The 124,495-nt window shown below is 41.3% G+C and overlaps 2 protein-coding genes across 19 annotated transcripts; one reads left to right on the top strand and one right to left on the bottom strand.

Moving 5' to 3' along the window:
• The first annotated feature begins 12,088 nt into the window (after positions 1 to 12,088).
• Positions 12,089 to 65,099, top strand: LOC116938765 (leucine-rich repeat flightless-interacting protein 2). 16 transcript variants are annotated; one of them, XM_032946361.2, is made up of 33 exons: positions 12,089 to 12,813; positions 23,015 to 23,101; positions 32,051 to 32,068; positions 35,288 to 35,341; positions 35,753 to 35,797; positions 35,935 to 36,003; positions 36,371 to 36,451; positions 36,634 to 36,678; positions 36,974 to 37,018; positions 37,159 to 37,206; positions 37,587 to 37,619; positions 38,157 to 38,198; positions 39,322 to 39,378; positions 41,037 to 41,096; positions 42,194 to 42,241; positions 43,684 to 43,746; positions 45,519 to 45,584; positions 46,754 to 46,819; positions 48,035 to 48,148; positions 48,589 to 48,636; positions 49,200 to 49,307; positions 50,357 to 50,428; positions 52,545 to 52,634; positions 53,511 to 53,591; positions 55,259 to 55,351; positions 57,306 to 57,398; positions 57,742 to 57,837; positions 59,300 to 59,444; positions 61,649 to 61,698; positions 62,069 to 62,168; positions 63,215 to 63,294; positions 63,426 to 63,530; positions 63,706 to 65,099. In XM_032946361.2, exons 1-33 carry the CDS (start codon positions 12,730 to 12,732, stop codon positions 63,814 to 63,816), a joined length of 2,397 nt encoding a protein of 798 aa, XP_032802252.1. In that variant the 5' UTR covers positions 12,089 to 12,729; the 3' UTR covers positions 63,817 to 65,099. The 16 variants fall into 16 exon arrangements, with proteins under 16 accessions (XP_032802252.1, XP_032802251.1, XP_032802253.1 ...); XM_032946360.2 differs by having other exon boundaries at positions 12,090 to 12,813; positions 41,034 to 41,096; XM_032946362.2 differs by lacking the exon at positions 32,051 to 32,068 and having other exon boundaries at positions 12,090 to 12,813; positions 41,034 to 41,096.
• A 1,522-nt stretch (positions 65,100 to 66,621) lies between these two features.
• LOC116938767 (phytanoyl-CoA dioxygenase, peroxisomal-like) lies at positions 66,622 to 117,631 on the bottom strand. Of its 3 annotated transcripts, XM_076055966.1 has the most exons (9): positions 77,751 to 77,881; positions 75,230 to 75,285; positions 74,409 to 74,519; positions 73,238 to 73,409; positions 72,375 to 72,456; positions 70,009 to 70,214; positions 69,561 to 69,710; positions 69,008 to 69,142; positions 66,622 to 68,077 (listed from the first exon to the last, which is right to left on the bottom strand). In XM_076055966.1, the coding sequence occupies exons 1-9, from the start codon at positions 77,793 to 77,795 to the stop codon at positions 68,024 to 68,026; spliced, it is 1,011 nt and encodes a 336-aa protein (XP_075912081.1). In that variant the 5' UTR covers positions 77,796 to 77,881; the 3' UTR covers positions 66,622 to 68,023. The 3 variants fall into 3 exon arrangements, with proteins under 3 accessions (XP_075912081.1, XP_075912077.1, XP_075912080.1); XM_076055962.1 differs by lacking the exons at positions 75,230 to 75,285; positions 77,751 to 77,881 and adding an exon at positions 117,284 to 117,631; XM_076055965.1 differs by lacking the exons at positions 75,230 to 75,285; positions 77,751 to 77,881 and adding an exon at positions 117,284 to 117,619 and having other exon boundaries at positions 70,009 to 70,190.
• Positions 117,632 to 124,495: the final 6,864 nt, after the last annotated feature.

The raw sequence follows: 124,495 nt of genomic DNA, 5'->3' as shown, positions 1-124,495 counted from the left end.
TCGTGTACAATACACACGTCAATGTCAGATAGACTATGGAGTGTACGATCAGATTTGGTCATAATTGGAAATTACATGATCTCCAACCCATCCAATTTGCCGTTTCGGTAAATCAGCTTAAGATTTTATACAATCAGAATTGATCAGAATGAAAATCGGATTATAATGAAATCACTCGCCGTTGCACTACATTTGGCCAACGCGACAGCGCGCATGGGTGGCCGCTGTGAGCCGTGTGCACGACGATGCATGGTGCATGCAGTGGCTCAACTGTCAAGTTGGCGCTCGTTTCATGGCTCTGCACTTCGCACACACGTGCCAGCTCATATGAGAGTGTGTGTTGGGTCAGCGTGCCATATTTAGCGTGTTGTTTATTTATTTTTTCATTAAATCTCCCCCTTTTCCAGGCCCAGGGTTGAGCACTTTACATGCCAGTGGCAAAGAAATATGGAAGTGCTTTTTAGCAACGCAGGGCAAACAAAACACTAAAGACCCAAGCAGGTGTAATTCTTATTTTTTTTACTGAAATGAAAACAACAACTACGCAACACATTGGGGAACCAAAACAAAACATTAGAAAACCAGTCGTTCAAAAAAAACACAAGAGTAAATGAGTACATTTATAAAAGCGCAACTCTTACAACCTTGGTTATCACGAGACCACGGAGGACATGCAACATTATTAGCATGTGGTCAAGAGTTATTGTCCTACTGGATAATCTCTGTTGGCGTATAGGGTACGCATTAACTAGAGCCTTAACATTTTAAGTGAAATATGTTGAACTACTATTCAAAAAAATGTGCTACTGCTGTGCAGTGGTGTCACTAAGGGGGGTGCGGGAGGTGCGAACCGCACCGGGTGACACCATCAGAGGGGGTGACACCAAAATCACTGTCCATACAATTTTTGTGCAGTGTTTCAGCAGAAATGTGTTTTTGTTTTTATATATTTAAAAAAAATATCCCTGGAGTTATAACAACAAAAACATTTTTCGTAAGCCCAGCTTACATGTACTGTATCGATATACTTACTTTTTTTAACCTTTTAATGCTCTCCGGTCAGAGGTGTCATTATTACCCAATTATAACGAATCGCGTGGTTTCGTCTGCGCGCGCGACAAAGCACGCGCGGTTGTTTTCGTTGCTGCTCGTGTATTTATAGTCGCTGATTTTGTAAAGAAATTCTGGTGTTTTAGCTACAATATTGTGGTTAAATAGTATTTGTGAAGATATACCAATAACCTTTTTGAGACTGATGTAGTAATTAAAGGAAAAGAAGGATACATATCTAAAAGGCTTCCGTTCAGTTACTAATAATGTTGTAATTCCATGTAGAAATATTTTACAAAACAATATTATTGTTAGTATTCATATAATCCAAGAAATATTACATTTAAGCAATTTACAACTATATTTATCACATGTTGTTATATAATTAAAATTGATAATAAACTTACATGTAGAACAATTATTGATTCCATAACTCTTTGATAACTAAATAGCGAAATTGTCAATGTAAAACATGAAGTGGGGGAAATGCTATGTTTCTTGATACATGTTTAGAAATATAACTTAAATCTTAAATAAAGTGTAGCATTTTATTTATTTATTATTTTATTTAGTTTAAAACATAACTGATTTGCAATTATATATCTGATTTTAATATAGTTGTTAAATGTTTTGACGTTTTTTACTTCGAATTCTATTGTTTTCTTACCGAATTTTCACTTTAACCACACTAAACTATGTTTAGGCTGTACGTAAGATATTGTGATTTAAAGTTGTAATTTTAATATTGCTAGTTGTTTATGTCACTACTATTGCCATTACGGGAATTAGGATTTACGAGTAACATTAGTACAAAAACACTGCAAAGGATTCTGTATGGTCGAGTACGGGAGGAGGTCCATGGGGGGTGGACACCATGAGTTACCGCACTGGGTGACACCAACCCTAGTGACACCACTGCTGCTGTGTATTGTCTTGACGTTTCTCAATGATATGCAAAAAACGTTTAAATATTTAATGAACGTCGTATTAATTTGAATCCCAAATAAAAACTTGCGCACTGCAGTCTCGTTGTGCACGCACAACACAGGCCCCGATAATCACGTGACCGCTTGTACAAATGAATGTTTTACTTCACACGTGATGCAATTCATATGCTACAATGCCCAGTATGCAGCTAATCTGGAGAGCTGGGGGTAACCACCACTCCAAAAGTGTCAGTACGGTGTCACTCGCCTCTAAGGCACTGTGAAGTGTCTTGCTCCTCAGCTTCACTTTTTCGCTGTCTCAATAGTATGGGGTCAGCAACATCGGTGGCTCACATCCTGAATGTCTCGCAACATTGCGAAGCATTCCGCGGTCTCTGGCGTTGAACGGGGTTCACCCACTTGGGAGGGCCGTACCTCCTGTTGAAGGGTTGCTGGCGATTATGACTGAAAAGAGCACTGTAGCATTGTTTGCTTCATGCACTCATTCCACGGAGTGCATCATTGATGTTGAAACCTCTCCAAATGGTAATTATTTCCTCTGAGCTACCCTTGTTTCTGTTGGACAGGAGTTTTCAGGAAATCTCCCTTCCTTAAGTGGTGCTTCTCGACTGACCTTGTAATTCTGAGTGCGAGACAGCTTTTCCGTCTACCATTACCTACAATGTTCCAGTTCAATGCCTTAAAGTCTTAAAATGTAGGCAGCTGCTATATCTGGGTCTGCCCCCAGCCACTCTCCATGTGCTGACAACTGATGGCTCCCATGCCATTCCTTTAAAAGGCTCGTAGCCATCGCGGAATCCCTTAGGGTCATGGCCAATTGAAATGTAGAGGGCTTTTGCCGCCACATACTTTAGGTTAGTGATGGGTTGGCCTTTCACACGTAATTGCAGACATTACGGGTGCAGGACTTCATCCACCATGTGGAGAGTTGCTGGCTGAGGCAGCTTCAGACTGAAACAGATTTTTGGATCTCCTCGTTATTTCTTTCAGATGTCCTGAATAATCATTTAGCTGATGCTGAACTCTGGCTGCACTGCAAGAGATCCACATCGATACTGCTGCTCATGGCATGAGACCGAGGGCACGACTGGAAAAACGTTGGGAGGAAATACCAAAGAATCGGGCCGTAAATTGATGCGCATTCCAGTTTTTTTTTACTCGTAAATGCCGTGTACGTTTACTTATGCTATATCAGTCCACTAGATGGTGCTGTATGTGCGTGTGAGTCCTTCACAGTCAATCGTGTATTTTGGCAATATGCCACACTGGAGGCAAACAGGCCATATTTACGAAAAAAAATGTCCACGATGAGTATGTAACATATCTGTGAAACAAAATCATTACATGTTCCAGGTTTACAACAGTAACGATACAATTTTATTTTACAAAATACATTAACTCATAGGGGTGTGCTTAAAAGTTGACTCAAGATCAAGGTGTCGTCGTGACCATTGATCCTTGTCACCACATCTCATCATCACTTCCTTCTGCCGTATTTTACGAAGTTGACAGTACCCGGTCTCCACGTATGATACATTTCAAATATACAAAATAAAAACGAGCGAAATGGCCCAGGAATGGGCCTCTTATGTTCAGCAGCACGCCCTGGAACTGTGTACGCAGGGGCCATGAGTCATCGGGCTACAACGGAGCGGTCCCTCCCACTCTGTATCCTTTCCCCCCACCACCATGATTCCCTTCTACTCCGTACCACTCGGAACCATGATGTGGGCTTTACGAGATCATGTTTTGTACAAATACGTTCAAAGCAAGTTTAGGTTACGTTAGGCTTTCTTAAGCTATCTCAAATTAAGTACCCAGACATGGAATTGAACAAAGGGAGGTGCAACATTGGTCACGCATTTCTTTTCTGGTCACAACCAGTTCTGGGGTTCAGTCAGATAAAAGCGTTCCTCTTTTGTAAAGGTGAGTTCTGAGGTTCTTTTTGCAGAGCTAAACTCGCATGCCGTTTCCACTGGCACATCTAGGCCGAGGCAGTACGGGACCCTCTCAGCACAGCTGGTTTTCCACCGGCTGTGATAACGCTGGCTTCATAACTTATCTGAATCTGGCTCTGGGTCAAATCGGGACAGGGGTGCGCCTAATGACTTGTGAATTGCGTATGACGTCAGTCACCAGATTGTGCGGGCACTGCCAGTGGAACGGCTCAGTTTCTGCAGTGGAAAATAACCAAGCGCTTTCTGAGCTATGCCAGGCAGGTTCGGCGCAGCTTGGTTGTAGAGTGGAAAAGAGGTATTCGTGTTGAGTTGGCCCAGTAGGATTGGTGTGGGCAAAACCGGCAAGCCCGGTTCATCAACTAAGCCAGCACTTTCCAGTAGTCGTAGAAACATGGACATAGTAACCCATCACCTGGATTTAAGGCTTCATTTTGGCCTCTGACCTCTGAGTGCTCACTGCAATAACTGTCTCAGGCTATCAAGCTTTAGGAATCTCTTTTATATGTATATATTACTCAATTGTCATACTGCAGGTCAGTATCTGACACACATACAGAATTTAGTGTATGCACCTATATAATGTGGTGTAAAGTTACGGTAAGAGCAAAAGCAGATGCCATTGACCTGTAATATATTTTATTTCCACACAGGGCTGGTGCGAGGGGTTGCAAGTGGCCCCAATACCACCACATGTCCCATTGGTCGACCAAATTTCACTGTGCTTAATGGTACATCACTATTATGGTGGCCTCCCACACAACATGCCTGATTCCACATGACATGCTTAAACTTAATGTTTGGCTTATAACTGCATAAATTCATGGATCAATTCTTACCGTCACTATACCTGCATAAACACTGTACGTGAAATAATCTATTGTTTAAATTCACGTGTGTCGGGTTATTTACACCCTGTTCCTTCAAGAATTTCAAACGAATCACAATGACAAAAAATATAATGTATTCTTTAATGGAATGGTGACCCTGAATCACGACAACTGATCAATCACGTGAAGGGAAAATCATGACATGCTCACTGGATGGGTACACGTGGTAAATGGTCAATGCATCACGGAATGGGAGCAATTCGTGACATTGAATCCCACTAATTCACAAACCGTTATCGCACAGGTACAGGTGTGCGGCCTTACACAACTGACACATACCATAGTATCCAACAGCCTTCCATAATAGTGATATGCTTATCAGTTACTTTTATAATTACACGGTTATCAAATACCTGCTGTAAATAGGATATGTTACCAAATTGTGTTTTTTTACACGTGCAGCATTTTAATGAAAACAAATATTTTTCATCACTGTACTAATAATGTACACCGTATTACCAACATTATTCACGCCACATTTGCTTGTTATGTACTAAGAATAGTTGTTTGTTATTCATCCAGCAGGACAGCTGGAGTGTGCAACTATTCTCATAAGAGGATAGCAGCCAAAAACAACCATAAGGAAAAGAGCCAGACTTGTTGGCAGCCGAAACAGGAAGTCAAGAAGTTCAAATAAGTGAGATATCCACAACGCTATGCCAAATATGGTAACTGTAAACATTCATACGCAATAGTAGAATATACACAATGTAGCATCGAATGACATAACAGTGAATAATCAAATCACTCGTTCCATGTTTGGATTACAATAAACGTATGCATGCTTAAACGAATGCTGCCGATTAACATGTCTTGAATACCAGAGAGGTAAACAGCCGAGACAAAATATTAAATGTTTACGTGTGGATATACATAATGGAGAACGATGAATGTATATGTTAAAACAGTTTAATTTTGCGTGGCACCATGCATTGCCCTCAAAGACATACATCTTCTACGTTATCACTGTTACAGTAGAAGTAAATTGAAATACAAGCACATTAGACTTTAACCTTTCACTGGCAGCATCTGCTGAGAATTGTGAACTCTATTCGTCGAGGTTGCACTGCATGCCTGAACTGAACCAGGCAAAGTAATGTTGGCCGACTGGTGGCTTTCCTATGCTAATCCGATGATGTCTTGCACTGTAATGGGCTATGGGGAAACAGAAAAACGTGACACACCCAACGACCAATACCAGCCATGGCAACGACCGCCAAACTCGCAGATAAACAAAAGGACACACCGTCTAACCCATTCATAAGTTCACCGGCACCTTCTCAATTCGGTCGGTAGGGTATTTTTTACTGAAATCCAACGGAGGTTTTCCCGTCAGTTTGTCTGGGGGGAGTTTTTTTTTTTCAATTTATTTTTGAAATCGTGTGTTCTGCAAACTTTATTTTTGATTGCCTCTACAGAAAACTGTTCAACAAATGAATGCCATGCCCTGAACACGACCAGCAATACTGCACCCGACAGCCATAAATCAGCTGGCAGAATTGGGTAACAACCAACCAATCAGCATCCCCTTAAAAAACCTGCCTGCCATTCAACCGAGATGTACTATACACAAAGGGGATTTGGCTGAATGACCTTGGAAGCAGGCACCTGGGCGAGAATCCCAGCTTTCTTGTGCCAAGATTAACGGCAGCTTTTCAAACGTGTCAAGGTGTCTCAGTCTCGTCAACAATATCTGCACAAAACATTTAAGAGTGTGGTGTTGCTCATTGTGTGTTTTTTTTCCGGTAAAGTCACGTATGTAGAAATACAATAAAATTACATTAAAACAAAAACAATCACGACGTTTCGATCACAACACAAGCGATCTTCACCAGGTGTCAAGAACAAATAATGGAAAATAACAAATCATGGAGGTAAATACAACAAAAAAGATGAGAGACGAGAATTTAACAAACCTGAAAAAACATTGTGAAGCACATCCAGTCAGGCCAACAACACAGTTAGACACTTCCTGGCGGACCACGAATTTCAGAAGAGTGTTAATGTTGTATGAGAGTATTTAATTACCTTATGAGTGTGGTGTTGGTTATATTTCCTAAGTTGGTCTAACCGAGGTCGAAGGGCTACATTTGTCACGACAGGACTGATATATAATTTTCTGGGCACAAAATCTTCAACTGCGTGGTTGTAATGAAGGGACATCACAGGTACTGTACTGAAGTTCTATGGCATCAGTAAAGTGTATTCGGGGCAGTGTTCATTCCAAATGTATTGTCAAATACTCTAAAGGAAAGATTTGGGTAATCTGTCAGTCTACAGCATACAAACATGCTTCAATCTACTTGGAAGTCTTTTTTTTATCTTAGCAGTTAACAGAAACCCAGCACAGAAGTTGAGTTCATCTTACTGGTAGAAATACAATCCCATTGTTATTCTACAACAAAGTATTTAGGATTTAAGTAGGATTTGAAAGTATTTTTTTTTTACATTTTAAAGTAATTTACAAGTTCAATTTATCCACCAGATTTTCTGATAAAACTTGTACAGCATTTTATCCCATGTTTCTGCACAATTGCCAAACAATGCTACTTTTGGACAATTTCACTCTCATACAACATCCTTATCGTAGACTTTTTTGGATGGGGTCAGTCCCGAGCAAAACCGCATTTGTGGTTGCCTCGTTTGTTGCAATACAATACTTGGTGATACTGACATTTGTTGCAATACAATACAGTACTTGGTGATACTGACATTTGTTGCAATACAATACAGTACTTGGTGATACTGACATTTGTTGCAATACAATACAGTACTTGGTGATACTGACGTTTGTTGCAATACAATACAGTACTTGGTGATACTGACGTTTGTTGCAATACAATACAGTACTTGGTGATACTGACGTTTGTTGCAATACAATACAGTACTTGGTGATACTGACATTTGTTGCAATACAATACAGTATTTGGTGATCCTTACGTTGGTGGCGACCCTGGCATCCATAGCCCTGAACTTGGCTGAAAGCCTCACCCACTGTGCTGCACGCTGGATATTTTTTTTTGTTAAATGACTTATCACGTCCCTGGTGCTTATTTTGCCAAGAGAATAATCTCCATAAGCTCCCCTTTAGTTATGGACATCGTGTGTATTTAGCTCAGAACAATAATTCAAAAGGATGTTTCCAGATTCACGGCTCAACCTGAATTTCAATATATCTGAAACTGTTCCGTCACCTAAGCTATTACACTTTTAGTTTCAAGTTTTAATTCACAAGTTCATTTTTTGTTTAATGACATGATCTATCCACTGCTGAACGAGGGCTACCCACATAATTACAATCCGCGTATGAGATTATCTCATCACTATCTGTGGTCATCTTCTTTTGCACGTTCCCACCTTTGGCTGACATTCTTGCCACCAGCATCGCCTGTCGGTCATCATCTCTTCTAAGGACATGTCCTGCCCCTAAACCCAAATACTTTTCATAACAATCATTGTCTGCAATTCGCATTTATCCTCTGATTCATGTGTTCCTGTCTCTCGGTGTACTTCCCGGTATATCTATCTCCAAGGTTGGTTGCTTACTTTTCATCTTTTGTTTTGTTGTTTGTAAATGTCCATGTTAAAGATCCAGTGATGTTATTACTATTTATATTTTTGCCTTCATTTCTCCCATCCAGTTTTCAAAGCATATCTCATCACTTTGAATGGCCTTGATCGACTTTTTCTGGTTTGTATCCGAACTTTTGTTCGACAATCTCTATTTAACATAAGCTATATGTTCAAGGCTTAGCTTTGCGAGAGTTTGGATGAGTGAACAAACTTCCACTTAATAGCTGTTCGTACACTTGTGTATACAGTATTCAATGTGTTAGTAATCAGCCACAGGTTCAAGAAACTGGGGTCTCTCTAACAATACACAACACGGTTCTATTGCCAACAAGTTGTTTATGGAACCCGATACACGTAATGTGTGGTACCTTGTGGAATATCATTTTAACATCCACAACAGCTGTTCTCTTTACCTGTTAAACCTTTTGAGATACAGGGGTACACATCTCATGTTAAAGATGAATAGCAGATTACGGATGCATACATTATCTGTATATATAGTAAAAATATGTATTTATATTTTTAGCATACAGTACTATATTCTGACAGGGCAGGAACCACAATGTTATGGAGCTGTGGCGTTTCATGGCCCATGCAACCTTATTTCACCAGACTACACTGGCGAGTGTGAATGTTTTACGATACAATGCAGTTTTAAAACTGTGCAGCCTAAAATATAGCTTTCAATACAAATTATCTTTGTTTAAAAAATAATTGTAATTTATCGAGTATGAAATGGTAAATTGGAAAGGCTGGGAACGCATCCTCAGAGTACAGTCCTGTTATCTTTATTCAATATACGAAGTTTAGTCAAACGTTCCAGGGACGCACCCACTTTGTAAATCGAGGTGCTACTGTACGACTTTTAGGGTTGCTGTACAGCCCTCTGTTGTCCATTAGTCAAGCATGTTCTTGCCGTGCTCAGCGGTGGCTCAGCTTACACGTGCCGATTGCACTCTGGGGTAGTTACCATTGAAGTGCCCATCGTGTAAATGTGTAGTTACGCCTACGACACGCTCACCACAATGTACGCAATTGTATACGGCTGGCGGGAAGCCCCCTTATACCCTTCGACGTGTACGAGCGTCGTGCAGCTCTTGACGATAGGCGCATCGGAACATCACACCCCTTAAATAGCGTACCGTGCCCCTTTCACATCGCCTAATGTACATATATGGGGCTACTGCATCGACATACGTGTACACACACACAGGACTACTGCTAACAGCACACCCCCTGACCGCGTGATGTTCGGACAGCTGTGTGTGTGTGAGAGAGTGAGAGGTTGGTGAGGAGTTAGCGGTGTCCCAGTGGCGGCCTCCTCCATGCTTCGCCGCATGGAACCCCGCAGCCCTCGTGGCCGCCGCTTCCGCCTTCACTTGCCCGGCGCGTCACTCGATGACGATGTCGGGGGCGGGGGGGGGTTGTGGGGGGCACTCCGAGGGGCCACTCAACTGCTAACTGCCATTGACTGGAAGATTTTATTTGTTATTATTTTGTACAAATTCAAACAAGTGAACAATCCCGTTTGGAAAAGAAAAAAAACACTCGTATGCATTGCTGTGCATATAGGGATTTTCTGATACTGCTTTGGCAGTGGTGCATAAGCACAAATGACAAAAAACAACACATTCGGAAGAAGCATTGGCCTACAATTTAAAATGTTTGGCAACGTTTCAGCCAATGATCCTTGTTTTCAGCAGACCGTTTGCTCGTAGAGCAGTGTTATTGACGAATGTGGTGTATTTGTGCTGTTTTTATGATTGTAATAAAATGTGAAACGTTTACAACTAATTTCCTGCCTCCTAAACATGTTTTTTATTATAAATAATCGACGAGGATTAAATGGGTGCCGTGTCTTTCGTCCCTGTTTTAACAAATGTTTGCGATTGTCTATTTTCGCGTCCCTGAGCTAGTAGTGGAAATTCCACATTCCTACGACAGAGGCCAGCTTATCCACTAATTGACCAGTCGACTTCCCACAGAGTAATTCTATAAACCCTGGAGGGCTGATGATGGTGTAAATCAATAACATAACGGAATTTTATCTCAATTTTCTGGACGTTCGCTGAGCCCTCTTAACCACAGCAGCAATTGAACGAGGACAACGTAAATAAAAGATTACAAACTTTAAGATACATATGTAATGCCATGGTCTTGAGAATTGAAACCGTGCATGCATTCCAGCGCTTAGTAGGCAGGTTCGTGAATTACAGAAGCCATCATGTCGTGTGAAACTTGGCAAAGGTAATACAGCAAGTGGGTTGTGACCCAGTCGTGCACACGTTTTAGTGGTATTCCCTTATACTGGTAGGAACGAAGTTGTAAACTGAGTGTACCAGCCTGCAATAGATTAATGTGTCCGTCCGTCCCCTTTCAATACTTTAACGAAGTGAAATCTCGTGCTGTTGGGGTGTAAAAATAAAATTGCGCAAAATTCCCATGTTCCTACCAGCCCACCCTGCAGGGACCTGTTTTAAGCAAATTGGCTCCAGACACATCCGTTATCGCTCAGATGAAAGAACAAGAATTGACCAGAAATTCAAATTCTGTCGAGAACCACGTTGTTTCCAATGCACGTTTTTTTTCTGTTGTTACATGAATCTGTGGTTATTATTAAATTTGAATTTTCTCAGTGAATTCCATGAGTAAACCACACGTACACTTCAATAATCATCAGTCAGCCAATAAGACTTGGGGGAGAGGGAAACCTATGTTTATCCACATTATGTTTATAAATACCTTAACTAAATTACGATTGAGAACATTAAAGAGATATTGTTATTCGTTTTTAAATTTAGTTTCTTTTATTTCTTAGATGATCCCGATTAGCCATTTTTTTTCCGGCTATTTAACAAGGCAGATCCGTGGTGAAGTGAGCACAGCAACGTAACAAAACCATCAATATCGCAGAGAATGAGTTCAGGGTACTAAAGGAATCTTGCAAACATTAGCACGAGTTATTTAATGGTCGAAATACACGCGAATGAAATAACAACTGTGCTAATATCACGAGCCAGAGGCGCACGAAAACAAGTTAGGTGCAAGTAATGTGTGTGTTTTGGTTTTAATGAAGATGGGCTGTGAAGGGAGTAAACCAAAAATGGAAATGAGCGCCAATGGTGAATGGTCTTCCAGAAACGTTGAGCAGCAACGCGGAAATTTTTGTTTTTACCAAAGGTTTACTACACGATCTTGATCTGAAGCTTTCGTGACTGCAGGAATCCATACTCTTTGGTTCTTTCGGTAAAGTCACGTAGGTATAAAAATAATAATAATACAAGATCACGTTTCGATCGCCACACAAGCAACCGTCCTCAGGTGGGACACACGGTCCGTAGTTTGGATTGCATGACCACAATGGGACCTGTGGCTCGGCTTAAAATTGCCCACCTACAGGCGGGGGACGATAACCTTCCACGCGGCACACTTGTTAGGCGATTATTACATTTCTAGATTTAAAGCTTTCGTGACTGCTAGGATCCATACTCTTTGGTTCTATTGGGTAAAGTCACGTAGGTGAAAATAAAATAACAAAAAAAATCACACCTACGTGACTTTACCCAATAGAACCAAAGAGTATGGATTATTACATTACCTGAGCGAAACGCAAGCAAAAACATTTATTTTTTTTGAACCCGGGTCAGCCGGTTTGCTGCGTCCGTCACGCGCGACCCTGGCGTGGGGGACCCGGCGTGCTGGGCAAGGGCGGGTTCGGCCTCTCGAGAGAGACGGGCGGCGAAGACGAAGACTACGAACAAGGCGGCGGCGGCGGCGTTCACACTCACCACCACAGACACACAGAGCTACAGCAACAGCAGGGAAGAAGAACCACAGCGACAACTACGGCAGCAGCAGCAGCAGCGGAACCACGGCAACCCAACCGGGCAGCACGCGAGAAATAAAAGAGAGAGAGACAGACGGCAACCAGCAGCAGTGAGAGAGAGAGAGGGGGGAGTGTGGGGGGAGAGAGACGCAGTTTTGGCTCAGGGCGCGGCAGCGTCGGCGAGAAGGGGGTGGTGGTGGTTGTGGTGGTGGTTGTTGTTGTTGGTGTCACAGGCACCCTTGGGGTTGCAACGCGAAGAGTTTTGAGAGGGGCCGGAGGAGGGCAATCGTCTTGCGAGGCTAAACGCGAGCGGCTCCCAACTTCACTCGAGACCGTCGTCACAGGCAGGAGTGGTGGTGGTGGTGGTATCGCCAGAGTTAGTGGTGGGACTGTAGTCGTAGGTGATAGATAGTCATCGCTAGAGTTGTTGGTGGTGGTGGTTGTGGGACTGTAGTCGTAGTAGTAGAAGCGGCGGCAGTGGGAGCAGCATGGGGACGCCGGGCAGGAAACGGAACCCGGTGCGGGAGACGTTCGCGGCCGAAGACGACGCGCTCAGCCACATCGCCAAGGAGGTGAGAAAGCGCACTTGGCCTACCGTGCATCTACCGCGGAGTTACCATGGGTTTACTGTGAACTTGCCTTTACATCTGGCAGGTGATTCCGTTAATACCATGGACTTACCGTGCATCTCCCGCGGAGTTACCATGGGTTTACTGTGAACTTGCCTTTACATCTGGCAGGCGATTCCGTTAATACCATGGTCTTACCGTGGAGTTACCATGGGTTTACTGTGAACTTGCCTTTACATCTGGCAGGCGATTCCGTTAATACCATGGACTTACCGTGGAGTTAGCATGCGATTACTGTGAACTTGCCTTTACATCTGACAGGTGATTCCGTTAATACCATGGACTTACCGTACATCGACCGTGGAGTTACCATGGGTTTACTGTGAACTTGCCTTTACATCTGGCAGGTGATTCCGTTAATACCATGGACTTACCGTCCATCTACCGTGGAGTTACCATGGGTTTACTGTGAACCTGCTTTTACATCTGGCAGGTGATTCCGTTAATACCATGGACTTACCGTGGAGTTACCATGGGTTTACTGTGAACCTGCTTTTACATCTGGCAGGTGATTCCGTTAATACCATGGACTTACCGTGCATCGACCGTGGAGTTACCATGCGATTACTGTGAACTTGCCTTTACATCTGGCAGATGGTGGTGTTAGTACCATGGACTTACCGTACATCTCCCGTGGACTTACCATGGGTTTACAGTGGACTTGCCTTTACATCTGGCAGATGGTTGTTAGTACCATGGACTTACCGTACATCTCCCGTGGACTTACCATGGGTTTACAGTGGACTTGCCTTTACATCTGGCAGATGGTTGTTAGTACCATGGACTTACCGTACATCTCCCGTGGACTTACCATGGGTTTACTGTGGACTTGCCTATACATCTGGCAGATGGTTGTGTTGGGACCATGGACTTACCATGGGTTTACTGTGGACTTTCATTTACATCTGGCAGGTGATTGTGTTAGTACCATTGACTTACCATGAATCTACCGTAGACTTACCATGGGTTTACTGTGGACTTTCCTGTACATCTGGCAGATGATAGTGTGACATGTACCGTACATCTACCATATAAATATGGTCTTACCATAGATTTACTATGGACTTCCCATACATTTACTGTGAACTAACCACACATTTACTTCGGAAATACCATGTATTGTCAACATATTTTCCCGACAAAGACACTACCATATTCATAGAGAATGTGTTCAGCGAGATTGCTGTCGAATTACCATACATTTACCATGGCCTTAACACCACTTCACACTCAAATTCAATGACGACCCATTTAGCCGGATGGTCAAGGAGGTGAGCTTCCAGTGAGAATACCATACATTTTCTATGGGTCTTGTACGACATGTACAACGAAACTTAACAATTCAAATAGAAGAGAAGTCAGGCAAGGAGATGTACTCACGTCAAGGCTATTGACAGATACACTACCACGTCAGATGTTCTTTATAACAACACATAGTGAACGTCAGGATATGATCACAGAACTTGACGACGGATGCCAAGAGTGGTTAAGATAAATGAGCAAAGCAAAAGTCACGCACTTGTTAATTAATAATACATCTTTAAAAAAAAACATCAACGTTGGATTGTTATCTGAACAAAGTTGTAAAAACAGTAAATGGAGAGCAACTGTTGGAGGTGTACTGAGATAAAAGTTACTAAATAAAATGTTTCTTCTCAAATGAAAATAGCATTATGCCGAAGGTAAGACAGTTTTCAATCAAAGCATATTTCCTGCCATTGCATTTTTTATCAGAATCATGGGCACTGGCGAAGAAAATGGAACACAAACTAAAAGTAGGCAAAGAAACATGGGGAAGTGCGTGCTTGAAATTACACTGTCAGACAAAACAAAGAATAACATCGAGCAAAGAACAAGGGCAGGCTAGAGACCTTTTGACTGTTTGAGAAAGTTAATGTGTGCTTGGGCAGGACACGTTCCTAGACGGGATGAAAACGGATGGACAAGACTACATAACATAGATGGCAGCCACATGAGGGAGTGGATAACCACTAGGAGACGGGACGATAAGGTCAGCTCATCTCTATCGAGATGGATTTTGACATCAGAGGGTCATAAAGGATGTCAGAGACGTGGGCGGACCTGTTTTCAGCACTGGATAGAACACAGCTGATGATTTACACAGCATATCATGTACACTCGTCGATTCAAAGAGTAGTATGTGTTTTTGCCAGGTTCATAAAGAGGTGAGAGTGTCATGGGAATTCACCATCAAACTAACATATACTTTATACTTATACACTGCCACAGTGTATAAGTCTTTCAAACACGTTATATATTTACTAGTGTTTACTTACATATGCACTCATTAATAGTGGGTGCACCACACTTTTCCAGGATGCCATTGAGTTCATGATGTCTAGGATCTATCATCGTAATGCAGTATACACATTTTTATTTAATAGATTCCAAGGTGATTCCCTCAGCCACAAATAAAAGTAGGCCATTATACAATATAAACACTGACTTAAAGCTTTCGTGACTGCAGGAATTCATATTCTTTGGGTCTTTCGCTAAAGTCATGTAGAACAATTTTTTACGTGACTTTACCGAAAGACCCAAATAATATAATATAAACACTATTCAGTACATACGCAATATTCACACCTGCTTATTATAGGCCTTGAACTACCATATGACATGTGGCAACAAAAATGCTTGCAGCAATTTCTGCACAACAACAATGCGTTATGGTTGTGGTTGGTAGTGGTCATATGACTGGCCCGACCCGTCTGGTGGAAAGGCTTAAGACAATGCTGACGGTCACTGACATTTTTCTGGAGATCTGGGTCACCTATAAGTGGCGGATAAGAGTAACTCACAAGTTTCGCAGCAAATTGATCCCATTATCTGCATTTATCTGAGGAATTTTGCCCCGGACCACAATTGCCACTGAAATGGCCTTCCAAAAATATGCATTTCATCCAATTATCTGCACAAAAGTGTGGATAAGATGAATGACAAAGAAGCGGCATCAAATCCATCCTGGTCATGCTTCTTCACATAAGAACTGCCAAAAGCACCCCCCCTCCACGTGCCCCCTTATCAAAGCGGAAAAGGGGAATTCTGATATACTTTGTAAGTATTTGGTTTATTCGAAAGAATCAGAAGTTTATTTCCCAAATTAAGCCCATTAAGCAAAGCTAAGATGCTCTTTTTCAAGGACGACTCAGACAAAATCAAAGCATTCCACAATTACAAAAAATATTTCACAATACAGTCGTGTAACATGCACTGATTAAAGAAAAACATAATCGGTATATATTAACCAGCGAAAACACATGTTTAGTAAACATGGTAATTGACGAAACAATTTTATTAGAGCTGATAAATGCATAAAGAAGCAATGGGAAAGGTGCAAGCTTCGAATTACATTTAAGAAACAGGAAGAGGAACACATGTATTGCAGAACATACTCAAGTTAAAGACAACATGGTGACTGTTAAGAAAAGTAAGTGGGCTTTGTCAGTATATGTCGCGAGAAGGGAAGTTGTTAGCCAATGATCGAGACTAATGATTGAGTGATAGCCAAAAGGATCATGCCGAAAAAGCCTGTCTTCTGGGGAGTTGGAATGATGGGATCACCTCCTATGCAGGTGCCAAATGGATCGTTGCATTTCAGGACTGAGGGATGGCGACGGTTTTGGGGGGGTGGGTGCCTTCATCCAGCAGTGGCTTGATCAAGCCTGATGAAGATAACGAAATAGAGTTTTGTAAATTAGCATATGTATGGTAAACTTATTTTGCACCGTGCATAGCCAAGCATGCCAATCCGAGATATATAGAAAATGTGCGTGACATTGTACTCTGCTTACATTTGTGCCAGTGGTGCATCACATAAGTAAATGTATATCTGTCATGTTGACATTTTCTAGCGTAATGATATTGAGTCTACTCTCAGATACCACATAACCTTTTGGTTGGGCAATGCCTTACTTGCCAGTGATTGATAGGTAAGCTTTAGAATAATGGCAAGAGTAAAAAGTCAACATTGTTTACTCTCTTTGCTTGAAGCACAATACATGCCAAAGTACATTTTGTCATTCCAAATGTTGGGAGCATAATCACTGCTTTAGTAAAGATTATATCCACAATATGCAGGATGCCTCCAGATTATTTGCTTTTGTAGAGCTCATTTGTATTTACCAAATTTTATATTAACCATCTGCATTAGGCAAACTGTATAGCAGGTGTGAGGAAAAGTGTAATTATTTTTAAGCTATGGTTCAGTACTTTTTGTTTTGTGTGCATTTATTTCAGAGTAGGGGTATCAAACACAAACCATGGGCTATGAAGCCCAAGGGTATGTATTCACTGGAACGTCACATCCTTATGATGCCACCCACCAACTTATCGAGTTGGCGAGCATTTTTTGTTGTTGTACTAGATCATTATTTTATTGCGCATCCGTTGTTTTTTACAGGCCAAGTACAATTGAATAACCCTCAAATTCAACCATGTCATGACTAAGGCTCTAAGTGCAGATTTGTAAAATTGTGAAATCCACTCCCATTTTGTCAGGATTGTCAAACCTGTCGCACTTGTTCCAAACATTGTCAAATCCGGACTGCTATTCCAAGGTCTGCTATTCCAAACGTCATATATGACACTTTTCACTTTCAACATTAATACATTCTTCCCCTCTTTTCAAACATTTTGTCAGATACAATGGCACGTTTTTGCTTTTCAGCTTAAAATTTCTCAGCCATGTTTTAATAAAATAATACACGTTGCTGTGTTATGTCTGGTTTATGTAGAGTGCTGCTGCTGCTGCTGCTTAATCGTACACGTACATTTGTTATATCGTACATGGGCAACGCAAAATATGTATTGTGCTGTTGGCACGACTGTGGGATGAGCCTCTGATGCGGTCACCAAAATAACCAACGGGAGCAAGAAGATCATCCTGGGAGACCGAGGCCCGCATGTGGGTGGAACATTCCAGAGGGTTCATGCGGGCAAAGTAATGATATGCTAACCAAAGGTGTGTGCTGATATTTATTTTAAAATCATTATCTTTTTTAAGACCTAATATAAATAAAGAAGGTAAGAGGTCCTTATCTTTTGTCTGCAGGGCAGCAGCAAGATGGGAGGTAGTCTGGGTGTTGAGGCTCGTTAGGAATGGGAGCTATATATAGTGCATGTTTATCCTCGGCAAGCTTGGGTCTCTTTTTTTTTTGCTGTAGTACTGAACCCTTGCAGCTGTGCACTGCCTTTTGACCAACCAGTAAGCATGACCTGAGGGAGAGCACATGGTCTGTTGCTAAGTAAATCACTTCAGCTGCCACACTATTAATTTCAAATGAATACAGTGCATCGACTGGATGTGGAGGTGTAGCTTTGATAGCACTTTGTAGGTGGATGACCTTGCCCAGACATGTGCAATAGCTCATATCTGGCTTCACTAAACACAGTTTGTCTCTTTTGATTTAAAGCTTTCGTGATTGCAGGGATTCACATTATTGGTTCTTTCGGTAAAGTCACGTAGAAGGGAAACAATAAAATAATAAAAATAGAATCATCATCGTCAGATCATGATTGCTTGTGTTGCAGTCGAAACGTCGTGAGGATTTTATTGTTTTATATTTTTATTATTTTATTGTTTCCCTTCTACGTGACTTTACCGAAAGAACCAAGAATACAATTTGTCTCTTTCTGTCCAAAATAAACCCTGTGACAAAATATACAAGATGCCTGTGGTATTTCACATGTGAACGTCATAACAAGTAACATTATTCATTAATTTATAATTTGCTATTTAAACAAACAAGTAAATGTGCTTGTGAGACGAAAGGAGATTTTCGACCGGTGCTTATTGCCCGTCATGAAATTCGAGAAGTAAACTTCGACAACAAACGTGGAACAAAAGCTTAAGAATGCGCAAAAGGAGCATGGGGAGACGGAGAGAGGGACATATCGATCGGAGAGCAAATGAGAACCATCACGTTGGCCGTGAAAAAAAGTAGGTGGGCTAGGGCAGGACACATCGCGAGAAGGGATATCAGCAGATGGACGAGACTTACTACAAAGTGGCAGCGAAAGGAGTAAATATGCCCACGAGGGACAACAGACATTAAACAACGATATTGGATCATGCACACGAGTAAGACAATGTTTGGTGGCATCGCAGGATAGTGATGACATGGAGAGAGTCCTTCCAGTCGTGACTAGAACATTGCCAACGATGAGACGGCACTGTTCATACTGTGAGAGGCTGACCCTTCCTTGGTAATGTGGCATTGATATCACGAGTCCAGAGCTGTCAGTGGACACGAGTGCTGTTCCATTGGTCCTTTGAGTGGGAAAACACTGACTTAAGACATCATTTACATTCTGTACTTAATTATTTTGGTCTAGTACGTACACATTGCGTCTGTTAATATTGCTATTGTAAGGCGCCGTCCAGAGTGACGCATCGATATGTCTGGTATTAGCAGAGCTTAAGCGTTGTAGAAATGATTAAACGTCCTCATTCGTTGCAACATGGAGTTAATTCTAGGTTGGCCGTACAACAGCATGGGGATTTGAGTGTGCTTCGAAAATCCTGAGATTAGCAAGATGTCTCGTGTAAGGGATTGCAAGCTGCTAAGCTGCATTTATTTAGTGTTGTGCTGCACATACTTGCAAAGACATTAGTACTCGTGTACTGTGTTGCATGGTCGATTGTGAGTACATACAGAATACATATCACAGGAAACCTGTCGCCTTTGTACGATCATATTCTTCACTAGATATTTTAGAAGGTTTAGAATCTTAACAGTTAAGCTCAAATATTTTACATTCCGGATACTCATCTATGGAGGTAAGGATATTTAGTCTGTGGCTAATGTAAGTGATTAACTTAGTCATGATTTAACATTGACTTTAACAATTAAAATAATGAAATTATCAAAAAGTTAAACGTATTGCATGTTATAAAGTATGTAGCGATAAAGTGGTTTACATGCTTAACTGAAAAATATATTTGCTATTCAAGAAATTGTCTAATATGAAGACGTCAAGTAAATTGGCTTAATGCACCGTGGGACATGCTATTATTCACAGTGAGTTGCTTCCAAGCCACTGACTCAGTTGCTGACATAATGGGGTCAACCCCTTCTGGTCTTACAAACAAGCCAAAGTACAGTGTGCAGTGCCAGTGTTTTGTGCAACTATATAGCGTGTTCCTCCGGCACCTTATAGCTCGATCTGCACGCCTTAGATGTGTAGCTCTTCAAAAGTGAATTTGGCTTACACAATAAAAAAAACACACATGTATTAAATGAAAAAAACTCGGAACTTTTGTCAAGTCAACACTGTTCGTCACATCAAGAAAGTGTCATTGTTCGAGATGTAACCGATGTTTGTTTCCGTTCATGGCCACAGCGTTATTGACAAATATGTCAAGTTATTAATTGCCCTTGTTCATCACTGCCAACGTGTTATCTCCATATTATTTGCTGTAAATGACTTCATTAAACAATGTAATGATGTATAGTATAAGAGGAGCAAGCTAAGCAATATGGCTTTGTACTTACACTGGCTATATGTTTATGTAGGTCAACACCATCTATATCACAGTGTATGTTCGCCTAAGCTCAAATGACACTTCCCTAAACACTTTCCAAAAGTGTCCAGAGAACCGAGAAGTCTACACCTACTCTCAACCTCACGCTGTCTCACTCTAAGTTCACGGTGCAGGAGTGTTGGTAGTGTTTCTGGCATAGGCAGGAACCCACCCAATCATTTGAAATGAACATTGCCTCCAGTGGCGAGAGATTTGTAGACTCTTAACTCATGAATTGCAAACCTGTTTTTGTTTTCGTGAATTTTCACGAAATATTTCTTCGAGTAACCATTTTTTGTTGCTCATCAGTAGCCTGTTTTATGAATGTAAGATTAGATATATAAATAATAAGTATCATGTAAACACACTCCTTTAGTCATATAATATTGTTGAAAAGTATTTGAGACTTTTAGCCACGTACATTCGACTATAAAAGAATTAAATTTCGATTTAAAGCTTTCGTGACTGCAGGAATTCATCTTCTGGGTTCTTTCGGTAAAGTCACGTAGAATGGAGATAAAATAATACAAATAATAATAAAATTCTCACGACGTTTCGGCCACAACACAAGTAGAGGAAGGCTACTTGTGGCCGAAACGTCGTGAGAATTTTATTCTGTTATTATTTTTATTATTTTATCTCCATTCTACGTGACTTTACCGAAAGAACCCAGAATATAAAAGCATTGTGTTAGAGAACCATATTAAACTATAGGCCAAATGTTTTGTCATATGTAGGTGTACTGTATATTTGGACTTGGCATTTCCTTGAAAATCATGGTACTTTCTATCCATCCTCTGGCATAATCAGGTTGTGGAGAGTGCCAAGGGCAGACACGAACCATCAGTAGGTTTGTTTGGAATGGACTTTGAATATGCGCTCATATATCGAACCAAGGCACAATACAAGATTTGGCAAGGCCAGGGGATGATGGGTGGAAACACTTTGTCCTATTATTTTTTTACAAAGTGCCTTTATGTTCTGTTCTTCAGGGTCATTCGTACGTGTACGTTTTAGTAAAGGCAAATCTTTTAAAATACACGATTGGAAATTAGTGAAATGTTTAACTTCACATGTCTTATTTTCATCTCAGAAATACATTTCGTTTTTTTAAAGAGCATGACATGTAACAGGATTTTCAAAGCATGACCAATGAATGGCTTCGAAGTTGTCTTCCTGTGTTTTGAACGAGAACATATTCTGCAGGAATTAAATAATTGCAGGTTAAGTCAGGATGGTGAAAAGAATATCACAACCACACCCAGTTTTTGTTCATTAGGCTCGTGCTGAATGCATGGAAATAGTGCCAAACATAACATCCTTTGTGTGTGTGGAATATACGTTCAGCTGAATATAATGTCCCAACATCTTGAAGTCTTGCTGATAAACTTTATCTAAGGATGTTTAAAAATATGTTTTTCATTGGAAGAGGTATTTAAATACATGATTTGTCAATACTGTACAGTCGTTAATTTAAAATAAAGCCAATGCATTTTGAAAAGCTGACTTATTGCCAGATATTTGTCTCTTCTTCCCGTCTTCGTGTTTGTTTGGATAATCGAAATTACATTAAGCTGTTATCATTTTATTATTGAAAATGACATTTTCCATCAAAAAGTTAAAATGTCCACGTGCTCACTGATCAGTTACCCTTTAATGATTGAAGCAGATGATATAAAATACTACGTTGCAAAGTCCTCACAAATGTCTCAAATATTACAATTACTCGTCTGTCTTCGACTTTGTTCTGTAATATAATAATCTTAACATGCAAAGGCCCACTATAAGTGGGAAAATTGCTATGTCATCTGATTGGAGCTATTTAGGATTTTGTTGAAAACAAATACAAAAAGTGGCTGCCATAGATTTGTTGTCTTTTGTAGTCATATCCTCGCATATATCTGGCGATTGTCAGGCTCTTATTGGATATTCTATATAATACACGTACAAAGTAATAAAAAACAAATATTGGAAAACAGCTCGTCGAATATGAACCTTTGTAGCTTGGAACAAGAGCTTAAATTTACAATGATGTGCATGAAATTGATATGAGAGTAATCCACGTGACATGCATATAAATATAAAATGTGCTACATTTATTTCATATTGGCCTATTGTCTGGTCTGCATACATTTTAGCTGAGCATGCAAAATCAAGTTGAGCAGCAGAGTAGGCAGAATATAAAAAGCTACTTAATAGACGTTACAAATCTTTGCTGCTATAAACTGCAATATCAGTTTGTTTTATAGGATGGCCTTGAGAAGGTAATTGCATTCGGGACAGCATGGGTATATAACTCACCTGCGATGGTTTCAATTTAAATTTGACATTGTGAACAAAAGCAAGTCAATCCAAGTATTCCAAAGGTCTAACCTACAGCTGAAATGTAGCGTTGATAGTTTTCAATGAAACAATCCACACTAAATCTCTGGGTCACACCCGAGTAGGTCACCGTCACAAAAACTGCACAAATTCATTTTGTGTTAAAATGTGTAGGTGCAGCAGAATCTTGAACCCATTACGTGGCTTGGGGAAAGCAGTCGACGTTGCAACATTTGTGCTTACAGACGTGTATGTCATGTGATTTTCACTTGTCAGGCGGAGGCCAAGCTTGCGTCGAAGAGGGCTGCACGAGCGGAGGCAAGAGAGATTCGCCTGCGAGAACTGGAGAGGCAGCAGAAGGATGTAAGTGGGTGCACAAAAGTGTTGAATTTTTTTTCGTTCAAAGAATTTTGATTGAATGTAAATCGCAGCAAGTGCGGTTTCTGAAAACAATAATGTCCATGCCAGTTGAAAAACGATTTAATGGATACACTTCATGTGTGCACATCCACTCAGACAATGTCACAGTTGCAGAGTGACAGTATTACAGAAAGTGGAACACTCTTAATGTATGGTATTTCTTTTTAAAAAAATGTAGCTGTTGGCATAGCTGTTGAGTGTGAAATCAGTGTAACTGCATGGCGGGGGGGGGGGGCACGTTTACAGGGCTACGAATTTTCACAATTTGTCAAAATATGAATTTGGCTAAATTCAAGCCCTGATAATTACATTTTGGTTTCATACTCGTGCAATGTACACAAACTCAGGTTTAATGGGATCGTTAACGGTGTAACCATTGTGGACCAAACTGGCCATTAACACTATTTGAGAATCTGTTTTAAGAATGGGTGACTAATCAGATTCATCTGGCCACCTTTTATGCATATATTTATATATAATGTATTAGTGTTCGATTTTTTTTTATGTTTTTGAAATGCAAGCAGACATTCATGTGCTTCAAACTTCAAGGATTCACATTCTGTCTTACTTTGCTTATGTTATTTTTGTTTTAAGTTTCTATTTTTATGGATTTCCATTATTCGACGTTGCGATTTGATTTAAGAATCAATTTGTTTGTATCTGGTTTGTGTTTGGCTTGTGGGCTCCACGGTGCTTTACATATATTATTTGCGTGTACTGTAATTTTTGATACGTGATAAATAATTGTCATACGTGAATAAATCTATGCATGTACTCAGAGTGTAAAGGTCACGGATTGAATTGATGAACTGAAGAACTGTTACGTAACTATTACTTTTTTCAGATATTGTTTGTCAATATCCTGTGGTCAGCAGACTCACGTGAAATTTTGAGATCAAAATGCAGAAGCTGGTTGTGCAACGGCATTGGTTAAATTTCCACTGCAATTTTTTTTGTTCAGGACTCCAAAATGTATCATAATTTTCAAGGAGGGGATGAGGCCTTAGTTTATTTTTTCATGGGATGTGTTAACCTGATTTTAACCTCATTATTGCTGCAAGTTTTCACTGCAAAAACAGTAAATGTAATCCTGCTCTCATTGGTTCTTTCGGTAAAGTCACGTACAGTGAGGGGAAAAAAGTATTTGATCCCCTGCTGATTTTGTACGTTTGCCCACTGACAAAGAAATGATCAGTCTATAATTTTAATGGTAGGTTTATTTGAACAGTGAGAGACAGAATAACAACAACAAAAAATCTAGAAAAACGCATGTCAAAAATGTTATGAATTGATTTGCATTTTAATGAGGGAAATAAGAATTTGACCCTTCGGCAAAACATGACTTAGTACTTGGTGGCAAAACCCTTGTTGCCAATCACAGAGGTCAGACGTTTCTTGTAGTTGTCCACCAGGTTTGCACACATCTCAGGAGGGATTTTGTCCCACTCCTCTTTGCAGATCTTCTCCAAGTCATTAAGGTTTCGAGGCTGACGTTTGGCAACTCGAACCTTCAGCTCCCTCCACAGATTTTCTATGGGATTGAGGTCTGGAGACTGGCTAGGCTGCTCCAGGACCTTAATGTGCTTCTTCTTGAGCCACTCCTTTGTTGCCTTGGCCGTGTGTTTTGGGTCATTGTCATGCTGGAATACCCATCCACGACCCATTTTCAATGCCCTGGCTGAGGGAAGGAGGTTCTCACCCAAGATTTGACGGTACATGGCCCCGTCCATCGTTCCTTTGATGCGGTGAAGTTGTCCTGTCCCCTTAGCAGAAAAACACCCCCAAAGCATAATGTTTCCACCTCCATGTTTGATGGTGGGGATGGTGTTCTTAGGGTCATAGGCAGCATTCCTCCTCCTCCAAACACGGCGAGTTGAGTTGATTCCAAAGAGCTCCATTTTGGTCTCATCTGACCACAACACTTTCACCCAGTTGTCCTCTGAATCATTCAGATGTTCATTGGCAAACTTCAGACGGGCATGTATATGTGCTTTCTTGAGCAGGGGACCTTGCGGGCGCTGCAGGATTTCAGTCCTTCACGGCGTAGTGTGTTACCAATTGTTTTTTTGGTGACTATGGTCCCAGCTGCCTTGAGATCATTGACAAGATCCTCCCGTGTAGTTCTGGGCTGATTCCTCACCATTCTCATGATCATTGCAACTCCACGAGGTGAGATCTTGCATGGAGCCCCAGGCTGAGTAAGATTGACAGTTCTTTTGTGTTTCTTCCATTTGCGAATAATCGCACCAACTGTTGTCACCTTCTCACCAAGCTGCTTGGCAATGGTCTTGTAGCCCATTCCAGCCTTGTGTAGGTCTACAATCTTGTCCCTGACATCCTTGGAGAGCTCTTTGGTCTTGGCCATGGTGGAGAGTTTGGAATCTGATTGATTGATTGCTTCTGTGGACAGGTGCCTTTATACAGGTAACAAGCTGAGATTATGAGCACTCCCTTTAAGAGTGTGCTCCTAATCGTAGCTCGTTACCTGTATAAAAGACACCTGGGAGCCAGACATCTTTCCGATTGAGAGGGGGTCAAATACTTATTTCCCTCATTAAAATGCAAATCATATATTTAACATTTTTGACATGCGTTTTTCTGGATTTTTTTGTTGTTATTCTGTCTTTCACTGTTCAAATAAACCTACCATTAAAATTATAGACTGATCATTTCTTTGTCAGTGGGCAAACGTACAAAATCAGCAAGGGATCAAATACTTTTTTTCCCTCACTGTATGTAGAAATAAAATCAAATTTAAATAAATCACAAATAAAATAAAATAAAAATAATCACGACGTTTCGAACGCAACACGAGCACTCATCATCAGGTGGAAATGAGGCAAAACACATCAAGTTTTCAAGTTTCATTCATTAGGTATAGCCCTGTGAGCCATGCGGCTCTTAAGTCAGGCGCAACCGCAACAAACAAAATTTGAACACAGAACATCTTAAAGCGACAATGCGTAACAGAAACATCCTCGAATAAACCAGCAAATATTCCACACAAAAAAAACCGTATTAAAACGCTGTTTGCAAAAATCAATGTGGTGCAAGCCAACAACAACAACCATGAGACAATTTAGATTAACCACATGTTTTCGAAGCTAGCGAGGGAACACAGAGATGGATATCACACGCAGAGCACACAGAGAACGGCAAACTGCATGGAGGCAAATACAGCAAGAAGATGGGAGACGCCAACTCAACATACCTTACAAACATAATGTGATGCAAACCAGCCGGCCAACAACACAGTTAGAAACTAACATGGTTGACCACGTATTTCAAAAGACTGCTGAATTTTCTGTTCATGACTACATTTTGTGTTCATGTTCATGAACATGAACATGTTCACGTGTTTTGCCCCATTTTCACCTGATGATGAGCGTTTGTGTTGCGTTCGAAACGTCGTGATTTATTTTATTTTTGATTTATTAAAATTTTATTTTATTTGTACATACGTGACTTTACCGAAAGAACCAATGACTATAGTAATTCCTGCGGTCACGAAAGCTTCAATTCTAGAGTAATCCTGCTCATTTGTCCAGTACATTTCTACACTGTAGTTTTATTTAGGCCGTATTTTAAACTAGGTCAGTCTTTATACTCAGTCTTTTTTTAGGCGAGCTAAAATTCATAGGCGGTCAAACGAACTGGTGAACCTGCCAGACGTGATTGCCTTCATTGAGTCCTTAAAAAGTGAGTGGAACAACCCTACCTGGCACATAGTAAACAAGGAACGGGCTTTTTCATTCGCTTTCATGTGCCGACGAGGGGTTGGTTTGTTACGCCCTCGGCCTTTTGGGATGCTATCAATGTAGGGTCCTGGCCATGGCCTTTTAGGTGGATGCTGCCAGTTGGAAAATCATCTGGCACATTTAGAGCTGCAGTCTGCTTCATAAGCCTCGTTCACTTTTATCGCCAATTACGACCACACGTGCAGATGGTAGGAGGGAACACGCCTGAGAATGTGACACACTGCAGAGATGGAGCGATGCAATAAGCTGATTGCAGGTGGTATTTGAATTGTGGCTTCGTAAGACCGTAAGAGCTGGCAATAGCTTGGGCATATTTGCATGCTAATACTCTAATCTTAGGTAACTTGCATACATTGTAAATACAGTATGATCAATTCGTATTATGTCGTCATACTGTAGTGTTTTCCCCACCACTACAATAATATGATACACTATTTGTCAAACTGTCATTGTATTTGTGCAAAACTTATCCCGTAAAAACTGACATTTTTGTTGCTTGCGGTATCTGTGTTAGGTGCAACAACAAAAAAAAACTAATTGTAAAAATCCACATTGGTCAGAGGTTTGAAAAAGCTCGACAATAATATTTTCGGGATGGCAAGTGTGCCAAGCTATATACTGCCACACTGTTCCCCAGTTGGATGGAGTGGCTTGCTATTGGAGTGATGGCAGCAGCCCTGTTAGGTCTTCTAGTAACACCTTGGGTGTTATCTGGTTACATGAAGGCATAGTGAGTCGGGCCAAACTTTGCCGCATGGATACTTTGACCTGACCAGGGCAACTGTAATTGCCTATAAGCATGCACCCATCTTTTTTTAAACCAGTAGATCTAGCATTCGGTCTGCGATGTGCGATATAAAAATAGTAAATCCCCTGTAAGCACTACTACTGTGTATCTAGAAAGTATGTATTGCTGTCATAAGGTGCGTCTTTATGTGTACGGTAAAGCGCTGTGTGAGTGCCTGTCCGCACGGTAGTGTAGCGGTTAGCGCGCTGCGCGACAAACCCAGCGACCCAAGTTCGATTCCCGCTCACAGCCAACACTGGTGGCAATTATCTGAGCCGTTCCTGTGCCTTCCATAGGTCGGCTCAGCCTTGAATGAGTACTTGGTGTGGTTGTGTAAAATCATTGCCACTAGGGAGACAAAAGCGGTCGGGTGTGGTGCTGGCCACCCACCCCCTCGTGTACCGTGCCGGCTTTCATAGGTGCTCACTAACAGCACTTGCCCCAAAAGTCTTGTAAGGCTATATGGGGGATCTTTGTTTTTGCATATTTATGCAAAGGTCTGAAAACACTTATTTCATATATGTAATGATTTGATGGAAATATCCTTTTTTAACTTTAGAAATTGGGACTTGCACTGTGTCCAATACAATTGTTGCATGTGATCGTAATCCAGTGTTGCATACTGTTTGATTTTAACAACATCGTTATTAAACGATAACGTTATCTCCATATTCCATTCAGAAATATGGTATAAATAGAACACCGTAAACAAGCCTTGTCAGTGTTTTCCATTACTGCGACGTCCAGGTAAAATCATTGCTTTGTAAAGTCATGCTCAAGGTCCACACTTCTCTCTTTGTCTTTTAGCAAGGGGAGTGATTTTCACAATCAAGGTTTATGGAGACAAGAAACCACTCAAGGGCTGCGGACATACATTTTATATGTTTCATTACATCAGTGCTTTGGGCTCAGGCTGTGTGTTGAGCACTGGATAAAGTGTTGCTCATGTGGAACGGATTTGATGGTGTCAGCCAAGCCACAAATGTTACATTCATCCTGACCATTTTGAACTCGAAAGAGCATTGTTATTGGTGGCATGTATTGAGCAGACCATGCATTTATCTAAGTGGCATCTAGCAAATTGGCAAAAACACTTCAAGGAGACATTAAATTGTTCCCCATCAAGATAAAGTACAGGGGGGAGTACTGTCATTGGATAGACGCATACAGTGAGGGAAAAAAGTATTTGATCCCCTTCTGATTTTGTACGTTTGCCCACTGACAAAGAAATTATCAGTCTATAATTTTGATGGTAGGTTTATTTGAACAGTGAGAGACAGAATAACAACAACAAAATCCAGAAAAGCGCATGTCAAAAATTGTATAAATTGATTTGCATTTTAATGAGGGAAATAAGTATTTGACCCCCTCTCAATCAGAAAGATTTCTGGCTCCCAGGTGTCTTTTATACAGGTAACAAGCTGAGATTAGGAGCACTCCCTTTAAGAGTGTGCTCCTAATCTCAGCTCGTTACCTGTATAAAAGACACCTGTCCACAGAAGCAATCAATCAGATTCCAAACTCTCCACCATGGCCAAGACCAAAGAGCTCTCCAAGGATGTCAGGGACAAGATTGTAGACCTACACAAGGCTGGAATGGGCCACAAGACCATTGCCAAGCGGCTTGGTGAGAAGGTGACAACAGTTGGTGCGATTATTCGTAAATGGAAGAAACAAAAGAACTGTCAATCTCCCTCGGCCTGGGGCTCCATGCAAGATCTCACCTCGTGGAGTTCCAATGATCATGAGAACGGTGAGGAATCAGCCCAGAACTACACGGGAGGATCTTGTCAATTATCTCAAGGCAGCTGGGACCATAGTCACCAAGAAAACAATTGGTAACACACTACGCCGTGAAGGACTGAAATCCTGCAGCGCTCGCAAGGTCCCCCTGCTCAAAAAAACACATATACATGCCTGTCTGAAGTTTGCCAATGAACATCTGAATGATTCAGAGGACAACTGGATGAAAGTGTTGTGGTCAGATGAGACCAAAATGGAGCTCTTTGGCATCAACTCAACTCGCCGTGTTTAGAGGAGGAGAAATGCTGCACATGACCCCAAGAACACCATCCCCACCGTCAAACATGGAGGTGGAAACATTATGCTTTGGGGGTGTTTTTTCTGCTAAGGGGACAGGACAACTTCACCGCATCAAAGGAACGATGGACGGGGCCATGTACCGTCAACTCTTGGGTGAGAACCTCCTTCCCTCAGCCAGGGCATTGAAAATGGGTCGTGGATGGGTATTCCAGCATGACAATGACCCAAAACACACGGCCAAGGCAACAAAGGAGTGGCTCAAGAAGAAGCACATTAAGGTCCTGGAGTGGCCTAGCCAGTCTCCAGACCTTAATCCCATGTAAAATATGTGGAGGGAGCTGAAGGTTCGAGTTGCCAAACGTCAGCCTCGAAACCTTAATGACTTGGAGAAGATCTGCAAAGAGGAGTGGGACAATCCCTCCTGAGATGTGTGCAAACCTGGTGGCCAACTACAAGAAACGTCTGACCTCTGTGATTGCCAACAAGGGTTTTGCCACCAAGTACTAAGTGATGTTTTGCAGAGGGGTCAAATACTTATTTCCCTCATTAAAATGCAAATCAAGTGGGCAAACGTACAAAATCAGCAGGGGATCAGATACTTTTTCCCCTCACTGTATATACAGTGTATCGATGGCTGTATTTACCACGGTGAATTCTGATTGAGCGCGAGTTGTGGCTATCTTTTATCTACTGTCACCCCTACCAGCATGGTACTGAGAATGTGCAGCTTTTCTTCGTCATGTTAAATACATCTAGTGGCCACACCTTAACCTGCTCGACAAAAGGATAATGCCACAGTGCAGTTTGTCTAATGTAAAAACTCCTCCTGTCCCATTTATATCACTTTATTATGATGAGTTCAGTTGGGTTATTGTTATCTACAGTTACAGCGCAGCAAGCTGTTTTCGGTGTTTCGTGAGTAATGTAAAAAATACCATGTTAAATGTTAATTTGATTGACTTTGTATTTCTTTAGTTATTATAGTGAAGTACTTTACTCATTTTTTTATTGGGCTAAGTTAATTATTACTGGAACATCACACCAATTGAATACAGAACTTTTATACACCCCAAACAAAGTCCAGACTTTAGAGATGTGGAAAACCTTCATATATATTTTTAATGACATGGACATTTTGAGGGCCTTTACTATTTGAAATACGTGGAAAGGACATCCTGAACTAGTGTAGTCAGCCAGATATGGCTTCAGCCTACTACCATACACTTTACTTCCTTGCCTTTACCCTGGTCGACTTGGACAAAGAAAATCAACGGATTGCCCAGAAGTAGAACGTAAAATAATTCTGTTCGGTTTAAATCCCAACACTTTTTTTTATAACAGCATTGAAAATAATATTACAGAAATTGTTTCGGCCAGACGAGACAGTCCAGTATTGCTTATTGCAGCCTTCATTAAGGTCAACCTCTGCCCTGAGCCAAAGCAAAGTGCTGTACAGTTCTAGATTTGAAGCTGCTGTACAGTTTTAGGCCCCTTCTCATGCCATTTTCCTCTTGCTCTTATTGTTAACAGCCTCGCCTTAAACTGGTGAGTCAATGTTCAATGACGGTTTGTTGTGGGGGCTGCTTAATCAGGTCTTGACAGCCACCCTGGCTCCCTGGGGTGTGTGGGTTCCAGCCCAGGCTTATCAGCATGACAAGCCTTGAGAAGCTATATAGTACTGCCTGGGCCACCCTCAAGTACTGGACACTGTTACCATATCATTCCTGGCACTGTGGATTCATTTAGGAATGCACGTTTGTCGTACGGTGTGAAAGAAGTTCAACATGCGTACATACATTTTGTGAATGTATTACAGCTGGTAATGTGTTTAACAGGAACGAAGTGACACACAAGCATACCTGCAAAATTGTTGTGACACTTTGGGGAGTGCCCGTGGCTTATGATGGGTAGTTGACAGTTTATCAGCGTGTGTGTGCGCGCGCACGTGTAACACTGGCCAGCGAGTGTCCGTCCATACCTGTGAGTCTTGTCTCTGCAAAGTCTCTGTAACAGTTATAGGTCTGAAGTGTGATAGAGGAAATTAAGCTGTTGGTACCTTGTTTTGTTTCAAAGTTATTGTGGCACTTGCATACCGGTTATGTTGTACATTTTATTTACATCGTATGTTATTATCACATGCAACTACTCCTTTAGTGACTTTTCTTTTCATTCCAAATTTTTTTTCATACTTTTAACTGTCTTGTAAAACAATTACATGTTGATTTCCATGATATTTTCACAAGACTGTCTCTTCTGTATATGCCATAGCTCTCATTCTTTGACATTATATTTTCTCTTTCTAAGATCTACAATATTCAGAAGGTAAGGAAAAACAGCATGTTTTCGGAATGCGTGCTTGAAATTCTACTAACAACTGTGCTCTTTAAATCCCAACACTCATTTTGATTTGCTGTGTCTTAACATAACCAGTCCGAGTTTGGTTTGTTGCACAAATTATTATAATAAGATGAGTAGTCCTTTAAAAAAATAGATTTCTATGTATCAAGCATTAGCCTTTTAAATCGGTTGTATATGTCACTGAATGACCTATATACTATTAGAAACGTACATCCATAAAGCCTAACGTAATATTTAAATACATTTTGTTTCGTTACTTTAAGAATCCATTTGGGTGGCTCAGTGTTGGTGAATACAATGCAACCGATACATTAGTTGAATGTTTACCCCAGCCTTTACCCAGCGCAAGACCACACGAGTCAGGAGGTGAGCCTGCACTGTGCTGCGTCACCACTGGCCTCTTGCCCATTTGTGGAGGGTACTTGGGTAGAAAGTGAACTAGATGTTGAGTATTTTGTACTAGACGTCAAAATAATGTTGAAGCAGATGTTGTGAATGTTCTGGAGCTGCTCGCCCGGTGGGGTCCTAATGACCATTTCAACGCACTGATAGCCCGGTTTAACTTCAATTCGTTGGGTCTTCTGCAGTAAAGTATATTTACCCAGTGAGCCGCTCGTGCACCCAGCCGAAAGAGGCGGGTGATCTCGCTCTTGTGATAAGATATCTTCATGAGGACATCAAAGGTACTTTTATAGCGTCCCTTCCGGAGTTCCATCTTGTGACAGTGTGCGTCACTGTATGCACTCAATGTACTGGGTAGTGGGATTGTAACATACTCTTACAATTATCCGTTACTTGACGCCAATTGCACTGTGAGTGCCAATTTGTTTTATACACAAGCCGGGTGTTACGTGCAAGTATGAGGATGCAGTTAATTGTGAAAAGTCGTCGATTAGATCCCGCACACACCAAAAAAAAAATCACCATTGGTGGCATTAAGCAAGCGGAATAAATGTTTATCCGTCTGGAAGTCAGGGTGACGAAGGGGGGACGTGTTCACTGACACAATAGGTAAGTTATTGGCAGTAAAACATTCAAGTTTGTTAAAATCGCCATGTCGTTGTTATTTCCCTTGGGTATTGTAGTCGTTATGCGCCACCTACTTTACTTGTTCATGCTGTGTAAGGGCATATTCTTTTTTCAAGGCTCGATTGTAGTTGCTATTTTATAATATTGGTGACAAACATTGCACAATTTAAACTGCAAGTACTTTACCAAGTATATTTTGAACAATCTGATGTGTCTTTGCAGTATTTGCAGGGGCGGAGCCAGGATTTTGACTTTGGAGGGGCTGACTTCAATATTCTGAGATATCCAGTGTATGTTTTCCAATGGGCGCCACCAATGTATAAAACAAACTTTATTGGATTTGAACGCGGAGTTTATTAATAGGTCGGAGCCGCTGATGTGGCTAATAAGTTCGATAAGTTCGAAAGGCTGCCGCTCAAGCAGCCTGCAGGGCAGCACAAGGTGGCAGCCTGCAGGGCAGCACAAGGTGGCAGCCTGCAGGGCAGCACAAGGTGGCAGCCAGCATTTTGCAGCAGCCAGATATCCGGTTATCCTGATTACCGAATGTCCCAAAATTTCAGGGGGGGCTAAGCCCCCCCAGCGCTCCCTGTGGCTGCCCCTGAGTATTTGTAGAAATGACTCAGCAAGGATATGGATAGTGTTTTACATTGCTCTGTTGATGTAAGAACATCAGCATTATCCGAATGAAGATGTCATTACAAAAACGATCATACAGGTGCATGGTGTTTTATTTCTACTAACATACTGTGCATTAATTTAAGCCTTCAAAGTATGTGCCTTACAAGGAGAGTTGTATTTATTCTGCATAAAAGGGTACATGACTTTCATCGTGATATAATAAGCTAACCCTTGGGATTGCAAATGATGTATTAAAGTTTGCCGTGATTCACTGTCGTATGGTAGTTAGAACCTTACCAAAAATGGGGGTAATGTCAGGTTTTGTGGGCTCGTGAGTTTCGGCATGATTGCAGATTCAGTGCTGGCTCTCACGTGACGACTCAACCATCTTTTAGACGAAATTGTTTCACAGGAACTAATTTTGCACATGGCTTGAATTAAACAGTCGCCAAGAGGGCTCTTGATTTTCCTGTGCCTGTTGACTCTGGTAGGGATAGTTATTGTGCAATGTAATTGCGGACAGATGATTTTAAAATGCCAATTTGGTCTCTCGACATATGTAAACGCCCCTCTTATGAAGTCGAGTGGTCTTTAAAGTCCACTTTTCAACAGAGCATACAGTGGTAATTTTTTTGAATAAGCTGCCTGTGGTAATTTAAATTTTGACTCCAGTGCATGCTGTTTCACTGGCAAATTCTTTGTTATAATCAGGACCTCATGTTAATTTCCACAGCTCTTTGGGTTATTGCATCATTACTAAGATTGAAAGGACTAAATAGTAGACTTTATTTTTGCATGCAAGATTGTTGTTAATTGTGTTACAAACAACTACGTATACATGTTACAGTTTAGGAAATCAAGAAATACATTCTTAAAAATAATGTTCGTTCACTGAATACTGTATGGAATAAGTGTGCCACCCAAATGGGTAATTTATCGTTATGCATAGGGGGCACAAAGGGGAAAACATGTTTCTGTATCATTCGCCATGCACCAAACAATATAACTGCAGAACTTTACCTGCCCCTGCTGGACATCTGTGAAACAGAGTTTTATAGCTCATCGGATTCCTCCAATATAAAGACATTCTGATTCTGTTACGACACTTTAACATGAATGCTAAAGGTTCCCATTGCCTGCTATAGAAATTATTATGCGTTTACAATAATTTATTAAATATCCCTGAAAATTCTGAATCGGGTTATTGTCTCTTTCAAGTACATTTATTAAACATGCATAGCTCTTTACATGTAAAACGTCTCACCTTTTATATTTCTGTTGTTAAACATCCAAGAGCTGTGTTTGTGATTCAATATTTCTTTTAAGAAAAACATTTGTAAAAAAATCATGACTATTCATATGACATATGTAATAAAGTATATAACGATTGTGAACACGCATGTTTGCAGTGATCAATTCCTATTAAATTATGAATTATACTGTGCAAACATCACCTGCATGATAGTATAATATATTAACCTATCATTGCCATTGTTTTAATGTATTTTTTTCTATGATATGTCTTGCTATGTGTAGAAGTATCAGTTGCCGCGGCATAATGAGGAATACGACAATATACACCAGTGGATGGTAGGACATGTTGCGTGTTTGCATACGTCTTCTGTTAAAGGATAATGAAGCACATCCATGTACACTTTGAATATTGGGGCACTGTTAATTCTGCGTGTACAATTGGTTCAAGCATAACCTCAGCTTTGCGGGTTAATGTACATGGCTTTCTTTACGTGTGTTTTTATCACATGATAATTATACATTGCTGATATGCAGATCAATTTCAGATTAAGCCAACTCGTAATCATGGCATGTGTGATGGGTCACAGCAATACATTGCAAGAAAACAGCTTTAAAATATCAATGCTCATCACAGCGTCAGTATTATTTGAAGCCGTTATTTCACCTCTGTTGTTTTTACATCACCTGGCGATGACTGGCCTATGCACCTGTGATCCTACATGAAAAGCTGATGTCATGGGTTCACAGGATGGCGTGGAGGTTCCATCAACAAGGCTCTCCAGACCACAGTCGGTCTGTACTGCTTCCTTCCTTCCGTCCTTTCTCGTCCTGCGCGCTGCTGTCACCTGCGCCGTTCGTACGGCGGCTTCCTTGCCTTGTTTTTTGTTTTTCACCTCGCTTTCCTTACTTTGCATTTCCCTTTTTTTCAGCGGCAGCGGGCGTCACCTTTCTCTGACGCCGATGGGCTCTCAGAGAGAAGCGGCCGTTCTGGCAGCAGGGTCAGTAGCTTGCAGCTGCGTTTGTGGTGGGAGTCACTGAGCCCGAGCTGACTGATGAGCCTTGCTGGTGCTGGAGTTGAGTTTCATTGTGCTGGCACATGCACAGGAAGCATTTGGTTACAGTGAAATATATAAATAAAGTGCTCACCTAATTAGTGCATCGTTATCCTTTATATGTTCACATTAGTGCAAGTCGAGATTTTTGCAGCACTCTTGGTACTTACTATTCTTTATAATAAGATATGTTGGTTTGTCGCTTAGAGTCACTACAGTCGCATGAACAACTATGAGTTTTCCTGCAACAAACCTATTTAGTTTGCTCTTTGTGCTCAAGTGTGCTTCCTGACTAAGCTTTGTTTTGTTATAGCGTGAGGACTATGAATGCGAACGAGATGGTTCCAGTGGAAGGAGTAGGGTGAAGAATGGTTCTGCAAAGAAATATCCATTGGTCTGTATTATTTTGAATGCAATTTAACCAGTACGGTACTTTATGACGATTACATTTAGGTTTTGTATTTTTTTTCAAGGGTAAACTCTGTTTATATTTCATCATGCACGCATTTGTATGTATTAATGTAAATGCTGCATGCCAAAATACAGTATCAGTAAACGAGTGTGGTTGGATTACAGGATCATGAAGAGAGATACTCCAGCCGATATCACAGAGTTAAGCCGGTACCTACCTCCATTCATCTCCTTAACATTTATATTTTGTCTTGAGCTATTTAACATAGGCCTCAATACGTTCATGGGCTTAAATGCTTATGCGAAGAAAATGGCAGTTCTTTAATTTATGGCTGATGGCATTCGTGTAAATATGTCTCCACATATTATTGTTGGGAGAATTGTAAAAAAAAACGTAGAATGCATACTTAAATGACCTAAGGCCAATTCTGATTCGCGCGTTGACGGCACCTGATGACATTTCATGTGGAAATGTTATTTTTAAAATATCGTGGTTGAATTCCAGGATGATGAAGAGTTGTACTGCAGCCAGCTGGGAAAATATAAACCGGTATAAGCAGTCTCTCATCTCCTTATCTGCACCGTCTATGATTTTGTTTCCTTTTTCATTGCTACATATTCACGTATTTTTTTTTTTAAGCTGTCATTAACACTACTGAATTCTTTATTCTTCTCTTCCTTTTGTTTTAGCGGTTGTCCAGTGCCGAAAGAGAATCGGAGAGTAGTGACCATAGAAGGGTTCGTATTTTTTTGCGTTGAAACCAGTGATCTTTAACAAATACTGACCGTTGTGACAGCACGACTTTATTTTAGAAACCTCTGCACTGCTGCCTGTGAGTGCCGAGTGCAAGCGCCATTGTCAGTGTGCATGTAATATTCAAATAAAAGGGAAAAAAATATATAAAATAACATGTATATTTAACTGCAAATACTCACCTTTCAACTGAATGTTGCCCTCTTGATGATTCGCTCAGGACACTTTTCTTGAATTGTCGTAGACATGCAATGTGCATATACATTTTTAATTCATATATTACTTTATTCTGAGCAATCTTTATTTAAACTACCAAGGGTATTTGTATCTTCTAACCTTAAATATTAAATGTTCACCTTTTCAGCGTGCGCCGCCTGCCGACGATGAGACTGATGAGGTGATGAGTCCACAGCTAACTAGATAATGACCCTCAAACGTCAGTGCGTGTCAATGCAGTGTTGCATGTGAAACGATTAGTGCAAAGAACTGTTCGCTAAAAATGGAAAGTCCTGCACGTTGCAACTGTGGTCTCTGACCGAAAACGAAAGCAGGAACCGGGCATTATAAAGCCATCAACTTTTGAGTGCACTTACTTGCGTTTTAATAATTAAAATGGCCCTCAATTTGCAGACTGTTTTACCACATTGCTGTTTTAAATTAAAATATAACCTCAAACTGTTGCATGCACACTTTAGCGGTCCCTTGTTTTTATCGGATAAACTAGCCTTGTGGTTTTACATCTTTTGCGCTGTGATTAACAAAAATGTTGTAGTGTACTTGAAGTATTTACAAATGGAATTCTGTTTTGGTGTGTGATTTGTATTTGTATTTACTTTTATTGGATTTCTTTGTTGAAGAGTGCTTCAGCATGCACGTGTTGTATCTAAGCAATGTTTACATTATTTCTTCATCTAATCTCAATTTTCCATTGTAGATTTGGCAAAGCGACAAATACAGACGGAAGCTCGGTTCTAGAGTAGGTATTATTCACTGCATGGCTGTGAGTTTTGTTTTTAACTGATGTCTGTGGGTATTTTTAACACAATTATTGCTTGATTTTATTATGTGCTATTTATTTTCAAGAGTAATTTTTTTAATATTCGAAGTCATAGACTTCCTATTGCTAGCCCAGTATTCCAGCATAGGTTTCTAAGAATGAGCTCCGGGCAGTAACAAGCAGATGTGTGATATTTAAGGGAACTGGATGACATGACATATCCACTCATTGGAAAGCCATTGCTTTATTTATTCTGGTTTCTTATATCTTTCAGGCGCATCCCATGCAATCAAGCACATGCATGATGAATGCCTCCTGTCTAACATAACAGTAATTGTTTATTAAATATCCTTTAAAGGGCTAGACAATTAATTTGTAATATACATTTTGGTGTGTCATTGACCCGTACAGATATGGTTTATAACGGGAATTGCAAATCTAGATTATAAGCCTTGTTCTTCTCTTGAGAAGAATGTGTACTGTATATTGAAACCAGCAAGCATCCCATGGTGTCAGCATCATATCTTAAGACGTATGCATCAATAAATAGAGAGTGCCACTTATTGCATCTTACAATAGATGTATGTATGTTGAACTTATTTCGCACTCTGCGTATATAGCCAATCATTCTAATCGGATGTTCGGGGATATTTACTTTAAGGTTGTGGCCATACAATATGCAATTATATTTAGCATTGAAATAGTATGTGCATGCAACTGCATGTCAAGATGCTGAACAGAAATAGTGGGCATGTTTATTTTATAGATAGGGGAACTCAATCATAGGCAGAGTAAAGAGGTCTAGACTTGAAAAAAGGTAGCGACAGGGAGTCGATAGCACGGACTACTGAGCTAAATGTGTTCGTGTTCCCTTGCTTGTTGGTCATAATTGTAAAGCTGGCGGTATATTAATAGTTTATGTTAAATCAGTTTTGGTTTATATTTTGCATGTGAAAACTCGAAAAGCACATTGGAAATTGCCTAAATATTGGCTTTGCCTCTGACATTCATGTTTATTTTTTACATTAAGCCTGGTTTCTGAATAATTATGAGCTAATGCTGAATGTGATACTTGAGATCTGTGTTCTTTTATCTTTATCAGAAAAATAGTTATGACAACTGGGATGCTGGCTCCAGCAGAGCCAAGGCCCCTGCTATGGTGTGTACTTTGCTATTTCTATGCTCTGGGAATTTAACGAGGCTATATAGATGCAAATACAAGTAGATCGATGCCCATGCATTGCACAAGAAAATGCATGAGACCAATTACACAAACGTCCTTTCCACTAAGACCGAGATAGTTTGGCAAGACGTGTTTAATTTGTTTTGTCTTGTTTGGATAAACACATTTTATTACCTGGGAATGAGGCTATAAAGTCTGACAGTGGTAGTGACGTCAGATGGCTTGAACTATCCCTGTAAAACAAAGTTCACACGTACAATCATGGTTGATTTTAAACGTGTTACATTTGTAGTAATTGACAATCATAATCACTTCACTTTGGTTTGTAATTTTTACTCTACTTTTCTCTCGTGCACTGCTTTTCTAGTGCAGTGGTCTCTGCCATTTTTCACCTGTCAAACAACATAATCGTTTGGTTATAAACTGGAATAACGTAATCTGCAGACACTTGAATAAAGTAACTCAAGCTCATGAGACTGTTGATTGTTTCCACGACCACTGGGAACTATTGGCAGCACTGGCCAGACTGGAGAACCCCTGTCCCCACAGAAGCCCAAATAGGAACCAAGTAGCATGGTTTCTATATGATCCCATAACAAGGCTACGGAGTCCCCATTTCAAATTGTGAGCCATTATCGTTTTCTGGGCTGACACTGGAATCGGTCGTGATGTCATGGGGAAAATAGGGCACCGCGGTGGCAAGATGTTAACTACCTCCCCTGGTTTACAGGAGGTTGTGGGTTCGATCCCGACCCTGACGCCTGTATATTTGGAGTTTGTATGTTCTCCACGTGGTCTCATGGATTTTTCTCTGGATCCTCCAGTTTTTCCCTCCACATTCAGAAACATGCGTTCAAAGTATTTGGCTGCGCTACTTTCCACATGATAAGTAACTTCGTTAAGCTATCATTTGTAGCCAGGTCGCGTCTGAAAAAGAGCTATATAGCTCAGTGGGTCTTACCTGGTAAAATACAAATAAATACATACAATACAGTCAGATATTGAGTGTCTAGTGATGCAGGTTGCTTTATCGCACTTCATGGTCAAATTACATGGCCATAAAATTACTAAGCAATGCATTTCTTTGCTTTAAAACCTTTGCCTTTGTTAAATTACATAAAATAAATGTCACTTCCCAAACACCACTCTCCAGCTAGAGGGTTAGGTGACAAAGGTGGGAGGGGACAGAGTGGGAGCCAAGCTCACAGATCCTGGTGGCTCATTGGGCATGGGGACATGGGCCATGGTGCTGGTCCTGGGCCATTGCTGGACCAGCAGACCTTAGTTAGCAGTGGTCATGGAAACGAGGCTTTAATGAATGTTAGAAGTGGCCTTTCCTTATTCTGCTTAAATATCGTTTTTGGGCCTGCGACTCAGGTGCCTTATATTAAATATATTTCTCTATTTAATATAAGAAAACAGTTAACTTCACATTTTTGTCATGAGTGAGTCGACATTTTATAAAACTTCGTGTTTACATGTTAAAAAAAGCTAATATTTACATGATATTATTAGCTGATGACAGTTTGACTTTTTTCGACATTTAGCAAAGTGGCATGGGTAAAGCTTACACACAACGGAATGTCCTTTGGATGCTGAGTTTATTTTTTTCACATGTTAATCATTGGCAGCAGGATGACGGTGTCCGGGGCGGCTATGATGACATGCCCTTTTCAAGGCGCACTGGCAAAAGGGTCTGTTTTCTTTCCTCTGCTGAAACAAGCTGCTTGCAGCTTTCTTTCACTTACCTCTCTCTCTACCCCCTAACATTTTCACATCTCCAATTCTACAATCGCTTTTTTTCAGTTACACGGACCAGCAGTTTATCAGTTTTATAGACTGGACTGTGCTTCATCAAAGATAATGATCCCCCCCCCCCCCCCCCCGTTATAGCCTTAACAGACTATTGGGGAAAGTGCCGTTCTCGAGCATCTATGAAGGCCGACACGGTACACGAGGGGGTGGGTGGCCAGCACCACGCCCTGTCGCCTTTGTCTCCCCAGTAGCGATGTTAATTATCTGAACCAAGACTGGTTCAGATAATTATCACCGATGATGTTGTCCGTGAGCGGGTATCGAACTCGTGTAGACGGGTTCGTAGCGCAGCGCTAAACGCTCCACGACCGCCCTGCAGCTTTCTAACATGCCCCATAACATGTTCATGCCCCATAACATGTTCATGCATACCAGTCAAGTCACTTTTTTTGACACGCTTTTATTTAACTCACTCTGTGTCTGTTGTCGTATCCTCAAATCTTGTAACTCAATTTTAACCCACTTCCCAACGTAGTATCGCCTGCAAACTTGGTATACTTATGTCATACTGATGACAATACTATATTCTATCAAAAAATACAAAAAATATTTTTAAGCATTCTCTTATGTTTCGGCTTATGTCTAATTGTCCACGCTCAACTCACGTTGGCTGTGAATGACCACGGCCCCTTAATTTATGGCAAGTCTCGGGGCGACTTCCTCGAGTCGTGAGGTTGTGCCATTACTCGTACGGTACATTTCATTAAAGCGTGTTTTAAAAAAAAAGTATTTTTAAAATGTTACTTTTTCAGTTGCACCGAGCATCAGTTTATCAGTTTCACAGAATGAACTGTGCTTCGTCGCACACTTCGACCGCGTCCATCTCGGGCACATTGTAAAGACCGTATGCACCATTACACTTTTAGATGTGGTGTGCTCATTGTTGAGTGAATGCTGAATACATTTGACTGGTGTCTCACGCATATTCATTGTGATCGTTATGCGGACATGTAACTGTTTTAATTATTTTCAACAGACTTCCTCTCTTTACAGTGAGCCTTTGGCCCCTGCTCGAAGCTACAGGGTCAGTGTCCAATCTAAGTTGATAATCTTTAACCCCATGCAGTGAAAAGTGTCTTTGTTTTATTTTATGGTGGTGACAAGGTAATTTATTTATCCTTAAATAAGGGTAGACTTACTGTCCAAGCGAGCCTTTATCATATTCTTGGGTGTTTCGGTAAAGTCACGTAGATAGGTTCAAAGAAAATAATCAAAAAGGTTCCTTTTCCTGAAGACGACCGCTTGCGTTGCGATCGAAACGTCGTAGCTTTCTGTTATTTTTTTATTATTTTTCTTTGAATCTATCTACGTGACTTTACCGAAAGACCCAAGAATATTAATTCCTGCAGTCACGAAAGCTTTAAGTCAAGATTTGAGCCTTTATCACTTCCTAAATCACAACGTACGTTGGTTTTTAATAATGTATCTTCCTTGTGATACGTATACTCATTCAGTGTCCTGGTGAGTTTAAAATATACGGTACTTTCTTTTATTTGGGTGGCACAGTTTGACCACGAAACCATCGCATTCACCGTTTTGGCCTGTTTGTATACGTAAATGGAAACGTATCTATTATCTTTGAAATTAAAATTTTAACTGAGCCCAATGTTGATGAGTGTAATGTTTCGTCTTGTCCTGCTCAGAATCGGAACTATAAACAGGGCGCAGGCTAGATTTAATCGTAAATGTTGCCCAGACCTGCAGCCCTCCCACGTGCAGCTAGCCCACACTCAGAATGATCTATCTTGACTGGAATACTGTATAGATATATTTACAAAGTAGGGGCAAGATTGCAGTACTGCAGAACATTGTTTTCCTTTGGGGCCGTCCATAAATGACGTCACGCACCTGGGGGGGTTCAGACATTTGTGACGAGGGGGGGTGTGTGTTTGAGAAATGTGACGTCACATAAAAATGCGCAACTTTAAATATAGACAACACGTTCTATTTAGTTAAATAGACTTTTTAATCAATGTTTTCTCTTACGACATCAGAGTGCAGCGCCACATTAAATACGCACTACAATGACAATAGTTTAAAGCGATTTGAAGCATGTTTTATTTTCAAAATGTAAATATGTTTTTGGGGGGTCTGACTTTGTGACGTCATGTATGAGGTGGGGTCTGACTTTTTGTGACGCCGTGTGACGGGGGGGGGGGTGGTCAAAAATCGCGTGACGTCATTTATGGGCGACCCCTTTGCCACTATCTAGAAAATGCAGTCAGAATGCATTTCAAATGTCAAACTACAATACCGAATAGGTATTAATGTGGCTCCATTTAAATTCGGGCCTCAGGATTGGATAAAAGATCACTGAGCCATATGACCTCGGTGACATAGAAGTTACGTGGACTGGTGGTAATAGTTGGGAAACTGGTGGAGTGCCATAATGTCATGAGAACAGGGCATGTGTGTGTGTGTTTTGGCATTGGTGACCACTCTGTGTTGGACACATCTTCCCTGTAGACTTTGGGCTCAGAAGATATTCTGGGCAGTGCCCGTGGGTGGCGGGGCTCTTCCTCACGGGTCGTAAGTGCAGGGTGTTTGCTGTTTGTGTTTTCTTTAACAGTGTTTGCAGTTACTTGACTAACCGTGGCCACGTCTGAATCGGCTAGCACTTCGCCAAGTCAGTGAAAATGGAACGACAAATGAATCGCAATGCTTGAATATACTTTTCAGTCTTTGTTATTGTATCGGACCTTCATTCTTTTAATATGTTTTGCGTTGGCTATAAAGCGTGACTGTGCATTGCAGTTTACATTTAGGATAATTCACCGTTAACATTTCTACCACATACTATTGGTCTCTGAACAACGCCCAGCATGGTCTACGATTGAGACCCTGCTTGGCAGTCGAATCATCGCATCATCCCTCTGGAATGTATTAAACGTGCATTGCTTCATGAGAAGTCAACAGTGTTATCCCGTGGAGAGAGCGATCCCCAACCATGGTCATGTCGAGTTTTCTTCACTGGTTCACGACAACCAAAAGCATCGAAAGAGTACCTCCTGCTCGAGCAGCAGTAAGACAATGTGAATTGAACAGCATCCAGCAATGCACTGTATGCGAGTGTAAAAAGGCCACGCATATAAGCTTACATGTCGGTTCATTCAAAGACTATTTGTTTGGCATTTCAAGGATGTCCATGTGTTTGGTTTAGACAGCTGCCTAAGCTCCACTTGGCCAGCTATGTTCATTGCCCTTGAACTCGCTGAACCTGGCCTATGCCCCCCTCATGTATTGGGAATGGGTTTCATTGTTCCTGCTGTCGGAATGGTTAAGGTAAATGTGTTAATGCTCGTAAAAATTACAAGAGTTGCATTGGCAGCACAGGCCACAAAACCTCAAGTTTTGTCTTGCGGATGACCTGATAGAAAAAATTCAGTCAGGCTAACTTTTTGGGCAGTACCCCTTGCATTAAAGAAGGGCCATTGTCTGAAAATGTAGCCTACCATTGTATTCAGTATATTTTCAGTTAACAGGATATTTAAATGTCATTTTTAATTAAAATAGCTTAATGTTATTGAAAGATGAATATGGTAAGTGCTAATTGAGCATTTAGTCACTTTGAAATACATTATAACTATCTTAATTTATTAAAGTTCCAATGTGACATTAAGAGCTGTTCATTGTAATTTGGGAATGGCAAAGGGGTTATGTTCTATGTATCTTGGGTTGATGTCTTAGGTGATTGGTGTTCTAAAATCTAAGTACTGCGTCGAGGTTGCTGTGTTTGTGAGTAAATTTGGACAAGCAGAGCAAGCCTTATACATAGCATACATTGTGTGAATTCAAGGTATAAGCTCACACGTATTATGAAAGTGAGCTATTGTTAATTTTCTGATTCGTTTTCACAGTGCTACAATTAATATCAGTTCACAGGCATTGCACACAGCTTCTAGACAGCTTGCTTCAATTTCCCCTGTATAAATATATTTTTCCACTAGCCTCATTAGTGTTGGATTGAACAAACTCTACCCCTATCCACTACTTAGCATATGTCAGGCTCACTTCTACTTAAACTATCTTACGCCTGACAGAGACTTATTTATCCAAAGTACGTGAATTTGTAATATTTACATTTTCAGATAACCATGCTGTTCATGATTACGGAAGCATCAACAATTCAACTTGCGATAATACTTTGGCCTGCCAAATAATATATGGCAACCCTGCACAGTGCATGTACATTGTTGAAGTGACTATCGGCTTAAAATAATAGAATCCCCTGCATCGTTAACCTCCTTCACGTGCCCTTTAGGAGTGTCTTGTAAGTCGTTGCTTTGTTTGTAAAACTTCAGGCAGCGGAGGGTGTGTCCGGCTCGCGGCTCTGCTCTCTGGTCAATTCTAGTAGGGCCAGCCCAGCGGTGAGATGCCAACGTGTTCTCACTATCATACGGCAGCCAACGCTCCATTGTCCGTGGTCATGGGAGGAGTAGCCCGGATAAAAGAAAGTCATGGAAAAAAAGGCCAAACTTCATGTGGCCAAGAAAACGTGTGTTGCTTACCTGTCTTGTTTAGTGTTTGAAACAAAGAATGTCTCTTCCACTGGCTAGTTTTGGCTGTACTTGCAAGAGTGAGTCACATCGGTTGAGTCACGCGTTAGGAGGCAGATAATTAAACCAATGCAAGCAAAAACAACATTTATCACAAGGACTGGCAATCTGCAAGGCGAATAATCCGCCCACGGATAATGGAGAGGAAGCTACCTGTAACGTGTTTTGTCTCGGTGTGTGGCGTAAATGTGGAGAGCATGCATATGGAACCACTGGTGGGGATATTAAACAGTAGAGCTAACGGGACATTTATAAGCAGGCCTTCACATTAATCGTACCACTCCTGCCGTAGCGAGATTGTTTACATGAGTGTAATGTGTGTTTAAAACATAATTGTGATTAATTGTTTTTTGCTTTCTGGCTTGTAAGTATCAAACTATAACAATATGCTGCTGTTTACTGAAAAGTAAAAAAACCCCTTGATGTATCATACACGGTACTGTAGTCTATGGTTATAGATGGTACAATGTTTGGCATCTGGTATTAATTTACAAGCTCATGTCCAAACACGATTATACTCGCTATATAGAATTTAGCCAAATGCAAGCAAATGAGATTTGAGTTATGCTAAAACAAGCTTCATTGTGTGAAATGTAATTAATGCATCATTAAGATTCTTGGTTTAATAGGAAACAATTACATTGAATGGTTAATTTATTTTACTGCACTTGGTCCTTGTTAACATCATCTTGTAAATTACAATATCATTTTTTTTATTATCTGTAATGGCTGCTAGAACTGCCAATGGGCTTACATCGGGTCTAATTTCATGCAAACATTTGCTTGCTTATCGAAAACCTCAAACGTGTGTGAACGTATTCATTTCTGAGTGAGGATTCTTTTTCTGAGCCACTGCATCCTTTGTGTGGGGAATCTGCTTACTCCACCACTGCTGCAGTCTGTTGCTTTACACTCTCCTTCTGTGTTGCCCCTTTGCCGTATCCTCCTCCGTCTCTTCCGCCTGGCGTGGTGGTTATCAGTCCTCTGATGATGAGGTGACGAGTGTACACTCGCGGAAATCCACTCGCTCAGCCCGGGGCGTCACGGTGAGAGCCGGGCCACCCATGCCACCTTTGACAATCCGACGAACACCGGGCAATCCGCAGCTCTTTCATAAGGTCCCCGTAGCGTGTTGACACTTTATTCAACAAAGCACAGTTGCAGCACCAGCTAGTATCAGGTAATCATTACATTTTACAATAGCTACAGTTTTGTACATTATACTCATGATACATGCACTCGAAGAGTGTTGCGTGTAGGAATGCGTTATTTATTATTTATGAAAATTAATGTAATTGGTGTCCTAATGTGACACGGTGTTACATTAGGGGACACCACTTTCCAACAATGGAGCAAACAAAACTGTACACATTACTGCGAAAAATGTGGAGAGACTTTCATCCAAATTGGATGCTTTAACATTTCCTCGTGGGAATGGTTGGTGTGATTCATTTGCTGTAACTCAGCTGCACATTAAATGTGTTAATGTCTGACTAAAATTAGAAAAAATGTTAAAAGTAAAAAAAATACTGTACACGACAGACAATCCACACAGCTATGAAATAATAGGATCTTGTGTTTAGAATAATACACACTAATATTTCCTAATTAACATGTGCAAACATTCGAATTATATAGGTTATATTTAAGACATCTGTGCATTGGTCAGTACAGTTTAAAACATGCTTTAATTGTGCAATCTTATGTCAATCCACCGCGATATGAATGCTTTCCCATCCCATGTTATTTGTGGCGGTTGTTTGACCATACTGCACTGCGCTGGTCATTGCGGGTTGGTTAATGTAGCGAGAGGGCAGGGGCCAGGATCAGTTTAGATATCCCTGATGTTAGCCGTAGCCGGGAGTGGAATGCAAGCCATCAAGTTCAATATTAGCTACATTTAATTTAGCGTTAACCGAAAGATGTGCTGTTAGTAGGGTTAGGACATACGTATGCACATTAATCTCAGTGGTATTTTCATTCAGTTAATTATGCACATGTGCCCTCCTACACATATGCAAAACATGTGCACAAATGGCATGCCACCATGGAGTTTGTATATTAGGAATATATATTCCTGCATCATCTTTTGGTTTTCCATTAATTTACATGTTTTATGTCTCATTATTTTGGTGATAATAGATCTTTTAAAGAGTATTCTACTGTGTAAATGTTTTTTTATTCTACTGACACGGCTACCTTGTTCTTCTACCTGTAACTGCTTTTTTCTTTTCTGTTTCCCTTCCATCTTTCTTCATAAGTCGTCAAACCCACCATCACGAAAAGGCTCAATAGTGGACATCTACGGTTGCTCTTCTCGCAGAGGAAGTGCACTCTCTGATTTTGATGATGTTTCAATCCCTGAGCTGGCTAAAGTGAGTTTACTTGCACAGTTGGGAGTGTGAATTAAAATAGACGGACAGCTGGGATGCAAAGCTTTGGTTTTCTAATGCTAAAAACAGACTTGATTGTTGCCGTGGCTTTGCAGAAGCGTTTGCCGGAGATTGGCCAACTGTTTTGAGTCGCATCGTCTTGCTAACTTTGCCGGGGGGAAAAAAACTGAAGGCATCGATATTGATATCATATGGCTCCTTGTTTGCCTCTGTTTTCAATTTAGTCGTCGTGCTGAAGTTGTGCACTGAAGATAAAGCTGCAGCTTCAGCATTTTATTCATTGCGCTGACCTCGATGACATAAACAAGCTGCCTAAATGCATTCCACAAGCAAGCTGGATCCCCAGGACACGGATCCCCTAAGGTTCTGCAACCACGCACGTTGACTGACAACTTTTTTTTTACCCCTTTTTTTTCCTCCAGTACACTGATGATCACAGTGACAATGACCTCGCAGAAAACACAGGACGCGTAAGTATATTGACTTTGTTTATGGGAGCGCAACAAGTCATTGACTCATGTTTGACATCCATATTTCAGCAAAAAAACCCTGTTCATGTCTGTGATTCTACAGTGTAAGGAATATAATTTCACATAGCATCAAGTATACTGTCATGTCTCCATGGGCCTTACCTGGTAGAATAAAACTAGTTCATACTTTTAGGTCATAGTTTAGGTGTGTGTGTTGCCTTACAGTTTTTGCTTGCACCGTAGGCAAGTCAAGACTTGTTTCCACACTGCTGCCACCCTCAAAGGGTGTTAATTTATAACTCACTATTCAAGTTCACACACATCAATCAAATCGGCCACTTTGTGGTGCTATATTTACGGCAAAAGAGTGTATTTTAATTAAATATTGTGTAATGTAACCACAGCTGTAGCACAGCAGCTGGGCTAGGGTGGCTCACACCTAAAATATAGCAGTGGAGATTAAGGTTGGGCGTTGAGGTGCTGTACCATGGCTTGCCTTGTGATGCCGCATGTAACCTGTGATGCTGCATGTAACCTGTGTGTTGTCTGTATGCTGCTTGCAGCCCTTGACATCCCGGAGTGCTGTATCAGCCTTGTCCTCATCCAACTTGTCCTCCAAGCAAGGCAATGGAGACATTGGCTCTCTTGGAGATGTGGATGTCTCGACCAAGGTGAGGCGTCTTGCCCTTTGTCACAGATATATCCAGCAGTCGCTGATAAAATAAATTTGATATTAAGATGAATATCACTTGGGTTATCTTGTTCGACACTATTCTTTATAAATAAAATATTCCAGTTAATGCTCCTGCCCAGTAATTATTAAACCTCTCACCTATTTGGAAAATAATATTTGTGTGTAGTGGCAGAGCCAAATTACCCATAACTCTAATAATTGCCAAAATTCTAGAATTGGCTCTACGTAACTTTGGTGGCCCATATTTCCTGTGTGTCCTTAAAAAAGAGATCACTAGTTTCAGTGGGATATCACCTGATAAAATAAATGGCAATAGTTGATCATTTTAATGCAAGTAAAGCTCTTGGCACAACGTCCAACAGTCCGCACCGTGTCCTGGGAATTAAATGTACAACACGTCAGACATCGTGCCGAGCAACACGCATTACAACCCGAAAACGCAACGGAGAGCCACACAGCGGATTCATAAAAACCTTCTCAAGAGTATATCCATAAAATATGTAAAATATATCATAAACAGGGTGTACATATCTTCAGTTGAAATACATTAAGTCTAGTCTTATGGTAGATTAATCAAACATTACAGAAAAGGCCAATGTCCCTCGTCGTCATGTTTCTATATGCATCTCTCTTGCGTCTTCGAGACCGTCAGCACAAATTCCCTCCATACCATTGTCGAGGTATTCATTGTGCGTAAACACCTTTTACATCTGTGTAATATTCCCCCATCAGCGTTGTGTTTTCTTCTCTTCCTTGTGTGCATGAACATTTGCTATACTGCAGTTGGTGTCACCGCTGTACATACTTTGCTCTTCTGACAGGTGGCAGATTCTACGAACCCCCCACCCCCACCTTCCCTACCCCTTGAGTGCTTCCCACACACGTGTATTCAACTAGTATGCCGCAGAGACGATGTGTTAAAGCATCGATGGGTTTCTTATGCATCGGAAAGCCCAATCCCTAGGTCTGTCACTTCTTACGCGATTCATGTTTTCTTGAGACCTGGCTTCCATTTCTGCTCACTAGGATATCTATGAGCTAAAGGATCAATTGCGCGATGTAGATTCCAGATACACGAAGGGCCTAAAAGAAATAAAGGTACTGGAAGCATGATGTGGAGCTATACAATAAACGGATGGTTTCCATGTGCTGTTTGATGCACTCACACAAGCGTCTGCCTTTTGAAAGAAACAAGACTTTAACTTAACTTGTAATCGCTGCATGTTGTGAAATAGTGTGTGGCTGTAAATTTTACATAAAACTAAAAGTTTGCATGCTATTTAAAAAAATGAATGTACTTTTGGTTTAATAATGAGTAAGATTTTCACTCGACCTGTTGCAAGCTTGCATCCCTAATGATGTTTATTAAATTTCATTGTTCACATTCAATTGACTTAATTAAAAGCACCAGTCTGTTGTAAACACAGTGGACTTTATTATACAGTGAGGGAAAAGAAGTATTTGATCCCCTGCTGATTTTGTACGTTTGCCCACTGACAAAGAAATTATCAGTCTATAATTTTAATGGTAGGTTTATTTGAACAGTGAGAGACAGAATAACAACAAAAAAATCCAGAAAAACGCATGTTAAAAATGTTAGAAATTGATTTGCATTTTAATGAGGGAAATAAGTATTTGACCCTCTCTCAATCAGAAAGATTTCTGGCTCAGAGGTGTTTTTTATACAGGTAACGAGCTGAGATTAGGAGCACACTCAGCTTGTTACCTGTATAAAAGACACCTGTCCACAGAAGCAATCAATCAATTAGATTCCAAACTCTCCACCATGGCCAAAACCAAAGAGCTCTCCAAGGATGTAAGGGACAAGATTGTAGACCTACACAAGGCTGGAATGGGCCACAAGACCATTGCCAAGCAGCTTGGTGAGAAGGTGACAACAGTTGGTGCGATTATTCGCAAATGGAAGAAACACAAAAGAACTGTCAATCTCCCTCGGCCTGGGGCTCCATGCAAGATCTCACCTCGTGGAATTGCAATGATCATGAGAACGGTGAGGAATCAGCCCAGAACTACACGGGGGATCTTGTCAACGATCTCAAGGCAGCTGGGACATAGTCACCAAAAAACAATTGGTAACACACTACGCCGTGAAGGACTGAAATCCTGCAGCGCCCGCAAGGTCCCAAAGCTCAAGAAAGCACATATACATGTCCGTCTGAAGTTTGCCAATGAACATCTGAATGATTCAGAGGACAACTGGGTGAAAGTGTTGTGGTCAGATGAGACCAAAATGGAGCTCTTTGGCATCAACTCAACTCGCCGTGTTTGGAGGAGGAGGAATGCTGCCTATGACCCCAAGAACACCGTCCCCACCGTCAAACATGGAGGTGGAAACATTATGCTTTGGGGTGTTTTTCTGCTAAGGGGACAGGACAACTTCACCGCATCAAAGGGACGATGGACAGGGCCATGTACCGTCAAATCTTGGGTGAGAACCTCCTTCCCTCAGTCAGGGCATTGAAAATGGGTCGTGGATGGGTATTCCAGCATGACAATGACCCAAAATACACGGCCAAGGCAACAAAGGAGTGGCTCAAGAAGAAGCACATTTAGGTCCTGGAGTGGCCTAGCCAGTCTCCAGACCTTAATCTCATAGAAAATATGTGGAGGGAGCTGAAGGTTCGAGTTGCCAAACGTCAGCCTCGAAACCTTAATGACTTGGAGAAGATCTGCAAAGAGGAGTGGGACAAAATCCCTCCTGGGATGTGTGCAAACCTGGTGGCCAACTACAAGAAACGTCTGACCTCTGTGATTGCCAACAAGGTTTTTGCCACCAAGTTCTAAGTCATGTTTGCAGAGGGGTCAAATACTTGTTTTCTTCATTAAAATGCAAATCAATTTATAAAATTTTTGACATGCGTTTTTTCTGGATTTAGTTGTTATTCTGTCTCTCACTGTTCAAATAAACCTACCATTAAAATTATAGACTGATCATTTGTTTGTCAGTGAGCAAACGTACAAAATCAGCAGGGGATCAAATACTTTTTCCCCTCACTGTATTATTAAGTCCACTGTATTTCCCTCTGTGGGAACACGGTGAATGTTAAATTGTTTGACAGGTGTTGCACCGAGAGAGCATGCTCAGAAAGTTGAACGTGATATTTACATTCGTGTGAAAATGAGGCTCAAGAAAAATAACTTGCTGCATCTTGTTTTATTTGACTCATGTTATTGCGTGCATTCTCTTTGGCAGGAATCACTGTCAGAGGTCCAGGAAAAATTTAAAAAGGCTATGGTGACAAATGCACAGCTTGACAACGAGAAGTTTAATTTGATCTATCAGGTAAGAAATACATTCCGTGGAATATGGGAACAAAGTAAACATTCCTGCAAAAGAAACAGTTTTTTATTGTTTTTATTGTTTAATATATTTTTTATTATTTTATTATTTCCCTTCAACGTGACTTTACCGAAACAGCTAAGAATATGAATAAGAAACAGTTTGTACACAAATGTAAACCTTGAAGCAGTGCATATTCGTGAAGACTGGTCATACTTATAGATGCTGTTGTTAAAGTTTTAAAAAACATTTTTTCAATGTTTATAGTTGTTTTACCAAAGTTGCAGTAACGAATGAAACTCATGATTGGCATACCTTTGTCAACCCACTGCTGGATGACTGCTTCCTCGCATCTGTTAATAATGCAGGTTGTTTAACTTTCCCTCACCATGCTGGACAATGCAGCTTAGTGAATCGGGGGAGGGGCAGGTCTGATTCAGATAGATATCACTCGTTGCTGGTGTTATCCATGGCTGGGAATCAAACTCACCGCACTAAGTTGAAAGTGCGGTGTGTTGACCTCTGTCTCCATGGCGAAACAAGTTTTGGGTGCTGCTCATCATCTTTTGAGGGCCTTGAGCTTGTGTTAGAAATTCCCCACTGTGGTGACCAGACCAGTCACCGTGGACGATACTTATTTGTATATATGTACATTGAACTTCTTTAGCGCTCTACCTAGCCGACCGTGATATCGGAGGTGCACATCATCCCGGCCATTTGATCAATGCCGTGATGATGTGCTGCGTAATTTCACAATACAGTGAATACACGTGAGATACAATTCCATTCTACAGGTTCTCATAATTCGTAATCAAAATGTTGTTTTATTTGTCGATGAGAGGCACCACTGAGTGGGATGCATCAATCCCCGTGTTGCAGGTGGACACCCTGCGTGACAGCATGGAGGAGATGGAGGAGCAGATGGCGGAGCTCAGGCGCCAACACGAGGACAAATGCAAGGTACTTAGGGTTGCACTGTTGCGCAAAAGTGTCCTCTCGGCTGTCAACCGAGCCAGCTCATCAGCAACCCTCAAACTGGTTCAAGCAAGTGCGCATATTGCTCTGGTGGTTTTAACATCATTGATTCACATGCATGTGTCTCTGTGTCATATGTGTACGTTTTTATTGCTACAGAAATGACCAGGTATTGAAAAATGTGGGATACAAATGTTTTGTTGCATAGTTGATGACCAGATTCAGAGAGCATTGTTTGACCCCAGGAATCATACTTGTAAATAAATCACCAATGTAACATTTCTTATTCAGTAATTACTTGGTTTCCCATAGACTGCCGATGTGAATGACTTGTAGGTTTAACATTCTTGACTCGGTCTTATGTGCTATTTGCATTGCAGCAGCTGTTAAACTAGACTGCATGGCAGATGCTTTGCACCCATGAAGTTAAACCCAAACCATCTATACAGCTTCTATTATCACTACCCATAGTTATGTTGAAGCAATGAGCTTTTAAGTGACAACCTACTGAATATATCACACAGCTTGCAAGTTACATTGACAGCACACCATGTTCAGCTATGAATATGTGTGTGGGGATTTTCCAAGCCACAGTAATTTTGTGCACTCGCCAAAGGTACAGCCGAGTACTTTTAAAATGAGGTTTATTAAACTTATTGATTTAAGCCCTCCCGTAAACAGTCGCATAGCAAGACATGCTAATTGAATGTTTATGGGGAGCTTATATCGGTATCGAACCCCACGGTCAATTACACATTCAGGCATAAATAAACCATGAAGAGCTTTGGGTTATGTATTTTGGTAAGCACCAATTTTCAATGTGTGTGTTGTATTGGCAAGCAAACTATTGCTAGATTTGTTTGTATATTTCTAGGTAGCAAAATAACGAGGATAATATAATGTGAAACAGATTTTCCTCGTAACTACCATATTAAACGCACATCACAGCTGAGTATATTGGCCCGTTGATGTTAGACAGATGTCTTGAAAGAGCACGCTTTGCTGATTGGCTCTCAGCAGTTCTCTTTGTTGGATCATGTGTTATGGCAAAGGCAAACACATGTGTGCACTTCAGATGGTCATCGCAACTTATTTCAAATAAGAATAAAACACAAATGCACTTCGCCACTAGGACTGTTGGCATGAAGTGGTCTGATTGATACGGCTCATATTACAACTTTGATATTTCCTGCAAAGTGCTGCATCTGCTGTCATGCAAATTAAAAAAAAAAACACCCTTTGACCTCATTGGCAGTGGCAAGCCATTGTGTTCTGTTGTTGTGTTGCCCCAGAATATTGCCAAAAATATAATTACAAAAACGTTGCCCAAGAATATTTTCAAAATTGTAATTACAAAAATATTTATTTTTTGTAATTAATATATATATTTTTGTAATTAAGGCTCCATATGTCTATTTTGCAAAGAAGATTAGGAATATTTTTTTGACTTTTCTCTCTTTAAATATTTTGATAACAATAACACGAATATGAAAACCCAGACTTGTGGAGTTTGTGATTTCAGAGCAGAAGACAAAGTTCACCCACGTTTAGTTTGGTATAGGATGTATTTAACAATACACGTTGGTTTTATATAGGTGCTCGAATATATATGAAGTGAGATGTTTTCAACTGTTTCTTTTTCATATTCCCAGGACTTGGAGAGACAAAAGCATGCGCAAAGTGTGCTGCAGTACAAATATGACGAACTGCAAGAGGGCCTCAAGCAGAGGGATGCACTCATAGAGGTGAGCAGTTGGTGGCAGAAATTTGCAGCACTCCCCTGGACCCAAATTAGTCTCAAACTGCCACTTAAGAGTTTGCGCATGAAGACAAACTCCACCGGGTAGTTATGGAAACTGTCAGAAAATCAAAAGCTTTCCATTTTTTGCGAGTCATGCCATTATGCTCGTGTTCGCAATTAGTGGAAGCAGGCTTTACCGCAGTAATTGTATTTTTTAAGTATCATTGCAATTGTTTTGTTATATGGGAATATAGTTACATAGATAGTAATATAAACGAATTATAACTGACATTTTCAATGCACGAGATAAGTCATTTCTGAAAATTCCAAAGCATAAAACTGGGCTAACCTGCCGAAAAGCAGAATGGGTAGAGATGTTTAATTGCATTATCCTGTGCGACCTTGATATGTCCTCTACAGTCATTAGTAAACCCTTACAATAGCAAACATTGAATTATTATATCTCGATGGCATGCCTGAAAATCATCAAGGAATTAAGTCAATTGAAATGTGCAAATAATCACCTCATATATGTGATTGATTTGTAAGGCGTATATAATTACTGTAATATGCCCAGGTTACCATAGTTAATGCCAAGCATAGCATCAATCCATGTGATATTGGCGACCCAGCGCTAGTGAGCATGGAAATAGCATGTTTGTATTGTGTGGCATTCATGTATGTGTGCACTGAATTTGGTGTACAAAACATGTGGAAGTACATGAATGAGTGCATTGATTACCTAATTACGTCAACGGCTGTTTACCTTGAACATTCTGAAACTTGTAAATATAGCTTGTGGTCATAATCGATACATTCATTTGTTGACACCATCTAATATCTGTAGACTATGACTCCACTCCATTGAATGAGTATGATACACAATGACAATATGGGTTATGTGTCTTGCGGGTGCATGGACTTTTTCTCAATTAAACTACATGTTTTGATTTAAAGCTTTCGTGACTGCAGGGATTCATATTCTTGGTTCTTTCGGTAAAGTCACGTAGAAGGGAAACAAAATAATAAAAATATAAAACAATACAATTCTCGCGACGTTTCGACTGCTTCTGTTGCAGTCGAAACGTGAGAATTTTATTGTTTTATATTTTTATTATTTTATTGTTTCCCTTCTACGTGACTTTACCGAAAGAACCAAGAATATAAACTACATGTATGAAATAGAGTTCAGAGTGCTGGGCTGGCAACTCTGAGCTCTCCGTTTCAATCCACAAAGCCATCTGTGATTAAACTAGCTAGGTTCTCAAGTGTAGTTGAAGTTGACAGTCGCAAAGAATCAGCTCTTGCAGTTAAAGTTATCCTTTTTATGGTCATTCAACAATCTTTTGACAGGGTATATGGGAAATTATGACCTCTCCTGTGTAAAGGATGAAAAAAAAACGTGAAGGATTTTTCAGAAATTCTGTGAAAGATATCTTGTGCAGCCATTATCTGACACACTGCAAGATATCTGAATGGATTCATCAAAGGCAAATTGGTACTGTTACTAATTGCTAGGGCCTCCCAGGTTGATATAGCCATTAGGTAAAGCAGCTGCTGTATGTGATTACCAGCAGTAGGAAGACAAATGATCAGTAATAGCCAAGCCACTGCTATATATGTCGGGTGCCAAGCAATAATATATGTTTTTTAGAGAAAGAGCACATCCTCCCACGGTCTAACCAAGTTTAAAAAAGTTAAATAATTGTTTATTTGTTTTGCAATTGGATAAGTTGCATTATTTGTTGGTATCACATTCACCACGGCCAGCACCCTCAATTGCAGACTTGGATGCCTCCATGCGGGTAAGTTTACAATATATTGAGCCTTTTAAAGAATACACAAAGACATACCTGTTAGAATTAGTGTATGATATTCTTCTTCATCCGGCCTCTGCCATTTCTACTTTCATTTCTACCAAATGCTTTTTCTCCTCTGCCTTCTCCTCACGCTTTCAGGAAATTAAAACACTGCAGCGTAAAGAAGAATCATATGTGCGGGAGGTAAATGATCTCCAGGAAGCAATTGGGTGGAAAGAAAAGAAGATAGGGGTATGTGAACATGTCGGTCTGTGTACAGCACATACCTTTAAATTCAGTAGGAAGGACATACACCAGTAATGTGTGTAGGGTTGCCTTTACATTTTAAGCAATATTTAAGCAACTACGAAAGTTAAACTGGACAAGAATGTAATGCATATTCAAATTGTGCATGCATAGTTATTACTGGACTCTTGAAAAGGTAACAGCTGCGCCATACTTTACCCTTTTGCCTGCTGTCCTTTGCACTGTGTTTAAACTGTACGCGCTTTTGAACTGGATTGCTCTCGTCTGTTTTTCTCACTGCTGCCTTTCCTCTATTCTTGGAACTCCTGTTCCCCGTAATGGGGGCCAGGCTCTTGAAAGGCAAAAGGTACACTTTGAGTGTATAATGAATGAAAGAGATGAACTCAGGCAACAAGTCACTCAACTTAAGGAAGATTTGAAAAAGGTATGAGAGCACTGAACTTGCTTTAAGACTGCACTGTTTGTGGAATAGTATATAAATGAAACAAGTCAACTGCAAAGAGTCCGTCAACCAGCAGAGGAAGCGATTAGACTTTCCATTCTACCAGAGCAGCGGTGCATATTATAACATACAACCCAGCTTGTGTTGATCTGCATTCAAACAGGATGCTTGCCTCAAGACTGTTTTGCCACTGTACAGTTCAAATGTTTTAAGTTAAATGTGTGACTTCTACTCAATATGACCAAAAATACCTAAATGGCTACCATCTGTAGATGAAACAGCACAACCCAGGTGTATCTCTGTACGAGTGCCACATATAGAAGGTGATCACGTGGCTTATTCTGGTCAGAGCCAGACCAGCTGGGATCCTACACTCAAATGTTGGCTCCGACCCAAGATTATAATGAGTCTCACTCTGGTCGCAAGTCACCAATGGCTGTACAATATAGGTTGTGTACATTTGGTTTGTATTAGCGTACCTCAGTTGAGGGCTAAGTTTGTATGTGTTATCTCATCATGGGACCTCCTTTGCCAGTACCAAAATAAGTATGTGTAGCAGCATATCGATATGGTATGATAGTAATGTGGGAAAATATTCCCCACACAGCTTCAAGGTGATTCTAGATAATATTATTAAAGTGGCACCAGGAGAAGTTATGTATTGTCTTCTGGGATTCCCAATATGATTTAATTCGAATGACTGCAGGGCAATGACTAGACTGGAAACTACATAAGTTAGCGCCTGTACCAAGATAATACGAAAAAAGGGAAATTGAATGGATTCATATATAGGAAAGACGTCACCCTTAGAAGTGCATGGATGTAAACAGATACTAGTGTGGCTTACCTTCTGCATTACATTTGGAAGTTGCTAATGTGAAATTGTCTAGTAACAGGAACCATTCAAATGCGTGAAATCAATGCAGCATTGTAGTTTTTCCATTGCAACCACATTATCTTCATGATCTTGTTCAGAAAAGAAAGTCCACTTTGGCATAAGTCATTCGAAGTTTGAACATGAGTTTAAACTCAAAGGGATACTGGATCCGCCCACAGGTTTGGCAGCATGTAAAAGTATTAAAACTGTTTTTATTTTACCAGCTAAGGCCCACTGAGCTTTATTACTCTTTTTCAGAAGCGAACTGGCCACAATTAATAGCTCAACGAAGTAGCTTAGCATGTGGAAACGTATAGCAGCAAGATACTCGAAACGCATTTTTCTAAATGTGGGTGGGGAAAAGCTGGAGGAGCCGAAGAAAAATCCACACGACCATGGGGAGAGAAACACCGCAAACCCCAAATACAATTCAGACACAACCCACGACGTGTATAGCAGGCGTGGTAGTGAGCATCTTGCCACCGTGGTGCGTGTGCGTACGTGGCGTGCTGGAAACGCGGGCAACGGTTGCGTGACTTTGCGCGCGGCGTTTCCTGTGCCATGCAGAAGCACGGTCTGGTGATGGTTCCGGAGGGGGAGGTGAACGGGGAGGTGGGGCCGGACGGGGAGCCGCTCGCCGGCGGCGGGGCGGTGACCCTGGTGTCGCGGCAGGCTGCACAGCTGCTCGAGGGCGCGGGGGATGGGCCGCTTGGTGAGACGTCATCTTGATCCACTCGCCGCCTGGCGACATTGCCTCGTCACAACATTGTCACCCAGTCGTGTTCTAACCACTGCTGGATGAAGGCCTCCCCACCACGACATTGTGATCCTCATTATCCACTCGTCGTGGTCTCGCGATGCCACAATTCAACGCTTCCTCCCGCGCCACCACCCTACCACACATGGGCTAATGTTATCGCTCCATCTCTTTCGGCGGGTGTCCTTTCGGGCGCGATGCGTCGCCCTCGGCCCTTCTCCAGTATTACTCAGAATCAGAATCGTTATTTAGACTATAGGAATCCGATTAGTTGTGAAGCCCTTTTCACAGATGTCCACTAGGCTCACATCTCCTCACATGCACATTTGAATTGTTTTAATTTTGGTTCAAGATATTCATGCTCAATTAAAAAGGATTAGGGCCACTCACTTTACAGTACTGTTGGATTAAATGCACCATATTTCCCTTCATTTAGTGCATGATATTTACAAATGTTTCTATTTCATGCTAAAAGATAATACAATTTGACAGTTTTGAATAAGATGGTGTTGCCACGTATTTTCGGTTGCGTGTAACAGCAAGAGTGGTCATCCCTTCGACAGGTTGTCTTTTTAACTTCAGTAATATGGATTTTTCACAATTGGCATACAACTCCCCACATGCACATTTGATTTGTTTTCAGTTCTTCAAGACATTCATAATATTGCGTTTTGGTGATTTCGAGTACTTGCAGTTGTGGTTACTGTTGCTGTGCTGTAATTATAATAAGTTACTTTAAACTTAGACGTCAAAATCATTCTCGGCTAACAGGTAAAGGTGGTCTGGTTGCGGTGATGGGTGTGTTAGTAAGCACATCTCCACAACTCTTTTACGTCATTGTAAAGGTTATTGTGAACTTGAAGGCATACTCTCAAGTAATATTTGTTTCTTTTAAGTAAATACGTTGGCAAAATGAAGTGCTTGACGTCCCATGTATAACTTTAAACTTAAGGAAAGGCAAGCCGTGTCTATCAAATTGTTGTGTTGACAAACTCAAAATTTAATATTGTGCATATTATAGCTTATAATGTAACATCAGAGTAGCTTATGAGAGGACAAAAAAATGTTGCAAGATCATTGGAAATGCAAATTTTAACAAGCCATAGTGATTTATATTTGGTTGATTACAAGTTGAAGGAAGTCTATTTTTTATTTACTTCTGTCAAGGACTGTACGTGGTTGACCAGACCCCTTTAGTTCCTGCTGGCAGCCGAGCCCTCACCAATTGGACACACCCAATTTTAAGTTTAATGTAAACTTTACATCATTGCCTGGTTTGTTCTACACTGATGCCATCTAGTGGCCAAGTAGCAAAGGCTGGTTCTATCCTGAATTTTAGTGGTAACTTTGTTGAACTATAGATTATATTCGCAGTAGTTAAGCATAATAAAGGTTTTTGGGTTAGATCGCGTTTATTTATAAATGTGTCGTAACCCTCCACCACCCGACACGGCCAATCAGCAAAAAAAAAAGTGTCACGTTGACAAAAGACAAATAATTCACTACTTCAGCCCACCGGTGTGTTGAAGAGTTAATCCACATTTACAGTTTGAGTACGACGTTTCGCTGGTAAATACTTCCAGCATCATCGGGCAATTCGCCAGAATGGTAAAGCCCTCGCTTGCTCCCGGTTTTATATAGAGCAGCAGGGTGACGTCATCACTTAAAACCGGGAGCAAGCGAGGGCTTTACCATTCTGGCGAATTGCCCGATGATGCTGGAAGTATTTACCAGCGAAACGTCGTACTCAAACTGTAAATGTGGATTAACTCTTCAACACACCGGTGGGCTGAAGTAGTGAATTATTTGTCTTTTGTCAACGTGACACTTTTTTTGCTGATTGGCCGTGTCGGGTGGTGGAGGGTTACGACACATTTATAAATAAACGCGATCTAACCCAAAAACCTTTATTATGAATAATATTGGTCGCGAAAGCCTACGTGTTAAACTGAGTAGTTAAGCAGATGACAAAATATAGGGTGATCTGGGTCTTTGGAAAAAATAGTACTCTTTCACCAGCTTACATCCGTTTAGTTTATTGTGCTTTATATTGTTCACATTTATTCGTGTGTGTGTGCGTGCAATTTTAGCTGTGTTAACATACACTATTCAAAATCGTACATTCAAGTATTGTTGTGGCTTTGATTTCTCCTGTTTAGACATAAGGTTGAAGAGGCTGGTTGAAGACAAGGAATCCCTTGTAGAGCAGGTGATTGCTATTCCCAGGCTACACACACTGAAGATGTGAAGTTAAATTAATAACTTGCATCCCCTATCCATCCACTGCTGCACGAAGACCTTCCCACACGGTATCACTGGTAGATGTCATTTGACCATACTTGACCACACTGGTCGGTACGCGTTGATGAAGTGGAGACCCAGAACAAATCTAAATACTATACACCATTGATGTTAGCTGTGATCGGGAATTTAACTCCAATTTCCGAGTCTGAGATGTTGCTCTACTTAATATCGCATTGCTTCAGATGTCATTTTATTTGTTTTTTGTGTACTTTTTTGGTAAATGGAGTGATTTTTTTTCCAATTGTGGTTATATGTGAATATTTTCTGTGGGTCAGGTGAAGAGCCTGAAGATTCAGCTGGAAGAAACCAAACAGAAATCGGGAAAATCGGATAGCGACCCCACAGAAAACGGCATGGATGGTATCGAGACACAAAGTAAGCACACTACTCCGTCATGGCTTCACGTTCAAAAGTACGGTATTACTTAACAAACACATTTCTTGTTTAACATATTTGTATTTTAATACAGCTCACTTTTTACCAAGCCTATGCAGCCACTTGGTAATGAGAACGTTACCACTGCATGCTGTTTACATAAGGCTTTCCCATTCCGATGACGCACGTATGCGTACGTCATAACTTTATCGGTACCGAGGCTCCCACAAGGCCATGTGGGAAGGCATGTAACACAGTTTGGTGCCAGATACCATGGGGTGTGGTTGTGTCCCTACAGTTCTCTGCAGTGAGTACAATGTCTTTAAAAACAATGGCGCTATGCCTCTCCAAATAAAATTAATCCTAACCGCTTGCGCATTCCAAGATTCATTGGTGAACATTACCCACCCTATAGCTTGCAGACATCTCAACGGGAAAGGGTTAATAGTAAATGTTAATGCTCCAGACATCATTTGCAAGATAAGTTTATTTTGTGCCTGTGGAATGAACCAAATTTTCACATCACACAAAAACATTTTAAAATGACCCATGCTGATCTTAGCATTTGTTAAAACGAGCTACAATTCTTTTGGCATCCAGAATTTATAAAGCATTTAATAAGTAACTACATTTTATACTGCCAGTATGTTATCTATGATCAAGTCACCCTGAATGCACTTGTTCTCACATCCCAGAAGTTCAGTGAGATTAAGCCTGGATAGTGCTTGGATGGGTAATGGACCATCCACGAACAGGTTGTCATTGGGCTTGTGGGGTGTAGTGGGCAGTAGATGCAGTGCAGCAGCATCGATTGTTGTGCTGTAGATCTATGGTTCCTTGTCTGTGCTGACTTCACCAACCCACAATATTCAGCACAGTGAAGTGCAGACGTGAGGAGGCCCTCATCCAGCTCTGGATATTTTATTTACACATGTAATGGGAATCTAATAAACTTAGGCCTTTTTGGTGGCATTATAGAGGAGTGTGTATTGCATTAGGTTTAATTCTGTGACTGCATGGTGCGTGTTGTCTTTGTTTTCCTTCAGGAGATGTAACTAGACAACTCAGTGAGCACAAGTTTAAGCTTTCAAAAGCGGAACAGGACATCACAGCATTGGAACAAAGTGTAAGCTTTCCCATTGTTTTGGCCCATCTTTTCAAGTTGAAGTTTTTTTTTGTTTAGATTTTTGTGTAACTCAAATGCCAAACACCAGATCTTAAACAGAGACGTGCACACATGCGCATCTGTGTTTACAGATAGCTCGTCTGGAAGGTCAAGTTGCACGTTACAAAACTGCTTCGGAGAATGCAGAGAAAGTTGAAGATGAGCTTAAAGCAGAAAAGCGTAAACTGCAAAGAGAGGTAAGGGAAATGTACAGATAAGAAGATATTGCTGTTTGGAGGAGGATGGCTGTGGTGGTGTTAGTGGTGTTCATAGTGGTGGTAGGGATTGGTGGGGGGGGGATGAGCATTTGCACATGATTGTGTGTTATCGGCACACCATCTGTGCTTATACTTGCCACTGTTTTCTTTGCAGCTGAGGTCAGCACAGGACCGTGTGGAAGAGCTGGAGATCACCAATAGTCAGCTTACAAAGCGGCTGGAGAAGATAAAGTCCACCAGAAATGTGGTCCTTCCTCAGGAATAATGATGCACCCTATCCTCTTCCAAGCAAAGCAACGTTGCATCGATTGGATTTACTATTGTTCTGACTGCCTTTTTTGCTACTGCTTTAGTTCACTTCCGCAATGCCTCATTAATTTGTTAAAGCCTCCCCGTGTCTTTTCAGGGGTCACTTTTCCCCGTTGAACACAGATTGTGGATTATCATGTTCACGCTTTCATTTATTTGTTGTTGTTTTGGATGATGTGTGGCAATCAGATTGAAACCGAATGGCTTATAGTTTGCCCAACATTACAGTTCTTGGTGACGTGAAGCCAATAACGATACGTTCAAACGTATAACGTCCTTTTTGCGTTCACGAAGTGTAGAACTGTTCCTTAAGCTTATCCAAACTGGTGTGTTGAAACACTTATATACCATTCATTCGCAGGATTTGGTAGGCATACATTTTTGCAGGGCATGTGTCAATTAACTTTGCAAGGAAATATATTACGGACGATACAGTGAAATGTTGCACAGGTCCTTTTCAGTCTTAACGTTTGCTCATTTAAAACAAAAAAAATATGCTGTGGCCTCGCAAGCTGAATTTGTTTCGTCTTGTGCTCCAGGTCTCCCAAATGGAGGGAAGACCATGCATTTTTTTTTCTGAAATGTCCATGTTATAAGAATGTGCAGGTGTTTCAAAAACTAAATGTCCCTGACAATAACATCTTTAATAATGCATATGCACTGATCAAAGTGACTTTACTGTTGCAGGTCTATAAAACTAAAGTTAATTGTGCCTTTTTTTTAACGAGTAAAGACATTTTTATTTAATATGCATAGTATCATGCACAGTGAATAGGTTCACGTGTTTTCTTTATGAACGCTGCAAAAAGTCATCAGTACAAATCATTTTTGTAGCACGACTATCAACAGAAAGCATTTCCTTTTGCACTGACAGCAGTAGCATATTCTCTCTTTCTCTTCACTCGTAGGAATGGTACAGCAACAGTCTAGTGCTCTCAAGCATCCACTGTGTATATAGTAAAAAAAAAAAATCTAAGAACGAGTTGTTGCATCTGTGAGGCATCTCAACATTTAGCTCATGGTTTATGCCTCAAGCCAAATAAGGATTTATTGCCAATCATAGATGGGCGTCCATGTTTAATGAACGCTCATTTATGATTTTTGTCCTAAAATGTTAATTTTTTTTGTTGGGGTTTGGTTTTAAGGGTGATATGCAAAATGTGTGGAATGATGTGCTTCATGCGATGTTAAGAACTGCTTTCAGTGTATTTTTATTTCTGGAAAGAAAATGCAATCCAATCAATTCTCTTGTCTCCTTATTTTCAACATCTCATTTTGATGTGAAAGAGTGGTGTTTAGAGTGCTCCTGATCTGGGTGATGTAGTGTTTTTTCTAAGCTCACGATCAAATGTGTTCAGTTGCGTTTTAATTCCGCATCTGTAAGTTTCGTGAAAGAGTTTCCGGATCAGACCGGAGCGCAGTGACTGACACGGAGTCGATCTCACGAATTTCTCAGCTACATTTCAGGTCGGGATGGCAACATCTTTCACAGGGACAGCTGGGAGTTTATGGTTTTCCTAAAATAACTTTCAGCGAACTTTCATAACAAGACATGCAAGGCACATTATTTAATATTGATTTGTATTTTTTGCACAGTTTTCAATTTCATTACCAACGTATTTGCTTTTGCTCCAATTTTTTTTTTTCTTTATTTGTAGTTTCCATTGTACTTGGGTTTTTTAGTGATTGCTTTTGTCTTTGGTGGTGACCCAGGCCAAACTTGCTAATGAGACTATTCTGTTCTAATCCCATCGGTGAAGGATGTCATTCCTGACATGCAATATCCTGGAGTCTACAAACTGAGTTGTACCTGCGGTAGCAGTTACGTTGAGGAAACGAAACGACATGTCTCGGACCGTGTTCGCGAACACAAGGCAGATCTGAAACACGGCAGAACCAATACCTCTGCCGTAGCTGACCATTGTTATAACGCTGTGGGCTCTCATGATATTGTTTTTTCCGAGACCATGGTACTCTGCGAACCTTCGGACTACTATCAAAGGTTTGTTAATGAAGCCATCCAGATATATAAACATAGACATAACTGCAACTGAGAAGATGGATACAAATTGAGCAATCATTGGAAGGATGTTATTAACCAGGTAAAACCTTAACTATTTATCTGCCGGGTAGAAGTCTATTTTTCTGAGTTAATTCCCCCCCCCGCATCCCCAACGTTCCCAGCCTCCCAATTCCAGCCCCGCCCACTCCCCCCCCCCCCCAGCGTCACGTCCTCTCTCCCCCGAGCGCTCACGCAGCCCCCCCATCTCTCCCCTTGCTCCTCCCCCCCTTTCTTACCTATATAACCTCTTGCCACGGCAGCTCTCTCGCCCACTGCATTGGCATTGTTGCTGCATTGGCATTGTTGCTGCATTGGCATTGTTGCTACATTGGCACTCGTACACCGCCTATGCTGCTGGTGCTGTTGATACACTTTGGCTACGACCCCCATCCCCAAACCTTTCTAAACAGTTTGCCTTTAGAGGCTGACTCCTTTGCCTGATGACGACCGCTTGTGTTGCTTTCGAAACGTCGTGATTTGTTTTTTTTATATTTTTCTAACTACGTGACTTTACCGAAAGAACCAAAGAGTATGGATTCCTGCAGTCACGAAAGCTTCAAATCAAGATTGAGACTTCTAGTTCTCACCTGGTTATCCAAAATAAACTTGAAACTTAGGGAGGCCTTGTATCCACTCGTGGATTGAACAAGGATGATGATAAAACGTTAGTGTAATAATGACGAAGCATGGAGGTAAATATGCATCCATTCAGCAATTGTCCATTTATATTTCAGCTCACAACATACAATAAGTCGAATGTATTTCCATTAATGTTTTATGCAATAGGTTCACATCATTCACAATGTCAAAAAGAAATCAATTCAGTTGAATCACTTCAGTTGCAGCTTACGGTGATATGCATTCAAAATAACATGCTTAAATGTGCTTATGATTTCAGCTGTCATATGGTGATTAGGCAGGCATTGTTTGGACAATTAAAATCTATCAAAGTGTAATCATAGCTACTAGAGATGTAACAGTGCATTTATTTGTCGATTTAAACTATTTATGCTCATGTATACGGAATTGTTCATGTCAGAATATTTTTTGTATTCGTGTCGTATGCAATTGGGTCACATCAGTGGCTAACATGCAATCCCCATCAAGGAAAAGTGTACAAAGCTATATGATGGGGGCACACATGCCCCCCCCCATCACGTTTCTCATGCATGGGTGGGGAACATTTTAATTCGTGGAAGCTGAATAAGACTTTCAAATACCATAGGCAGACGGCTCATTAGTTGATATAGAAACTCTCGATCATGCTCGGACTGAATGCATTCTCATAACTAATTTGGAGACAACAGGTGACCGAGTGCACTACAGTTAGAAACGCAAATTGCCAGGTCCGATTGTATGCCCCTTTTAGTACCCAGTAAGTGTCAAAAGACTTTCAGTGCAGGATTCTTCTTGTTTGCATGATGACTCAAAGCAGTAGGGCTCATGGCTGGATGCTAGATACAGCACGAGAGCCATAGGATTCCCACCCCTGATATAAGGTGTAGCATGTTCACACTAGTTCACACACATGCACCACAGTGGCAAGAAACAATTAGTGAATTAACCTCCATCCCCGAATTTTGACGAATATATTAAGCTGCCAAGGAAGGAAGATATCGGCATGTGTATAAACCACAAGATGTTCATAAATGTGGGCAATGACCTTGGCTGCTTTGCTGGGCTGTGGGATAGTGGTATGGATTAAAGGTAAGGTAAAAAAAACTAAACAAAACAACGGTTTTATTAACAACTTCGTTTAACTCACGGTCGAGAAGTACATCAGTGGCGCCTGCTTTTTGTGCGAGCCGATTTCACAGTTTAGGGACCGCGGCGTTTTTGACCTTCACAAATATACGTAATAAGGTGTCCATACAAAATTTAAATAGCTTTAAAGTAGCGAATTAATTGATTAATTGATGCCGATTTTGATACAGGCATGCATTGTCACCGGATCCGAGTACGTGTGTAAAATGTGAAATTGATTGGACAACGAGAAGTGGACGAAATTTTGCTTACAAGATTTGACCCAGACAAACAGGAATCAAGTGAAGTGAAACCGTTGAAAAAAAGAAGCCAACGCACGAAGGGGCTGCTCGTAGCGTCACAGTTGCAGTGTCCTCCCCTTTACCAACCTTGCCTTCCAGTGCCACACGTCCTGTGAAACAAGTGCCACACCATAGGCAGTTGCACTTACTACGGACGGTCACACGTTCGTTTTATCACTGCATCAAAACTTGATGAGCATGCACAATAACAATTTTAATTTACATAATCTCTAAACATCTTATGCATCGTAATATGAACTATGGATTCGTTTTTGACCTTTTTGGTACCCTTTAAAGAGTTCACAACAGATTGTGGTGGCTGATATTCACCCAGGTTTCTCTTTTAAAATAAAACACCCGATCTCTAGCATCATACCTGGCTTATAAAGGTCATATCAGAATCAGAATCTTTATACTGGAGGAATCCAACGAGCTATAAACCTCTTTTTCACAGATGTCCAGTCGGGGCAGGTCAGAAAGTTACAACAATCAATACAAAAACACGATAGGAGTGAAAAGTATAGGAAAGGTAATCAGATCACAAAAAGTTAAACTTAACTTTTTATTTTACCAGGTAAAGCCCACTGAGCTTTTAGATTATTTTTCAGTAGCTACTTGGCCACAAATGACATTTATATCAGCCAAATCATCTAAATTGAAATGCATGTTTCTAAATATGGAGGGGAAAATCGGAGGACCCGGAGAAAAATCCATCCGACGACATATATACAAACAGGTATCGGGATCGAACCCCCGATCTGCATACCTGGAAAGGAAGATAACGTCACCTGATGAGCCAAACAGTCTCAAACTGCCTTCCCCTAGCCATCCATACTGTCAACTTCCTGCTACTATTCAATTCCAGATTCAAAGACCTTTCTTTCGCCTATATCTGACTGCCTATTCAAAAAAATGCATGCCAACTGTTTCTGTGCAGCATATTGAGCTACTTTTGCATTTAGATTCTCTATAAATCCATATTTATCATCAGGAAGAAGCATCAGCAATACAGAAAAATACAAGCATAAATGGAAACTTACAATGAGTGAGGGCTTAGCATCTTTGTCAAAGTTATGGCGATACATTCCAATGATCTCCTCCTCGGTGTTCTCCCGACTTGTGCCCTTCACATCAATGTAATGACATTGGCCGCTCACAAAGTGACAGGAGATGGCCTGAAGGCAGACACCAAGCCATCAACAAATGTTAGTGCAGGCAAATTAGAAATCAGGTCTCTGAGAAACGTTTTTGATAGTTTGTCGCCGTCCAATGAAGTTACCTATGCCAATATATCTCTCAGTGGCCACTAACATGTTGCAGACTTTTGAGGAGGGCACTATGTGCCGGTGTCTCTTGAATTGATAAATGTGGTTTGTAAAAAAAAAAGTGACTCCTCATGGCACCTAAATATTTGCTTCGGCATTACCCCGACCCAGTGGAAATTATTGCGATTCTCACAAACACTAATTTACGTGGATTAACACAGGGCTGTGAAACAAAAAAATTATTGCTCGAATTACAGCTGCGGAGCTGACAAACTATCGGCAGCCGATCATCGCGTACGCACACACCCATAAGCAAAGGCGGACGCACCTTGCGGAAACCGTCGGTGCGATTCATTCCGGAGCCATGGATAAGCAAAGGGTGAAAGAACACGGTGTCGCCCTTTTCCATCGTCAGGTGCAAGCGTGGGGTCGCTGGATCAAAGTCACGCACCGCATGATACAGCTTGTTCACACCTCCCTGCGCACGCACGCACGGACATTGCCGGGTTTGTGTTAACACGGATTTGTCCCTCACTTTGGAGAGATCGTCTATTTGTGACCTCTTTCACCGCAAAGATTGAGCGACGGAAGTCAAGCTCGTGTACAGCAGCCGATGGCCGTGAGAGACGGCAACGGGTCGGGGGTGCCTTCATACAGCAGCTGACATCGTGGCTGATGACATTTGATTGTTATCAATGGACAATAAAGCAGTCAACCGTTTGCTTTCTGGGGAAATTAAATTGCTCCCAAAGAGCGGACGCAGCAACCTCTCTCACCTCCCACTCTGGGTACGCGTGAGGCTTGAGGTCTCCCTTGTGCGTGCCGGGGAGGACCACCAGGGTGCCGTTCTCTCGGTCGATGTGCTGCATGGCGGTCCAGGCGCACACGATGCGGTCCGCAGGCTCGAACGGGAAGAAGTGCAGATCCTGGTGCAGCGGATGGCGCGAGGTCTTCAGGCCTGCAGCGACACGGAGAGACCGACCTCAAGGTGGAGGACACGAGGCGGCGTGTATCTGGTGTAAGCTGGATGGGTGTAAGCAAACTTGTGTTAGCACGGTTCTGATACAATACCATATTCAACGCAGTGTTTCGCGACCAGTATTATTCATAATAAAGGTTTTTTTGGGTTAGATCGCGTTATCTATAAATGTGTCGCAACCCTCCACCACCCGACACGGCCAATCAGTAAAAAAAAATGTGTCACGTTGACAAAATAAACATTTCACTACTTTAGCACACCGGTGCGTTGAAGAGTGGATCCACAACATTTACAATTTTAGAACTCAATTGTTTCAAAAGCGATCTGGTCACAAATTATATCTCAAAGAAGTGGCTTATGTCGAAATGTATAGCAGGCAAATACTGTAAACGCATGTTTCTAAATGTGGAGGAAAAAACCGGAGGACCTGCAGAAAAATCCACGCGACAACGGAGTGAACAGTCAAACGCCAAATATACAGGCGTCAGGGTCGGGATCGAATCCAAGACCTGCATACCAGGCGAAGGTAGTTAACGTCTCGCCACCCTGGCGCTGATATAGGACAGCACGGATATCTCGCCTGCACTTGCTTTCAAGGCTTCTGCTGCACCACATTTCTGGTCGGTTTTCTAAAGGTTCTGTGATTGTCCCACATTCAGCAAAATACTAATGAGTGCAATTGGCCAAACAACCCAATATAGCGTCTGGAACCGACATTCATTATTAGGTGTGTAACAATTATCTGACAATCACCCATTAATCAAATCGCCCAAACATTTCTACAACGCCAATTTACCAATAATTTATCCCGTTATTGTCAGATTTCGGAACCCAAGCAGTTATCGAGCCTGGATAGTTGCTTGGATGGTTGGCCACCATTCAGTAAATAGGCTGAAGTGGCGCTACCTTGTCAGCAGAGAACAGGGCAACAGTATCCATTGGTGTACCCTGCTCCAATGTCTATCTTAATTAATCATTGCATCGTGATATGCCTACTTAAATCCTATCAGATCAATCGAAGCATGTTTTTCCGACCAAGCAAAATTTTCTACATGTTAAATTACAATACTTTCACTTTTGACTTAAGTTTTAGAAAAACTACGCATGCAGAGGATGCATCGAGTCTTGGACAAAAATAGATTCTGAGGCTCACGCTACACGCGTCAAATCCTTCGTGCAAGGACTGATTCTATCAAATGTATAGTCTGCGTAAATAGAATGTGAATTGGTAAACCTTACACAAGTGTAAAAGGATCGACCAAATGCACAACCAATGGTCATCGCCATCTCCCCTGTTCAGCTCGCCGACAAGGTCGAGATAAATTTTGATTTAAAGCTTTCGTGACTGCAGTAATTCATATTCTTAGTTTTTTCGGTAAAGTCACGTTGAAGAGAAACAACAGAATAACAAAATATATATAAAACAATAAAAAATTCTCACGACGTTTCGACCATAACTCAAACGGTCATCATCAGGTGTGTCGAGATACTCAGCGTTACGCTCGACAAAAACCTCAACTTCATTCGACACGTCAAACGAGATACGTGAATTCTAGATTTGAAGTTTTCGTGACTGCAATGATTCATACTCTTTGTTTTTTTTTCGGTAAAGTCACGTAGGTAAAATAAAATAAAAGAAAACAATTAAATCACGACGTTTCGGAGGCAACACGGAAGCTTGTGTCGCCTCCGAAACGTCGTGATTTAATTGTTTTATTTTATTTTACCTACGTGACTTTACCAAAAAAAAAACACTCGCGCTCTCACACATCTGACCTTTTTTGGGGTACGGGATCAGCCAATATGCTGACATGCAGAATTGTTTCAACACGGCTGGATTACTGCAACACACTTTTGTTTGTGTGTGCGTGTCACAAGTCAGGCTTGCACGACTCCAATGAGTATACAACATGGCTTACTCTGTTGAGCTCATCGGACATCCGCCACCGGCCTGTTGAAGATGTCACGCTTGTTATCCATTCAACTTTGCATGAAGTTGAACATGTATGAAGGTCTTTACTCACACAATGGTAAGTAAAGTTTTTTTTTTAATCAAATCACGATGGCAATTTGTAACTTCACTTAGTGGATGTAGGCGAGCACCAACAAAACATTATTTTTCAATGTTTAGAGAGGGAATTAAAGACGAGGGGGTTAAGCTACCAGTGTCGGGCGGCTTGTTGATGAGCATGCTGTGAATGGCCGTGATGTCCGGGCCCGCGAAGCACTCCACGTACTGCAGGATCTGCAGAGGCAACATGGCAAAGAGTGGGGTGATGGCACCACAGGGATTTTGTGTGCCAGTGGTGTGAAGAATGAAACCACTCGAGCCGTTCTCTCTCTCGAGTTACAATGCAATGTTTTGCCTCGTATGAGGAGCATCTGCTTTTCATTAATTTAAATGTTCAACGTGCGATGAAAATGTACTACTTGGACATTACGAATGCAAGTGCAATCAACGGGCAAATTGCCATCGGCTTCAAATCTAGACATAATCAAGGCAACGTTTTCCGTCTTAAAATGTTTTGGTCTTTTCTCCGCATTTTATTCCAATTGCGCGATTGGTGTTACGTCGGGCAGCAAAGAATGCATTCATAACTCTTGCATGGCAGTGTAACCAACCAGTGTTAGATAACAGAAGCAAGATATTCACATGACTACTTCTGAGATCGCTACAAGTTACCTCTGATGCACACTAGGAGGCAGCGCGTTCCCACCAATCCCACTGCAGAGGAACACTCATCACGTGACCCGAAACTCACACAATTTTAGCAAAATGAAGTGAAGTACGAACTTCAGTGGAGTTTATTTAAACCATCGCTACACTTGCCGACTCGTCTAACTCACAGGCGGCTGCCTGAATTTTAGTGACGGCGGCTTTGTGCTCTGACCTCAGAGCCACTTTGGCCACCCCCCAAATAAGGGACACACGATGTTTTTTTTTTACAACTAGCCCACAGCTCTATGCTAATTCCTTTCCAGTGCAATGATTAAAAGACGGGAAAATGAACCAGGGGTCGGCGCACCTCAGGAAGCTGGCAGTACATAAAGAGGATGGGGTCCTGTTGAAAGTCCTGAACCTTAGTGACAGAACTCTGATCTTGAGCGGCGATCTTGGACTTGGCGATGGCTATGTCTCGCATGATCATTATTCCTGGGACGGTAACCTCCCGCCGGCAAATTCTCTCGAAACGATCCCTGCCGACACATACCGTTACAACCTCGAGCCACATTTGTCATTAACCCTCCACCGCCTGACGAGATTGATATTATAATGTATATGATGCATATGGCATTTACGATATTATATACATGTATCAAGGTATTGATCAAAATCTGACTAACGAAGCTAACCGGCATCTTAAGACTTTTCATACCCGAAAATAACGTCGAAACTCTTTGGTTCTATTCGGTAAAGTCACTTAAAAAAACAACAAAAAATAAAAATTCACGACGTTTCGGCCACAACACAAGTGGCCTTCATCAGGTGAAGGGACCGTGCTGTCATCATGACATGTCATCATGATGTGTTGTGGCCGAAACGTCGTGAATTTTTATTTTTTGTTTTTTACGTGACTTTACCGAATAGAACCAAAGAGTATGGATCCTTGCAGTCACGAAAACTTTAAATCTAGAATATATAACGTTGACAGACCGCGACGTTTCGCTCAAAATGCTTTGGGCTTCATCGGGTGGCGAACGAGTGCGCTGCCTCAGCCGTTTAAATTTGACTTGCCTTCATTAAGCATAAAACTAGGGCTGGAATTATTCCCCTGCCTCTCATCCACCCCTTACACATTTACATGACAAATTCACGGACAAAATTCCCAAACCTCGCTATGAGAATGCACTCAAATAAAGGTAATAGTGTTACTTTGTTCTGATTAAAACGGTGTTAATAAACGGGACTACTTTTCTTCATAAGAAGTGAAAAGCACACCTTTTGGGAGGAGCTCTCTGAAGGGCCCTGGATAAATGTCCCATTAGCCTGCACACCTAAATCAACCCCTTTACAAGATCGATAGTTTCACGAATCCAAATCGTTAATTGAATCAATAATATTTTGAGCATATGAATCAATTTTAATTGATGCCTTCTATTTCGTGTTTATTTTATACAATCGAATACATTTGTGGCATTATACATGTCCAGTAAGTTGTATGTTTTAGAAGTATTCTTTTACTCAATTGTAACAACCTGTATCGCTCCAGATCTTCATCTGCCACCAGACCCTTGATGGCAATAAAACCGTTGTCTTCATAGAAGGCTCTCTGCTCTGGTGTCAGAATCCCATTGTCCAGCGTGTACCTGGCCAGATATATTGTAAAAATCAGTGTTCACAATACCGTAGAAATAAGCATCACCTCTTTAAAATCAAGAATTAAATTAATTTCAGCCAGGTGGATCATTCATCCACGTGTTTTTCCATTAGTCCTTCCAAAATGGGACGCCCATCCAACCTCAAATGGCCCAGCACAAACCCCGTGAATCGCACCCCAGGTTTCACTTACGACAGGGATGTGTTTCATGTATCTTAAGTGTTTGATCACACAAGCCAATACAGCCACGAAGATCTACAAAATCTAACCAACCACCATCGAAAATCTTGCCAATCCTTCTTGATTACAACCAGAGCCCTTGTAAATTCGGCCTTTCGTGTCTCAGAGAAACAGCAACAGATTTGGATGGACATCAATATCCCAAACAAGCGCCCGATTGCGGATCTTGTAAAGTACCTCCTGGATTTAATATACTGCACCTCTAAGACGATGGTTCACGTTAAATCAAATCTGCACATCTCTCGACAGATCCGCTCGCGACTTTCACAAACGGAATGCAAAGACAGCTCAGTGTGCAGTTGTGGAAAGAATAACCCCAGACCACCGACCCACATAGTCGTCTGAAAATGCAATGGAAGCATTGAGGAAAACTGCCCATCAACTGATGCTACTGCCTGGATAACTAATGCAGAAATATACATTGCTATGAATCCATCCATGTATGTGTGAGATAATAACCTGAACTTAGATGAGAGGCCACGATGGGATGTGCCTTCAGCAACAGGATTTCGGCTCTGATTGCCGACGTTAAGGAAAACAAATGCAATGAATGTTAAACATAAACAATTGTGAACAATACATGGGCACGAATGTTGTTCCACCAACAAATTTAATTTTTTGGAATTTGTGTTTTGTAATTAATGCATTAAAACTTTAACTGAGAGATGCTATAAAGGGTAGTATGAGGGTCTTAACGAGCCAAAATTCATGGTATGGTTTACCAAGGGCTAGGAATTGGGGTTTAGGTTTTAGGAGCAGTAGTTCTCAAGACAGCTTTTTTGCCACAGTATAGATAAAATCAACTGTTTGCACAATACCAGTTCTCTTGTCAATTCACTGATGAACGTCTTCCTATCCTGCATCGGCCATGGGAGTTGTTTGACCATACTTCATAATGCTGGTCAGTGAAGGGGACATGTCCAGGATGGTTTCATATAGCACACGCCACTGATGTAACCGCTGCCGATAATTGAATTGAGGTAGCTGGGCATACAATACAGTGTCTCAACCACTTCATTGCTCCCAGCCTCATTACCGTTGTACGATTTTTTTTAACCGCTCACTTGTGCGAGAGTGCAATAGAGATATGTTTCGAATGCACAAAAAGTGCACAAGAAAACCACTCGGCATTTGTGCATTACAGTGAGGGAAAAAAGTATTGATTCCCTGCTGATTTTTGTACGTTTGCCTACTGACAAAGAAATGCATTTTCTGAAGAAATCCATCGTGGTCATCCTATTCTTAAGCCACCATCAAAATGAATTTGCGCAAATGTGACTGACAGGCAACACAACTAGCCAACTCAAGTTTTAAATCGAGTAAAGTACTCTTAATAATGAGTGCTGGCATGCTAATATAATGCTTCATACACTTGGGCTTGAAACCTACGCGTAGCCGGTTTTATTCGCTATCCCTTATCACAATGGACACGTTTTTCAAATTCCACTCCACCTCTGTGCATCCGAACAGAAGTCAACCAGCAGGTCGCGTGTGGTGGCATAAAGTGGGGGTACTCCACACGCAGTGCCGGATTAAGCTAGTGCGGGGCCTGTAGCATATGTTATAAAGCGGCCCTAAATTTCAAAATAAATATTAGAACACACATTTGAACTTGCATAGTAAAGTAATTGCATTTTTTCATCTGCTATACAACCGGATAATACGACAAATCGCTAACCTTAAACACCCAGTCGTTCATAAAAGTTTAAGGCGGTATAGTACTATAGTAATAGAGCAAGTGCAGAATCACCGAACCGGAATTGATCGCTTGAAAGCGTTTAGCGCGGGGCCCTTGAAAGCGCGGGGCCCGTAGCTACTACTACATGTGTAGATACTACTACACATGTAGCAGTAGCTACTACTACATGTGTAGCTACTACTACATGTGTAGCTACTACTACTACATGTGTAGCTACTACTACTACATGTGTAGCTACTACTACTACATGTGTAGCTACTACTACTACATGTGTAGCTACTACTACTACATGTGTAGCTACTACTACTACATGTGTAGCTACTACTACTACATGTGTAGCTACTACAACTACACGTGTAGCTACTACTACTACACGTGTAGCTACTACTACTACACGTGTAGCTACTACTACTACACGTGTAGCTACTACTACTACACGTGTAGCTACTACTACTACATGTGTAGTAGCTACTTCTGCTACGAGGATAATCCCGCACCTCTTCCAAGAGCTCTGGCCATCATGGAAGCGTCAGCCACATCCTCTCTCGGGGACTTATCGAGAGCTCCCTCTGGCGGGAGGCCTTTTCGTCGGCAGTGGCACGAACAAGCAATTGCACGGGTGCGCCTTTACCCCCGGCCAATCCACTGTTCAAGGTGTTCCCTAAGCCGCCGCGAACTCGCGGCGTAACCATCTACCAGAGTTCTTGCACGCTCATCTCATGCCACCATCGCTCCATCTTCCCGCTCGACGTCCTTCTTGGACGCAGCCCTAATTGCCCTTCTTGGCGTCGTAGCTCGCGGGCTAAACATGTGGAACGAGTTTTGGGCTACAGCCTAGTAGGGTGGGAAAGAAAAAAAAACCCACACACACGGACTGGTCGGCACGTTGGCCCTGTGCCTTTTTTTTACACGAGGAACCGAGAGGCTTGCTTGTCCTGCTTTCGCGAATGACTCCACAAACGCTGCCAAATGTATCGGATCAACAATCGAGCGAGAGTCACACGAGCGCGAATACCGAGTGTGCAGGCGGTGCAACTACACTTGAGACAGGGGGCCCCAGGCGCCCGTGGGGACCAGAATATGAATGAATGGAGAGAGAGAGAGAGATCGATGTGGCACCAGAGCCAAACGTCGACCGCGCCGGCGACTGGTTCCCGTATCTCACGCACAACGCACGCGCGCACACACACACGACGCCGGTCGAGAAAACCAACAGGAGCGAGCACACTGCGGTCGGCTTCGACGTTCAAACATTCGACGAGCACTTGTCCGTGTCGATACGCCTCGGAGGTGACCCAGGAACAGTCGAAGTCGCAGTTGCGCCATCGTCCCGAAGGTGTCTCGTAACAAAGCTCGGTTCGTAACAAAGAGGAGTCAAAAGCGACCCATCCCCCCCCCTCCCCTCCTCTATTTTAAATATGCACGGGTGGGGTCTTCCCATCGCCGGCCGGAGCAGGGCGCGGCCACCCAAAGCAATGGTTTGACTTCACAAACAATGGTTGGAATTTGCACGGGGCTGATGTGCAACAGGTCATCATCCATCATGTCACAGGTTGAGCCGGGCAATTGCGTTCAGAAATAGCGCGAGTGCATCGTTGATGATGATGATGATGGCCTGCTCTCCGCAGTCGCGATTTCGGGCATTGAAACGGCGGCTCAGTTTTGGGTGACCACGGTCGAACGTTGCCCGGAGAGGTTTTTAAAAAAAAAAAAGTTACATTTGTGCATCGAGTAACCACGTCTGCCTGCCTGCCACGGTTTGTGCGGATGTGGTTTAAGGGGCTGTGGCTCAGGGATCTTCGCGGAAAATCGAAGCCAGTGATATTTTTTTGTCGGACATTAAAATGCTAAACTACTGCAGTGTGGGGGGGGGGGGGGGCGAGCGGAAATTTGTACCGCCCCAAGGGAGCAAGACTTGAGCCGAGATCGTAGACGTGGGAGCATAGAGACACAGCACAGCGCAATGGATGTTGCTGCACTGCTTTCTGTTGCCAATAACGCAGGCCCGAGGGTGATCTACTGTCCTGTATCATGTATAATAGGCGACGTTTCGGGCCATGGCCCTTCTTGATAGCACGTAAAAAAATGAATATTTTTTTGTTAGCGGTGGGGTAATGTGTGGGTAACTCCCACCTCTTGCAACACGTTTGGTCAACGTGGAAGAGTTGAACAAAAAAATACACCCAAGAGTGATTCGCTAGAGCACCCTCTGTGGAGGTCCTGCGTCGAGTTGTTGTTTTTTTCATGGATTATGTGTCCTTGTGCACCACTGCCAACGCAACATCACCAAATAATTATACACGTCTACGAACTTTAAATTATGAATGCGTATTTGCTAATATTGGTCATCAAACAAAACCGTGATGCCCGCCCTAACCATCTTAGAACACTGGGAAACCATCGAGAAGAACAGCATCCAAATTGCACGCACAATACAGTACCACTATTATTATTATCATTGTGTCGAAGCGCCACCACTTCTCCGAACCCTGTTCAGAAGCAGTGGGCATGTTTATTACATAGAAAATAATGGACATAGACCGTGGTAGGAAAAAAATGCGAACAGCATGGATGGGTGGTGAGGAAGGGATTTCCAGACCAAGGTAGCAGCAGAGGAGAATGAGCGACCTCCCACTCAGGGAAGATTAACAGGGACCATCTAAATTTCGATTATTTCCCTTCTACGTGACTTTACCGAAAAACAAGAATAGGGACCATCTACTAAAAGTTTACTTTCTGGTGTGGGAGGGGGGGGGGCGTGGAGGGGAGTTCGAGTAAGATGAGAAGGGAAGAGGTATGAGATTACGTGTAGAGTTTTCACTGTGTTTGTGTGTGGTGTCTTTGTGGGTGCGCAATATCTTTTTACAAGTTGTCATCGAGAACTGGTTAAGATGGCGCGATTTTAAATTACGGCAGCAACTTTACAGATAACACATTTCTACAACGACAATGACAGAGCTGTATGTGATAGTGCGAATGTTTGTGTCAAATTGTATGCACAATATTATTTTATATTTTGTAATGCACGTTAGATGACACACTGTTGTAGTTCTGGCAGGTATCTGTCATTTATTTTAATATTCGATTTGTTTACGTTGTGATTGATTCGTTATACACAATGACAGAAGCCAAACTTATTATCCATATTCGTGGCTATCTCGCATTTAACGGATGGCTTTGATACGCTGTTCAATCACACACCATACACATAGATTTGAATGCAAACAAGTATCTTATTTATTATAAAGCAGAGGGCCAATCATTCAATTAGTCTTGACGACGTGCAGGACAATGATGTTCTTCGTTCTTCAGTGCATGTCGTCGAGTCTTGCTGACATGTAGAATGATGTCCTTCTTCCTTCAACGTCCGACGTACGGTCGTGTCTTCACCGTGATCATTGTTCATGGTTTTACTTCTAGATTTGAAGTTTTCGTTACTGCAAAGATCCATACTCTTTGGTTCTTTCGGTAAAGTCACGTAGGTGAAAAATAAAAATGAATAGAAGTAAATTAAATCACGACGTTTCCGATGCAACACACGCCTCCGTCATCAGGTGGGGCAACCACAGTAAAAAGAGTTGCTGAAATAGGCAAAAGAGCTGCGATTACCAGGTGGGTATATATGTCTTCAGGCTATTGACCCTCAATGTCTCATTTGCCTCCTTTCCCCTCCACCCTCTCTATCATCGGCTCCCCCCACCTCACCTATATAACCCCCTGGTAATCGCAGCTCTTTTGCCTATTTCAGCAACTGTTTTTTTTACTGTGATTGTTCCCACCTGAAGACGGACCCTTGTGTTGCATCCGAAACGTCGTGATTTAATTTACTTTCATTCATTTTTATTTTTCACCTACGTGACTTTACCGAAAGAACCAATGAGTATTGATGGATTTACATTCACCTTTTTTCTTGAGCTCGTGTTATCCACGGCACGTGACTTTGTAGCACAGTTCAGTTCAATGCATTTACCTCTCCAGTAGCCACAAATGTTGCATCTTTTTCCTTCCCCCCCCCCCCCCCCAATATTAACTTCTGCAAAACTCACTTTAAGTCTCCATAAACTGACTCGCCGTATGTTTCGGCTCTACACGATTCAACAACTGCAAATCTTAAAATTACCTTTCAGCACCTTCACTGCTTTACCACAATACCTTCTCCTCTGCTTCACCACTACGCCTCTGAGGACTTTTACTCGGCGTCTCAGCCGTTCTCGTGCAATGCACGACCTCTCTCTCGAGCAAGCAGCCTCACAAACACGGGGTGGGGGGGGGGAGCGCGCTACCCGGTCCACACGAACATCAAGGCTGCCCCTGGCTCTCTGGGCTCCAGCCCACCGACCCTCTTCTCCTCTATCTCTATCTCTTCTTCCCCTTCTCCTGTAACGTAGCCCACTGATATAACTCATTCCATGAATGGGCCAGTGTGTAAGAATTAACAAAGTGTTTCATATTATAAGTAATTTATCTCTCTTGTGAGACAATGGAGGCCTTACACATATGACATATCTCCATAGATTGGCCTTCACTCCATCCTCCTCTTTCGGAGGTAAGGGTGGTTTATGTTTGGCCTCGAGTCCCGTGCCAGGTGTGGCCACAGCTGGTTCATCAATCTGCCATCCTTTTCTCGGGCAATTCACTTCCCATCCTTTCTCCGAGGTTAGAGTAGTTTAGTGTGTATTTGGCCTCGAGTTCCGTGTCTTTTGTGGCAACAGCTTGTCAGCATAATGCAGTGCTCCTGGAGTAAGGCACCCTTCGGCGCACAATGAGCCAACCTACAAACCTTGTTGTATGTATGCTGAACTTCTTCTTTTGCACCATACGTAGCCAACCGTGCTAATCGGAGGCACTCTCAAGTCAAGTTAGACTTCTACCTGTGGCGCCAAGTTTTTTTTTAACAACCATTAACTAATAAATTATAATTTTCCCAATTATCTTTGTGATTAGCGAGAAAGTACATCATATGATTGAGATAATGAGTATGTAATCCTTTGCGTTTTTTATAAGGATAATTCCATGACACTGTGTGGAATGTGCCCACTTCACTCACAGTTTGTGACTATGCAACAGTATTGTGATGCCCTTAATAGGAGCTCGCTATTACTACAGAGTTGACCTCGTGTCGTTGAATGATTTGAAAACGTGGACAATTGAACACAGCACTGAAAATACGTCTGGCAGTTTTGAATGGCTAATGACTTTCATCTGGAAAAAGCCATTTAAATGAGTTGACCTACACCAACTAGTATACAGAGCACATCCCATCTGAGTCACGACTGCATCCATTAAAAAGACCGTGACAAAAACTATGTATAAAGGCTTCATACATTCGTCAATAACACTGCGTTCTAATAAATAAATAGGCCACGTTTCACCTCTTATTTTTCATAGCAATTATGCTATGAAGAAGGGTCATTTTTTATTTTTATTGTGGTTTTTTGCTTTTATTATTTTCAATTTATTATTTTTAGTTCTTATTATTTTTAATTTTATTTTTTTGGTTTTCTATCTACGTGACTTTACCGAAAGAACCAAGAATATAAGGGTCATTGCCTGAATCGTTGCCTGTGATAGAAACATACATATGTAGAATGAAATTGACAAGTACAACGTTTGTATGAGGAACTAAAGTCGCATACTTTTTTTTTCATAACATTTATGCGAGGTATTTTTTTCATTTCTACTTAAAGCTGACATTTTCACACCAATTAACTTCCCTATTATTGGCTCAAAATGCATATGATTAACAAAGTTAGAATTTTCTCAGACATATCATTTGCATGCAGACACTGTCTTCTGCATTTACGTGATTTATTTTTAGTCTATGACGTTTAACTGGTGACAAAGGATTGCCATGGCCAGCTGACATACGGACGTGCCCGTACGTTTCAAGTTTATTTAGTTTAACCAGGTGAGGAAGCAAGAGACCTGGATAGTCTCATTTGTGAAAGTCTTCCAGTAGGGGGCGATTATTGCTTTGTATAGTCCTAATTGAGTACTATGCGGTAAACGTTCAACTTGAACCTTATTTTCTCAAGTGTTTTTAATATCTTGGAATACAAAACATATTTCCACTTACAATAGGATTCATGGAATACTTGTTAGCATCATGTCAACAGTGTACCCATGTAAATTAGCTTAAGTCACTGCGATTTTACCCAGTTGCATTTAGATGGCAAAGATGAATTAGATGACAACTCGCTAATCACTTTCTACTTAATTGGCACCCATAGGGAATTAGTTTGTGTCTCTATGGATAGTTAAAGCGTAGTACTGTACCAGTTAAATGCATCACACTGCATAGGTAAAGATGGTTTCCCCTATTCTTGGTTCTTTCGGTAAAGTCACGTAGAAGGGAAACAATAAAATAATAAAAATATTGAACGATACAATTATCACGACGTTTCGACTGCAACAGAAGCAATCATCATCATCAGGTGTGAAAACTACAGCAAGAAAATTAGAAAAAAGAGGCGGTTTTTTTTCTTAACGTTCTCACGTTAAGAAAACCCATCGTAAATACTGGTAGGAACGAAGTTGTAAACTGAGTGTACCAGCCTGCAATAGATTAATGTGTCCGTCCGTCCGTCCCCTTTCAATACTTTAACGAAGTGAAATCTCGTGCTGTTGGGTGTACAATTTGTCCGAAGAACCCTCAACGATTTTGAGGGCAAAAAGGTGGGAAGACACTCTCAATTTGCACAATTTTACGTAACAATGTCATAAAATTGCGCAAAATTCCAATGTTCCTACCAGCCCACCCTGCAGGGACCTGTTTTTATTGTTTCCCTTCTACGTGACTTTACCGAAGGAACCAAGAATATGAATCCCTGCAGTCACGAAAGCTTTAAATCAAAATGGTTTCCCCTGTTGAGAAGAACGTGTGAGTGGGTACTTATATTTATAAAATAATATTGACCGATGAAAGGAAAGATACTGTATATTTTTAATATGGAAGGATAGGCTATTTGCATATGCTATATAGTTTATGGTTATTTTTTTTTTATTCACTGTTAGCTGAGAACCTCCCGATGCTGTGTAAGTGATGCGGGCAGCCTTAAAGCAAGACATTTTTTTAAAGGAGGGCACATAGAGGGGGCACGACACGGTGTAAAACAACAAAATGTGAAAACGCTTATCTGCTTTTGCCTATTAAGCATTCTGCCCGAGATGTTTTTTTCTTCCCTACACCACGTTAGGCAGTGTGACTCGGTGAAAATGGATGTCAAGAAAGTTTTACATTTCACTCGCCACTGATGTAGTCATGGATCGGAGTTAAACTCAGGTTATCAGGTTCATAGCTCAGGGGACTTTGCATCACCGCTTCGCCCTTTTTATATGTATGTAAATATATGAATTATACAAGCATGCTAGCAAGACTGCAGCTTTGCATGATTACATTTTATATCTGAACATGTGCCACCCATGAAGGAAGGGTATCTAATTGTGTCGTATATTAAAATCAATGTGCCATGGTACCTAGTGCGACTACACAATTACAGTAGATGGACATATTTACATGTGCTCATTATTCCTGGAAAGCACTGATGCTCGTCGTCTTGTGTGAGTACCTGACATGTCAACATAATTTGTGATCCATCCACTGCTGGTTGAATGCCTTTCCAACCCAAGTCATCATCATCATCCCTCATATTCTGGCAACGGAACAAGCCATGCAGCTGCTGCACACTGACTGATCTCATCACGCCATCTCCACAGTGGTCGTAATTCTCACCTTCGGCTGTCTCTCCGTCGTTGGTCTTCATCGTTGGCAAATCTTCTCTTCTAGGGGTGCCGTGGTGGCGAGATGTTAACCACCTCGCCTGGTCTGCAAGGAGGACGCGGGGATCGATGCCCACCCCGACGCCTGTATATTTGGAGTTGGCATGTTCTCCGCGTGGTCGCGTGGATTTTTCTGCGGGTCCTCCGGTTTTTCCCCTCCACATTTAGAAAGATGCGTTTAGAGTATTTGGCTGCTATATATGTGCACATGATAAGCCACTTTGTTGTGGCCCGGTCGGTTCTGAAAAGAGCTATATAGCTCAGTGGACCTTGCTTGGAAATATAAACACAGTTTAGTTTATAGTTTCTAACAGCGTGTCCTGCATAAACCCACTTTCAGTGAATATATGATGTTTCTTTTGCAACACTCACGTCTCAAACTTTTTTAACTATCTGCTCTCCAAGCATGCATCTCAACTAGCTTCTTCGTGTAATTTGAAGCTATTGAACCTTTTATTTGTGAGTCATCATGTTTCTGATTCATAGCGGGTAAGTCTTCTTCTGAAGGTGCATTGCTTTGTTTTTCATGATCAAATTTATTTTCCAAAAGCACTCCAACTTGCTCGCATCTGCCTCTATATATTTGTTCTTCCAATCTCCCGAAAAAATATTCGCCTGATATGCTGGGGGTCGTGGCTTCGATCCCGACCCTGACGCCTGTATATTTGGAGTTTGCGTGTTCTCCCCATTGTGGTTGTGTGCATTTTCTTCGTGTCCTCTGGTTTTTCAATCCACATTTAGAAACATGCGTTTAGCGTATTTGGCTGTTATAAATGTCCACATGGTAAGCCACTTTGTTGAGCTATTATTTGTGGCCAGGTCGCTTGTGAAAAAGAGCTTCATAGCTCAGTGGACCTTACCTGGTAAAATACAAAAATATTATTAATTCTCTCATGTGTTTTACAATATTGTCCCTCCAACAATTAACTTCTTGACTTTTATTTTGCTCGTATTTTTCTTGACACTAACTTTGTTGCCTCCTTTTTTATTAAATTCCTCAATCATTGTCTACAATTAATTTCCATTGGTTTTTATATTGACTATGAGGCTGGAATTAGGATTTTTTTTTAATACTATCGACCACATACGTACACTTAATCAGATTATGGACAAGACAAATGCATATTCAATACAGCAGATAGGTCCCTGTTATGAAATTCACGACAGGGGGGAAGGGGTGTGTTATGTATTTATCATGTATTTTTGTCAAATCATAATGCAATGCTGAAGACTAAGAAGACACAAACACACTAACTGTATAAAGAAGTGTAATAGTAATAACAATATTTGAAATATTCTGAATAGCAGTCAGCAAGTTGCATCAGAAAAATGACTCAGTGTATTATTGCAAATCGTTCAATTTAATTGAAAGCATTACACTGACTTTAGCACACTGCAATAAATGGAAAAAGGCAGGTTTCTAGAGCATGAAACTGCAGTACACATTTGTAAAACATTATTTAACAACGAATCAGTATATTGGAGCAATAAATGCAGTTCCGTTTGTTTTATTAAACCAGGTTTATATGCATGTACATTTAACGACTTTTGGAAGGCATTTGACACAGTGGGCATTGATGCAGTCATCTAAGCTCCCACAAACAAAAACCTCAATAAAAACACACGGACGATCAAACTAACATTTACAAAGATGAAACAGCTACACTTAGATTGCATTCATAAATTTAATGTACATTTAACAACAATCTTGTCAACCCACTGCTGGATGAGGCCCTGTCCATGCCATTGCAGTCATATGGGGTTATTTTACCATACTTGCCCAGTATGCATAATAAAGGTTTTTGGGTTAGATCGCGTTTATTTATAAATGTGTCGTAACCCTCCACCACCCGACACGGGCAATCAGCAAAAAAGTGTCACGTTGACAAAATGTATTTACCAGCTAAACGTCGTACTCAAACTGTAAATGTGGATTCACTCTTCAACACACCGGTGGGCTAAAGTAGTGAATTATTTGTCTTTTGTCAACGTGACACTTTTTTTGCTGATTGGCCATGTCGGGTGGTGGAGGGTTACGACACATTTATAAATAAACGCGATCTAACCCAAAAACCTTTATTATGAATAATATTGGTCGCGAAAGCCTACGTGTTAAATTGCCCAGTATGGTTAACAAACAAAGCGATCAAATCCAAATCATATATCAAAAGATCAAATCCAAATCATATATCAAAAGAGGGTTCGGGCACATGAGAAGATGTTTTCTGAAAATTGGATCGGAGAAAAAAACAGTCTAAACATTTATGGAGAAAATATCAACCAGTTCACATTCGTTGATGACCAGAAACATATACAAAATAACATGCATCCTAAGAGGCTTTCAGGCATACTAGAACAGTGATATGCTAGAAAGTGTTTGTAATTGGTTTATATGATAGCGTAGCTTCAGTTATGGGGGGAAATTGTTCTAAGCTTTTGGAAAAATGTTTAGGATTTGTATTATATGACCTAGATAACCCAACGAAAAATGTCCGTGAGGTTATCATTCCCCTTCCCCACAGCAGCTCTGGTGATGTCCTTGTACCGCTCACCCTTCCAACCTCAATTCTATTCTAGGCCACAGTCTTTCATCCGAGCACTATGCAGCAATAACTATCAGCTTCTTCATTACTGTGAAATGAGACATGTAGAAAATTGTGTTTTTTATGGCTAGATTGTGTCAAACGGTTAGGCCTACTCCTCATACCGTTGGTCCACCCTACTAGAAGTTGTAGGGGGGGGGGCGGTGTGGTCAAACAATTATTTGCATATTTTTATTTAATGTATGTCACGAGTGCAAGTGGGACTGTTCACAAACTGAAATCCCATCGTCTGGACAATGTACAAGTAAAACAGTAAAAAGCAACAATGGCATGTCAAAACAATAGTCATTGTAGGAATAAACTTTTACACTTCACCCTGCATTAAGCATTCGTAAGTGTGATTGTGCTTCTGATATATTTTCTGAAAAATATTTCCAATATCCCTTTCATGTGAATTCATTTTATGCATCATGATTGTGTCTGGCAACAGACATGGATGGCATTGTCATATTGCATCGGTTTATCAATGTTTAAATTCAGAATGTTTCACTCATCATCAGCCATTTTCTAACCACTGTTCTGCTGAATGAAGGTCTCCCCATGTCATAACCATCCCTCACGGTCTATGTCTGTGCTACACACATCTTCCTCATGCAAATGAACTGATCTTATCGCTCCATCTCTGCAGAGGTTGTTCTCTTGAGCACACTATTCGCTTTGGCTCCCTTTATGTTACCAGTCTCAGCTATCATCCTGTCTAGCGATGTGTCAAGACCAAGCCCATTTGTTGTTCTAATTGTCAGTACGATGTCTATGATTTGTGTTTGGTCCCTCAACTCTCCGTGTTGCGTTTTCTATCTCTCATAGCAATTTAAAGACGAAATCTCTATTCACATCTGTGCACTTTTCATCGTTATACCATGTTCTTTGTCAGTATTCCTGATCTGTATGTTACAGCTGACAGTATGCACCAATTGAACATTTTAAATGTCCGATGCAATATTAAGAGTTCATTGCGTTACAGTTATCTCAGCGCTGTACATATATATGTTAAATTTTACTACCAAATGTACTGCAACTGGTATTTCCTTGAAGCCAAACAGTGAAGGAAATACAGTATGTGTCCATGATGTTTATTTTACTCATGGTTTTCCAGACTATGCTATTTTTTACGTTACAATGGGTTTTCGCATCATATACAGATTTGATTGTCCGTGATGTTGGATTCCTGAACTACACTTCTCAGACAGATGGATGTTTTGTGTTTACTGATTAGCTCAATTACAACACGTTCCTCAATACAAATAACGATGTTGGCATTCATCTTATCAACGTGGGGAAAACACACTAGAAATGGAAGTTGATCATAAAAATTAACTAATCAAATGCTTAGAGAAAACAGTTCTCAATCGGTGCATGTTAACTCGTATGTACTTTCTGAAAAATCAGAAAAGTAATCAAAGAAGGGACGATGGACAATGAATGAGACTGCTGATTGGAACCGCAGCCAAAGGGATAGAACAGGCCTAAAGATTAAATTATATAAAACGAAACTACTGTTGAAACGATATTTTTATTTTACCAGGTAAGACACACTGAACTATATCGCCTTTTTTCAGAAGCGACCTGGCCACAGATGATAGCTCAACGAAGTGACTGATCATGTGGAAATGTATAGCAGCCAAATATTCTAAACGCATGTTTCTAAATGTGGACCACGGGGAGAACATGCCAACTCAGGCATCAGGGTCAGGATTTAATCCACGAACGACCTCCTGCATACCAGGCGAGGCAGATAACATCTCCTCACCGCGGCGACCGATATCACCTCATAGGCAGGATTGAGATATATTGTGCCAATGGCAGTAGTGAATAAATCATGACTAATGATGATCGATGAGAAAACACAATCTTTTCAGAAAGTGGAAATTAAATTTTCATATATATTGTGTGATTAAATAATAGTTGGTTTTTATTTTAAATATAAGGATGCGAAGCTTAAATATGTGACCCATTACAGCATATAAATGATAAAGAGCAAAGGCCTTGAAACCGCACTGAAATCAATAGGTATAACCATGCCACTGTAAGATCTCACACATCACCTTGTGTACTTGCACAAATATAGTAAAAACAATTCAGTTTTCTGTACTTGTCAGCTCCTGGTAACCACAGGAAATTGCACTTGGCTGTCTCTTGTAAAGAGTGGCCGTATGTTTTCCCTTTTAGCACAGTTTGAATGTGTTATCCTCCACTAACCTGTCGATTACAATTGAGATGGATCACCATTTATGCTGTAATCTCTCAGCTTGTTCATGCATGAAAATATTTTGCAGAGGTTATTTGAGACGCCCGTCTGTTTAGAATTTCAACCCTTCAAAATCATACGTCAATTCATCGCATGTTCTGCATTGAAACATGATATATTCACGTGTCAATCCATCAGTTTTTGATCTCACAATTACATTGATGCTTTTGAAGAGTGCACGTTAAAATTGGGTTTATTATAAAATGCGATGAAGGAAAAGAATGCAGGGTATTTTAGTTTTTAATGATTGGAAACATTAGAGCACAAATCATCTTCAACCACATTCTATCTTCTGCTGGATAAGGCCTCTCCTAGCCATCACCATATATCATGGTGTAAACATGCACCAATCCATCTAACTCCTGTATACCAGATTATTCAATCTCTCCATTTCTCTTTCAGCTGCCAATCTATTGTTGTTAGTCTCAACCACCGGCCATCATTACTTCTAATGACTTTCCTTGTCAAAACTTACTTTTCTCAACAGTCAATATCCTTAACGCACTCTAATCCACGTGTTCCTCTTCTTGAGAGTCTAAGTGTAACTTTAATCAATTTGTTACTCTTCTTGCACTTCAGTAAAATACCAAGCATGCACCTATCATACTAATGTGTACACTTTAAGCTTTTGCTGCATTTTGCTCTGTAAAGGTCCATGTTTATGATCCATATAGCAATGGTATAATATTTACTAATCAAAATCGTTGCTCTATAGGTACGTTGGCTTGTTACTTTTCATTATGAAGTTCAGTTTTTCCACGAAACTCCATTTTGCTCTCCTCTGCCTCTTATTTCATCATGTTGATCCCCGTGCTTGAATAAATGACCAATGTTTACAGACTTGTGTGCATTCTCTAGTCGTCTTCCTCCAAAATAAATAACCAATTGTTCTGCAAAGTTGTTGTGACGTGAACTTTCTTGTTATAATGATTGTGCCATAAGAAAATCTGAAAGGGTTAATATTTTCTCAGCCTGTATTTACACCTTGAGTTCTACAATACATTTTTCATAAAATATCATCTCTAACAAGCAACGAATTGATAAAGGGCTGTGCATGCAATTAATTCATGCAATCTCCGTGTCAGAATTAAAATATTTATTTCAGATCGAGAATCTTTATTTATCATGAAGAAATCTAATGAGCTATGAAGTTACAAACACAAAGTGTAGCTGTTCAATCGTAATTGTTTACATATTTATAAACATGGTATTATAATAGGCCTCAGTTTGTGAAATGACTGCATCAATTTGAAGTGAGTCATGTATTTTTCCCTCGTCTACAAATGAAACATCGCCGGGGGATGGCGATTGGAGGTCCGAGGCTGGAGTCTCGGCGGGCTCTCCTGCGGAGGCGAAGTCCACCATTACACGCGCTGAAGAGACGTCTGCCATTACACGCGCCAAGGACGCCACGCGGCAAGGCGCCGCCATTTTGGACGGAGCGGAAAAGGCACGGTCGGAGCCCGCCATTTTGGACGGGTCGCGTGGTGTGCAAGGTGCGGGGGCCGCCGCAGAGTTTGGACGAGGCGGTGCCGATCGCACCCGACGTCTCCCTCGTGTTAAAGAATTAGTCGTGGCCGGCGGCGACTGGAGCGCCTTCACTTTGAGGTTTGAGGCGGCGTTCCGTTCTGTGCGCAGGTCGGAGGAGGAAGCGCTAGTCGCTCTACCGACTGTGTTAGATGACGACGCCCTGGCGGTGTTCAGGTCGATCCCTCCGGAGAAGAAGGCAACTGTACAAGGTGCGTATGCCGAGATGGCAGAAGTTTATGAGCCACCTTCCGATACATGACGAAAGCTTTATGCAACGTAGGTGAGGGAGTTCCGAGTCACCTCTTGCCTACTGTAGTGCGCTGACGGCGTTGGCTGTGGCCGTCTACCCTGACGTGAAACAAGAAGCCCTCGACTCGCTTGTTATGGACCGTATGCTGGCTCTGGCGAGGGACATGGAGGTGGTTTTTGCCTGCGTGTGGCCATGATGTACAATCATCCCGTTGGGCCGCCAGATGTCTTGACGCTATAAATTGAAGCTGAATTGATAAAACAAATGCATAGAGAAAATAGGGATTTTTAACAAGAAAGTTAATGAAAAATCACAAATCGGTGAATAAAATAAAAGCTTGTTTTAAATGTATGCTCATAAATATGTAGTGGCATAGCGCTGACTGCTGGCGGAAAAGGGTAACTTCGGTGCATGGCAGTGACCACGTCAGCGGCCACAATAGACACGAGAGGGGGACATTTCATGGACAAGGTCATCAGAGGGGGCCCCATCGGGAAGCCTCGGGAACCCGCTATTAGGTTCCAGAGAGGGGGCATGGCTGGGGTGCGGAGCTACGCCACGCTGGGAGTATAAGAGGGGCTCCTTGTGTGTGGATCTCAGGACTGTTGCTGGAAGTGGGATCCCTGCCGTGTTGTTCAAGATCGTCGCTGTCGCCCCATCGCCATCGTCACTGTCGTCTTCACTCGATATTGCGCTGCTAGACGGTAGTTGTTGGCTGTCTCGGTTCAACGGCGTCAGTGTTAGACGCTCCGTGTTGTGCATAGGCTAGCAACAGTGATAGTTTGTACCCACGTAGGTTGTGTATTACCTCGATCGTGTTCGTTTAATAAAAGAAGTGCCTCCAAGTCTCCGAGTTGAGTCACTGCAAATATGTAACGTCCTTTGGTTCAGGCCACAAGTAATTTATTGATAGGCAGATTTATGGAAAATTGCATAATGTATTAACTAATAGAAAGGTTTGTTACAGTTTAAATAGAAGCTCTTCAGTTAAGATAAGCAAAATCTTGCTGAGACTTGAAATATACACTTTGTGTATGCATCATACCTCTTATCATTGAGATATCTTTTAAAGTAACAAAAACATCTGTGATACTAAAATTTATGTTTTTGCCATAGCAGCTAGAGGTTAATTACCCAGGGAAACATCCATGATGAGAGTTGCAGCAAAACCCATTCTCCAATTTAAATATGATATACCGTACACCATGTATGAGAAGTTCACTAAATATTGTGAGATAGCTGAAAGAAGGACAACTGAAAAATCGTCTGAGTTACGACCTATAATACAGGTCTTGGAGGTGGAGACAATGAAAAAGATGAAATAGAGAGATGGATGAGAGTAGGTTGTAGTAGCATTGTGAAACTTTCCTTGACAAGTAAAAAGCAACACTCCAATGTGCCTAAACATGAAAGTTATGTCATAGTAACCGACAATTCACTTAAGCACGGATTTAAAGTGTGCCAAAGCATCCTCTCTGTGTGCCAGAATCGTATTTTTAGTAAAAAAATATTTTTGGAGAAAAAAGTGTGCCAAAGCATGCCCATGGCCTACAGACACATTGTTATATTGCTCTCTTGCACTATGTGTGGATAATATTGCTTGCACTATACTGCAATTGTGGAGGTATGTAACTTATTTTCATGCCCTATGGCAGGGGTCGGGAACCTATGGCTCGCGAGCCAGATGTGGCTCTTTTGATGATTGCATATGGCTCGCAGATAAAACAAAATATTCTCACTTGTTTTAATCCATCCATCGATTTTTCACTGCGCATGTCCTGTTCAGGGCTGCAGGAGCAATTGTCCATTATTTTAATTGGATGATACTGGCCTACGTTTGCCGTTGCTGGGTAAAACAGGTAAACGCCCCCTTTTGAATCAGTCTGAGACTGCGTCTGCTCGGTCATTAGCTCAAAGCTAACCCTTCGACGAAGAAGATGGCGAAAAGAAAAAAAGACGACGAGTATCGTACATTTCAGGACGAATGGACCGAAGAATTCGCCTTTGTGGAGAGAGCGGGTTCTGCGGTGTGTCTAATTTGCAATGACAAAATTACATCGTTGAAACGGTCGAATGTAAAGCGGCACTTCGACACGCGCCACGCTACCTTTGCATCAAAATACCCTGCGGGAGACAGCAGAAAGAAAGCGTGCCAAGAGCTTCTGAGCAGGGTGCAAGCTAGCCAGCAGCAACTCCGCGTATGGACCCGGCAAGGTGACTATAATTCGGCTAGCTTTGCTGGTTCTTTAGCAATAGTGAGGAACGGAAAACCATTCACAGATGGCGAGTATGCTAAAACGTTCATGCTGGATGTAGCCAATGAACTTTTTGATGATCTTCCGAACAAAGACAAGATAATCAAACGGATACAAGACATGCCTCTGTCGGCAAGAACTGTTCATGATCGTACCATCGTGATGGCAAACAAAGTGGAGGAAACGCAAGTGAAGGACATAAATGCAGCGCCGTTCTTTTCTCTGGCTTTGGATGAGTCAACAGACGTGAGCCATTTGTCGCAGTTCAGCGTGATTGCAAGATATGCTGTTGGTGACACACTGCGCGAAGAAAGTCTTGCTGTTCTGCCATTAAAAGGGTCCACAAGAGGTGAGGATTTATTCAAGTCTTTCATGGAGTTTGCTCAAGAAAAAAGTCTACCTATGGATAAACTTCTCTCAGTGTGTACTGATGGTGCTCCGTGTATGGTGGGGAAAAACAAAGCATTTGTGGCGCTTCTCCGTGAACATGAAAATAGACCCATCCTAAGTTTCCATTGCATTATACACCAGGAGGCACTTTGTGCTCAGATGTGTGACAGGCAGTTTGGCGAAGTGATGTCGCTGGTCATTCGTGTGATCAACTTTATTGTTGCCCGAGCCTTAAATGATCGCCAGTTTAAAACACTGCTGGATGAAGTTGTAAATAACTATCCTGGTCTGCTTTTGCACAGCAATGTGCGTTGGTTGTCAAGAGGGAAGGTGCTTAGCCGTTTTGCGGCTTGCCTGAACGAAATCCGGACTTTCCTTGAAATGAAAGGCGTCGGGCATCCTGAGCTAGCCGACACCGAGTGGCTCCTCAAGTTTTACTATCTCGTAGATCTGACTGAACATCTGAACTAGCTCAACGTGAAAATGCAAGGCATTGGAAATACAGTGTTATCCCTTCAACAAGCTGTATTTGCTTTTGAAAACAAGCTGGAGCTTTTCATCACGGATCTTGAAACAGGTCGTTTACTACATTTTGAAAAACTGAGCCAATTTAAAGATGCATGCACAGCAAGTGAGCCCATTCAAAACCTTGATCTCCACCAGCTAGCTGGCTGCACATCCAGTCTCCTACAGTCCTTCAAAGCACGCTTTGGAGAATTTCGTGAGCACACTCGTCTTTTTAAGTTCATCACCCATCCAAACGAGTGTTCACTGAACACAGCCGACCTGAATTACATCCCTGGTGTCTCCGTCAGAGATTTTGAAGCAGAAGTGGCTGACCTGAAGGCCTCAGACATGTGGGTGAATAAGTTCAAGTCACTGAATTAAGATTTGGAAAGAATCACACGACAGAAAGCGGAGTTGGCGAGCAAGCACATGTGGACAGAAATGAAAAAACTCCAACCCGAAGACCAGCTGATTCTCAAAACTTGGAACGCGCTTCCTGTCACATACCACACACTGCAGCGTGTGAGTATTGCTGTATTGACCATGTTTGGATCTACGTATGCATGTGAGCAGTCATTCTCACATCTTAAAAACATCAAGTCCAACCTACGATCACGTTTAACGGATGAAAGCCTCAACGCTTGCATGAAGCTTAACCTCACCAAGTACCAACCCGACTACAAAGACATCAGCAAATCCATGCAGCACCAGAAGTCGCATTAATGGTGAGTGTTATAACAACATTATTTAAAAGAATAAATTCAGAGGCTTATTATACTGACATTTAGTTGAATTCACTTTTAAAATATATTATATGGCTCTCACTGAAATAAATTTCCAAATGTTTTGCTTTCATGGCTCTCTTAGTCAAAAAGGTTCCCGACCCCTGCCCTATGGCAAGCTTCACTGAATGGGAGGTAAATCCATAGTCGATGTTAATATATGTAATGACGACTTGACACACTTCTCTTGAGATGGCACTCTATTGAAGATACGTTCACTTGACATCAGGCAGAGACCCCCACTGCAACAGCCCGAGTCTACTGCACAATTCACTTATATATCAACATGAGCCCACGCCCCCCTTCCCCGAACCATCTCGCTGACTCTGGACGCTCGCTCCACCGGCAGACTCTACCGTCCTTTTCCGTCACCTGGCCACGCTACCTTCTCGAACATCCCTGTAGCCACCAGTCCCTTCTCACTCACAACTTATTCCCTTGTCATTACCTCCCGTGGCCACTAGTGCATTCACACTGTAAGCTGGCTCCCCTGTCATTACCTCCCGTGGCCACTAGTCCCCTCACACCGCATGCAGGCTCTGTTGTCATTACACAAAGACCAAGAGTAGTTGTAGTACAGCCATGAACATTTTCTACTCATACTCTTTGGGTCTTTTGGTAAAGTCACGTAGATAAAAAAATAATAATATATCACGACATTTCGATCGCAACACAAGCAATCGTCTTCAGGTGAGAGAAAGAACGCTACTGAAACAAGGTCTTATATAGGCCTGAGATGGGTGCAGCTTCAGGGTAAGAGGGCGAGGCTAGAGATGGTCTCCATGAGGCTGTGGAAGTGGCCATTGTATTGTGAGAGATTAGCATGTCAATGTACGAGCTTAGTATGTCAATGTATCGGTGACTTGCCTAGTATGTCAATGCATCGGTCTTTGTATTGTCTTTGTCAATACAAAGACATCAAACCTAGTAATGCAACTCAGAGAGTCATCTAAAATCGCAGGAAAGATGGAAACATCACAGCAGGTTAAGACTTTACCTGGCGAATCACGTCCCTCCAATGATTGCTCAATTTTCTACCCAGGCAACTTCTCCACATGATCTCTCTACAAAGAGGCCTTTTCTACCAAACAGACTTGCATACTGGTGATGTATTAGTGTGATGGTCCCTGCACCATCAAAATGTCCGTTGGGCACACCCAATTTCATATTGCAAATATCCATGGAGGCTGGATTAGCATGCGTCTTCATTCAAGATGTGCCCACATACAACATTCGTATTAGTGACGTGTTAAAGTTTGGTATTTTTTTTCCTGTGGGAATGTTTTTAAACGTCTGTCAAGTATATTTGTATAAAACATTTAAAGCTTTATGACAAATATAAAAAATGGCTGAATTCCATACTCAACATATTAATGGATGAGAGTGTGTGACTATACTTCACCATGCCCGTCACTACGCTGGTCTCTGCTGTTCCATGGCTATGGAATGGCATTCACCCATCCACATCCCCAAAGCAAACAAGATAATCTCGACATGGCAGGGAAAATCCATAGGCTGTGCTCTACAGTGACGTCACCCTCTCCTGAGTGATCTGTCACTTATTCTTTGGTTCTTTCGGTAAAGTCATGTAGATAGATAGAAAAAAATAATCAAAAAATAAAGTGAATAAAAATATCACGTATTTTTCTTCACTTTCATCCACGTTTTTTTTTCTATCCATCTACGTGACTTTACCGAAACAACCAAAGAATATGAATCCCTGCAGTCACAAAAGGTTTTAAGTCAAAATTTCATCTGTCACTGTTACGGTACCGCCCCCGCCCCCTACACAAAGAAAACTCTACTGCCACCTCCCCCCCCCCACCACCTAATCCGCGAGTTGCTGAAGCCGGGCCTTGATAAGCATGCGTCATTGTTATTACCAACTATAATCACCCAGAAATGTCTGTCCGTCACGCGCGTGACGTCACTCCACATGAGGCCCACACCCCCCCCCCCTCATTAGTATTCATGAGTGCGTGGATTTTCACACTAACGCAGAGGAAGGTCGAGCTGAATTAAATAATTTATTACGTAAAGTCGCTTCAAATATGACGTTTCTTTACAGAAAGTGACGGTAAAAAGTAAATATACGCAGTACAGTGCTACATCCGTGCGTGACGTCCTGCAAAAGAGCCCCCCCCCCCTTAATTAATATTCATGCCCGTGTGTAAATTTACACTAACGCACAAGAACATGCCGCACCCCTCCCCTCATCAATAATCATGAGGGGTGACGTCACTCCACATGCCGCACCCCTCCCTAATAATCATTATCGGGTGACGTCACTCCACATGGGGCACCCCCCCTCCCCCCCCATTTTTTTCTACTGAATATTTTTTTCTACTGAATATTTCATATTTACTGCAATATACACATACACACCCGTCCTTGGACGGGCACAAACAAGCTAGTTAACAATAAAGTATAAGCGCACCGGAAGCGCCACGAAAAGCAGATGCTCGCACACGCGAACCACGTGCTGTTGCTGCAGCTTGCTTGGCAGCATTGTTGTTTAACTGGAGAGGGAGATGAATCATGTTTATTGCCGTGATATTTGTATCGTCTTTGAAGCCACTTGCACGCAATATGTACGATGGAATCCACTGGCTCTGTTAGCTCCCAGAGTGATTGTTAGCTCCCAGAGTCATGGACAGGCCAGTGCAATGATCTGTTAGTTTATACTCAGATGTATTTGAGAATAGGTTTTCCCCTTTTTTCTGGCAACAAAACAGGTGTTAAGATGTTAAAACACCAAACTGAAACCTTTTACAAGGAATCATGTCTGCATTAACCACAATGCTTGTGGTCATAATGCAAACAAAAAACATTCTCTGATAATATATGCATTGTCCTTGAAATTGATTGGTCCACACCAGAGACAGCTTTCTTTTGAGCCTCATGTCATATAGTGTTAGACTCGAGCACGCCAAAAGGTTACAATTACCACACGCAGTATTTCTAAATAAGAGTGGCTGGCATAGCGAAAGAACGTCCAGGCAATTTAAATGTTTTTTCTGGGAAATTACTTAAACATTTTGTCATAATCACATCTACCCTCTTAGATTAAATTCCCATGTCAGAGAGGCCAGCTATTTCAAAAGAGAAAAAAAAAAACAATCCGTTGCATTAACAGTACTTGGAAATATCTATGGAGACTGGATTAGCATGCATCTTGATGCACGATGCCCCATATACAACATTCATATTAGTGCTGTTTGTGTACCAACATTTAAAGCTTTGTGACAAATCTAAATCGAACTAAAAATATTCGGACGTGGGAAATGAAATGTAAAATGTATTTTAAGATGTTTTTAATTCCATACTCAACATATTAATGGCTGTGATTGTGTGACCATGCTTCACCATGCCAGTCACTACGCTTGCCCTGCTGGTCGATGGTGGCTGGTGCGGCAGGGGTCGGCAGTCTGTGGTGCGGTGTCTCTTTAAGGACCACCCTGTGGCACGTTATTTATTAAGGACCCACCACCGCCTCGTTTTCACCACGTGCATTTGAATTTTTTTTTTGGATCGAATTCGAAAAACATTGTCTCTTCTCGTTATTTTGGTTGCCGAACACCTGTGCTATGGAATGGCATTCGCCCATCCACATCCCCAAAATAAACAAGACAACCCAGATGAGGCACGGAATATCCGCAGGCTATGCACTACAGTGATGTTACCCTACAGCAATGCATTTGTGTCTCACGTTTTTACAATATGTGCAGTCAATATTGCTACATTGTTTGCATTTTCGGCGCCACGGTGGCGAGATGTTAACTACCTCACCCGGTATACATGACGCCGGTATATTTGGAGTTTGCATGTTCTCACTGTGGTCGCATGGGTTTTTTCTCCAGGTCCTCCGGTCTTTTATACCTAATTTAGCAACATGCATTTTGAATATTTGGCTGTTATACATTTCTGCTTGATCAGCCACTTCGTTGAGATGTTATGTGTGGTCAGGTTGCTTCTGAAAAAAGAGCTACAGAGCTCAGTGGGCCTTACCTGGTAGAATTTAAAAAAATAGTTTAGTTCAGTTCTGTACAATATCCCATGAACCCTGCCAACCAATGTATTACCTTATAATTATAAAGTAATACATGAATTCATAGCCCTTTGTCATTGCACTGCTGGATGAGAAACCTGTACACGTCATGTTGGTAATATGGGTTGTTTGGTCATACTTCACCTTGTGGGTCAATGTGTAAGCTGGGGAATGGAGAATACCCATGACCAGTTTATATATGACTTGACTCTGATGTTAGCTGCAGCCAGGAATCAAATTCAGGTTGCTGGGTTCACGATGCAGTTCACCAAGTGACGTGCCATCGCTGCTACCTCCCCCCCCCCGCTTATCAACACAGCCTCCAATAAAATAAACATCATCCAAAATACGGTGCAAAGATCAACAACGTTGTCCACGCATAAATACAGTATACACCTACTGAAATGAGAATGGCTTTGATAATTATCAACAGATTATGATCTATATTCTTGGTTCTTTCGGAATAGTCACGTAGATGGGAAACAATAAAATAATAAAAATATAAAACAATAAAATTATCACGACCTTTCGACTGCAACACAAGCAATCATCATCAGGTGTGAAAACCACAGCAAGAAATTTAGAAAAAAGTGGCGGTTTTTTTTAACGTTAGCACCACGGAGAGCGATTTGGCCGTTATTCAGATGGACGAGTCCATCTATGTTCGGAAAAGAGGAGGGGGGAGACGAAAATAATGGATGCGGTCTGAAAGCCACCGTAAGCGTGAACAATCAATTAAGACCCGAAATGGTTTTATCAAATCCTTCCAATGATCTGTTGAACAATTTTCAAAATGTCGACTCGTTGGGTTAATTTAAAGATTTTGTGTAGTGCATTCCAATCCGCAAAGTTCTGATAATAAACGCAGTTCAAATTCTACACAAAGCAGATAATAATGTGACATTTTGTTTTGTTGTGCTCATGTATTTTTTTAATGAGGTTCACGTGGTGTGACAGACTAAAAAGTTATTTCGGCACATACTGAAGTTTACAAATGAAGAACGGCTAATAGGCCAGGCTGGAAACCCAGGATTTTAATGATGTCTGTGAACTGGGTCCAGACAGCGTTGACACTTCATGGTGATCGGAGCACTACGGTACACATTCAGGTTAAGCACATTTTAATGACGTGTGTGTCAAGAGCACGAATGCAATGCAGGAATACAATCTATCATTTCCCTTGACATTTACTGCTTTATACATTAGTGCCTTTCATCATAATGTCTAATTGATGTACTGTTGGATAACATGGGACGTGACGTGGAACAATTTAAAACCACACGTAGATAAAACAAATATATTGCTTGGATTACAATTCAGTATTATTTGCACACGCTCATGTGCAGTTATAAATGCTTAGTGTTAAGCCCAAATTAATTTCACATTGTATTTTATCTAACTTGGAGGGCAATGGATCAGCGTTCATGTCACGTGGCTCATTGGTACCGGGCTCCTCTAGGGAAGTTAACGATCCAAACAGCGGAGCGAATTCTGTGAGCTCCAACTCTATACTAATCCCAGTTTAGTTCTGCACATCTTTGGTTTCTCTATATGTGTGGGCTACATCTACATATTTAAATGTAGTGCTCGCTATTTTGGCCACACTGATATTCTTTAAAAAAGTGATTGTGTCCATATAAAAACAATTTTCTGCCCTCGGAGTAATCTGGTTTCAGAGCAACTGCCATAATGTGCTTTGAATTAGTCCGTTAACATTTTTAAGAAACGTTTTTTGTAAAAAAAAAATATTCTCAGCTTCACTCAAGTAGATTGACTGCCTTAGCATTGTTTTGTATTTTGCGTGTCATTTGAGTAAGGCCTCCAAACTCCAAAGCAAAATAGTTGTCTCCTTGTCTGTTTTGATCATTATTTAACCTGGCATGCTGAGCCATCTGTAACCCTATAACCCATCATGCCTTCAGCGTTTGACTTTCAGTAGCCCTTGGATGATTCCTATGGAAAGCCTCAAGCCCTGGATTTTAAAAGAAGCATGTTTATGTCAGGCTGTCGAAATATCTGGCACTCTTTACTTCTGCCAGGACAAAAAATGTAAGGCATAAAGAGTGATAGCTTCTAGTCATGTATATAGTATCAAGTGTAGGGAATTTGAACACAAAGCTACTTTTATCATGATTTATGGTCACAGTTTTGGTGTATGGTGTACACGGACACGCATTCTGCAAATTACATTTCTAGATTACCCATTGTACCATAAATGTCAACTGGAAGCATTTCTGAAAATAAGTACTATATTTGATTGGACGCAAGCTGAGAATACGAGGGCGATAAATGGATGTCCTGCAGGGAAAGTGTGTTGGTTGCTAAGCGGTCGTTGACAATTTAGCATTGCTCAAATTCTTTGTGAACTTTTATTTTATTTAAAAAAGGGGTTGTCAGTTTTTTTTTACCCTTAATATTCACGGGGATACATTCCTGGAGAACGGCGGGAATATACATTTTGTGAATATTAATGCTTAAAGCTTTTGAGGAAAATATGGCTAGCGGCCATAAACATATATTACGTTGATGTATTATGTTGGACTTCTTTTGCACCACACGTAGCATCCTGTGCTAATCGGCAGTGTGGGGGGAAGGACAACAAACTAAACACAAAAAGCGGTTCTGAAGAAACAGAGTTTTCAATCTAGATTATTTAAAAGTGCATAGCTCCAGTGGCTTCCTAATATCGGAAGGAAGAGAGCGTTCCAGACGGCCGCAGAAGCGCATCTGAAAGCGCCGCGATGCGGTGACCACCGTCTTTGTTCGTGTGATGGTTTATGCTCCTTGACGAGATCAGCAAGGTGAACATATAAATTGTATGTTTTTATTAATGAATACATATATTGCATGAATGTTAAATAACGTACCTTTAATATTGATGAACACACACGTATTTAAAAGTAAAAATATAAGTAAAAAAATATTAACAGTGCGTAATTCCCCCACCGCCCCCCCCCCTCCAAAAAAATCGTCAATGAAAGCACTCGCGTGTCAAAATGTGCGGCAGACAAAGGCAGAGCGAGGGGGGGATTGGCATCACACGGGGGCAACTTTGGTTAAAAACGATTAAAAAGCTATTTATTTTGTGGTCTCAAGATCCACGCCGCTCCCACGCCTCACCAATTCTTGTCGGGTCCTCAGCAGCAAGAGCTATGGCCGGGAATATATATAAAAAAAACATCCCCCGCGAATTAAAAATAGTCGTGAATACGCAAAACAGCGATCACAACTCCCGGAAAATAGTGAGGGTTTACTGTATGGATAGTCGAGGGGTGTAGAACTATGATCCATTGATAACAAATATTACTCTAAGACATAAAGAGTTAATGGTGCATATACTTTTAAAAATGCATTTTATTTATCTAGCAGTGTTGAGTATTCATTTAAATTGGATTATAATTTAAAAGTAACGCTTATTTGGAAAATTCCTCAAAATATACAACCATCAGTGGATCTTTTGACAGCAACAACAAGCAAAATAAAAATACGCTTACTTGTATCGAACAATGGCAATATGCATTTGTTTTATTTACATGAACAGGAAATTTACTCATTCATGATACATTTTTTGAAACGGCATTAATCTCACCCAACAGCCAATGCTATGGTCACAGGGGGCTCTGTGGCACTCCAAAATTGCAGTTAGATGTCTCATGAAACATATATAATGACACTTGTCAATATGATACAATTGTAGAGTATTAGATTACTTACAATGATGTTAGGATTAATGTCAAGTGCATTATTACCACAGCAACAATGGCATTGTCAAATGATGAACTTGTGGTGGCTTGAATTTGATGCATTAACATTTGAGATACTGTGGTGCTTGGCTACAGAATACATCGAAAGTGTTTGGCGAATTAGGTGAAACCTGTATGTCGAATCCTTTCATTTCTTACAATCAAGTCTGATGGTGTATTTCTGTGTCACGGACATGTGCAATGTGTTTTACACTGGTCTAATTTCCTTGGAAACTTATCTCTCGATGTACCATGTCCTTTGGCACTCATGGCCTTCCATTTAAGTCTGCATCCAATTGTTCACGTTGCTGATGTACTTAATTCGCTGTATTCTCCTGCTTCTTGTACCTATACTTTAATTGAAATTAATGCCGAAATTACAGTACTGCTTTTAAATTAGTTTCAGACGTTTGTGTTGAGGTCCCGAATTGAGACAAAATATAAATGTGGCCTCTTAATCATACATACATCACAGCAGCATTGTATTCGTACACGTTGCACACACACACACAAGCCTCACAAGCACGGTGGTTAATGAACACGCGATTACCGAACACACGATGCATCAAAAGCAAACACACTTTTGTTTTACTCAAATGGATGACCGCTTCAACAATAAGACTAATCCTCCCTCTGTGTATTTAATAGTTTGGATGTGATAGCCTCAAAAGTAACAATGTCGTCGTGCCACTGATAAATTAAATTGACCTTTAAAATGCATGCCTTGTAAATTTCTGAACTGCAATGACATTGAAACTAAATTTAATAATCCCTACGATGATCACCCAGGGATATGTCTGTCCTTAACGCTCGTGACGTCACTCCACATCGACCAGCCCCCCTCATTAATATTCATGAGCAGGTTACGTCCTCCACATGGGGGGGCGAGGCGCCTCCTCCCCCCTCTTCGGCGTCAACTGACAACCCTCACTACAAAGGCAGAACCCTCACGTCACGTGATCTCCATCACGCTGTTGAGACATCGAAGTAAAAAGGACGTCGTGATGAACAAGGGAGTATAACCTTCAAATTAAATAGGTCTGTGTCACCGCGGCCTAACAAATTGCACACGCATTGATGCAATGAATATATTACGTCGCGGTCTGATTTTCGCTTGCAAGTTTCAGATTTACTGCAATACACCCATCCTTGGACGGGCAAAAGGCTAGTTAGTAAATAGTTTACTTTCATGTAGCGTAATTAATGCAAACAGCACCCCTAAATGCCGCACATCACGTAGGCTCAAACCACAACAAATTAAATCAAAATTTTAATTATTTCAAGATAAAAAATCTTTCAGAATGTAAAACATGAAGTTAAAATTACAGAGAAGAACTCTAAGGGAATTGTCTCAGTGGTAATTTTTTTTTAAATAAGCACAAATAAGTTGAGGAGACATCAAGTCCTGAAGCAAAGAGCAGCATACGAATGACAGTGAGAGGTAACTTTCACTCGTAATTTGATTGCAATCAGAATATAATGGATATTGGAATATATTCAACGGTAGTTTGCATGGGAGCCAATGATAAGTAGTGAATGTAAATGAGACATTTCTTCTGGAAAGGTCACAATCCTTCATTCTGAATGTAATCTTGCTAAGTTAATTCTGGAGACTTTTACCATTTGTCAATAAAACTTTATTTTAAAACAAAAAATATCTCAGGTGTGAACATTTTATTTCTGGTATGATTGCTATTGTAAAATATTGCTTGGGCAAATTACCCTTTGGACAGAAGGCACAGTGCAATGATGATATTGCAAAATATGCTTGGTGCTGATTTTATATTTTCTACATACCTCAAATATCATGAAGTTGCAGTGTAGTCCAGATAAATGAGTCGTTTTATTTTCAGATTCTACCCCCCCCCCCCCACCAACACAACAGATATGCTGTTTGCCCCATCATGATGACTTTTAAATTGTTGACCAAAGACACCAATCTCATATGACACTGTGGAGACAAGAAAATTGAGCATTTTGAGGCAATGTTCAGGGTCGCTCACTGCCGTGTCACTATCAATGGTTCTCTCTGACTATGCCCACAGGCAAGGGGCATCTCTGGGTTTTGGTGAAATCCTCTTCGTCAACAGGAGTGCAGTTCCAATCAACGTTATTTGAACTGTAAAAGTTTGTGACGTTAATTATTTATGAATACGTTGTTTCTCTCCTACCCCTGATATCAAATTTACCTAGTCAGTTTAATAAATCATAGAGCAGCTCAAACCGTTTCCCCAAATTTGACTCCTCACACAAGCAGTAATAAAAAAAACACGAATAAGATCATCATATAAAAAAATGTGAAATTAAAATCCTTGCTTTTGGGTTTGAGTATGTGTCTGTTAGTTGAAACTTGGTTTAAATAGGCTTAAGAAAGAGTTAAACACTATCGTCTTTGATTGTATGGCTCACAGTTTAATGTTATGTTTAGGTCAGACTCAATAGCACATGGATGGGAGAGATTCTGGATGCCACCGTTAGCGCCGCTTGACCTGAAAATATGCACCTGCTCTTTCTCTCCAAGTCTCAAGACACACATCCCTTGTCCCAGAGGTAAAGCCATGCATAATTAGAGCTTTTCTCATACTACTCGATAGAGCTATTATCATTGTATAAATAGATTAATCAACAATCAAAATAATCAATTTGTTCAGTAATCTGTTGTTATTTTTTAACATGCCGATACATGACTTGGCCCGCAACCCTAATTACACTGTAAAATATGTGACTGCTCATACCTTTCTACTCCGAAACCTCCAGCGGGGTCAGGCCTCAAAGGACAGACTGTGCAGCCCAGCCCTCACGTTCGTTCTCCGCTCACGGATTTCATTGGGAGCCCAATGTGAATCCTAATCAATGAAAGCCCTCGCATTCAACGGAAAGAAAATTAGTGTTTAATCAATCGTGATTATCTGTAAGCCAAAATGTGAATTTGGAGTATTGTAATGAGTACTTGTATAATCAGCGTTATGCATATGCGTGTATATTTGACTACCCGTCTTTAATATCAAGCACACAAAAAAGTGTTATTTGATTGCTATGTTCTGACTGGGTGTGCGTTCGATCTCACACCTCCAATTAACACGGCCGGCTAAAGAAGTTTAACATACAGAACATACATACATATTATTTGAGGAAGGAGGTGAAATAAAAGATTCTCGGGCTGAGAGAAGAGCCATGGTGTGGGATGACGAGGGGAACAATGGGGAATAAAACAAGATTAGGTTGACGGGGTTTGTGGAGGAAAGAAGTGGCAATTACCACATCATCGGCATACGTAACATGGTTGACCAGGAGGAAGCCATCCCTTCAGGGTACTTGGGCATCGATCAGCCCCCTATTGTATTTGTACCTCATTGAAATGCATCTGGTACAGCCATGGAAAGATTTTCAAAACTACGTGGTAAAAACAAGATGTTAAACAGTGTGCATGCCAATGGGCACTCCTATCACACCCCGAAGTAAACAGGAAATGGCTCTGACTCCCAACTATGCAGCTTTATCCCGACTTGTCCACCATCATAAAGGTCTTAAATGATCATAAGCAAAGGGTCAGGGACTCCAAATACATGAACAATAACCCAAAGTCCTGGCCTTTTGATGGCATTATAGGCCTTTAATAGGTAATTAAAGCAGAGATGTAGATCCTGTAAAAAATCCCTGCACCTCTACTTTAGTAGATGGACAGAGAATACGGCATTTGTGTTTATTCATCCCAGCCTAAAACTCTATTGGGGCTCCGTGATCTTCTCCTCAGCGTGCCTGGCAAGGCAATGTTGAATAATCCTTGCCATGATCTTTCCCAGCACACTGAGGAGTGAGATGCCTCGGCCTTTCTAATTATTGCAGTCCCTCTTCTAATAGGGCACCACGAGGGAATACTTCAAATCGTGCAGAACCATCCTGTGATCCAATGAGTCATAATGCTGTCATGTAGCTCAGCCTACACGAAATCACCACCCTCCCTCAGCAGTTTTCTTAGGTCATCATCTCTGCCCAGCATTTTTACTTGGTCTCAGGCTCTAGATCGCTATTTGCACAAAATCAGAAAATGGCATCAGCCAGTCACTCACTGGGGGTGGCTTCCTCCTCCAACATTAGAGGCTCCTCAGTCCGAGCAGAATCAACCCACCTTGCCCCATGACAAGGGTTGGTGGCTCACACAAATGTTGCCAAACTCCCTTCCCGTGGGCGTCAAGGCGCCATACCCTGGATTGTCAGGAGAATACAGTACAGCAAAAACTGTGGACTCCACTTGTTCTGCCTGTATGAGGTAGTGGGTTTTCACTGGGTGCTCCGGTTACCTCCCACGTGTAAACACTCGTTAGTTCACGGTTAACGCCTTCATATATAGAGAACCGCAGAGTTGGTAAATGTCGGCGACTTCCTGCTTGTCTGCGGTTCCTCGTGCCTTTGAGTGATTCTCTTTATAAGAGAGTGAACAAATCCTGTGCACATTCCAAGTTGAAAATGTTAATGACTAATACTATTGGTGTTTTTTGCAGACCACACACCTCATACGGATAAGAAGAGTCGCAGGTAATAGGGTCTCGCATAAGAGGGGCACTCCTGTATACCCTGAATTAATGTTTCTTAATAGTGTATACAATATATCGTACAATACATATCAATTATTATGTACAGTAGTACACTATACATTCTATGTTGATGTATGTATTTTTTTATATACATATTAAATATGTTTTATTCCACATCCTCCCTTGCATCATGCATTGACGGGTAAAGATGTTGATGTATTGTTATGTATTGTTATGTATTGGAATCCAACGAATGACTATAATAACAGATTCTGGCATATTCCCTGGCCTTATGTAAAATCAATTCCTATTGCAGTGCATAGCACGAACCATCCTTGCAAACATAAATACGATGCATTACACACGTTGGAGAAATGTAAGAAAAAAAATCTGTGCTAATGTGCAGACAAGGTCAATCAGGAGGCAAGGGATCATTAAGTTATTTTTTTTAGAAATGTCAAATAATTAGTGTCAAATGCTAAGGTTAATAAAACTCTCCTCTAAGGCATCCCCAAAATGTTGCTGCCAGGTTTGGGATAAGGACTTTTTCAGCATTTTAATGTCAACACTTGTCAAAGACTTCTCACCTGTACCGGTAATTGTGACAGCATAACCCCAATCCTCGGATCCCTCCGCGAGCTCCTAATCCAATTTCTCATCAACTTTAACATCGCTCTCGGCATCTATCAAAAGCCTTCATTGACTTGCCCCCTGCCTATTTCTCCCACTTTCATTTGACACATTTTTTGTGCACTCTCTGCTGAAGCAACCAAGGCCTTCTGCCAAGGGCCACGGTCAACCTTCGCTCAGTGGAAGACCACGCTTTCCCCTCTGCTGAAGTTTAGATTTCCCACCCACCAGACATCTGCGCCGCTGTTGACCCCCTGGCTGTGTTAAAGTCCAGGCTTAAGAGCTTCCTCCTCTCATCTCCATACAACTCTTTCCTTCTTTGTATAACATCAATCAAATACATAAGCCCCCCCCCCCCCCCCCAGTTCTCCATGATACACGTACCACTGTTTTATCTTGATATGTGGTTCCATTTAGATACTGTTAACATCCTGAATGTACGACAATTGTATTATAAAGCAGCTGTCTTATATTTATAACATATTATGTAATACACCTTTGTTCCGATATGTTCTGATGTACTCCCAACCATAATCTTATTTCAAGGACAAAGCAAATCCAGTTTACACATTCATGAAATGTCGATTTATTATCAATGGGCAGGAGCGTGACCCATTTATCAGCTCAACCTATATGGAATTTACTGGAGATCACCCCTCTTCAATAAAGCATGCTCACAGTCACTGGCTATAAACAGAGACGCAGCTTACACTGCATGCTATGTGTCTAGTGGTGATGAAATGAGCTTACAGAGCTAGCAAGCAGGCATCACTCAATAATTATATATACGTGTACGGTGTAAGTATGTGTTTGAGCATACGGGGTATGTGACCAAAATTAGGCATCTGTATTTTGTGTGTGTGTCTAGCTGTGTGTGTGTGAGTGTGCGTGGGTGTTTGTGGGGAGCGGTAGTGTAGCGGTTAGCGCTGCGCTACGAACCTGGCGACTCGGGTTCGATTCCCGCTCACCGCCAACACCAGTGACGATGATCTTAACTAGTTCTGGGCCTCCCCTAGGTCGACTCAGCCTCAAATGAGTACTTTCTGTGATGTGTAAACGTCGCCACGAGGGATACAAAGGCGGCTGGGCGAGGTGTTGGCCACCCACCCCTACGTATGCTGCGGCGGCCTTCATAGGTGCTACTCTCTAACAGAACTTGCCCGAACAGTCTCTTACTGGCTATACGGGGGATCTTTGTCTTTATTTGTGGGGAGCGGTAGTGTCGCGGTTAACACGCTGCACTACGCACCTGAAGACCTGAGTTTGATTCGCACTCACAGCCAACATCAGTGTCAGTTATCTGAACCGGTCCTGGGCCTCACCGAGGTCCACTCAGTCTCAAATGCGTAGCTGCTGCGGTGTGCGGTGAAACATCGCCACTAAGGAGACGAAGGTTGTTCGGCGTGGTGCTGGCTACCCACCGCCTTGCGTGCCATGCTAGCCTTCATAGGTGCTCGCGAACAGCACTTGCCCCTACAAGCTTCGGTCTTTGTATGTTGGCACAGTGGAAGGCACAGGTGGTGCGTCTCAGGCAGTTCACCCATAACACTTGGTTGTCCCGTGACCTAAGTGCACCTAGCCTGGCACAAGCATTGTCGTAATTTCACAGCCACTTTGTGGTGAATGGCTTGCTATTGTTATAGATATACACACATGCACACAAGTTAACTTTCCCATCACGTTGACTATAACCAAGTAGACACTCAAAATATATGGAAAATGAAAATTATATGAATTCAATGTTATCCTAATATCAAAACCATATCTTCCTGCATAATTCGTGCAGTATGATAGATACCATCACGCGATGATGAATCTATAAGTGATTATGCCAAAAACATATGGCACAGGGTATGTCACGCTTTTTACAAATGTTAATTGTTTGGGGTATTTTTTTTCGCCAGTTGTTTGACCATTAGATTCCAAATCCATTCAGAAACTTTAGAGAGCAGTGTGGGCCATATGTCAGAGAATAGCTGCAGAGGAAGATTTTCACAGGGCTTCTAAAACATCCTCCAAGTGGAATTTGTATCCTTTACGCAGAAAGGATCGACACTTTCCCGTACACTCTGCAAAGAGGTTGTTGCTTAGATTCCAATGAAATGTTTTAAATTTCAGAGTTGGAATTCAGTAAAAGTAAGTACAAAATCTAAATTCACTAAGATGTTTTTTTTTTCTGCTGTCATTGGTGACCGAGGTAAGAATATCCAATTGCTGCACTTGAGAATCCGATTTAATTGAATCCAGAACCTCAACATTCCCGGGTCACTGCTCTGACCTCCAAGCCACCTAGCAAACGTTACTGTGCATGCTTGCTCCATGTATATATATATAATATCTATATATATGATATGTTAGTGTTTTAAATTGCAAATGATTTGACGAGTAGGGAACATCGTGCAAGGTGCCCTGATTTTCCACTTTACCTCCTGCAGGAATTGCAAATGTAACTTTGGGACCTGCTCAGGCGGCAGCGTCTGTGTCACCTAAAACAGAGGCTATGCCTCGGACGCCCGTCTGCCAGCTTACCAATTCCAATTACCAGCCCATTACTCTGACAGTCACAGACACGTCCATCAATTAGAGCACCTTTCTGCCCACCATGAAATGGCAGTGCTCCTGTCTCTGTTGTTTAAACGAGCAGTTTCTTAAGACGGCGTGCGTGCAAAATCTATTAAGGTTATGTCAATTCAATCAATTATTCTAGACAGATCAGCTATGCGTGATGAACTGTACATTTTCAGCGAATTGTAACATCTGAGTCATTGATGCTATGCATTCCAAGTAGATAGTACTGTAGGGCTCAGCATGTACTTTTTTCAGAAGATTGTAAGTTCAAATTCTGGCTGGCGTTGACTCAACCCATCATTCTTCCAGGGTCAACACAATTAGTACTGCTTCATGGGAAAGGCAACAGCCGTAGACTCGCCCATGCTATAGGAATGCAGAATTTCCACCACTGATTCAGGGCTCTGAATAGGAGAGGTGTGTCACTTCAATGCTGATTTGAGAAATACATTCCTGAATTTTCTTACCCAGGAAAACGTGACTGAGTCTCAACACTAAAAGCTCAAGAGGTTCCAGCATTGGGAATGTGGGCCAATTTATTCACAGCTATTATTGAGTGTGGTAGAAAGCCTGATTACCCAGAGAAATTCATACCGGAGAAAACTGCATACAAGGGAATATCACTCAATATTATTGTACGGCAACTACAAAATGAGTCAGCATCTTACTTTCAATTCTACCACCTGCTAATAAAGCTGGACTACAGGTCTAAGCCACGCTGCCTGGTAGACTTAGCAATGGAAGAGAATAAATGGTACAGACATCAATTGAATGCTGTGGGAAAGGGTGATGGATTGAGGAAGAAGAGAGGTGAAAACAGACACAAACCAAGCAGCATTTCAAATAAACAAAAACATTTCAACAAACGGTTGACATTGGTAGAATTGCCGCGATGAAATATTAGTCCGGCGTGTGCCATATCTACTGTAAGGGTTATAAGATTTAGGCAAGAGAGATTGCGCCATCAGTTCATATAAGAGTGCATGTGTCAAAAGTCTCCTGCATAAGCTGTCATCTATCAGGTGCAAATAAGTCACTGCAGATGTGCTTAAAATAGCTTTGGCAGCGCATGTGAACAATCATGAGTTCAACACCCTTGTCAGTGTATAGCTTAATGTACATATGAATGTGATTTTGGTGACTATGCATATGTACTATAGAGTCACTATTGATATATTCTTTGGGTCTTTCGATAAAGTTACGTAGATAGGTTGAAAGAAAAAAACAAAAAACTACGACGTTTCGATCACAACAGAAGCAATCGTCATCAGGAGGAGAAAAGAGGAAAGCTGCTGAGGCAGGCTGTTTTAAAGGTTCAGAATGGGTGTAGCCCAAGGGTTATAAATGAAGTGGGCGGGGCTATAGTGATGATAATATGAGAAATTAGCACTGACTTAAAGCTTTCGTGGCTGCAGGAATTCATAGTCTTTGGGTCTTTCGGTAAAGTCACGTAGATAGAAAAATAAATAAAAATCACAACGTTTCGATCGCAACACAAGCAATTGTCTTCAGGTGATAAAATACAGCAGGCAAACTGCTGAGGCAGGATAAATATAGCGAGAGAACTACTGCAGCAAGAGGTTATAGAGGTTTTAGATGGGTACAACCCAAGGGTAAGTGGGTGGGGCTAGAGATGGAATTTGCAAGTAATATACCTCGGCCATTGTATTGCTAGAGATTAGCATGTCAATCTGTTAATGTAACCCCACGACTACGGTGCTGAAGAAGCCATTGTGTTGCTAGAGATTAGAGATTAGCATGTCAATGTGAGATGGCTCCCGCAGCAGCGGCTGTGTTAATGAGACACATTCAGCCTATTAAACAACGAGGACCACTGCCACATCCAGGAAAAGGGAAGCAGTGGCTATGTTAGTGAGACATTTAGCATGTTAATGTAAAGCCATTTAACAAGGTAATGTAACTCAGAGAGTCGGAGATTACTAACATCGGCAGGTAGGATGGAAGCATCACAGCCAGTTATGACTTTACCTGGTTGATAATATCTTTCCAATGATTTCTCAGTTTGTACCCATCTTCTCGGTTGAAATTGTGACTGTGTTTATATATCTGGATGGCTTCTTGAACAAATCTTTGTTGATAGCCAGTGGGTTTGCATAGTACCTTCGTCTTGGAGAAATCAATTTCATGTGTGCCCACATCACTGATTCGACATCTTTAATCGAACCAACCAAGCGGCTCTCTCTAAAACCCTCTGCTGCTAGACCACCCAGATTTTGTGGCCTACCAAAAATCCATAAAGAAGGTACACCACTCTGTCCTATCGTCTCCACCACTGACTCACCCAACTACAAACTGGCCCTATTTCTGTCTGAGACCTTGCTTCCATTCACTGGCAAGACCACCTCAGCTGTAATTAATTCAGCTCACTTGGTATGTCTATTTAAAGACATCTCACTCTCTCCAGGTGATTTGTTTATCAGTGTCGATGTAGTTTATTGTTTACCAAAGTTCCTGTGCCTGACACCATTGCAATCATACAAGATTTGGTCCAACAAGGGTTGAATGCTGATGTACTGGCCCTGGTGAGATACTGTCTCACCAACACTTACTTCATCTGGAATTGTACATTCTACAAACAAGTTGAAGGTACCACAATGGGTTCTCCCTTATCTTCAGTGGTAGCCAATGTTTTCATAGCAAATTTTGAGACAGATGCCATCCAGGCATCCATCCTACATCCTTTCTTGTGGAAGAGGTACGCAGATGACACGTTCGTCATCTGGCCACATGGCCTGCCAGCTCTGAACCAAGTCTTCAACCACATCAATTCCATACACTCACCCATCAATTTCACCATGGAGGTATAAAAGGATGGCAAGTTACCATTCTTGCATGTTTTAATCGAAAAGAGACCAGATGGCTCATTGGGATAATCTGTCTATAGGAAAGCCACCCACATGGATGACTTCATCCAGCCCAGACGAATTCCCTCATCAAAACTCTACACCACAGGTCTCATTGCATTTCCGACCATCACCACCTAGCCAGTGAACTGGAGCACGTACACCAAGCCCTCAAGATGAATGGATATTCGGATTGCACAATCCGTAAAGCTGTCACCCCAACCGTTGGTAGAGAACCCCCTGACGACCCAATTAAAACCACCACCTTGCCATACATAGCTGGGGTCACCAAAAATATTTCCAAAATCATGAGCAAACACAAGATCCAGGTTCGATTCAACACAGTACATAAAATTCGTGATCTGATCCCATCTGTGAAGGATGTGATCCCTGACATGCAATACCCCGGTGTCTACAAACTAAGTTGTGCCTGCGGCAGTAGTTACATTGGAGAAACCAAGCGACATGTCTCAGACCGTGTTCGTGAACACAAGGCAGATCCTTAACACGGTAGGACTAATACTTCTGCTGTGGCTGATCATTGTTTTAATGCTGTGGGCACACATGAAATAGATTTCTCCAAGACGATGGTACTTTGCAAACCCACCGGCTACCAAAGATTTGTTCATGAAGCCATCCAGATATATAAATACAGAAACAATTTCAGCCACGAAGATGGGTACAAACTGAGCAATCATTGGAAGGATGTTATTAACCAGGTAAAGTCATCACTGGCTGTGATGTTTCCACCCTACCTTCCGATGTTAGTTGCTATTTTTGGCTCTCTGATTTTACATTAACAGGTTAAATTTCTCACACTAACACAGCCACCTCGCGTGCCTACGCGGCAGAGGCTCTGCGATCTTACATTAACATGCTAATCTCTCACATTAACTTATCCACCTCCGCGCCCTCGTCATGGAGTTCGCCCTCCGATCTTACATTAACATGCTAATCTCTCACATTAACATAGCTACCTCCGCGTCCTTCACCGTGGATGTCGCCCTCCGATCTTACATTAACATGCTAATTTTTCACATTAACATCACCAGCCCTGCCCACTTCATTTATGACCCTTGGGCTACACCCATTTTAAACCTTTAAAACAGTCTGCCTCAGCAGCTTTCCTATTTTCTCCTCCTGATGACGATAGCTTCTGTTGTGATCGAAACGTCGTAGTTTTTTGTTATTTTCTTTCAACCTTTCTATGTGACTTTACCGAAAGACCCAAACAATATGAATTTCTGCAGTCACGAAAGCTTTAAGTCACTATTCATATCATTAAGGAATGCTACACATTTCTGAGTGTGTTGATTTTTTTAAAATCTTATGAGTAAACAGTCACTACTATTCTCGCCGCATGCAATGTGTTCAGGGGCTGAGTGCCAATGTCGAGGCCTGCTAGCTTCAGGAGAGAGTTTTTGTGGGTTTGCTATTCCTGTGTTGATGTTGCGCAGCCTACAGTCGTTTACTATACGGTCCATGTTTTGGGTTACATGGCCACAATCACGCTGAGGCTTGCCTTTGATTTTCAATTAAATATTCCCATTAACAGTCTGTGATGTAAAAAATAATGGCATTACTGCTCCCCACACCCCACTACCCTCTTCTTCTTCCCATCCCTTTTATCCCCTCTCTTAAGTTATTTCTCCATTATCTTCCTCTCTCCATATAAAAATGCACGCTCCCACTCACGGTCCCCACCTAGGTGGGGCAGTGAGCTCAATTTCTTCCCTCCTTCTTAACTATTAAACAATATATATATTTTTATTTTACCAGGTAAGGCCCGCCCATGAGCTATATAGCTCTTTGTCAAAGCTACCTGGCCACAAATGATTGCTCAACGAAGTGGCGTAGTGCGTGCAAATGTAATGCAGCCAAATACTACAAACGCACGTGTCTAAACCCAGGAGTATAGAATTTGGTAATTTTCTCCGTGGAGATTCTGTGTTCCCCCCTCCCCCTGTCACGGTTTGTACTCTGTACCGGGCTCGTGTTTAAATACAATAACAAACAATAAAAATAATGGCATTTTGCGATAAAGCCAACTACCTAAGTTCGATTCCCAGCCATGACTAGCATCAATGGCTTGTGATATCAGAATCAATCCTGATCACCTGCCCTTCACCAACCTACAATGACCAGTGTGGTGAAGTATGGTTAAACAACCCCCATTAGCAGTGTAGTATGAGAAGGTCTTCATTGCCCGGTGAATTGTTAAAAGAGCTGTACATTTATGTATTACTGTATTATCATTAACAGAGCTGGGTGGCAGGGAAAATGTGACCTATGTGCAACACTGCATACAAAGTGGGAAAATGCACTGCACATATTAGGTGAGGCGTAAATATATTGCAGTACGCAACCATCATTGTAGGGCAGAGGCTTGGTATATTCCGTCTGATGGAGGATGTCTTGTTTTCTTTTGTGGATGTGGATGAATGAATACTCTTCCAAGAGTCAGACTAGCAGGTACCATAGAAACCAGGGCCAATCCATAATTGTGATGAACAGACACTGGTTTGAGCCAATTAAGCAATACTCCCAGGACCAATATAGTCTGGCAGTAGCCCCATGGAGGGAGCAATGGTCTAACATCAAATATATGCCTCATCGCTTTAGCTCGTACTTTGTCATATCAGCACAATGCAGCCAAACTAAGGCTATTGTATCTTCACGTACAGTGACATTTATTGCAAATGATTCAGTATAGAAAATTAGTTATTGCATCTTATGGAAATTACCTTGCCAACAGGTAATGCCAATACTTCTTTTTTAATATACCTGTCGGATGATGTATTTTGCAGCTCATTTGGCCTGTCAGTCATGTGGTTTGTGCATACTTCACCACGCGTTATTGAAGGATGGACGTGGCCCAGGACTGTATTATATATCTCTCACCACATGTGAGTTCTAGCCGGGAATCAAACCTAGGTCCGTGGGTTCAGCATACAGTGCGTAAACCGCTGTGCCGCTGCTCTACCACAAATAATAATAATAAGTGATGGATTTTAATACATTTTGTCTGTGCTTGCAATGTGTACAAATTCCCAAGAATGCAATTATTTTCCAAAGTTATAATGGCATGTTCATAGTTCAAAAGCCTTTAATTCAGTAGGACGTTTTGAAAAAGAAAAATGTTCAGGTCATTGTGTGAACATCAATGGCCTGATTGAAACCTACTTCGTTTTGTACTAATGGCACGGAAAAAAAAAACCTCAAGATGACATTGAGAAGGACACAACAGCTTTGTTCATATTGAACCTGAGGCTAATGATGTAATGTGCGAACACTAAAGACAATGACTTTGCCTTTGTAGTTCGTACTGCAGGGAGATATCTTATACTGTATATATATGTACTGATATATTTTGTCCTTGTGACATGTGAAGTTTTAAATCACGAGCACATGTAGCTCTTGAAACGTCTCCAGCTAAAAAAAATATTTTGCGGTTTTAGGTAATGATTGAAAAGGGGGCAAGTTGTTTGACAACAGCACCAGACATTGAACAGTGATTGGCGCCAGAGCAGGCAGCCATCACAGTGCATATGGTGAGATTCTATCACGTGAACAACAACACTGCGAACAGAACTGCATTCAAAACCCGTGTTTAAGACAAGTGGGTTGTGCGCGTTGACAAAATTGCATGAGACCAAGTTTAGGACGGGTAATCTAAAGCAACACAAAGCCTGCAAGTGGCCGGGAGAAAAGTTTACAAGCTATCCTGCACGGCTGCCTAATTTTAAACAACTAACCTTTTCCAAATATAAATGCCGCAAAATTCAGTGCCCAGTCTGTAAATATTGATAGGTCACCAAAATACACGATCTCTTTGTAATGGAGACCTAACTTGAACGCTGAATTGTTGATGATGAACGGTCATGTTGTCAGTAAAAAAAAAGTGACACAGTCCAAGTATCCTCATCCTAAAATAAGGGTGGAATGGCACTCATTTAACAGGTGGCCATATGAACCTTATGGCGGGACTCCAGGGTCCCGAATAAACGGAAGTTAAAATCGTAATGAGTCAATGTATTTTTTGGCGACTCCGTCCCACCGCACACATAAACGCCATAACCCACCTGGCGCGGATCGTTCTGTTGTCGTGTCGGCGTCCAAGCACAGCAGCGAGGACGAACGCGCAGAAGAGCTGAGCAAGCGAATGCACTCCATGCTCGGGTATGGACAGGATCATAACAAGTCTTATCCAAAGCTGCTCAAACCGCCTACACGACTGAAGTCCTTTATTTGTCATAAGGGTATGCATAATACAGTGAAACTGCTCCCTTATCTTCATTATTATTTGTGACCTTCGAATGTCTGCAGCCAGGATCAATCGATGACAATCCTATTACCTGCAAATATTTAACAGATGAGATGCGTTGCACCGTGAATTCCTCCTGTTTTATAATACTTCTCTTGTCCGTATTCATCTGTGCAGATAGGTTTTTTTTTTTGCGGTTAATCCATAGTCCCCACATACCGCTCGTATTAATACGGATAAGAAGAGCGGCGACCCACTAATCTGTAGAGTAACATTGTTATAAACGTTTGTTACAACATGAACAGCGCATTGAAAACGCGTACTATTTTACGTACTGTTTACAAAGTGTGTTCACAAATCCACGCTGAGAAACACGATGATTGATAGAGGGGTGTAAATATTTTTTCGATAGTGTATTTAAATAGGGGTACTGCAGGTAAGTAGTTTTCAGTTTTAAAGGCATCGTTTAACAAGACAACACTTGTCCCCATCCTTCAAACCCATTGGTCAAAAAGAGCAAAGTTTTTGTTTACATTATAATATAATGTTTACATTATAATATAATGTTTATGCGAGAGCCGGGGGCTTATGGGACCCCGGGGTCCGCCATAAGGTTCATATGCCAGCATAGTAAATGATACATTACCATGGGAGTGGCCAATCTATCCATGAATAATATAACCAATGTTGATTTTTCACAAAGTGGTACTGTACTCGTATTGCTTGCCATTTAAGGAGTATCGAGTAAATCCCTGATCAAGACTTAAATAACTTCCAGTTGTAAGTTAATCACTTGAACATCTCAATGTTCCTCTTTTTTATATTTTATTTTTAAACGGTCAGTTTTTCTTAAGAGACTGACACACAATGTTAACACAGAGTATCTGATTCCGTGCAAATGGTTTACTTTGGTAATTTCCCACGGAGCTTAGCAAGCATCTGCAGGATACAAACCATACACATTCGCTCAGTGGCAGGCACGCTCACCGTAACGCTTCCCAAACACAGAATTATTAGGTCAGGTAGTTGAACTGACATGCTCACAATGGCCCGCATATCACGTACGCAAAAAATGCAAATGCTATACTTGGCTTTGGCAAAGAACTGGCAAAGTCCTGAGACTTTTCCGATAATGACATTCCCAACAAGATATGATCAAAATTTCCAGGCAGGGTGGGCCACAGGATCTCCATGACATCCAAACAGTTGACAGATGTTTTTTTTTCCATGGCCAAAATCAATAAGGAGTTGATTAATGGATTTAGGCACTGCAGTATAATTGTAATAGCTCTAACAAAACAGTAAGTTTCGCTGAGACAACTTCCGGTTCCCATATCGAAATTAACTTATTTTCTCTTTCCCTTGAGTAAAAACATTACATTGCAACCATATAAATAAATGTTAGCAACTATATGTTGAGTAATAATCTATTTATTGTTTCCATTTTCCTAAGTTTTTTTTTTTATGTGGAAAGTAATGCTCTTTATAAGAACGTTTGATGAGGCACTTGTTTGAAATTAAACCCCAAGAAAAACTAATTTGAGGGACATTAAGACTGCTGCTTTGGCTACACTGTACTTTTAGTTATCAGGGAAGCTTGTAAAACTATTTCTGATGTTTTAATAGCCACATTATTATACGATCTGTTGATGTCATGACACATTTAATTCATCTGAATGTTTTTTTTTAAATGCATAAATTGTTTCTATATCTCCCCCAACCTCTCTATGACCCTTTTCAAATTATATTTCATTTAAATGTAAAATATTAACTTGATGTGATTCAATGACGTTGTTCATATAATCGCACAAAAAACAAGTACATTAATTATTACTTAAAAAATACTCCTGACATTAATGTTTCTGTGGTATTTTTGATCAGCACACAAATCAACGGGTTATTGTCACCCTGGAGTAATGCAAAACGCATTTTAATGTAAATGTGTCCGCAACAGTATATTTTAACACCTCTCAATGTTATTATATTCATATAATTTAGCAATAGAATGTCAGTGAGCGAAATGTCATGTGCCCTAGCTAATACGCTGCCCATAAATTAAAATACAACATGATTCAAGTAAATGCAACGACAACAAAAAACCCTCTGCCATCGTTGGCCTCCTTTGAGCCGGAAGTTCATCTGGGTATTCACTCGGTGATGAATGCTGGTAACTGTTTTCGTTTAGGAATGCCAATATGACACTTGAAAGTGTGTTCACATATAGGAAGTGCTTCTGTAACCTTTTAAGCGGAATACAAACAATGAATACGTAATGTTGCTGGAAATGTTTCGCTACTTACGTTTTACATTGTACACTGTGGCTTTGACCCAGATGGTTCTCCAAAAATAATAAATTTCAGTGTATTTATTTTTTAGCCGGTCAATCCTCTTGCCCTTATTCTTACTTTAGATATTTAGATTTAAAAGTTTTATTTTTTTATTTTTGTACATTTTTGTTTAGTTCAAAGTATTTCAAGGTTTCTCTTATCTTTCCGTACCACGTGTGGACAGCAGGATAGGGCACCCTGGAAAAGGCATGCTTTCGAATGAGACACAACTTACCCCAGAGTCTGATTGATTAACTTATTTCATCTACCTATAGCAGAAACTATTCACCAGAAGTGCTAGTGTTTCTCACTATGCTTTGTGTCACTATCATGCCCTCAAAGATAGATACAGTAAAATGTAATGTACAGTATTGCAAATTTAAGATTGTAACTGCACTGTGCTATATACCCAAAGAGATGAGTTAGATTGCCAGCAAAGAAAACATCAGTTGTTTGATATCGAACAGGTTATGTGCGCTTCGTTCATACCCCACCCTTCCCAACATGGTGAAGTATGGTCAGACAACCCCTATGACCAGCATTGTAAAACCTTCATCCAGTAGTAGATAGATAATGGCTTATGTTGAATACAGTATTAATATATTCAATAAAGCACATTACTGATCTTCATGACCTACATATTGAGTTGGTACTCTACATGATTATTGAGGCTTTTCCCCACTAACTATTGAAGTTAAAAAGATCAAAGTGATGTTCTGCTCGAATGAACACTGATACAGTGCTCATCTCCTGTTCATAGTCCTGAACCTGTGGTGGAAATTCTACATTTCTATGGTGGGGCATAGTCTATCCTTCGGTAATACACTGTTGACTTCCCCATAATACTGTATGGTACTTAATGTATTGCCCTAGAAGGGATGATGGGCTGAGTCATCTCCTGGTGACTCATTTAGGAGCTTTTAGAAGGACATTTATTTATTCATTTACGAAAATAAATTAAGAATATAAATTTATCAGCAGAGTTTAAGAGTCTGAAACCCTGTGCGCAGGTGATGAAGTTAAATACTTTAGACAAAGCCTGTTGTTCATATACGCTCAATTACATGAGTCTCAGAGACGTTAATAACAGACAGATTTACCATACTCTTTGGTTCCTTCGGTAACTTTACCGAAGGAAGCAAAGAGTATGGATTCCTGCAGTCACGAAATCTTCAAATCAAGATTGAGACATTTACTGCTTAATTATTTATATTATTTGCCAAAGTGGCTGCTTGTGGTATTTGGTCACTAGATTCGCTATTATTTGTTTGTCAGGCCGACGTAAACACATTAATAAAGTCTCCACGTCAAACACAAGGCAGGGAAACAGACATGGCATGATAATTTCAAGAGTCTATGGAATCAGAACCAACATTCAGAAAGTATCCTAAGCAGTTGCCCATGCATCCACCCACACTTCTGTAATGGTCAAAGAAAGACATCTTAAATAAATAAACTCGAAGACTGGGATAGTTGCTGGGAAGCGAGGCATGGGATTGGAGAAGAGGTTTCAAATGGGGAAAAAGGCTGGAAAACGGGATGACGAATTGAAAGACGTTTAGGAAAAGAGAAGGTGATTGGTGGAGAAGAGGAGCAGATAAAGAACCTTCTGGAAGGTTTTCAAAAGGAATGGGGCAGGGGGGGGCATGGGAGAGATTAAAGGTGAGCGTGGAGAGTGCTTGGGGTCTTTGGCAGTGAAGCTGTGTGTGTGGTGCGGCTAGATTAAAGTGCCTAACCCAAGAGACGACTCTTACGCGCCCCCATTCACTTTCTACTCAACCCAAGCATGTGTCCACCGCTGTCCACTTCAGCACGGCTCTTTTTAAATCTATATCATAAAAGTAACCTTGTATACATCATCTTCACTTATGAAAGAAGTTCAACGTACATACAATCGTCTACTTAACACACAGATAGATTATATTTGCCTAATTGCTTTTTAAAAACTGATTTTGGTGACCCAAGGTCACTTTCAAATTATATTTTCTTGTTCTCTTTTTAGTTCTCACCTGGCTAATCAAATAACCGTGACTGACCTTACTATTTATATATAGAAACACGTGCCGTAGTTTCAGTATGTTCCGGGTGACAATAGTTACTTGGTGAAATGTATATATCCTGAAGCAGAAGATTAGCGCTCGATACAGTCACATTTGCAAATGTGATTGTCACTTTGATCATTATCTGTGTGCCCATAGTTCAATGTTAATGTGCCATTTGATTGAGGAACTACTGCTGGGACTTATCTTGCTGTGGCCTGGGTCCGTTTTGTTTCTTTTGCTGCCTTTTGTAAATCGGGATATCATTAAAATTAATGTATACATAATTTATTTATATTTCGTGACTGGCTTATATTTTTTGTAATCTATTTTGCACTCCTATCGTTTGTATTGTTTTCTGTTGTAACTTGCTGATCCGCCCATACTGGACATCTGTGATAAAAGAGCTTCATAGCTCATCAGATTCCTCCAGTCTAAATAAAGATTCTGATTCTGATATTCATGTAAAATATAGCTTGAAATATTATGGGAAAGGAACTTTATATGAGCAATAAATGTAATGTGTGTACACATTGATGAAGCTGTTGGTCTTTAACCTCAGTTATTGTGAATAGAGTATAAGTCAAACACTGTAGTCACTGGGAGAAGACAGATTACAGATTGACATGATGCCAATTCCAGCTTCCCCTGACTCCCATTAAGTCTTGCACACAAATAATGTGTAATAAGCTAGCCAATATTCCTTGGCATATGGCACGTGTCTTATCTATTAACAGTTCAGATAAAAAAATGTTTTGTTGATTTGATGACTAGGTATATACAGTGAGGGAAAACAGTATTTGATCCCCCGCTGATTTTGTACGTTTGCCCACTGACAAAGAAATGATCAGTCTAAAATTTTAATGGTAGGTTTATTTGAACAGTGAAAGACAGAATAAGAACAAAAAAATCCAGAAAAACGCATGTCAAAAATGTTATAAATTGATTTGCATTTTAATGAGGGAAATACGTATTTGACCCCCTCTCAATTAGAAAGATTTCTGGCTCCCAGGTGTCTTTTAAACAGGTAACGATCTGAGATTAGGAGCACACTCTTAAAGGGAGTGCTCCTAATCTCAGCTTGTTACCTTTATAAAAGACACCTGTCCACAGAAGCATTCAAGCAATCAGATTTCAACTCTCCACCATGGCCAAGACCAAAGAGCAATCCAAGGATGTCAGGAACAAGAGTGTAGACCTACACAAGGCTGGAATGGGCTACAAGACCATTGCCAAGCAGCTTGGTGAGAAGGTGACAACAATTGGCGCGATTATTCGCAAATGGAAGAAACACAAAAGAACTGTCAATCTCCCTCGGCCTGGGGCTCCATGCAAGATCTCACCTCGTGGAGTTGCAATGATAATGAGAATGGTGATGAATCAGCCCAGAACTACACGGGAGGATCTTATCAATGATCTCAAGGCAGCTGGGACCATAGTCACCAAGAAAACAATTGGTAGCACACTAAATCCTGCAGCGCCAGCAAGGTCCCCCTGCTCAAGAAAGCACATATACATGCCCGTCTGAAGTTTGCCAATGAACATCTGAATGATTAAGAGGACAACTGGGTGAAAGTGCTGTGGTCAGATGAGACCAAAATGGAGCTCTTTGGCATCAACTCAACTCGCCGTGTTTGGAGGAGGAGGAATGCTGCCTATGACCCCAAGAACACCATCCCCACCGTCAAACATGGAGGTGGAAACATTATGCTTTGGGGGTGTTTTTCCGCTAAGGGGACAGGACAACTTCACCGTATCAAAGGGACGATGGACGGGGCCATGTACCGTCAGATCTTGGGTGAGAACCTCCTTCCCTCAGCCAGGGCATTGAAAATGGGTCGTGGATGGGTATTCCAGCATGACAATGACCCAAAACACACGGCCAAGGCAACAAAGGAGTGGCTCAAGAAGAAGCACATTAAGGTCCTGGAGTGGCCTAGCCAGTCTCCAGACCTTAATCCCATAGAAAATCTGTGGAGGGAGCTGAAGGTTCGAGTTGCCAAACGTCAGCCTCGAAACCTTAATGACTTGGAGAAGATCTGCAAAGAGGAGTGGGACATGATCTCTCCTGAGATGTGTGCAAACCTGGTGGCCAACTACAAGAAACGTCTGACCTCTGTGATTGCCAACAAGAGTTTTGCCACCAAGTACTAAGTCATGTTTTGCAGAGGGGTCAAATACTTATTTTCCTCATCAAAATGCAAATCAATTTATAACATTTTTGACATGCGTTTTTCTGGATTTTTTTGTTCTTATTCTGTCTCTCACTGTTCAAATAAACCTACCATTAAAATTTTAGACTGATCATTTCTTTGTCAGTGGGCAAACGTACAAAATCAGCAGGGGATCAAATACTTTTTTCCCTCACTGTATGGATAAATCAATCAATGAAAACATATGCCTACACTCCCAATCCATGCAGAGCATTGTGCATGCAAGAACGTATTATTTATGATACAGTATACAAAAACGATGAAAATGCTCCGCTAATGTCACGTTAGATTAATGGAGCAAACTGTACAAATGAGAGATATTGTACTACAATATTTCCGTTTTTTTTAATAACTTAGCAATTTACAACTCTTTTTCACGAAGTTCCCACATTGGAGTGTTTGTCCTGTCCCATTTAGAATGTCGTGGGACGACAAACACCCGGAGCCACAT

Source organism: Petromyzon marinus, chromosome 4 (assembly GCF_048934315.1).
Source record: "Petromyzon marinus isolate PM22_M1 ecotype Great Lakes invasive population chromosome 4, UKy_Petmar_22M1.pri1.0, whole genome shotgun sequence".
Taxonomy (NCBI): Eukaryota; Metazoa; Chordata; class Hyperoartia; order Petromyzontiformes; family Petromyzontidae; genus Petromyzon; species Petromyzon marinus.
This window is presented reverse-complemented; position numbering and strand designations above follow the sequence as displayed.

Bases quoted from the DNA above. Each gene is read 5' to 3' on its own strand.
- LOC116938765 (XM_032946360.2), top strand. From the start codon at position 12,730: ATGGGGACGCCGGGCAGGAAACGGAACCCGGTGCGGGAGACGTTCGCG. The intron at 43,747-45,518 runs GTAAGTGCAGGG...GTAAAACTTCAG, and splicing joins GGGGCTCTTCCTCACGGGTC to GCAGCGGAGGGTGTGTCCGG. The intron at 49,308-50,356 runs GTGAGGCGTCTT...TCTGCTCACTAG, and splicing joins ATGTGGATGTCTCGACCAAG to GATATCTATGAGCTAAAGGA.
- LOC116938767 (XM_076055962.1), bottom strand. From the start codon at position 117,498: ATGAAGATAAGGGAGCAGTTTCACTGTATTATGCATACCCTTATGACA. The intron at 69,711-70,008 runs GTGAGAGAGGTT...GTGCGTGCGCAG, and splicing joins ACGCGTACCCAGAGTGGGAG to GGAGGTGTGAACAAGCTGTA. The intron at 69,143-69,560 runs GTGCGTCCGCCT...GTCTGCCTTCAG, and splicing joins GCACCGACGGTTTCCGCAAG to GCCATCTCCTGTCACTTTGT.